Below are 144,179 nucleotides of genomic sequence, written 5' to 3' on the forward strand. Positions count from 1 at the left end.
CAGCACGGAGATATTGAGTTTTATAAGATAAAGCCATAAACATGTGTTTCTGAGTCCTCTATCAAAAGTTACAGCGATTTATATGAAGTTGTACAAAAACGCTTTATTTCGCCAAGACAGTGCGTTTCTCACTGTTACATGCATTTGAATGGGGAACTCGACCGAAACAAAGTATAGGTTTTCATTATGTGTATAACTTGAAAATCTTAGCTCAAACAGCTGCAAATCCTGTTTTCCCAGCACAGGGACCTTGAGTTTTATAAGATAAAGCCATAAACATGTGTATCCGAGTCTTCTATCAAAAGTTACAGCTATTTATATGAAGTTGTACAAAAACGCTTTCTTTCGCCAAGACAGTGCGTTTCTCAGGGTTACATGCATTTGAATGGGGAACTCGACCGAAACAAAGTATAGGTTTTCATTATGTGAATAATTTTAAAATCTTAGCTCAAATGGCTTCAAAACCTGTTTGCCCAGCACGGAGATATTGAGTTTTATAAGATAAAGCCATAAACATGTGTTTCTGAGTCCTCTATCAAAAGTTACAGCGATTTATATGAAGTTGTTCAAAAACGCTTTCTTTCGCCAAGACAATGCGTTTCTCACGGTTACATGCATTTGAATGGGAAACTCGCCTCAGACAAAGTATAGGTTTTCATTATGTGAATAATTTTAAAATCTTAGCTCAAACGGCTGCAAAACCTGTTTGCCCAGCACGGAGATATTGAGTTTTATAAGATAAAGCCATAAACATGTGTTTCTGAGTCCTCTATCAAAAGTTACAGCGATTTATATGAAGTTGTTCAAAAACCCTTTATTTCGCCAAGACAGTGTGTTTCTCACTGTTACATGCATTTGAATGGGAAACTCACCCGAAACAAAGTATAGGTTTTCATTATGTGAATAATTTTAAAATCTTAGCTCAAACGGCTGCAAAACCTGTTTGCCCAGCACGGGGATATTGAGTTTTATAAGATAAAGCCATAAACATGTTTGTCTGAGTCTTCTATCAAAAGTTACAGCGATTTATATGAAGTTGTTCAAAAACGCTTTCTTTCGCCAAGACAATGCGTTTCTCACGGTTACATGCATTTGAATGGGAAACTCGCCTCAGACAAAGTATAGGTTTTCATTATGTGAATAATTTTAAAATCTTAGCTCAAACGGCTGCAAAACATCTTTCTTTCGCCAAGACAATGCGTTTCTCACTGTTACATGCATTTGAATGGGAAACTCGCCTCAGACAAAGTATAGGTTTTCATTATGTGAATAATTTTAAAATCTTAGCTCAAACAGCTGCAAATCCTGTTTTCCCAGCACGGGGACCTTGAGTTCTATAAGAAAAAGCCATAAACATGTGTATCCGAGTCTTCTATCAAAAGTTACAGCTATTTATATGAAGTTTTACAAAAACGCTTTCTTTTGCCAAGACAGTGCGTTTCTCACTGTTACATGCATTTGAATGGGGAACTCGACCGAAACAAAGTATAGGTTTTCATTATGTGAATAATTTTAAAATCTTAGCTCAAACGGCTGCAAAACCTGTTTGCCCAGCACGGAGATATTGAGTTTTATAAGATAAAGCCATAAACATGTGTTTCTGAGTCCTCTATCAAAAGTTACAGCGATTTATATGAAGTTGTACAAAAACGCTTTCTTTCGCCAAGACAGTGTGTTTCTCACTGTTACATGCATTTGAATGGGAAACTCGCCCGAGACAAAGTATAGGTTTTCATTATGTGAATAATTTTAAAATCTTAGCTCAAACGGCTGCAAAACCTGTTTGCCCAGCACGGAGATATTGAGTTTTATAAGATAAAGCCATAAACATGTGTGTCTGAGTCTTCTATCAAAAGTTACAGCGATTTATATGAAGTTGTTCAAAAACGCTTTCTTTCGCCAAGACAATGCGTTTCTCACTGTTACATGCATTTGAATGGGAAACTCGCCCGAGACAAAGTATAGGTTTTCATTATGTGAATAATTTTAAAATCTTAGCTCAAATGGCTTCAAAACCTGTTTGCCCAGCACGGAGATATTGAGATATTGAGTTTTATAAGATAAAGCCATAAACATGTGTTTCTGAGTCCTCTATCAAAAGTTACAGCGATTTATATTAAGTTGTTCAAAAACGCTTTCTTTCGCCAAGACAATGCGTTTCTCACTGTTACATGCATTTGAATGGGAAACTCGCCCGAGACAAAGTATAGGTTTTCATTATGTGAATAATTTTAAAATCTTAGCTCAAACAGCTGCAAATCCTATTTTCCCAGCACAGGGACCTTGAGTTCTATAAGATAAAGCCATAAACATGTGTATCCGAGTCTTCTAGCAAAAGTTACAGCGATTTATATGAAGTTGTTCAAAAACGCTTTCTTTCGCCAAGACAATGCGTTTCTCACTGTTACATGCATTTGAATGGGAAACTCGCCCGAGACAAAGTATAGGTTTTCATTATGTGAATAATTTTAAAATCTTAGCTCAAATGGCTTCAAAACCTGTTTGCCCAGAACAGGGACCTTGAGTTCTATAAGATAAAGCCATAAACATGTTTGTCTGAGTCTTCTATCAAAAGTTACAGCTATTTATATGAAGTTGTACAAAAACGCTTTATTTCGCCAAGACAGTGCGTTTCTCACTGTTACATGCATTTGAATGGGGAACTCGACCGAAAAAAAGTATAGGTTTTCATTATGTGTATAACTTGAAAATCTTAGCTCAAACAGCTGCAAATCCTGTTTTCCCAGCACGGGGACCTTGAGTTCTATAAGATAAAGCCATAAACATGTGTATACGAGTCTTCTATCAAAAGTTACAGCTATTTATATGAAGTTGTACAAAAACGCTTTCTTTCGCCAAGACAGTGCGTTTCTCACTGTTACATGCATTTGAATGGGGAACTCGACCGAAACAAAGTATAGGTTTTCATTATGTGTATAACTTGAAAATCTTAGCTCAAACAGCTGCAAATCCTATTTTCCCAGCACAGGGACCTTGAGTTCTATAAGATAAAGCCATAAACATGTGTGTCTGAGTCTTCTATCAAAAGTTACAGCGATTTATATGAAGTTGTTCAAAAACGCTTTCTTTCGCCAAGACAATGCGTTTCTCACTGTTACATGCATTTGAATGGGAAACTCGCCCGAGACAAAGTATAGGTTTTCATTATGTGAATAATTTTAAAATCTTAGCTCAAACAGCTGCAAATCCTGTTTTCCCAGCACGGAGATATTGAGATATTGAGTTTTATAAGATAAAGCCATAAACATGTGTTTCTGAGTCCTCTATCAAAAGTTACAGCGATTTATATTAAGTTGTTCAAAAACGCTTTCTTTCGCCAAGACAATGCGTTTCTCACTGTTACATGCATTTGAATGGGAAACTCGCCCGAGACAAAGTATAGGTTTTCATTATGTGAATAATTTTAAAATCTTAGCTCAAATGGCTTCAAAACCTGTTTGCCCAGCACGGAGATATTGAGTTTTATAAGATAAAGCCATAAACATGTTTGTCTGAGTCCTCTATCAAAAGTTACAGCGATTTATATGAAGTTGTTCAAAAACGCTTTCTTTCGCCAAGACAATGCGTTTCTCACTGTTACATGCATTTGAATGGGGAACTCGACCGAAACAAAGTATAGGTTTTCATTATGTGTATAACTTGAAAATCTTAGCTCAAACAGCTGCAAATCCTGTTTTCCCAGCACGGGGACCTTGAGTTCTATAAGATAAAGCCATAAACATGTGTATACGAGTCTTCTATCAAAAGTTACAGCGATTTATATGAAGTTGTACAAAAACGCTTTCTTTCGCCAAGACAGTGCGTTTCTCACTGTTACATGCATTTGAATGGGGAACTCGACCGAAACAAAGTATAGGTTTTCATTATGTGTATAACTTGGAAATCTTAGCTCAAACAGCTGCAAATCCTGTTTTCCCAGCACAGGGACCTTGAGTTCTATAAGATAAAGCCATAAACATGTGTATCCGAGTCTTCTAGCAAAAGTTACAGCTATTTATATGAAGTTGTACAAAAACGCTTTCTTTCGCCAAGACAGTGCGTTTCTCACTGTTACATGCATTTGAATGGGGAACTCGACCGAAACTAAGTATAGGTTTTCATTATGTGTATAACTTGAAAATCTTAGCTCAAACAGCTGCAAATCCTATTTTCCCAGCACAGGGACCTTGAGTTCTATAAGATAAAGCCATAAACATGTGTATCCGAGTCTTCTAGCAAAATGTTACAGCTATTTATATGAAGTTGTACAAAAACGCTTTCTTTCGCCAAGACAGTGCATTTCTCACTGTTACATGCATTTGAATCGGGAACTCGCCCGAAACAAAGTACAGGTTTTCATTATGTGTATAACTTGGAAATCTTAGCTCAAACAGCTGCAAATCCTATTTTCCCAGCACAGGGACCTTGAGTTCTATAAGATAAAGCCATAAACATGTGTACCCGAGTCTTCTAGCAAAAGTTACAGCTATTTATATGAAGTTGTACAAAAACGCTTTATTTCGCCAAGACAATGCGTTTCTCACTGTTACATGCATTTGAATGGGGAACTCGACCGAAACAAAGTATAGGTTTTCATTATGTGTATAACTTGGAAATCTTAGCTCAAACAGCTGCAAATCCTGTTTTCCCAGCACAGGGACCTTGAGTTCTATAAGATAAAGCCATAAACATGTTTGTCTGAGTCTTCTATCAAAAGTTACAGCTATTTATATGAAGTTGTACAAAAACGCTTTCTTTCGCCAAGACAGTGCGTTTCTCACTGTTACATGCATTTGAATGGGGAACTCGACCGAAACTAAGTATAGGTTTTCATTATGTGTATAACTTGAAAATCTTAGCTCAAACAGCTGCAAATCCTATTTTCCCAGCACAGGGACCTTGAGTTCTATAAGATAAAGCCATAAACATGTGTATCCGAGTCTTCTAGCAAAAGTTACAGCTATTTATATGAAGTTGTACAAAAACGCTTTCTTTCCCCAAGACAGTGCGTTTCTCACTGTTACATGCATTTGAATCGGGAACTCGCCCGAAACAAAGTACAGGTTTTCATTATGTGTATAACTTGGAAATCTTAGCTCAAACAGCTGCAAATCCTGTTTTCCCAGAACAGGGACCTTGAGTTCTATAAGATAAAGCCATAAACATGTTTGTCTGAGTCTTCTATCAAAAGTTACAGCTATTTATATGAAGTTGTACAAAAACGCTTTATTTCGCCAAGACAATGCGTTTCTCACTGTTACATGCATTTGAATGGGGAACTCGACCGAAAAAAAGTATAGGTTTTCATTATGTGTATAACTTGAAAATCTTAGCTCAAACAGCTGCAAATCCTGTTTTCCCAGCACGGGGACCTTGAGTTCTATAAGATAAAGCCATAAACATGTGTATACGAGTCTTCTATCAAAAGTTACAGCGATTTATATGAAGTTGTACAAAAACGCTTTCTTTCGCCAAGACAGTGCGTTTCTCACTGTTACATGCATTTGAATGGGGAACTCGACCGAAACAAAGTATAGGTTTTCATTATCTGTATAACTTGGAAATCTTAGCTCAAACAGCTGCAAATCCTGTTTTCCCAGCACAGGGACCTTGAGTTCTATAAGATAAAGCCATAAACATGTGTATCCGAGTCTTCTAGCAAAAGTTACAGCTATTTATATGAAGTTGTACAAAAACGCTTTCTTTCGCCAAGACAGTGCGTTTCTCACTGTTACATGCATTTGAATGGGGAACTCGACCGAAACTAAGTATAGGTTTTCATTATGTGTATAACTTGAAAATCTTAGCTCAAACAGCTGCAAATCCTATTTTCCCAGCACAGGGACCTTGAGTTCTATAAGATAAAGCCATAAACATGTGTATCCGAGTCTTCTAGCAAAATGTTACAGCTATTTATATGAAGTTGTACAAAAACGCTTTCTTTCGCCAAGACAGTGCATTTCTCACTGTTACATGCATTTGAATCGGGAACTCGCCCGAAACAAAGTACAGGTTTTCATTATGTGTATAACTTGGAAATCTTAGCTCAAACAGCTGCAAATCCTGTTTTCCCAGCACGGGGACCTTGAGTTCTATAAGATAAAGCCATAAACATGTGTATCCGAGTCTTCTAGCAAAATGTTACAGCTATTTATATGAAGTTGTACAAAAACGCTTTCTTTCGCCAAGACAGTGCATTTCTCACTGTTACATGCATTTGAATCGGGAACTCGCCCGAAACAAAGTATAGGTTTTCATTATGTGAATAACTTGGAAATCTTAGCTCAAACAGTTGCAAAACCTGTTTTCCCAACACGGGGACCTTGAGTTCTATAAGATAAAGCCATAAACATGTTTGTCTGAGTCTTCTATCAAAAGTTACAGCGATTTATATGAAGTTGTTCAAAAACGCTTTCTTTCGCCAAGACAATGCGTTTCTCACGGTTACATGCATTTGAATGGGAAACTCGCCTCAGACAAAGTATAGGTTTTCATTATGTGAATAATTTTAAAATCTTAGCTCAAACGGCTGCAAAACATCTTTCTTTCGCCAAGACAATGCGTTTCTCACTGTTACATGCATTTGAATGGGAAACTCGCCCGAGACAAAGTATAGGTTTTCATTATGTGAATAATTTTAAAATCTTAGCTCAAATGGCTTCAAAACCTGTTTGCCCAGCACGGAGATATTGAGTTTTATAAGATAAAGCCATAAACATGTGTTTCTGAGTCCTCTATCAAAAGTTACAGCGATTTATATGAAGTTGTTCAAAAACGCTTTATTTCGCCAAGACAATGCGTTTCTCACTGTTACATGCATTTGAATGGGAAACTCGCCCGAGACAAAGTATAGGTTTTCATTATGTGAATAATTTTAAAATCTTAGCTCAAATGGCTTCAAAACCTGTTTGCCCAGCACGGAGATATTGAGTTTTATAAGATAAAGCCATAAACATGTGTTTCTGAGTCCTCTATCAAAAGTTACAGCGATTTATATGAAGTTGTTCAAAAACGCTTTCTTTCGCCAAGACAATGCGTTTCTCACGGTTACATGCATTTGAATGGGAAACTCGCCTCAGACAAAGTATAGGTTTTCATTATGTGAATAATTTTAAAATCTTAGCTCAAACGGCTGCAAAACCTGTTTGCCCAGCACGGGGATATTGAGTTCTATAAGATAAAGCCATAAACATGTTTGTCTGAGTCCTCTATCAAAAGTTACAGCGATTTATATGAAGTTGTTCAAAAACGCTTTCTTTCGCCAAGACAATGCGTTTCTCACGGTTACATGCATTTGAATGGGAAACTCGCCTCAGACAAAGTATAGGTTTTCATTATGTGAATAATTTTAAAATCTTAGCTCAAACGGCTGCAAAACCTGTTTGCCCAGCACGGAGATATTGAGTTTTATAAGATAAAGCCATAAACATGTGTTTCTGAGTCCTCTATCAAAAGTTACAGCGATTTATATGAAGTTGTACAAAAACGCTTTATTTCGCCAAGACAATGCGTTTCTCACTGTTACATGCATTTGAATGGGGAACTCGACCGAAACAAAGTATAGGTTTTCATTATGTGAATAATTTTAAAATCTTAGCTCAAATGGCTTCAAAACCTGTTTGCCCAGCACGGAGATATTGAGTTTTATAAGATAAAGCCATAAACATGTGTTTCTGAGTCCTCTATCAAAAGTTACAGCGATTTATATGAAGTTGTTCAAAAACGCTTTCTTTCGCCAAGACAATGCGTTTCTCACGGTTACATGCATTTGAATGGGGAACTCGACCGAAACTAAGTATAGGTTTTCATTATGTGTATAACTTGAAAATCTTAGCTCAAACAGCTGCAAATCCTGTTTTCCCAGCACAGGGACCTTGAGTTCTATAAGATAAAGCCATAAACATGTTTGTCTGAGTCTTCTATCAAAAGTTACAGCTATTTATATGAAGTTGTACAAAAACGCTTTCTTTCGCCAAGACAGTGCGTTTCTCACTGTTACATGCATTTGAATCGGGAACTCGCCCGAAACAAAGTACAGGTTTTCATTATGTGTATAACTTGGAAATCTTAGCTCAAACAGCTGCAAATCCTATTTTCCCAGCACAGGGACCTTGAGTTCTATAAGATAAAGCCATAAACATGTGTATCCGAGTCTTCTAGCAAAAGTTACAGCTATTTATATGAAGTTGTACAAAAACGCTTTCTTTCGCCAAGACAGTGCATTTCTCACTGTTGCATGCATTTGAATCGGGAACTCGCCCGAAACAAAGTACAGGTTTTCATTATGTGTATAACTTGGAAATCTTAGCTCAAACAGCTGCAAATCCTGTTTTCCCAGCACAGGGACCTTGAGTTCTATAAGATAAAGCCATAAACATGTTTGTCTGAGTCTTCTATCAAAAGTTACAGCTATTTATATGAAGTTGTACAAAAACGCTTTATTTCGCCAAGACAATGCGTTTCTCACTGTTACATGCATTTGAATGGGGAACTCGACCGAAACAAAGTATAGGTTTTCATTATGTGTATAACTTGGAAATCTTAGCTCAAACAGCTGCAAATCCTGTTTTCCCAGCACAGGGACCTTGAGTTCTATAAGATAAAGCCATAAACATGTGTATCCGAGTCTTCTAGCAAAAGTTACAGCTATTTATATGAAGTTGTACAAAAACGCTTTCTTTCGCCAAGACAGTGCATTTCTCACTGTTACATGCATTTGAATGGGGAACTCGCCCGAAACAAAGTATAGGTTTTCATTATGTGTATAACTTGGAAATCTTAGCTCAAACAGCTGCAAATCCTGTTTTCCCAGCACAGGGACCTTGAGTTCTATAAGATAAAGCCATAAACATGTTTGTCTGAGTCTTCTATCAAAAGTTACAGCTATTTATATGAAGTTGTACAAAAACGCTTTCTTTCGCCAAGACAGTGCGTTTCTCACTGTTACATGCATTTGAATGGGGAACTCGACCGAAACTAAGTATAAGTTTTCATTATGTGTATAACTTGAAAATCTTAGCTCAAACAGCTGCAAATCCTATTTTCCCAGCACAGGGACCTTGAGTTCTATAAGATAAAGCCATAAACATGTGTATCCGAGTCTTCTAGCAAAAGTTACAGCTATTTATATGAAGTTGTACAAAAACGCTTTCTTTCGCCAAGACAGTGCATTTCTCACTGTTGCATGCATTTGAATCGGGAACTCGCCCGAAACAAAGTACAGGTTTTCATTATGTGTATAACTTGGAAATCTTAGCTCAAACAGCTGCAAATCCTGTTTTCCCAGCACAGGGACCTTGAGTTCTATAAGATAAAGCCATAAACATGTGTACCCGAGTCTTCTAGCAAAAGTTACAGCTATTTATATGAAGTTGTACAAAAACGCTTTATTTCGCCAAGACAATGCGTTTCTCACTGTTACATGCATTTGAATGGGGAACTCGACCGAAACAAAGTATAGGTTTTCATTATGTGTATAACTTGGAAATCTTAGCTCAAACAGCTGCAAATCCTGTTTTCCCAGCACAGGGACCTTGAGTTCTATAAGATAAAGCCATAAACATGTTTGTCTGAGTCTTCTATCAAAAGTTACAGCTATTTATATGAAGTTGTACAAAAACGCTTTCTTTCGCCAAGACAGTGCGTTTCTCACTGTTACATGCATTTGAATGGGGAACTCGACCGAAACTAAGTATAGGTTTTCATTATGTGTATAACTTGAAAATCTTAGCTCAAACAGCTGCAAATCCTATTTTCCCAGCACAGGGACCTTGAGTTCTATAAGATAAAGCCATAAACATGTGTATCCGAGTCTTCTAGCAAAAGTTACAGCTATTTATATGAAGTTGTACAAAAACGCTTTCTTTCCCCAAGACAGTGCGTTTCTCACTGTTACATGCATTTGAATCGGGAACTCGCCCGAAACAAAGTACAGGTTTTCATTATGTGTATAACTTGGAAATCTTAGCTCAAACAGCTGCAAATCCTGTTTTCCCAGCACAGGGACCTTGAGTTCTATAAGATAAAGCCATAAACATGTTTGTCTGAGTCTTCTATCAAAAGTTACAGCTATTTATATGAAGTTGTACAAAAACGCTTTCTTTCGCCAAGACAATGCGTTTCTCACTGTTACATGCATTTGAATGGGGAACTCGACCGAAACAAAGTATAGGTTTTCATTATGTGTATAACTTGAAAATCTTAGCTCAAACAGCTGCAAATCCTGTTTTCCCAGCACGGGGACCTTGAGTTCTATAAGAAAAAGCCATAAACATGTGTATCCGAGTCTTCTAGCAAAAGTTACAGCTATTTATATGAAGTTGTACAAAAACGCTTTCTTTCGCCAAGACAGTGCGTTTCTCACTGTTACATGCATTTGAATGGGGAACTCAACCGAAACAAAGTATAGGTTTTCATTATGTGTATAACTTGGAAATCTTAGCTCAAACAGCTGCAAAACCTTTTTGCCCAGCACGGGGACCTTGAGTTCTATAAGATAAAGCCATAAACATGTGTATACTAGTCTTCTATCAAAAGTTACAGCTATTTATATGAAGTTGTACAAAAACGCTTTATTTCGCCAAGACAATGCGTTTCTCACTGTTACATGCATTTGAATGGGGAACTCGCCCGAAACAAAGTATAGGTTTTCATTATGTGTATAACTTGGAAATCTTAGCTCAAACAGCTGCAAAACCTGTTTTCCCAGTGATAGGTTTGTAGCTTGAACCCATCCGCTGGAACGTTGAAGACAATATAATTACACTGCTAAGCAAGACACAAATAGGCAAAGTTCCTCATGTTACTCGTGCGCCGTCCCTTCGCTTGACCCCAGTCGCTCTCGTCCGTCCTCCCGTAACACTGTCCTTTTATTGAGGTTACATGAATATGCATAGGTTCATTAACATACGACGTCTACATACAAACAAAGAGTACCTTGCCTGTGTGTGTGTGTTGCTGATCAAAGGGTCAAACATCCTTGGTCAGGAAGAGGGTAGACTAGACCCCCCCCGGTGAGGAAGTCCAGCAGTTCATCTAAACAGAAAAGCACTTAGACTAGAACAGACGTAGCTACGTTAATCCTACCATAAAACAATTAAGACAAGGTACGAACTTTCCCATGCTCCCAGGATATAGGTGTGCATTCTAGTGTGGAATACACACCAAGCCTCTGTAGCCTGTTAAAGATCACACAACTTATCACTACACAATTGATTATACACCTCTATGCATCTATGGTTAAATATTTCTAAGCATAAATAACAATCAACAATACAAACTCTAACATTCCCCCGTTTTTGACCTTTATGCTAGAAAGTTCCCAGTTATGCATACCTCATGTCTGACAGTTTCAATGCAAACATTTTTTTTACTCAGCATATGTCAAATCACCCTAAATTACTGTAAAAGTTACACAGTTTAATAAATGTATTAGCAGTTACCCCATTCATTGAGCTCATCTCATGGCAAACTGCATCTTACGAGCAACCAAAGAAATTGTTAATTTAATAGTGAAACTAAGAAAGTAACATTTTCAAAAACATCTCAGCTTGGTGATGCTTCCTCCGGGTGTGCAAATCACATGTCTCTCTGCAGAGTGGTTTGAGTTCTGCAGGGCGTCATGAATGTCTCTTCTAGTTGTTTCGTTGTCCATAGGACCAGAGTCCAAATGTATGTAGAATAAACATTCAAACATACCAGTTAGTTTTGTTGTTTGTCAACATGGGTCTCAGCTATTTCCAAAGCTGCAGACCTCTCAGCACTCTAGTTTTATGACCTCCCATCACCTCACTTCAGGCCTTCATCCTGCGAGGGGGATATTTATGACTCCTTCATTGTCCACGCTCTGCAGAGAAACACCTCTGTGGAAAGGGTGCAGGGTTCAGTTGTCTTACAGCAGCCTTCAGAGTGTCATCGTATGCACAGTATAGTGGTATAGCATTAGGTGATGTTCATAGGAAACTGCTGTCATCACCACCATAGCTTCTGGTTCCTGTGCTTTCACAGAATCATGATGTCATCCTCGAACTCCTTCTGCGCTGTCGATGGAGCTTGGCACGCTCCCCTCATCCCACGAGTTTTCATGTTCCAACGCTGCTGAAGGTTTAAGGCAGAGCACGTCGTACACCTTAGTTGTCTTCCTCAGCGTCAATATTGAATCTTTCATTTTATTTAAAATCTCCTGGAAACTCAGTAGCACAGCTCTCTGTGTGATGTCTGCTGTGCTGAAGATGATCTCTGATCCTCCTGAAGCCTCTCTCCTGGCCTCAGCTCCCATCTTGTGGACGATCCTCTCCTCTATTTTGCAGGCAGTTTCATGGTCCTTGCTGTGGCTCCAAGGTCTGATCTCATGATGGGCCCCAACCAGCTTGACCTTTGACCTCAACCACTGCCTGGCTGTCAGCTATGCCTGGAATGGTTCACGCTTCTCACTGGGCCTCTGAAGATTTCTCAGGAGATTACTGCTGCACCTGTATTTCCTTGCTAAGAAGAAAAACTTCTATTTGGAGAGCATGTCAACAATCATCAAACCACATTCTTTAGTTCAGTGAACTTCACTTATAGGCCATCAAAGCCTCATCTGAACATGGGTGCACCACTTGCATAGGTTTAATACTTGTAAATAAACGGCTAATCACACAAATCACTGCAACAATAATAGTAAACATTGTTTAATGTTAATCCTTGCACTCCACCTCTTGACGCATGGACATTCCCATGCGTCAACTCACCAAACCTGGATCCCTGTCTTAAAGAAAAAGATTAGCTAGATCACGTCCCAGGCAACATCAGGGCATCTCCTCTGGAGTAGCTCCAGAAACCCTGCAATAAAAGATGTTAGCGTGTGTTGCATATTAAGTTTGCTTAACACCTGGCTCTCCCAGGAGTTGTACAAAAACGCTTTATTTCGCCAAGACAATGCGTTTCTCACTGTTACATGCATTTGAATGGGGAACTCGACCGAAACAAAGTATAGGTTTTCATTATGTGTATAACTTGAAAATCTTAGCTCAAACAGCTGCAAATCCTGTTTTCCCAGCACGGGGACCTTGAGTTCTATAAGAAAAAGCCATAAACATGTGTATCCGAGTCTTCTATCAAAAGTTACAGCTATTTATATGAAGTTGTACAAAAACGCTTTCTTTCGCCAAGACAGTGCGTTTCTCACTGTTACATGCATTTGAATGGGAAACTCGACCGAGACAAAGTATAGGTTTTCATTATGTGTATAACTTGGAAATCTTAGCTCAAACAGCTGCAAAACCTGTTCTGTTTTCCCAGCACGTGGACCTTGAGTTCTATAAGATAAAGCCATAAACATGTTTGTCTGAGTCTTCTATCAAAAGTTACAGCGATTTATATGAAGTTGTTCAAAAACGCTTTATTTCGCCAAGACAGTGTGTTTCTCACTGTTACATGCATTTGAATGGGAAACTCGCCTGAAACAAAGTATAGGTTTTCATTATGTGAATAATTTTAAAATCTTAGCTCAAACGGCTGCAAAACCTGTTTGCCCAGCACGGAGATATTGAGTTTTATAAGATAAAGCCATAAACATGTTTGACTGAGTCTTCTATCAAAAGTTACAGCGATTTATATGAAGTTGTTCAAAAACGCTTTATTTCGCCAAGACAGTGTGTTTCTCACTGTTACATGCATTTGAATGGGAAACTCGCCTCAGACAAAGTATAGGTTTTCATTATGTGAATAATTTTAAAATCTTAGCTCAAACGGCTGCAAAACCTGTTTGCCCAGCACGGAGATATTGAGTTTTATAAGATAAAGCCATAAACATGTTTGTCTGAGTCCTCTATCAAAAGTTACAGCGATTTATATGAAGTTGTTCAAAAACGCTTTCTTTCGCCAAGACAATGCGTTTCTCACGGTTACATGCATTTGAATGGGAAACTCGCCCGAGACAAAGTATAGGTTTTCATTATGTGAATAATTTTAAAATCTTAGCTCAAACGGCTGCAAAACCTCTTTCTTTCGCCAAGACAATGCGTTTCTCACGGTTACATGCATTTGAATGGGAAACTCGCCCGAGACAAAGTATAGGTTTTCATTATGTGAATAATTTTAAAATCTTAGCTCAAACGGCTGCAAAACCTCTTTATTTCACCAAGACAATGCGTTTCTCACTGTTACATGCATTTGAATGGGAAACTCGCCCGAGACAAAGTATAGGTTTTCATTATGTGAATAATTTTAAAATCTTAGCTCAAACGGCTGCAAAACCTGTTTGCCCAGCACGGTGATATTGAGTTCTATAAGATAAAGCCATAAACATGTTTGTCTGAGTCTTCTATCAAAAGTTACAGCGATTTATATGAAGTTGTTCAAAAACGCTTTCTTTCGCCAAGACAATGCGTTTCTCACTGTTACATGCATTTGAATGGGAAACTCGCCTGAGACAATGTATAGGTTTTCATTATGTGAATAATTTTAAAATCTTAGCTCAAACGGCTGCAAAACCTGTTTGCCCAGCACGGAGATATTGAGTTTTATAAGATAAAGCCATAAACATGTGTGTCTGAGTCTTCTATCAAAAGTTACAGCGATTTATATGAAGTTGTTCAAAAACGCTTTCTTTCGCCAATACAATACGTTTCTCACTGTTACATGCATTTGAATGGGAAACTCGACCGAGACAATGTATAGGTTTTCATTATGTGAATAATTTTAAAATCTTAGCTCAAACGGCTGCAAAACCTCTTTCTTTCGCCAAGACAATGCGTTTCTCACTGTTACATGCATTTGAATGGGAAACTCACCCGAGACAAAGTATAGGTTTTCATTATGTGAATAATTTTTAAAATCTTAGCTCAAACGGCTGCAAAACCTGTTTGCCCAGCACGGAGATATTGAGTTCTATAAGATAAAGCCATAAACATGTTTGTCTGAGTCTTCTATCAAAAGTTACAGCGATTTATATGAAGTTGTTCAAAAACGCTTTCTTTCGCCAAGACAATGCGTTTCTCACTGTTACATGCATTTGAATGGGAAACTCGCCTGAGACAATGTATAGGTTTTCATTATGTGAATAATTTTAAAATCTTAGCTCAAACGGCTGCAAAACCTGTTTGCCCAGCACGGAGATATTGAGTTTTATAAGATAAAGCCATAAACATGTGTGTCTGAGTCTTCTATCAAAAGTTACAGCGATTTATATGAAGTTGTTCAAAAACGCTTTCTTTCGCCAATACAATACGTTTCTCACTGTTACATGCATTTGAATGGGAAACTCGACCGAGACAATGTATAGGTTTTCATTATGTGAATAATTTTAAAATCTTAGCTCAAACGGCTGCAAAACCTCTTTCTTTCGCCAAGACAATGCGTTTCTCACTGTTACATGCATTTGAATGGGAAACTCACCCGAGACAAAGTATAGGTTTTCATTATGTGAATAATTTTTAAAATCTTAGCTCAAACGGCTGCAAAACCTGTTTGCCCAGCACGGAGATATTGAGTTCTATAAGATAAAGCCATAAACATGTTTGTCTGAGACCTCTATCAAAAGTTACAGCGATTTATATGAAGTTATTGAAAAACGCTTTCTTTCGCCAAGACAGTGTGTTTCTCACTGTTACATGCATTTGAATGGGAAACTCACCCGAGACAAAGTATAGGTTTTCATTATGTGAATAATTTTAAAATCTTAGCTCAAACGGCTGCAAAACCTGTTTGCCCAGCACGGAGATATTGAGTTTTATAAGATAAAGCCATAAACATGTTTGTCTGAGTCTTCTATCAAAAGTTACAGCGATTTATATGAAGTTGTTCAAAAACGCTTTATTTCACCAAGACAATGCGTTTCTCACTGTTACATGCATTTGAATGGGAAACTCGCCTGAAACAAAGTATAGGTTTTCATTATGTGAATAATTTTAAAATCTTAGCTCAAACGGCTGCAAAACCTCTTTCTTTCGCCAAGACAATGCGTTTCTCACTGTTACATGCATTTGAATGGGAAACTCACCCGAGACAAAGTATAGGTTTTCATTATGTGAATAATTTTAAAATCTTAGCTCAAACGGCCAAGACATTGTGATTCTCACTGTTACATGCATTTGAATGGGAAACTCGCCTGAGACAAAGTATAGGTTTTCATTATGTGAATAATTTTAAAATCTTAGCTCAAACGGCTGCAAAACCTCTTTCTTTCGCCAAGACAATGCGTTTCTCACTGTTACATGCATTTGAATGGGAAACTCACCCGAGACAAAGTATAGGTTTTCATTATGTGAATAATTTTAAAATCTTAGCTCAAACGGCCAAGACATTGTGATTCTCACTGTTACATGCATTTGAATGGGAAACTCGCCTGAGACAAAGTATAGGTTTTCATTATGTGAATAATTTTAAAATCTTAGCTCAAACAGCTGCAAAACCTGTTTGCCCAGCACGGAGATATTGAGTTCTATAAGATAAAGCCATAAACATGTTTGTCTGAGTCTTCTATCAAAAGTTACAGCGATTTATATGAAGTTGTTCAAAAACGCTTTCTTTCGCCAAGACAATGCGTTTCTCACTGTTACATGCATTTGAATGGGAAAGTCGCCCGAGACAATGTATAGGTTTTCATTATGTGAATAATTTTAAAATCTCAGCTCAAACGGCTGCAAAACCTCTTTCTTTCGCCAAGACAATGCGTTTCTCACTGTTACATGCATTTGAATGGGAAACTCACCCGAGACAAAGTATAGGTTTTCATTATGTGAATAATTTTAAAATCTTAGCTCAAACGGCTGCAAAACCTGTTTGCCCAGCACGGAGATATTGAGTTTTATAAGATAAAGCCATGAACATGTTTGTCTGAGTCTTCTATCAAAAGTTACAGCGATTTATATGAAGTTGTACGAAAATGCTTTCTTTCGCCAAGACAGTGTGTTTCTCACTGTTACATGCATTTGAATGGGAAACTCACCCGAGACAAAGTATAGGTTTTCATTATGTGAATAATTTTAAAATCTTAGCTCAAACGGCTGCAAAACCTGTTTGCCCAGCACGGAGATATTGAGTTCTATAAGATAAAGCCATAAACATGTTTGTCTGAGACCTCTATCAAAAGTTACAGCGATTTATATGAAGTTGTTCAAAAACGCTTTATTTCGCCAAGACAATGCGTTTCTCACTGTTACATGCATTTGAATGGGAAACTCGCCTGAAACAAAGTATAGGTTTTCATTATGTGAATAATTTTAAAATCTTAGCTCAAACGGCTGCAAAACCTCTTTCTTTCGCCAAGACAATGCGTTTCTCACTGTTACATGCATTTGAATGGGAAACTCGCCCGAGACAAAGTATAGGTTTTCATTATGTGAATAATTTTAAAATCTTAACTCAAACGGCTGCAAAACCTGTTTGCCCAGCACGGAGATATTGAGTTTTATAAGATAAAGCCATAAACATGTTTGTCTGAGTCTTCTATCAAAAGTTACAGCGATTTATATGAAGTTGTTCAAAAACGCTTTCTTTCGCCAAGACAATGCGTTTCTCACGGTTACATGCATTTGAATGGGAAACTCGCCTGAAACAAAGTATAGGTTTTCATTATGTGAATAATTTTAAAATCTTAGCTCAAACGGCTGCAAAACCTGTTTGCCCAGCACGGAGATATTGAGTTTTATAAGATAAAGCCATAAACATGTGTGTCTGAGTGTTCTATCAAAAGTTACAGCAATTTATATGAAGTTGTTCAAAAACGCTTTCTTTCGCCAAGACAATGCGTTTCTCACTGTTACATGCATTTGAATGGGAAACTCGCCCGAGACAAAGTATAGGTTTTCATTATGAGAATAATTTTTAAATCTTAACTCAAACGGCTGCAAAACCTGTTTGCCCAGCACGGAGATATTGAGTTTTATAAGATAAAGCCATAAACATGTTTGTCTGAGTCTTCTATCAAAAGTTACAGCGATTTATATGAAGTTGTTCAAAAACGCTTTCTTTCGCCAAGACAATGCGTTTCTCACGGTTACATGCATTTGAATGGGAAACTCGCCTGAAACAAAGTATAGGTTTTCATTATGTGAATAATTTTAAAATCTTAGCTCAAAAGGCTGCAAAACCTGTTTGCCCAGCACGGAGATATTGAGTTTTATAAGATAAAGCCATAAACATGTTTGACTGAGTCTTCTATCAAAAGTTACAGCGATTTATATGAAGTTGTTCAAAAACGCTTTATTTCGCCAAGACAGTGTGTTTCTCACTGTTACATGCATTTGAATGGGAAACTCGCCTCAGACAAAGTATAGGTTTTCATTATGTGAATAATTTTAAAATCTTAGCTCAAACGGCTGCAAAACCTCTTTCTTTCGCCAAGACAATGCGTTTCTCACTGTTACATGCATTTGAATGGGAAACTCACCCGAGACAAAGTATAGGTTTTCATTATGTGAATAATTTTAAAATCTTAGCTCAAACGGCCAAGACATTGTGATTCTCACTGTTACATGCATTTGAATGGGAAACTCGCCTGAGACAAAGTATAGGTTTTCATTATGTGAATAATTTTAAAATCTTAGCTCAAACAGCTGCAAAACCTGTTTGCCCAGCACGGAGATATTGAGTTTTATAAGATAAAGCCATAAACATGTTTGTCTGAGTCTTCTATCAAAAGTTACAGCGATTTATATGAAGTTGTACGAAAATGCTTTCTTTCGCCAAGACAGTGTGTTTCTCACTGTTACATGCATTTGAATGGGAAACTCACCCGAGACAAAGTATAGGTTTTCATTATGTGAATAATTTTAAAATCTTAGCTCAAACGGCTGCAAAACCTGTTTGCCCAGCACGGAGATATTGAGTTCTATAAGATAAAGCCATAAACATGTTTGTCTGAGACCTCTATCAAAAGTTACAGCGATTTATATGAAGTTGTTCAAAAACGCTTTATTTCGCCAAGACAATGCGTTTCTCACTGTTACATGCATTTGAATGGGAAACTCGCCTGAAACAAAGTATAGGTTTTCATTATGTGAATAATTTTAAAATCTTAGCTCAAACGGCTGCAAAACCTCTTTCTTTCGCCAAGACAATGCGTTTCTCACTGTTACATGCATTTGAATGGGAAACTCGCCCGAGACAAAGTATAGGTTTTCATTATGTGAATAATTTTAAAATCTTAACTCAAACGGCTGCAAAACCTGTTTGCCCAGCACGGAGATATTGAGTTTTATAAGATAAAGCCATAAACATGTTTGTCTGAGTCTTCTATCAAAAGTTACAGCGATTTATATGAAGTTGTTCAAAAACGCTTTCTTTCGCCAAGACAATGCGTTTCTCACGGTTACATGCATTTGAATGGGAAACTCGCCTGAAACAAAGTATAGGTTTTCATTATGTGAATAATTTTAAAATCTTAGCTCAAACGGCTGCAAAACCTGTTTGCCCAGCACGGAGATATTGAGTTTTATAAGATAAAGCCATAAACATGTGTGTCTGAGTGTTCTATCAAAAGTTACAGCGATTTATATGAAGTTGTTCAAAAACGCTTTCTTTCGCCAAGACAATGCGTTTCTCACTGTTACATGCATTTGAATGGGAAACTCGCCCGAGACAAAGTATAGGTTTTCATTATGTGAATAATTTTAAAATCTTAACTCAAACGGCTGCAAAACCTGTTTGCCCAGCACGGAGATATTGAGTTTTATAAGATAAAGCCATAAACATGTTTGTCTGAGTCTTCTATCAAAAGTTACAGCGATTTATATGAAGTTGTTCAAAAACGCTTTCTTTCGCCAAGACAATGCGTTTCTCACGGTTACATGCATTTGAATGGGAAACTCGCCTGAAACAAAGTATAGGTTTTCATTATGTGAATAATTTTAAAATCTTAGCTCAAACGGCTGCAAAACCTGTTTGCCCAGCACGGAGATATTGAGTTTTATAAGATAAAGCCATAAACATGTTTGACTGAGTCTTCTATCAAAAGTTACAGCGATTTATATGAAGTTGTTCAAAAACGCTTTATTTCGCCAAGACAGTGTGTTTCTCACTGTTACATGCATTTGAATGGGAAACTCGCCTCAGACAAAGTATAGGTTTTCATTATGTGAATAATTTTAAAATCTTAGCTCAAACGGCTGCAAAACCTCTTTCTTTCGCCAAGACAATGCGTTTCTCACTGTTACATGCATTTGAATGGGAAACTCACCCGAGACAAAGTATAGGTTTTCATTATGTGAATAATTTTAAAATCTTAGCTCAAACGGCTGCAAAACCTGTTTGCCCAGCACGGAGATATTGAGTTTTATAAGATAAAGCCATAAACATGTTTGTCTGAGTCTTCTATCAAAAGTTACAGCGATTTATATGAAGTTGTTCAAAAACGCTTTATTTCACCAAGACAGTGTGTTTCTCACTGTTACATGCATTTGAATGGGAAACTCGCCTCAGACAAAGTATAGGTTTTCATTATGTGAATAATTTTAAAATCTTAGCTCAAACGGCTGCAAAACCTGTTTGCCCAGCACGGAGATATTGAGTTTTATAAGATAAAGCCATAAACATGTGTTTCTGAGTCCTCTATCAAAAGTTACAGCGATTTATATGAAGTTGTTCAAAAACGCTTTCTTTCGCCAAGACAATGCGTTTCTCACGGTTACATGCATTTGAATGGGAAACTCGCCCGAAACAAAGTACAGGTTTTCATTATGTGTATAACTTGGAAATCTTAGCTCAAACAGCTGCAAATCCTGTTTTCCCAGCACAGGGACCTTGAGTTCTATAAGATAAAGCCATAAACATGTTTGTCTGAGTCTTCTATCAAAAGTTACAGCTATTTATATGAAGTTGTACAAAAACGCTTTCTTTCGCCAAGACAATGCGTTTCTCACTGTTACATGCATTTGAATGGGGAACTCGACCGAAACAAAGTATAGGTTTTCATTATGTGTATAACTTGAAAATCTTAGCTCAAACAGCTGCAAATCCTGTTTTCCCAGCACGGGGACCTTGAGTTCTATAAGAAAAAGCCATAAACATGTGTATCCGAGTCTTCTAGCAAAAGTTACAGCTATTTATATGAAGTTGTACAAAAACGCTTTCTTTCGCCAAGACAGTGCGTTTCTCACTGTTACATGCATTTGAATGGGGAACTCAACCGAAACAAAGTATAGGTTTTCATTATGTGTATAACTTGGAAATCTTAGCTCAAACAGCTGCAAAACCTTTTTGCCCAGCACGGGGACCTTGAGTTCTATAAGATAAAGCCATAAACATGTGTATACTAGTCTTCTATCAAAAGTTACAGCTATTTATATGAAGTTGTACAAAAACGCTTTATTTCGCCAAGACAATGCGTTTCTCACTGTTACATGCATTTGAATGGGGAACTCGCCCGAAACAAAGTATAGGTTTTCATTATGTGTATAACTTGGAAATCTTAGCTCAAACAGCTGCAAAACCTGTTTTCCCAGTGATAGGTTTGTAGCTTGAACCCATCCGCTGGAACGTTGAAGACAATATAATTACACTGCTAAGCAAGACACAAATAGGCAAAGTTCCTCATGTTACTCGTGCGCCGTCCCTTCGCTTGACCCCAGTCGCTCTCGTCCGTCCTCCCGTAACACTGTCCTTTTATTGAGGTTACATGAATATGCATAGGTTCATTAACATACGACGTCTACATACAAACAAAGAGTACCTTGCCTGTGTGTGTGTGTTGCTGATCAAAGGGTCAAACATCCTTGGTCAGGAAGAGGGTAGACTAGACCCCCCCCGGTGAGGAAGTCCAGCAGTTCATCTAAACAGAAAAGCACTTAGACTAGAACAGACGTAGCTACGTTAATCCTACCATAAAACAATTAAGACAAGGTACGAACTTTCCCATGCTCCCAGGATATAGGTGTGCATTCTAGTGTGGAATACACACCAAGCCTCTGTAGCCTGTTAAAGATCACACAACTTATCACTACACAATTGATTATACACCTCTATGCATCTATGGTTAAATATTTCTAAGCATAAATAACAATCAACAATACAAACTCTAACATTCCCCCGTTTTTGACCTTTATGCTAGAAAGTTCCCAGTTATGCATACCTCATGTCTGACAGTTTCAATGCAAACATTTTTTTTACTCAGCATATGTCAAATCACCCTAAATTACTGTAAAAGTTACACAGTTTAATAAATGTATTAGCAGTTACCCCATTCATTGAGCTCATCTCATGGCAAACTGCATCTTACGAGCAACCAAAGAAATTGTTAATTTAATAGTGAAACTAAGAAAGTAACATTTTCAAAAACATCTCAGCTTGGTGATGCTTCCTCCGGGTGTGCAAATCACATGTCTCTCTGCAGAGTGGTTTGAGTTCTGCAGGGCGTCATGAATGTCTCTTCTAGTTGTTTCGTTGTCCATAGGACCAGAGTCCAAATGTATGTAGAATAAACATTCAAACATACCAGTTAGTTTTGTTGTTTGTCAACATGGGTCTCAGCTATTTCCAAAGCTGCAGACCTCTCAGCACTCTAGTTTTATGACCTCCCATCACCTCACTTCAGGCCTTCATCCTGCGAGGGGGATATTTATGACTCCTTCATTGTCCACGCTCTGCAGAGAAACACCTCTGTGGAAAGGGTGCAGGGTTCAGTTGTCTTACAGCAGCCTTCAGAGTGTCATCGTATGCACAGTATAGTGGTATAGCATTAGGTGATGTTCATAGGAAACTGCTGTCATCACCACCATAGCTTCTGGTTCCTGTGCTTTCACAGAATCATGATGTCATCCTCGAACTCCTTCTGCGCTGTCGATGGAGCTTGGCACGCTCCCCTCATCCCACGAGTTTTCATGTTCCAACGCTGCTGAAGGTTTAAGGCAGAGCACGTCGTACACCTTAGTTGTCTTCCTCAGCGTCAATATTGAATCTTTCATTTTATTTAAAATCTCCTGGAAACTCAGTAGCACAGCTCTCTGTGTGATGTCTGCTGTGCTGAAGATGATCTCTGATCCTCCTGAAGCCTCTCTCCTGGCCTCAGCTCCCATCTTGTGGACGATCCTCTCCTCTATTTTGCAGGCAGTTTCATGGTCCTTGCTGTGGCTCCAAGGTCTGATCTCATGATGGGCCCCAACCAGCTTGACCTTTGACCTCAACCACTGCCTGGCTGTCAGCTATGCCTGGAATGGTTCACGCTTCTCACTGGGCCTCTGAAGATTTCTCAGGAGATTACTGCTGCACCTGTATTTCCTTGCTAAGAAGAAAAACTTCTATTTGGAGAGCATGTCAACAATCATCAAACCACATTCTTTAGTTCAGTGAACTTCACTTATAGGCCATCAAAGCCTCATCTGAACATGGGTGCACCACTTGCATAGGTTTAATACTTGTAAATAAACGGCTAATCACACAAATCACTGCAACAATAATAGTAAACATTGTTTAATGTTAATCCTTGCACTCCACCTCTTGACGCATGGACATTCCCATGCGTCAACTCACCAAACCTGGATCCCTGTCTTAAAGAAAAAGATTAGCTAGATCACGTCCCAGGCAACATCAGGGCATCTCCTCTGGAGTAGCTCCAGAAACCCTGCAATAAAAGATGTTAGCGTGTGTTGCATATTAAGTTTGCTTAACACCTGGCTCTCCCAGGAGTTGTACAAAAACGCTTTATTTCGCCAAGACAATGCGTTTCTCACTGTTACATGCATTTGAATGGGGAACTCGACCGAAACAAAGTATAGGTTTTCATTATGTGTATAACTTGAAAATCTTAGCTCAAACAGCTGCAAATCCTGTTTTCCCAGCACGGGGACCTTGAGTTCTATAAGAAAAAGCCATAAACATGTGTATCCGAGTCTTCTATCAAAAGTTACAGCTATTTATATGAAGTTGTACAAAAACGCTTTCTTTCGCCAAGACAGTGCGTTTCTCACTGTTACATGCATTTGAATGGGAAACTCGACCGAGACAAAGTATAGGTTTTCATTATGTGTATAACTTGGAAATCTTAGCTCAAACAGCTGCAAAACCTGTTCTGTTTTCCCAGCACGTGGACCTTGAGTTCTATAAGATAAAGCCATAAACATGTTTGTCTGAGTCTTCTATCAAAAGTTACAGCGATTTATATGAAGTTGTTCAAAAACGCTTTATTTCGCCAAGACAGTGTGTTTCTCACTGTTACATGCATTTGAATGGGAAACTCGCCTGAAACAAAGTATAGGTTTTCATTATGTGAATAATTTTAAAATCTTAGCTCAAACGGCTGCAAAACCTGTTTGCCCAGCACGGAGATATTGAGTTTTATAAGATAAAGCCATAAACATGTTTGACTGAGTCTTCTATCAAAAGTTACAGCGATTTATATGAAGTTGTTCAAAAACGCTTTATTTCGCCAAGACAGTGTGTTTCTCACTGTTACATGCATTTGAATGGGAAACTCGCCTCAGACAAAGTATAGGTTTTCATTATGTGAATAATTTTAAAATCTTAGCTCAAACGGCTGCAAAACCTGTTTGCCCAGCACGGAGATATTGAGTTTTATAAGATAAAGCCATAAACATGTTTGTCTGAGTCCTCTATCAAAAGTTACAGCGATTTATATGAAGTTGTTCAAAAACGCTTTCTTTCGCCAAGACAATGCGTTTCTCACGGTTACATGCATTTGAATGGGAAACTCGCCCGAGACAAAGTATAGGTTTTCATTATGTGAATAATTTTAAAATCTTAGCTCAAACGGCTGCAAAACCTCTTTCTTTCGCCAAGACAATGCGTTTCTCACGGTTACATGCATTTGAATGGGAAACTCGCCCGAGACAAAGTATAGGTTTTCATTATGTGAATAATTTTAAAATCTTAGCTCAAACGGCTGCAAAACCTCTTTATTTCACCAAGACAATGCGTTTCTCACTGTTACATGCATTTGAATGGGAAACTCGCCCGAGACAAAGTATAGGTTTTCATTATGTGAATAATTTTAAAATCTTAGCTCAAACGGCTGCAAAACCTGTTTGCCCAGCACGGTGATATTGAGTTCTATAAGATAAAGCCATAAACATGTTTGTCTGAGTCTTCTATCAAAAGTTACAGCGATTTATATGAAGTTGTTCAAAAACGCTTTCTTTCGCCAAGACAATGCGTTTCTCACTGTTACATGCATTTGAATGGGAAACTCGCCTGAGACAATGTATAGGTTTTCATTATGTGAATAATTTTAAAATCTTAGCTCAAACGGCTGCAAAACCTGTTTGCCCAGCACGGAGATATTGAGTTTTATAAGATAAAGCCATAAACATGTGTGTCTGAGTCTTCTATCAAAAGTTACAGCGATTTATATGAAGTTGTTCAAAAACGCTTTCTTTCGCCAATACAATACGTTTCTCACTGTTACATGCATTTGAATGGGAAACTCGACCGAGACAATGTATAGGTTTTCATTATGTGAATAATTTTAAAATCTTAGCTCAAACGGCTGCAAAACCTCTTTCTTTCGCCAAGACAATGCGTTTCTCACTGTTACATGCATTTGAATGGGAAACTCACCCGAGACAAAGTATAGGTTTTCATTATGTGAATAATTTTTAAAATCTTAGCTCAAACGGCTGCAAAACCTGTTTGCCCAGCACGGAGATATTGAGTTCTATAAGATAAAGCCATAAACATGTTTGTCTGAGTCTTCTATCAAAAGTTACAGCGATTTATATGAAGTTGTTCAAAAACGCTTTCTTTCGCCAAGACAATGCGTTTCTCACTGTTACATGCATTTGAATGGGAAACTCGCCTGAGACAATGTATAGGTTTTCATTATGTGAATAATTTTAAAATCTTAGCTCAAACGGCTGCAAAACCTGTTTGCCCAGCACGGAGATATTGAGTTTTATAAGATAAAGCCATAAACATGTGTGTCTGAGTCTTCTATCAAAAGTTACAGCGATTTATATGAAGTTGTTCAAAAACGCTTTCTTTCGCCAATACAATACGTTTCTCACTGTTACATGCATTTGAATGGGAAACTCGACCGAGACAATGTATAGGTTTTCATTATGTGAATAATTTTAAAATCTTAGCTCAAACGGCTGCAAAACCTCTTTCTTTCGCCAAGACAATGCGTTTCTCACTGTTACATGCATTTGAATGGGAAACTCACCCGAGACAAAGTATAGGTTTTCATTATGTGAATAATTTTTAAAATCTTAGCTCAAACGGCTGCAAAACCTGTTTGCCCAGCACGGAGATATTGAGTTCTATAAGATAAAGCCATAAACATGTTTGTCTGAGACCTCTATCAAAAGTTACAGCGATTTATATGAAGTTATTGAAAAACGCTTTCTTTCGCCAAGACAGTGTGTTTCTCACTGTTACATGCATTTGAATGGGAAACTCACCCGAGACAAAGTATAGGTTTTCATTATGTGAATAATTTTAAAATCTTAGCTCAAACGGCTGCAAAACCTGTTTGCCCAGCACGGAGATATTGAGTTTTATAAGATAAAGCCATAAACATGTTTGTCTGAGTCTTCTATCAAAAGTTACAGCGATTTATATGAAGTTGTTCAAAAACGCTTTATTTCACCAAGACAATGCGTTTCTCACTGTTACATGCATTTGAATGGGAAACTCGCCTGAAACAAAGTATAGGTTTTCATTATGTGAATAATTTTAAAATCTTAGCTCAAACGGCTGCAAAACCTCTTTCTTTCGCCAAGACAATGCGTTTCTCACTGTTACATGCATTTGAATGGGAAACTCACCCGAGACAAAGTATAGGTTTTCATTATGTGAATAATTTTAAAATCTTAGCTCAAACGGCCAAGACATTGTGATTCTCACTGTTACATGCATTTGAATGGGAAACTCGCCTGAGACAAAGTATAGGTTTTCATTATGTGAATAATTTTAAAATCTTAGCTCAAACGGCTGCAAAACCTCTTTCTTTCGCCAAGACAATGCGTTTCTCACTGTTACATGCATTTGAATGGGAAACTCACCCGAGACAAAGTATAGGTTTTCATTATGTGAATAATTTTAAAATCTTAGCTCAAACGGCCAAGACATTGTGATTCTCACTGTTACATGCATTTGAATGGGAAACTCGCCTGAGACAAAGTATAGGTTTTCATTATGTGAATAATTTTAAAATCTTAGCTCAAACAGCTGCAAAACCTGTTTGCCCAGCACGGAGATATTGAGTTCTATAAGATAAAGCCATAAACATGTTTGTCTGAGTCTTCTATCAAAAGTTACAGCGATTTATATGAAGTTGTTCAAAAACGCTTTCTTTCGCCAAGACAATGCGTTTCTCACTGTTACATGCATTTGAATGGGAAAGTCGCCCGAGACAATGTATAGGTTTTCATTATGTGAATAATTTTAAAATCTCAGCTCAAACGGCTGCAAAACCTCTTTCTTTCGCCAAGACAATGCGTTTCTCACTGTTACATGCATTTGAATGGGAAACTCACCCGAGACAAAGTATAGGTTTTCATTATGTGAATAATTTTAAAATCTTAGCTCAAACGGCTGCAAAACCTGTTTGCCCAGCACGGAGATATTGAGTTTTATAAGATAAAGCCATGAACATGTTTGTCTGAGTCTTCTATCAAAAGTTACAGCGATTTATATGAAGTTGTACGAAAATGCTTTCTTTCGCCAAGACAGTGTGTTTCTCACTGTTACATGCATTTGAATGGGAAACTCACCCGAGACAAAGTATAGGTTTTCATTATGTGAATAATTTTAAAATCTTAGCTCAAACGGCTGCAAAACCTGTTTGCCCAGCACGGAGATATTGAGTTCTATAAGATAAAGCCATAAACATGTTTGTCTGAGACCTCTATCAAAAGTTACAGCGATTTATATGAAGTTGTTCAAAAACGCTTTATTTCGCCAAGACAATGCGTTTCTCACTGTTACATGCATTTGAATGGGAAACTCGCCTGAAACAAAGTATAGGTTTTCATTATGTGAATAATTTTAAAATCTTAGCTCAAACGGCTGCAAAACCTCTTTCTTTCGCCAAGACAATGCGTTTCTCACTGTTACATGCATTTGAATGGGAAACTCGCCCGAGACAAAGTATAGGTTTTCATTATGTGAATAATTTTAAAATCTTAACTCAAACGGCTGCAAAACCTGTTTGCCCAGCACGGAGATATTGAGTTTTATAAGATAAAGCCATAAACATGTTTGTCTGAGTCTTCTATCAAAAGTTACAGCGATTTATATGAAGTTGTTCAAAAACGCTTTCTTTCGCCAAGACAATGCGTTTCTCACGGTTACATGCATTTGAATGGGAAACTCGCCTGAAACAAAGTATAGGTTTTCATTATGTGAATAATTTTAAAATCTTAGCTCAAACGGCTGCAAAACCTGTTTGCCCAGCACGGAGATATTGAGTTTTATAAGATAAAGCCATAAACATGTGTGTCTGAGTGTTCTATCAAAAGTTACAGCAATTTATATGAAGTTGTTCAAAAACGCTTTCTTTCGCCAAGACAATGCGTTTCTCACTGTTACATGCATTTGAATGGGAAACTCGCCCGAGACAAAGTATAGGTTTTCATTATGAGAATAATTTTTAAATCTTAACTCAAACGGCTGCAAAACCTGTTTGCCCAGCACGGAGATATTGAGTTTTATAAGATAAAGCCATAAACATGTTTGTCTGAGTCTTCTATCAAAAGTTACAGCGATTTATATGAAGTTGTTCAAAAACGCTTTCTTTCGCCAAGACAATGCGTTTCTCACGGTTACATGCATTTGAATGGGAAACTCGCCTGAAACAAAGTATAGGTTTTCATTATGTGAATAATTTTAAAATCTTAGCTCAAAAGGCTGCAAAACCTGTTTGCCCAGCACGGAGATATTGAGTTTTATAAGATAAAGCCATAAACATGTTTGACTGAGTCTTCTATCAAAAGTTACAGCGATTTATATGAAGTTGTTCAAAAACGCTTTATTTCGCCAAGACAGTGTGTTTCTCACTGTTACATGCATTTGAATGGGAAACTCGCCTCAGACAAAGTATAGGTTTTCATTATGTGAATAATTTTAAAATCTTAGCTCAAACGGCTGCAAAACCTCTTTCTTTCGCCAAGACAATGCGTTTCTCACTGTTACATGCATTTGAATGGGAAACTCACCCGAGACAAAGTATAGGTTTTCATTATGTGAATAATTTTAAAATCTTAGCTCAAACGGCCAAGACATTGTGATTCTCACTGTTACATGCATTTGAATGGGAAACTCGCCTGAGACAAAGTATAGGTTTTCATTATGTGAATAATTTTAAAATCTTAGCTCAAACAGCTGCAAAACCTGTTTGCCCAGCACGGAGATATTGAGTTTTATAAGATAAAGCCATAAACATGTTTGTCTGAGTCTTCTATCAAAAGTTACAGCGATTTATATGAAGTTGTACGAAAATGCTTTCTTTCGCCAAGACAGTGTGTTTCTCACTGTTACATGCATTTGAATGGGAAACTCACCCGAGACAAAGTATAGGTTTTCATTATGTGAATAATTTTAAAATCTTAGCTCAAACGGCTGCAAAACCTGTTTGCCCAGCACGGAGATATTGAGTTCTATAAGATAAAGCCATAAACATGTTTGTCTGAGACCTCTATCAAAAGTTACAGCGATTTATATGAAGTTGTTCAAAAACGCTTTATTTCGCCAAGACAATGCGTTTCTCACTGTTACATGCATTTGAATGGGAAACTCGCCTGAAACAAAGTATAGGTTTTCATTATGTGAATAATTTTAAAATCTTAGCTCAAACGGCTGCAAAACCTCTTTCTTTCGCCAAGACAATGCGTTTCTCACTGTTACATGCATTTGAATGGGAAACTCGCCCGAGACAAAGTATAGGTTTTCATTATGTGAATAATTTTAAAATCTTAACTCAAACGGCTGCAAAACCTGTTTGCCCAGCACGGAGATATTGAGTTTTATAAGATAAAGCCATAAACATGTTTGTCTGAGTCTTCTATCAAAAGTTACAGCGATTTATATGAAGTTGTTCAAAAACGCTTTCTTTCGCCAAGACAATGCGTTTCTCACGGTTACATGCATTTGAATGGGAAACTCGCCTGAAACAAAGTATAGGTTTTCATTATGTGAATAATTTTAAAATCTTAGCTCAAACGGCTGCAAAACCTGTTTGCCCAGCACGGAGATATTGAGTTTTATAAGATAAAGCCATAAACATGTGTGTCTGAGTGTTCTATCAAAAGTTACAGCGATTTATATGAAGTTGTTCAAAAACGCTTTCTTTCGCCAAGACAATGCGTTTCTCACTGTTACATGCATTTGAATGGGAAACTCGCCCGAGACAAAGTATAGGTTTTCATTATGTGAATAATTTTAAAATCTTAACTCAAACGGCTGCAAAACCTGTTTGCCCAGCACGGAGATATTGAGTTTTATAAGATAAAGCCATAAACATGTTTGTCTGAGTCTTCTATCAAAAGTTACAGCGATTTATATGAAGTTGTTCAAAAACGCTTTCTTTCGCCAAGACAATGCGTTTCTCACGGTTACATGCATTTGAATGGGAAACTCGCCTGAAACAAAGTATAGGTTTTCATTATGTGAATAATTTTAAAATCTTAGCTCAAACGGCTGCAAAACCTGTTTGCCCAGCACGGAGATATTGAGTTTTATAAGATAAAGCCATAAACATGTTTGACTGAGTCTTCTATCAAAAGTTACAGCGATTTATATGAAGTTGTTCAAAAACGCTTTATTTCGCCAAGACAGTGTGTTTCTCACTGTTACATGCATTTGAATGGGAAACTCGCCTCAGACAAAGTATAGGTTTTCATTATGTGAATAATTTTAAAATCTTAGCTCAAACGGCTGCAAAACCTCTTTCTTTCGCCAAGACAATGCGTTTCTCACTGTTACATGCATTTGAATGGGAAACTCACCCGAGACAAAGTATAGGTTTTCATTATGTGAATAATTTTAAAATCTTAGCTCAAACGGCTGCAAAACCTGTTTGCCCAGCACGGAGATATTGAGTTTTATAAGATAAAGCCATAAACATGTTTGTCTGAGTCTTCTATCAAAAGTTACAGCGATTTATATGAAGTTGTTCAAAAACGCTTTATTTCACCAAGACAGTGTGTTTCTCACTGTTACATGCATTTGAATGGGAAACTCGCCTCAGACAAAGTATAGGTTTTCATTATGTGAATAATTTTAAAATCTTAGCTCAAACGGCTGCAAAACCTGTTTGCCCAGCACGGAGATATTGAGTTTTATAAGATAAAGCCATAAACATGTGTTTCTGAGTCCTCTATCAAAAGTTACAGCGATTTATATGAAGTTGTTCAAAAACGCTTTCTTTCGCCAAGACAATGCGTTTCTCACGGTTACATGCATTTGAATGGGAAACTCGCCCGAGACAAAGTATAGGTTTTCATTATGTGAATAATTTTAAAATCTTAGCTCAAACGGCTGCAAAACCTGTTTGCCCAGCACGGAGATATTGAGTTTTATAAGATAAAGCCATAAACATGTGTTTCTGAGTCCTCTATCAAAAGTTACAGCGATTTATATGAAGTTGTTCAAAAACGCTTTCTTTCGCCAAGACAATGCGTTTCTCACGGTTACATGCATTTGAATGGGAAACTCGCCCGAGACAAAGTATAGGTTTTCATTATGTGAATAATTTTAAAATCTTAGCTCAAACGGCTGCAAAACCTGTTTGCCCAGCACGGGGATATTGAGTTTTATAAGATAAAGCCATAAACATGTGTGTCTGAGTCTTCTATCAAAAGTTACAGGGATTTATATGAAGTTGTTGAAAAACGCTTTCTTTCGCCAAGACAGTGTGTTTCTCACTGTTACATGCATTTGAATGGGAAACTCACCCGAGACAAAGTATAGGTTTTCATTATGTGAATAATTTTTAAATCTTAGCTCAAACGGCCAAGACATTGTGATTCTCACTGTTACATGCATTTGAATGGGAAACTCGCCTGAGACAAAGTATAGGTTTTCATTATGTGAATAATTTTAAAATCTTAGCTCAAACGGCTGCAAAACCTGTTTGCCCAGCACGGAGATATTGAGTTTTATAAGATAAAGCCATAAACATGTGTGTCTGAGTCTTCTATCAAAAGTTACAGCGATTTATATGAAGTTGTTAAAAAACGCTTTCTTTCGCCAATACAATACGTTTCTCACGGTTACATGCATTTGAATGGGAAACTCGCCTGAAACAAAGTATAGGTTTTCATTATGTGAATAATTTTAAAATCTTAGCTCAAACGGCTGCAAAACCTGTTTGCCCAGCACGGAGATATTGAGTTTTATAAGATAAAGCCATAAACATGTGTGTCTGAGTCTTCTATCAAAAGTTACAGCGATTTATATGAAGTTGTTCAAAAACGCTTTCTTTCGCCAATACAATACGTTTCTCACTGTTACATGCATTTGAATGGGAAACTCGACCGAGACAATGTATAGGTTTTCATTATGTGAATAATTTTAAAATCTTAGCTCAAACGGCTGCAAAACCTCTTTCTTTCGCCAAGACAATGCGTTTCTCACTGTTACATGCATTTGAATGGGAAACTCACCCGAGACAAATATAGGTTTTCATTATGTGAATAATTTTAAAATCTTAGCTCAAACGGCTGCAAAACCTGTTTGCCCAGCACGGAGATATTGAGTTTTATAAGATAAAGCCATGAACATGTTTGTCTGAGTCTTCTATCAAAAGTTACAGCGATTTATATGAAGTTGTACGAAAATGCTTTCTTTCGCCAAGACAGTGTGTTTCTCACTGTTACATGCATTTGAATGGGAAACTCACCCGAGACAAAGTATAGGTTTTCATTATGTGAATAATTTTTAAAATCTTAGCTCAAACGGCTGCAAAACCTGTTTGCCCAGCACGGAGATATTGAGTTCTATAAGATAAAGCCATAAACATGTTTGTCTGAGACCTCTATCAAAAGTTACAGCGATTTATATGAAGTTGTTGAAAAACGCTTTCTTTCGCCAAGACAGTGTGTTTCTCACTGTTACATGCATTTGAATGGGAAACTCACCCGAGACAAAGTATAGGTTTTCATTATGTGAATAATTTTAAAATCTTAGCTCAAACGGCTGCAAAACCTCTTTCTTTCGCCAAGACAATGCGTTTCTCACTGTTACATGCATTTGAATGGGAAACTCACCCGAGACAAAGTATAGGTTTTCATTATGTGAATAATTTTAAAATCTTAGCTCAAACGGCCAAGACATTGTGATTCTCACTGTTACATGCATTTGAATGGGAAACTCGCCTGAGACAAAGTATAGGTTTTCATTATGTGAATAATTTTAAAATCTTAGCTCAAACGGCTGCAAAACCTGTTTGCCCAGCACGGAGATATTGAGTTCTATAAGATAAAGCCATAAACATGTTTGTCTGAGTCTTCTATCAAAAGTTACAGCGATTTATATGAAGTTGTTCAAAAACGCTTTCTTTCGCCAATACAATGCGTTTCTCACTGTTACATGCATTTGAATGGGAAACTCGCCCGAGACAAAGTATAGGTTTTCATTATGTGAATAATTTTAAAATCTTAGCTCAAACGGCCAAGACATTGTGATTCTCACTGTTACATGCATTTGAATGGGAAACTCGCCTGAGACAAAGTATAGGTTTTCATTATGTGAATAATTTTAAAATCTTAGCTCAAACGGCTGCAAAACCTCTTTCTTTCGCCAAGACAATGCGTTTCTCACTGTTACATGCATTTGAATGGGAAACTCACCCGAGACAAAGTATAGGTTTTCATTATGTGAATAATTTTAAAATCTTAGCTCAAACGGCCAAGACATTGTGATTCTCACTGTTACATGCATTTGAATGGGAAACTCGCCTGAGACAAAGTATAGGTTTTCATTATGCGAATAATTTTAAAATCTTAGCTCAAACAGCTGCAAAACCTGTTTGCCCAGCACGGAGATATTGAGTTCTATAAGATAAAGCCATAAACATGTTTGTCTGAGTCTTCTATCAAAAGTTACAGCGATTTATATGAAGTTGTTCAAAAACGCTTTCTTTCGCCAAGACAATGCGTTTCTCACTGTTACATGCATTTGAATGGAAAACTCGCCCGAGACAATGTATAGGTTTTCATTATGTGAATAATTTTAAAATCTTAGCTCAAACGGCTGCAAAACCTCTTTCTTTCGCCAAGACAATGCGTTTCTCACTGTTACATGCATTTGAATGGGAAACTCACCCGAGACAAAGTATAGGTTTTCATTATGTGAATAATTTTAAAATCTTAGCTCAAACGGCTGCAAAACCTGTTTGCCCAGCACGGAGATATTGAGTTTTATAAGATAAAGCCATGAACATGTTTGTCTGAGTCTTCTATCAAAAGTTACAGCGATTTATATGAAGTTGTACGAAAATGCTTTATTTCGCCAAGACAATGCGTTTCTCACTGTTACATGCATTTGAATGGGAAACTCGCCTGAAACAAAGTATAGGTTTTCATTATGTGAATAATTTTAAAATCTTAGCTCAAACGGCTGCAAAACCTCTTTCTTTCGCCAAGACAATGCGTTTCTCACTGTTACATGCATTTGAATGGGAAACTCGCCCGAGACAAAGTATAGGTTTTCATTATGTGAATAATTTTAAAATCTTAGCTCAAACGGCTGCAAAACCTGTTTGCCCAGCACGGAGATATTGAGTTTTATAAGATAAAGCCATAAACATGTGTGTCTGAGTGTTCTATCAAAAGTTACAGCGATTTATATGAAGTTGTTCAAAAACGCTTTCTTTCGCCAAGACAATGCGTTTCTCACGGTTACATGCATTTGAATGGGAAACTCGCCTGAAACAAAGTATAGGTTTTCATTATGTGAATAATTTTAAAATCTTAGCTCAAACGGCTGCAAAACCTGTTTGCCCAGCACGGAGATATTGAGTTTTATAAGATAAAGCCATAAACATGTGTGTCTGAGTGTTCTATCAAAAGTTACAGCGATTTATATGAAGTTGTTCAAAAACGCTTTCTTTCGCCAAGAGAATGCGTTTCTCACTGTTACATGCATTTGAATGGGAAACTCGCCCGAGACAAAGTATAGGTTTTCATTATGTGAATAATTTTAAAATCTTAACTCAAACGGCTGCAAAACCTGTTTGCCCAGCACGGAGATATTGAGTTTTATAAGATAAAGCCATAAACATGTTTGTCTGAGTCTTCTATCAAAAGTTACAGCGATTTATATGAAGTTGTTCAAAAACGCTTTCTTTCGCCAAGACAATGCGTTTCTCACGGTTACATGCATTTGAATGGGAAACTCGCCTGAAACAAAGTATAGGTTTTCATTATGTGAATAATTTTAAAATCTTAGCTCAAACGGCTGCAAAACCTGTTTGCCCAGCACGGAGATATTGAGTTTTATAAGATAAAGCCATAAACATGTTTGACTGAGTCTTCTATCAAAAGTTACAGCGATTTATATGAAGTTGTTCAAAAACGCTTTATTTCGCCAAGACAGTGTGTTTCTCACTGTTACATGCATTTGAATGGGAAACTCGCCTCAGACAAAGTATAGGTTTTCATTATGTGAATAATTTTAAAATCTTAGCTCAAACGGCTGCAAAACCTGTTTGCCCAGCACGGAGATATTGAGTTTTATAAGATAAAGCCATAAACATGTGTGTCTGAGTGTTCTATCAAAAGTTACAGCGATTTATATGAAGTTGTTCAAAAACGCTTTCTTTCGCCAAGAGAATGCGTTTCTCACTGTTACATGCATTTGAATGGGAAACTCGCCCGAGACAAAGTATAGGTTTTCATTATGTGAATAATTTTAAAATCTTAACTCAAACGGCTGCAAAACCTGTTTGCCCAGCACGGAGATATTGAGTTTTATAAGATAAAGCCATAAACATGTTTGTCTGAGTCTTCTATCAAAAGTTACAGGGATTTATATGAAGTTGTTCAAAAACGCTTTCTTTCGCCAAGACAATGCGTTTCTCACGGTTACATGCATTTGAATGGGAAACTCGCCCAAGACAAAGTATAGGTTTTCATTATGTGAATAATTTTAAAATCTTAGCTCAAAAGGCTGCAAAACCTGTTTGCCCAGCACGGAGATATTGAGTTTTATAAGATAAAGCCATAAACATGTGTGTCTGAGTGTTCTATCAAAAGTTACAGCGATTTATATGAAGTTGTTCAAAAACGCTTTCTTTCGCCAAGACAATGCGTTTCTCACTGTTACATGCATTTGAATGGGAAACTCACCTGAGACAAAGTATAGGTTTTCATTATGTGAATAATTTTAAAATCTTAGCTCAAACGGCTGCAAAACCTGTTTGCCCAGCACGGAGATATTTAGTTTTATAAGATAAAGCCATAAACATGTGTGTCTGAGTCTTCTATCAAAAGTTACAGCGATTTATATGAAGTTGTTCAAAAACGCTTTCTTTCGCCAAGACAGTGTGTTTATCACTGTTACATGCATTTGAATGGGAAACTCGCCTGAGACAAAGTATAGGTTTTCATTATGTGAATAATTTTAAAATCTTAGCTCAAACGGCTGCAAAACCTTTTTGCCCAGCACGGGGATATTGAGTTCTATAAGATAAAGCCATAAACACGTTTTTCTGAGTCTTCTATCAAAAGTTACAGCGAATTATATGAAGTTGTTTAAAAATGCTTTCTTTCGCCAAGACAGTGTGTTTCTCACTGTTACATGCATTTGAATGGGAAACTCGCCTGAGACAAAGTATAGGTTTTCATTATGTGAATAATTTTAAAATCTTAGCTCAAACGGCTGCAAAACCTGTTTGCCCAGCACGGGGATATTGAGTTTTATAAGATAAAGCCATAAACATGTTTGTCTGAGACCTCTATCAAAAGTTACAGCGATTTATATGAAGTTGTTCAAAAACGCTTTCTTTCGCCAAGACAATGCGTTTCTCACTGTTACATGCATTTGAATGGGAAACTCGCCCGAGACAAAGTATAGGTTTTCATTATGTGAATAATTTTAAAATCTTAACTCAAACGGCTGCAAAACCTGTTTGCCCAGCACGGGGATATTGAGTTCTATAAGATAAAGCCATAAACATGTGTGTCTTAGTCTTCTATCAAAAGTTACAGCGATTTATATGAAGTTGTTAAAAAACGCTTTATGTCGCCAATACAATGCGTTTCTCACTGTTACATGCATTTGAATGGGAAACTCACCCGAGACAAAGTATAGGTTTTCATTATGTGAATAATTTTAAAATCTTAACTCAAACGGCTGCAAAACCTGTTTGCCCAGCACGGGGATATTGAGTTCTATAAGATAAAGCCATAAACATGTGTGTCTTAGTCTTCTATCAAAAGTTACAGCGATTTATATGAAGTTGTTCAAAAACGCTTTCTTTCGCCAAGACAATGCGTTTCTCACTGTTACATGCATTTGAATGGGAAACTCGCCTGAGACAAAGTATAGGTTTTCATTATGTGAATAATTTTAAAATCTTAGCTCAAACGGCTGCAAAACCTGTTTGCCCAGCACGGAGATATTGAGTTCTATAAGATAAAGCCATAAACATGTTTGTCTGAGACCTCTATCAAAAGTTACAGCGATTTATATGAAGTTGTTCAAAAACGCTTTATTTCGCCAAGACAGTGTGTTTCTCACTGTTACATGCATTTGAATGGGAAACTCGCCTGAGACAAAGTATAGGTTTTCATTATGTGAATAATTTTAAAATCTTAGCTCAAACGGCTGCAAAACCTGTTTGCCCAGCACGGGGATATTGAGTTTTATAAGATAAAGCCATAAACATGTTTGTCTGAGACCTCTATCAAAAGTTACAGCGATTTATATGAAGTTGTTAAAAAACGCTTTATTTCGCCAAGACAATACGTTTCTCACGGTTACATGCATTTGAATGGGAAACTCGCCTGAAACAAAGTATAGGTTTTCATTATGTGAATAATTTTAAAATCTTAGCTCAAACGGCTGCAAAACCTGTTTGCCCAGCACGGGGATATTGAGTTTTATAAGATAAAGCCATAAACATGTTTGTCTGAGACCTCTATCAAAAGTTACAGCGATTTATATGAAGTTGTTCAAAAACGCTTTCTTTCGCCAAGACAATGCGTTTCTCACTGTTACATGCATTTGAATGGGAAACTCGCCCCAGACAAAGTATAGGTTTTCATTATGTGAATAATTTTAAAATCTTAACTCAAACGGCTGCAAAACCTGTTTGCCCAGCACGGGGATATTTAGTTCTATAAGATAAAGCCATAAACATGTGTGTCTTAGTCTTCTATCAAAAGTTACAGCGATTTATATGAAGTTGTTAAAAAACGCTTTATGTCGCCAATACAATGCGTTTCTCACTGTTACATGCATTTGAATGGGAAACTCACCCGAGACAAAGTATAGGTTTTCATTATGTGAATAATTTTAAAATCTTAACTCAAACGGCTGCAAAACCTGTTTGCCCAGCACGGAGATATTGAGTTCTATAAGATAAAGCCATAAACATGTTTGTCTGAGTCTTCTATCAAAAGTTACAGCGATTTATATGAAGTTGTTCAAAAACGCTTTCTTTCGCCAAGACAATGCGTTTCTCACTGTTACATGCATTTGAATGGGAAACTCGCCTGAAACAAAGTATAGGTTTTCATTATGTGAATAATTTTAAAATCTTAGCTCAAACGGCTGCAAAACCTGTTTGCCCAGCACGGAGATATTGAGTTCTATAAGATAAAGCCATAAACATGTTTGTCTGAGTCTTCTATCAAAAGTTACAGCGATTTATATGAAGTTGTTCAAAAACGCTTTCTTTCGCCAAGACAATGCGTTTCTCACTGTTACATGCATTTGAATGGGAAACTCACCCGAGACAAAGTATAGGTTTTCATTATGTGAATAATTTTAAAATCTTAGCTCAAACGGCTGCAAAACCTGTTTGCCCAGCACGGAGATATTGAGTTTTATAAGATAAAGCCATGAACATGTTTGTCTGAGTCTTCTATCAAAAGTTACAGCGATTTATATGAAGTTGTACGAAAATACTTTCTTTCGCCAAGACAGTGTGTTTCTCACTGTTACATGCATTTGAATGGGAAACTCACCCGAGACAAAGTATAGGTTTTCATTATGTGAATAATTTTAAAATCTTAGCTCAAATGGCTTCAAAACCTGTTTGCCCAGCACGGGGATATTGAGTTCTATAAGATAAAGCCATAAACACGTTTTTCTGAGTCTTCTATCAAAAGTTACAGCGATTTATATGAAGTTGTTCAAAAACGCTTTATGTCGCCAATACAATGCGTTTCTCACTGTTACATGCATTTGAATGGGAAACTCACCCGAGACAAAGTATAGGTTTTCATTATGTGAATAATTTTAAAATCTTAGCTCAAACGGCTGCAAAACCTGTTTGCCCAGCACGGAGATATTGAGTTCTATAAGATAAAGCCATAAACATGTTTGTCTGAGTCTTCTATCAAAAGTTACAGCGATTTATATGAAGTTGTTAAAAAACGCTTTATTTCGCCAAGACAATGCGTTTCTCACTGTTACATGCATTTGAATGGGAAACTCGCCCAAGACAAAGTATAGGTTTTCATTATGTGAATAATTTTAAAATCTTAGCTCAAACGGCTGCAAAACCTGTTTGCCCAGCACGGAGATATTGAGTTTTATAAGATAAAGCCATAAACATGTGTGTCTTAGTCTTCTATCAAAAGTTACAGCGATTTATATGAAGTTGTTGAAAAACGCTTTCTTTCGCCAAGACAATGCGTTTCTCACTGTTAAATGCATTTGAATGGGAAACTCGCCCGAGACAAAGTATAGGTTTTCATTATGTGAATAATTTTAAAATCTTAGCTCAAACGGCTGCAAAACCTGTTTGCCCAGCACGGAGATATTGAGTTCTATAAGATAAAGCCATAAACATGTTTGTCTGAGTCTTCTATCAAAAGTTACAGCGATTTATATGAAGTTGTTCAAAAACGCTTTCTTTCGCCAAGACAATGCGTTTCTCACTGTTACATGCATTTGAATGGGAAACTCGCCTGAAACAAAGTATAGGTTTTCATTATGTGAATAATTTTAAAATCTTAGCTCAAACGGCTGCAAAACCTGTTTGCCCAGCACGGAGATATTGAGTTTTATAAGATAAAGCCATAAACATGTTTATCTGAGTCTTCTATCAAAAGTTACAGCGATTTATATGAAGTTGTTCAAAAACGCTTTCTTTCACCAAGACAATGCGTTTCTCACTGTTACATGCATTTGAATGGGAAACTCGCCTGAAACAAAGTATAGGTTTTCATTATGTGAATAATTTTAAAATCTTAGCTCAAACGGCTGCAAAACCTCTTTCTTTCGCCAAGACAATGCGTTTCTCACTGTTACATGCATTTGAATGGGAAACTCGCCCGAGACAAAGTATAGGTTTTCATTATGTGAATAATTTTAAAATCTTAGCTCAAACGGCTGCAAAACCTGTTTGCCCAGCACAGAGATATTGAGTTTTATAAGATAAAGCCATGAACATGTTTGTCTGAGTCTTCTATCAAAAGTTACAGCGATTTATATGAAGTTGTACGAAAATGCTTTCTTTCGCCAAGACAGTGTGTTTCTCACTGTTACATGCATTTGAATGGGAAACTCACCTGAGACAAAGTATAGGTTTTCATTATGTGAATAATTTTAAAATCTTAGCTCAAACGGCTGCAAAACCTGTTTGCCCAGCACGGGGATATTGAGTTTTATAAGATAAAGCCATAAACATGTTTGTCTGAGACATCTATCAAAAGTTACAGCGATTTATATGAAGTTGTTCAAAAACGCTTTCTTTCGCCAATACAATGCGTTTCTCACTGTTACATGCATTTGAATGGGAAACTCGCCTGAAACAAAGTATAGGTTTTCATTATGTGAATAATTTTAAAATCTTAGCTCAAACGGCTGCAAAACCTGTTTGCCCAGCACGGGGATATTGAGTTTTATAAGATAAAGCCATAAACATGTTTGTCTGAGACATCTATCAAAAGTTACAGCGATTTATATGAAGTTGTTCAAAAACGCTTTCTTTCGCCAATACAATGCGTTTCTCACTGTTACATGCATTTGAATGGGAAACTCGCCTGAGACAAAGTATAGGTTTTCATTATGTGAATAATTTTAAAATCTTAGCTCAATCGGCTGCAAAACCTGTTTGCCCAGCACGGGGATATTGAGTTCTATAAGATAAAGCCATGAACATGTTTGTCTGAGTCCTCTATCAAAAGTTACAGCAATTTATATGAAGGTTTTGAAAAACGCTTTATTTCGCCAAGACAATGCGTTTCTCACTGTTACATGCATTTGAATGGGAAACTCGCCTGAGACAAAGTATAGGTTTTCATTATGTGAATAATTTTAAAATCTTAGCTCAAACGGCTGCAAAACCTGTTTGCCCAGCACGGGGATACTGACTTCTATAAGATAAAGCCATAAACATGTGTGTCTGAGTCCTCTATCAAAAGTTACAGCGATTTATATGAAGTTGTTCAAAAACGCTTTATTTCGCCAAGACAATGCGTTTCTCACTGTTACATGCATTTGAATGGGAAACTCGCCTGAGACAAAGTATAGGTTTTCATTATGTGAATAATTTTAAAATCTTAGCTCAAACGGCTGCAAAACCTGTTTGCCCAGCACGGAGATATTGAGTTTTATAAGATAAAGCCATAAACATGTGTGTCTGAGTCTTCTATCAAAAGTTGCAGCGATTTATATGAAGTTGTTCAAAAACGCTTTCTTTCGCCAAGACAATGCGTTTCTCACTGTTACATGCATTTGAATGGGAAACTCGCCTGAAACAAAGTATAGGTTTTCATTATGTGAATAATTTTAAAATCTTAACTCAAACGGCTGCAAAACCTGTTTGCACAGCACGGGGATATTGAGTTCTATAAGATAAAGCCATAAACATGTTTGTCTGAGACCTCTATCAAAAGTTACAGCGATTTATATGAAGTTGTTCAAAAACGCTTTATTTCGCCAAGACAGTGTGTTTCTCACTGTTACATGCATTTGAATGGGAAACTCGCCTCAGACAAAGTATAGGTTTTCATTATGTGAATAATTTTAAAATCTTAGCTCAAACGGCTGCCCAGCATGGGGATATTGAGTTCTATAAGATAAAGCCATGAACATGTTTGTCTGAGTCTTCTATCAAAAGTTACAGCGATTTATATGAAGTTGCACAAAAACGCTTTCTTTCGCCAAGACAGTGTGTTTCTCACTGTTACATGCATTTGAATGGGAAACTCACCCGAGACAAAGTATAGGTTTTCATTATGTGAATAATTTTAAAATCTTAGCTCAAACGGCTGCAAAACCTGTTTGCCCAGCACGGGGATATTGACTTCTATAAGATAAAGCCATAAACATGTGTGTCTGAGTCCTCTATCAAAAGTTACAGCGATTTATATGAAGTTGTTCAAAAACGCTTTATTTCGCCAAGACAATGCGTTTCTCACTGTTACATGCATTTGAATGGGAAACTCGCCTGAGACAAAGTATAGGTTTTCATTATGTGAATAATTTTAAAATCTTAGCTCAAACGGCTGCAAAACCTGTTTGCCCAGCACGGGGATATTGACTTCTATAAGATAAAGCCATAAACATGTGTGTCTGAGTCCTCTATCAAAAGTTACAGCGATTTATATGAAGTTGTTCAAAAACGCTTTATTTCGCCAAGACAATGCGTTTCTCACTGTTACATGCATTTGAATGGGAAACTCGCCTGAGACAAAGTATAGGTTTTCATTATGTGAATAATTTTAAAATCTTAGCTCAAACGGCTGCAAAACCTGTTTGCCCAGCACGGAGATATTGAGTTTTATAAGATAAAGCCATAAACATGTGTGTCTGAGTCTTCTATCAAAAGTTGCAGCGATTTATATGAAGTTGTTCAAAAACGCTTTCTTTCGCCAAGACAATGCGTTTCTCACTGTTACATGCATTTGAATGGGAAACTCGCCTGAAACAAAGTATAGGTTTTCATTATGTGAATAATTTTAAAATCTTAACTCAAACGGCTGCAAAACCTGTTTGCACAGCACGGGGATATTGAGTTCTATAAGATAAAGCCATAAACATGTTTGTCTGAGACCTCTATCAAAAGTTACAGCGATTTATATGAAGTTGTTCAAAAACGCTTTATTTCGCCAAGACAGTGTGTTTCTCACTGTTACATGCATTTGAATGGGAAACTCGCCTCAGACAAAGTATAGGTTTTCATTATGTGAATAATTTTAAAATCTTAGCTCAAACGGCTGCCCAGCATGGGGATATTGAGTTCTATAAGATAAAGCCATGAACATGTTTGTCTGAGTCTTCTATCAAAAGTTACAGCGATTTATATGAAGTTGCACAAAAACGCTTTCTTTCGCCAAGACAGTGTGTTTCTCACTGTTACATGCATTTGAATGGGAAACTCGCCTGAGACAAAGTATAGGTTTTCATTATGTGAATAATTTTAAAATCTTAGCTCAAACGGCTGCAAAACCTGTTTGCCCAGCACGGAGATATTGAGTTCTATAAGATAAAGCCATAAACATGTTTGTCTGAGTCTTCTATCAAAAGTTACAGCGATTAATATGAAGTTGTTCAAAAACGCTTTCTTTCGCCAAGACAATGCGTTTCTCACTGTTACATGCATTTGAATGGGAAACTCGCCTGAAACAAAGTATAGGTTTTCATTATGTGAATAATTTTAAAATCTTAGCTCAAACGGCTGCAAAACCTGTTTGCCCAGCACGGAGATATTGAGTTTTATAAGATAAAGCCATAAACATGTTTGTCTGAGTCTTCTATCAAAAGTTACAGCGATTTATATGAAGTTGTTCAAAAACGCTTTCTTTCGCCAAGACAATGCGTTTCTCACTGTTACATGCATTTGAATGGGAAACTCGCCTGAAACAAAGTATATGTTTTCATTATGTGAATAATTTTAAAATCTTAGCTCAAACGGCTGCAAAACCTCTTTCTTTCGCCAAGACAATGCGTTTCTCACTGTTACATGCATTTGAATGGGAAACTCGCCCGAGACAAAGTATAGGTTTTCATTATGTGAATAATTTTAAAATCTTAGCTCAAACGGCTGCAAAACCTGTTTGCCCAGCACAGAGATATTGAGTTTTATAAGATAAAGCCATGAACATGTTTGTCTGAGTCTTCTATCAAAAGTTACAGCGATTTATATGAAGTTGTACGAAAATGCTTTCTTTCGCCAAGACAGTGTGTTTCTCACTGTTACATGCATTTGAATGGGAAACTCACCTGAGACAAAGTATAGGTTTTCATTATGTGAATAATTTTAAAATCTTAGCTCAAACGGCTGCAAAACCTGTTTGCCCAGCACGGGGATATTGAGTTTTATAAGATAAAGCCATAAACATGTTTGTCTGAGACATCTATCAAAAGTTACAGCGATTTATATGAAGTTGTTCAAAAACGCTTTCTTTCGCCAATACAATGCGTTTCTCACTGTTACATGCATTTGAATGGGAAACTCGCCTGAAACAAAGTATAGGTTTTCATTATGTGAATAATTTTAAAATCTTAGCTCAAACGGCTGCAAAACCTGTTTGCCCAGCACGGGGATATTGAGTTCTATAAGATGAAGCCATAAACATGTTTGTCTGAGTCCTCTATCAAAAGTTACAGCGATTTATATGAAGTTGTTCAAAAACGCTTTCTTTCGCCAAGACAATGCCTTTCTCACTGTTACATGCATTTGAATGGGAAACTCGCCTGAGACAAAGTATAGGTTTTCATTATGTGAATAATTTTAAAATCTTAGCTCAATCGGCTGCAAAACCTGTTTGCCCAGCACGGGGATATTGAGTTCTATAAGATAAAGCCATGAACATGTTTGTCTGAGTCCTCTATCAAAAGTTACAGCAATTTATATGAAGGTTTTGAAAAACGCTTTATTTCGCCAAGACAATGCGTTTCTCACTGTTACATGCATTTGAATGGGAAACTCGCCTGAGACAAAGTATAGGTTTTCATTATGTGAATAATTTTAAAATCTTAGCTCAAACGGCTGCAAAACCTGTTTGCCCAGCACGGGGATATTGACTTCTATAAGATAAAGCCATAAACATGTGTGTCTGAGTCTTCTATCAAAAGTTGCAGCGATTTATATGAAGTTGTTCAAAAACGCTTTCTTTCGCCAAGACAATGCGTTTCTCACTGTTACATGCATTTGAATGGGAAACTCGCCTGAAACAAAGTATAGGTTTTCATTATGTGAATAATTTTAAAATCTTAGCTCAATCGGCTGCAAAACCTGTTTGCCCAGCACGGGGATATTGAGTTCTATAAGATAAAGCCATGAACATGTTTGTCTGAGTCCTCTATCAAAAGTTACAGCAATTTATATGAAGGTTTTGAAAAACGCTTTATTTCGCCAAGACAATGCGTTTCTCACTGTTACATGCATTTGAATGGGAAACTCGCCTGAGACAAAGTATAGGTTTTCATTATGTGAATAATTTTAAAATCTTAGCTCAAACGGCTGCAAAACCTGTTTGCCCAGCACGGGGATATTGACTTCTATAAGATAAAGCCATAAACATGTGTGTCTGAGTCCTCTATCAAAAGTTACAGCGATTTATATGAAGTTGTTCAAAAACGCTTTATTTCACCAAGACAATGCGTTTCTCACTGTTACATGCATTTGAATGGGAAACTCGCCTGAGACAAAGTATAGGTTTTCATTATGTGAATAATTTTAAAATCTTAGCTCAAACGGCTGCAAAACCTGTTTGCCCAGCACGGAGATATTGAGTTTTATAAGATAAAGCCATAAACATGTGTGTCTGAGTCTTCTATCAAAAGTTGCAGCGATTTATATGAAGTTGTTCAAAAACGCTTTATTTCGCCAAGACAATGCGTTTCTCACTGTTACATGCATTTGAATGGGAAACTCGCCTGAAACAAAGTATAGGTTTTCATTATGTGAATAATTTTAAAATCTTAACTCAAACGGCTGCAAAACCTGTTTGCACAGCACGGGGATATTGAGTTCTATAAGATAAAGCCATAAACATGTTTGTCTGAGACCTCTATCAAAAGTTACAGCGATTTATATGAAGTTGTTCAAAAACGCTTTATTTCGCCAAGACAGTGTGTTTCTCACTGTTACATGCATTTGAATGGGAAACTCGCCTCAGACAAAGTATAGGTTTTCATTATGTGAATAATTTTAAAATCTTAGCTCAAACGGCTGCCCAGCATGGGGATATTGAGTTCTATAAGATAAAGCCATGAACATGTTTGTCTGAGTCTTCTATCAAAAGTTACAGCGATTTATATGAAGTTGCACAAAAACGCTTTCTTTCGCCAAGACAGTGTGTTTCTCACTGTTACATGCATTTGAATGGGAAACTCACCCGAGACAAAGTATAGGTTTTCATTATGTGAATAATTTTAAAATCTTAGCTCAAACGGCTGCAAAACCTGTTTGCCCAGCACGGGGATATTGAGTTCTATAAGATGAAGCCATAAACATGTTTGTCTGAGTCCTCTATCAAAAGTTACAGCGATTTATATGAAGTTGTTCAAAAACGCTTTCTTTCGCCAAGACAATGCGTTTCTCACTGTTACATGCATTTGAATGGGAAACTCGCCTGAGACAAAGTATAGGTTTTCATTATGTGAATAATTTTAAAATCTTAGCTCAATCGGCTGCAAAACCTGTTTGCCCAGCACGGGGATATTGAGTTCTATAAGATAAAGCCATGAACATGTTTGTCTGAGTCCTCTATCAAAAGTTACAGCAATTTATATGAAGGTTTTGAAAAACGCTTTATTTCGCCAAGACAATGCGTTTCTCACTGTTACATGCATTTGAATGGGAAACTCGCCTGAGACAAAGTATAGGTTTTCATTATGTGAATAATTTTAAAATCTTAGCTCAAACGGCTGCAAAACCTGTTTGCCCAGCACGGGGATATTGACTTCTATAAGATAAAGCCATAAACATGTGTGTCTGAGTCCTCTATCAAAAGTTACAGCGATTTATATGAAGTTGTTCAAAAACGCTTTATTTCGCCAAGACAATGCGTTTCTCACTGTTACATGCATTTGAATGGGAAACTCGCCTGAGACAAAGTATAGGTTTTCATTATGTGAATAATTTTAAAATCTTAGCTCAAACGGCTGCAAAACCTGTTTGCCCAGCACGGAGATATTGAGTTTTATAAGATAAAGCCATAAACATGTGTGTCTGAGTCTTCTATCAAAAGTTGCAGCGATTTATATGAAGTTGTTCAAAAACGCTTTCTTTCGCCAAGACAATGCGTTTCTCACTGTTACATGCATTTGAATGGGAAACTCGCCTGAAACAAAGTATAGGTTTTCATTATGTGAATAATTTTAAAATCTTAACTCAAACGGCTGCAAAACCTGTTTGCACAGCACGGGGATATTGAGTTCTATAAGATAAAGCCATAAACATGTTTGTCTGAGACCTCTATCAAAAGTTACAGCGATTTATATGAAGTTGTTCAAAAACGCTTTATTTCGCCAAGACAGTGTGTTTCTCACTGTTACATGCATTTGAATGGGAAACTCGCCTCAGACAAAGTATAGGTTTTCATTATGTGAATAATTTTAAAATCTTAGCTCAAACGGCTGCCCAGCATGGGGATATTGAGTTCTATAAGATAAAGCCATGAACATGTTTGTCTGAGTCTTCTATCAAAAGTTACAGCGATTTATATGAAGTTGCACAAAAACGCTTTCTTTCGCCAAGACAGTGTGTTTCTCACTGTTACATGCATTTGAATGGGAAACTCACCCGAGACAAAGTATAGGTTTTCATTATGTGAATAATTTTAAAATCTTAGCTCAAATGGCTTCAAAACCTGTTTGCCCAGCACGGGGATATTGAGTTCTATAAGATAAAGCCATAAACACGTTTTTCTGAGTCTTCTATCAAAAGTTACAGCGATTTATATGAAGTTGTTCAAAAACGCTTTATGTCGCCAATACAATGCGTTTCTCACTGTTACATGCATTTGAATGGGAAACTCACCCGAGACAAAGTATAGGTTTTCATTATGTGAATAATTTTAAAATCTTAGCTCAAACGGCTGCAAAACCTGTTTGCCCAGCACGGAGATATTGAGTTCTATAAGATAAAGCCATAAACATGTTTGTCTGAGTCTTCTATCAAAAGTTACAGCGATTTATATGAAGTTGTTCAAAAACGCTTTCTTTCGCCAAGACAATGCGTTTCTCACTGTTACATGCATTTGAATGGGAAACTCACCCGAGACAAAGTATAGGTTTTCATTATGTGAATAATTTTAAAATCTTAGCTCAAACGGCTGCAAAACCTGTTTGCCCAGCACGGAGATATTGAGTTTTATAAGATAAAGCCATAAACATGTGTGTCTTAGTCTTCTATCAAAAGTTACAGCGATTTATATGAAGTTGTTCAAAAACGCTTTCTTTCGCCAAGACAATGCGTTTCTCACTGTTACATGCATTTGAATGGGAAACTCGCCTGAAACAAAGTATAGGTTTTCATTATGTGAATAATTTTAAAATCTTAGCTCAAACGGCTGCAAAACCTGTTTGCCCAGCACGGAGATATTGAGTTTTATAAGATAAAGCCATAAACATGTTTGTCCGAGACCTTTATCAAAAGTTACAGCGATTTATATGAAGTTGTTAAAAAACGCTTTATTTCGCCAAGACAATGCGTTTCTCACTGTTACATGCATTTGAATGGGAAACTCGCCCAAGACAAAGTATAGGTTTTCATTATGTGAATAATTTTAAAATCTTAGCTCAAACGGCTGCAAAACCTGTTTGCCCAGCACGGAGATATTGAGTTTTATAAGATAAAGCCATAAACATGTGTGTCTTAGTCTTCTATCAAAAGTTACAGCGATTTATATGAAGTTGTTGAAAAACGCTTTCTTTCGCCAAGACAATGCGTTTCTCACTGTTACATGCATTTGAATGGGAAACTCGCCCGAGACAAAGTATAGGTTTTCATTATGTGAATAATTTTAAAATCTTAGCTCAAACGGCTGCAAAACCTGTTTGCCCAGCACGGAGATATTGAGTTCTATAAGATAAAGCCATAAACATGTTTGTCTGAGTCTTCTATCAAAAGTTACAGCGATTTATATGAAGTTGTTCAAAAACGCTTTATTTCGCCAAGACAGTGTGTTTCTCACTGTTACATGCATTTGAATGGGAAACTCGCCTCAGACAAAGTATAGGTTTTCATTATGTGAATAATTTTAAAATCTTAGCTCAAACGGCTGCAAAACCTGTTTGCACAGCACGGGGATATTGAGTTCTATAAGATAAAGCCATAAACATGTTTGTCTGAGACCTCTATCAAAAGTTACAGCGATTTATATGAAGTTGTTCAAAAACGCTTTATTTCGCCAAGACAGTGTGTTTCTCACTGTTACATGCATTTGAATGGGAAACTCGCCTCAGACAAAGTATAGGTTTTCATTATGTGAATAATTTTAAAATCTTAGCTCAAACGGCTGCCCAGCATGGGGATATTGAGTTCTATAAGATAAAGCCATGAACATGTTTGTCTGAGTCTTCTATCAAAAGTTACAGCGATTTATATGAAGTTGCACAAAAACGCTTTCTTTCGCCAAGACAGTGTGTTTCTCACTGTTACATGCATTTGAATGGGAAACTCACCCGAGACAAAGTATAGGTTTTCATTATGTGAATAATTTTAAAATCTTAGCTCAAATGGCTTCAAAACCTGTTTGCCCAGCACGGGGATATTGAGTTCTATAAGATAAAGCCATAAACACGTTTTTCTGAGTCTTCTATCAAAAGTTACAGCGATTTATATGAAGTTGTTCAAAAACGCTTTATGTCGCCAATACAATGCGTTTCTCACTGTTACATGCATTTGAATGGGAAACTCACCCGAGACAAAGTATAGGTTTTCATTATGTGAATAATTTTAAAATCTTAGCTCAAACGGCTGCAAAACCTGTTTGCCCAGCACGGAGATATTGAGTTCTATAAGATAAAGCCATAAACATGTTTGTCTGAGTCTTCTATCAAAAGTTACAGCGATTTATATGAAGTTGTTCAAAAACGCTTTCTTTCGCCAAGACAATGCGTTTCTCACTGTTACATGCATTTGAATGGGAAACTCACCCGAGACAAAGTATAGGTTTTCATTATGTGAATAATTTTAAAATCTTAGCTCAAACGGCTGCAAAACCTGTTTGCCCAGCACGGAGATATTGAGTTTTATAAGATAAAGCCATAAACATGTGTGTCTTAGTCTTCTATCAAAAGTTACAGCGATTTATATGAAGTTGTTCAAAAACGCTTTCTTTCGCCAAGACAATGCGTTTCTCACTGTTACATGCATTTGAATGGGAAACTCGCCTGAAACAAAGTATAGGTTTTCATTATGTGAATAATTTTAAAATCTTAGCTCAAACGGCTGCAAAACCTGTTTGCCCAGCACGGAGATATTGAGTTTTATAAGATAAAGCCATAAACATGTTTGTCCGAGACCTTTATCAAAAGTTACAGCGATTTATATGAAGTTGTTAAAAAACGCTTTATTTCGCCAAGACAATGCGTTTCTCACTGTTACATGCATTTGAATGGGAAACTCGCCCAAGACAAAGTATAGGTTTTCATTATGTGAATAATTTTAAAATCTTAGCTCAAACGGCTGCAAAACCTGTTTGCCCAGCACGGAGATATTGAGTTTTATAAGATAAAGCCATAAACATGTGTGTCTTAGTCTTCTATCAAAAGTTACAGCGATTTATATGAAGTTGTTGAAAAACGCTTTCTTTCGCCAAGACAATGCGTTTCTCACTGTTACATGCATTTGAATGGGAAACTCGCCCGAGACAAAGTATAGGTTTTCATTATGTGAATAATTTTAAAATCTTAGCTCAAACGGCTGCAAAACCTGTTTGCCCAGCACGGAGATATTGAGTTCTATAAGATAAAGCCATAAACATGTTTGTCTGAGTCTTCTATCAAAAGTTACAGCGATTTATATGAAGTTGTTCAAAAACGCTTTCTTTCGCCAAGACAATGCGTTTCTCACTGTTACATGCATTTGAATGGGAAACTCGCCTGAAACAAAGTATAGGTTTTCATTATGTGAATAATTTTAAAATCTTAGCTCAAACGGCTGCAAAACCTGTTTGCCCAGCACGGAGATATTGAGTTTTATAAGATAAAGCCATAAACATGTGTGTCTTAGTCTTCTATCAAAAGTTACAGCGATTTATATGAAGTTGTTCAAAAACGCTTTCTTTCGCCAAGACAATGCGTTTCTCACTGTTACATGCATTTGAATGGGAAACTCGCCTGAAACAAAGTATAGGTTTTCATTATGTGAATAATTTTAAAATCTTAGCTCAAACGGCTGCAAAACCTGTTTGCCCAGCACGGAGATATTGAGTTTTATAAGATAAAGCCATAAACATGTTTGTCCGAGACCTTTATCAAAAGTTACAGCGATTTATATGAAGTTGTTAAAAAACGCTTTATTTCGCCAAGACAATGCGTTTCTCACTGTTACATGCATTTGAATGGGAAACTCGCCCAAGACAAAGTATAGGTTTTCATTATGTGAATAATTTTAAAATCTTAGCTCAAACGGCTGCAAAACCTGTTTGCCCAGCACGGAGATATTGAGTTTTATAAGATAAAGCCATAAACATGTGTGTCTTAGTCTTCTATCAAAAGTTACAGCGATTTATATGAAGTTGTTGAAAAACGCTTTCTTTCGCCAAGACAATGCGTTTCTCACTGTTACATGCATTTGAATGGGAAACTCGCCCGAGACAAAGTATAGGTTTTCATTATGTGAATAATTTTAAAATCTTAGCTCAAACGGCTGCAAAACCTGTTTGCCCAGCACGGAGATATTGAGTTCTATAAGATAAAGCCATAAACATGTTTGTCTGAGTCTTCTATCAAAAGTTACAGCGATTTATATGAAGTTGTTCAAAAACGCTTTCTTTCGCCAAGACAATGCGTTTCTCACTGTTACATGCATTTGAATGGGAAACTCGCCTGAAACAAAGTATAGGTTTTCATTATGTGAATAATTTTAAAATCTTAGCTCAAACGGCTGCAAAACCTGTTTGCCCAGCACGGAGATATTGAGTTTTATAAGATAAAGCCATAAACATGTTTGTCTGAGTCTTCTATCAAAAGTTACAGCGATTTATATGAAGTTGTTCAAAAACGCTTTCTTTCGCCAAGACAATGCGTTTCTCACTGTTACATGCATTTGAATGGGAAACTCGCCTGAAACAAAGTATATGTTTTCATTATGTGAATAATTTTAAAATCTTAGCTCAAACGGCTGCAAAACCTCTTTCTTTCGCCAAGACAATGCGTTTCTCACTGTTACATGCATTTGAATGGGAAACTCGCCCGAGACAAAGTATAGGTTTTCATTATGTGAATAATTTTAAAATCTTAGCTCAAACGGCTGCAAAACCTGTTTGCCCAGCACAGAGATATTGAGTTTTATAAGATAAAGCCATGAACATGTTTGTCTGAGTCTTCTATCAAAAGTTACAGCGATTTATATGAAGTTGTACGAAAATGCTTTCTTTCGCCAAGACAGTGTGTTTCTCACTGTTACATGCATTTGAATGGGAAACTCACCTGAGACAAAGTATAGGTTTTCATTATGTGAATAATTTTAAAATCTTAGCTCAAACGGCTGCAAAACCTGTTTGCCCAGCACGGGGATATTGAGTTTTATAAGATAAAGCCATAAACATGTTTGTCTGAGACATCTATCAAAAGTTACAGCGATTTATATGAAGTTGTTCAAAAACGCTTTCTTTCGCCAATACAATGCGTTTCTCACTGTTACATGCATTTGAATGGGAAACTCGCCTGAAACAAAGTATAGGTTTTCATTATGTGAATAATTTTAAAATCTTAGCTCAAACGGCTGCAAAACCTGTTTGCCCAGCACGGGGATATTGAGTTCTATAAGATGAAGCCATAAACATGTTTGTCTGAGTCCTCTATCAAAAGTTACAGCGATTTATATGAAGTTGTTCAAAAACGCTTTCTTTCGCCAAGACAATGCGTTTCTCACTGTTACATGCATTTGAATGGGAAACTCGCCTGAGACAAAGTATAGGTTTTCATTATGTGAATAATTTTAAAATCTTAGCTCAATCGGCTGCAAAACCTGTTTGCCCAGCACGGGGATATTGAGTTCTATAAGATAAAGCCATGAACATGTTTGTCTGAGTCCTCTATCAAAAGTTACAGCAATTTATATGAAGGTTTTGAAAAACGCTTTATTTCGCCAAGACAATGCGTTTCTCACTGTTACATGCATTTGAATGGGAAACTCGCCTGAGACAAAGTATAGGTTTTCATTATGTGAATAATTTTAAAATCTTAGCTCAAACGGCTGCAAAACCTGTTTGCCCAGCACGGGGATATTGACTTCTATAAGATAAAGCCATAAACATGTGTGTCTGAGTCTTCTATCAAAAGTTGCAGCGATTTATATGAAGTTGTTCAAAAACGCTTTCTTTCGCCAAGACAATGCGTTTCTCACTGTTACATGCATTTGAATGGGAAACTCGCCTGAAACAAAGTATAGGTTTTCATTATGTGAATAATTTTAAAATCTTAGCTCAATCGGCTGCAAAACCTGTTTGCCCAGCACGGGGATATTGAGTTCTATAAGATAAAGCCATGAACATGTTTGTCTGAGTCCTCTATCAAAAGTTACAGCAATTTATATGAAGGTTTTGAAAAACGCTTTATTTCGCCAAGACAATGCGTTTCTCACTGTTACATGCATTTGAATGGGAAACTCGCCTGAGACAAAGTATAGGTTTTCATTATGTGAATAATTTTAAAATCTTAGCTCAAACGGCTGCAAAACCTGTTTGCCCAGCACGGGGATATTGACTTCTATAAGATAAAGCCATAAACATGTGTGTCTGAGTCCTCTATCAAAAGTTACAGCGATTTATATGAAGTTGTTCAAAAACGCTTTATTTCGCCAAGACAATGCGTTTCTCACTGTTACATGCATTTGAATGGGAAACTCGCCTGAGACAAAGTATAGGTTTTCATTATGTGAAAAATTTTAAAATCTTAGCTCAAACGGCTGCAAAACCTGTTTGCCCAGCACGGAGATATTGAGTTTTATAAGATAAAGCCATAAACATGTGTGTCTGAGTCTTCTATCAAAAGTTGCAGCGATTTATATGAAGTTGTTCAAAAACGCTTTCTTTCGCCAAGACAATGCGTTTCTCACTGTTACATGCATTTGAATGGGAAACTCGCCTGAAACAAAGTATAGGTTTTCATTATGTGAATAATTTTAAAATCTTAACTCAAACGGCTGCAAAACCTGTTTGCACAGCACGGGGATATTGAGTTCTATAAGATAAAGCCATAAACATGTTTGTCTGAGACCTCTATCAAAAGTTACAGCGATTTATATGAAGTTGTTCAAAAACGCTTTATTTCGCCAAGACAGTGTGTTTCTCACTGTTACATGCATTTGAATGGGAAACTCGCCTCAGACAAAGTATAGGTTTTCATTATGTGAATAATTTTAAAATCTTAGCTCAAACGGCTGCCCAGCATGGGGATATTGAGTTCTATAAGATAAAGCCATGAACATGTTTGTCTGAGTCTTCTATCAAAAGTTACAGCGATTTATATGAAGTTGCACAAAAACGCTTTCTTTCGCCAAGACAGTGTGTTTCTCACTGTTACATGCATTTGAATGGGAAACTCACCCGAGACAAAGTATAGGTTTTCATTATGTGAATAATTTTAAAATCTTAGCTCAAACGGCTGCAAAACCTGTTTGCCCAGCACGGGGATATTGAGTTCTATAAGATGAAGCCATAAACATGTTTGTCTGAGTCCTCTATCAAAAGTTACAGCGATTTATATGAAGTTGTTCAAAAACGCTTTCTTTCGCCAAGACAATGCGTTTCTCACTGTTACATGCATTTGAATGGGAAACTCGCCTGAGACAAAGTATAGGTTTTCATTATGTGAATAATTTTAAAATCTTAGCTCAATCGGCTGCAAAACCTGTTTGCCCAGCACGGGGATATTGAGTTCTATAAGATAAAGCCATGAACATGTTTGTCTGAGTCCTCTATCAAAAGTTACAGCAATTTATATGAAGGTTTTGAAAAACGCTTTATTTCGCCAAGACAATGCGTTTCTCACTGTTACATGCATTTAAATGGGAAACTCGCCTGAGACAAAGTATAGGTTTTCATTATGTGAATAATTTTAAAATCTTAGCTCAAACGGCTGCAAAACCTGTTTGCCCAGCACGGGGATATTGACTTCTATAAGATAAAGCCATAAACATGTGTGTCTGAGTCCTCTATCAAAAGTTACAGCGATTTATATGAAGTTGTTCAAAAACGCTTTATTTCGCCAAGACAATGCGTTTCTCACTGTTACATGCATTTGAATGGGAAACTCGCCTGAGACAAAGTATAGGTTTTCATTATGTGAATAATTTTAAAATCTTAGCTCAAACGGCTGCAAAACCTGTTTGCCCAGCACGGAGATATTGAGTTTTATAAGATAAAGCCATAAACATGTGTGTCTGAGTCTTCTATCAAAAGTTGCAGCGATTTATATGAAGTTGTTCAAAAACGCTTTCTTTCGCCAAGACAATGCGTTTCTCACTGTTACATGCATTTGAATGGGAAACTCGCCTGAAACAAAGTATAGGTTTTCATTATGTGAATAATTTTAAAATCTTAACTCAAACGGCTGCAAAACCTGTTTGCACAGCACGGGGATATTGAGTTCTATAAGATAAAGCCATAAACATGTTTGTCTGAGACCTCTATCAAAAGTTACAGCGATTTATATGAAGTTGTTCAAAAACGCTTTATTTCGCCAAGACAGTGTGTTTCTCACTGTTACATGCATTTGAATGGGAAACTCGCCTCAGACAAAGTATAGGTTTTCATTATGTGAATAATTTTAAAATCTTAGCTCAAACGGCTGCCCAGCATGGGGATATTGAGTTCTATAAGATAAAGCCATGAACATGTTTGTCTGAGTCTTCTATCAAAAGTTACAGCGATTTATATGAAGTTGCACAAAAACGCTTTCTTTCGCCAAGACAGTGTGTTTCTCACTGTTACATGCATTTGAATGGGAAACTCACCCGAGACAAAGTATAGGTTTTCATTATGTGAATAATTTTAAAATCTTAGCTCAAATGGCTTCAAAACCTGTTTGCCCAGCACGGGGATATTGAGTTCTATAAGATAAAGCCATAAACACGTTTTTCTGAGTCTTCTATCAAAAGTTACAGCGATTTATATGAAGTTGTTAAAAAACGCTTTATTTCGCCAAGACAATGCGTTTCTCACTGTTACATGCATTTGAATGGGAAACTCGCCCAAGACAAAGTATAGGTTTTCATTATGTGAATAATTTTAAAATCTTAGCTCAAACGGCTGCAAAACCTGTTTGCCCAGCACGGAGATATTGAGTTTTATAAGATAAAGCCATAAACATGTGTGTCTTAGTCTTCTATCAAAAGTTACAGCGATTTATATGAAGTTGTTGAAAAACGCTTTCTTTCGCCAAGACAATGCGTTTCTCACTGTTACATGCATTTGAATGGGAAACTCGCCCGAGACAAAGTATAGGTTTTCATTATGTGAATAATTTTAAAATCTTAGCTCAAACGGCTGCAAAACCTGTTTGCCCAGCACGGAGATATTGAGTTCTATAAGATAAAGCCATAAACATGTTTGTCTGAGTCTTCTATCAAAAGTTACAGCGATTTATATGAAGTTGTTCAAAAACGCTTTCTTTCGCCAAGACAATGCGTTTCTCACTGTTACATGCATTTGAATGGGAAACTCGCCTGAAACAAAGTATAGGTTTTCATTATGTGAATAATTTTAAAATCTTAGCTCAAACGGCTGCAAAACCTGTTTGCCCAGCACGGAGATATTGAGTTTTATAAGATAAAGCCATAAACATGTGTGTCTTAGTCTTCTATCAAAAGTTACAGCGATTTATATGAAGTTGTTCAAAAACGCTTTCTTTCGCCAAGACAATGCGTTTCTCACTGTTACATGCATTTGAATGGGAAACTCGCCTGAAACAAAGTATAGGTTTTCATTATGTGAATAATTTTAAAATCTTAGCTCAAACGGCTGCAAAACCTGTTTGCCCAGCACGGAGATATTGAGTTTTATAAGATAAAGCCATAAACATGTTTGTCCGAGACCTTTATCAAAAGTTACAGCGATTTATATGAAGTTGTTAAAAAACGCTTTATTTCGCCAAGACAATGCGTTTCTCACTGTTACATGCATTTGAATGGGAAACTCGCCCAAGACAAAGTATAGGTTTTCATTATGTGAATAATTTTAAAATCTTAGCTCAAACGGCTGCAAAACCTGTTTGCCCAGCACGGAGATATTGAGTTTTATAAGATAAAGCCATAAACATGTGTGTCTTAGTCTTCTATCAAAAGTTACAGCGATTTATATGAAGTTGTTGAAAAACGCTTTCTTTCGCCAAGACAATGCGTTTCTCACTGTTACATGCATTTGAATGGGAAACTCGCCTGAGACAAAGTATAGGTTTTCATTATGTGAATAATTTTAAAATCTTAGCTCAATCGGCTGCAAAACCTGTTTGCCCAGCACGGGGATATTGAGTTCTATAAGATAAAGCCATGAACATGTTTGTCTGAGTCCTCTATCAAAAGTTACAGCAATTTATATGAAGGTTTTGAAAAACGCTTTATTTCGCCAAGACAATGCGTTTCTCACTGTTACATGCATTTGAATGGGAAACTCGCCTGAGACAAAGTATAGGTTTTCATTATGTGAATAATTTTAAAATCTTAGCTCAAACGGCTGCAAAACCTGTTTGCCCAGCACGGGGATACTGACTTCTATAAGATAAAGCCATAAACATGTGTGTCTGAGTCCTCTATCAAAAGTTACAGCGATTTATATGAAGTTGTTCAAAAACGCTTTATTTCGCCAAGACAATGCGTTTCTCACTGTTACATGCATTTGAATGGGAAACTCGCCTGAGACAAAGTATAGGTTTTCATTATGTGAATAATTTTAAAATCTTAGCTCAAACGGCTGCAAAACCTGTTTGCCCAGCACGGAGATATTGAGTTTTATAAGATAAAGCCATAAACATGTGTGTCTGAGTCTTCTATCAAAAGTTGCAGCGATTTATATGAAGTTGTTCAAAAACGCTTTCTTTCGCCAAGACAATGCGTTTCTCACTGTTACATGCATTTGAATGGGAAACTCGCCTGAAACAAAGTATAGGTTTTCATTATGTGAATAATTTTAAAATCTTAACTCAAACGGCTGCAAAACCTGTTTGCACAGCACGGGGATATTGAGTTCTATAAGATAAAGCCATAAACATGTTTGTCTGAGACCTCTATCAAAAGTTACAGCGATTTATATGAAGTTGTTCAAAAACGCTTTATTTCGCCAAGACAGTGTGTTTCTCACTGTTACATGCATTTGAATGGGAAACTCGCCTCAGACAAAGTATAGGTTTTCATTATGTGAATAATTTTAAAATCTTAGCTCAAACGGCTGCCCAGCATGGGGATATTGAGTTCTATAAGATAAAGCCATGAACATGTTTGTCTGAGTCTTCTATCAAAAGTTACAGCGATTTATATGAAGTTGCACAAAAACGCTTTCTTTCGCCAAGACAGTGTGTTTCTCACTGTTACATGCATTTGAATGGGAAACTCACCCGAGACAAAGTATAGGTTTTCATTATGTGAATAATTTTAAAATCTTAGCTCAAACGGCTGCAAAACCTGTTTGCCCAGCACGGGGATATTGACTTCTATAAGATAAAGCCATAAACATGTGTGTCTGAGTCCTCTATCAAAAGTTACAGCGATTTATATGAAGTTGTTCAAAAACGCTTTATTTCGCCAAGACAATGCGTTTCTCACTGTTACATGCATTTGAATGGGAAACTCGCCTGAGACAAAGTATAGGTTTTCATTATGTGAATAATTTTAAAATCTTAGCTCAAACGGCTGCAAAACCTGTTTGCCCAGCACGGGGATATTGACTTCTATAAGATAAAGCCATAAACATGTGTGTCTGAGTCCTCTATCAAAAGTTACAGCGATTTATATGAAGTTGTTCAAAAACGCTTTATTTCGCCAAGACAATGCGTTTCTCACTGTTACATGCATTTGAATGGGAAACTCGCCTGAGACAAAGTATAGGTTTTCATTATGTGAATAATTTTAAAATCTTAGCTCAAACGGCTGCAAAACCTGTTTGCCCAGCACGGAGATATTGAGTTTTATAAGATAAAGCCATAAACATGTGTGTCTGAGTCTTCTATCAAAAGTTGCAGCGATTTATATGAAGTTGTTCAAAAACGCTTTCTTTCGCCAAGACAATGCGTTTCTCACTGTTACATGCATTTGAATGGGAAACTCGCCTGAAACAAAGTATAGGTTTTCATTATGTGAATAATTTTAAAATCTTAACTCAAACGGCTGCAAAACCTGTTTGCACAGCACGGGGATATTGAGTTCTATAAGATAAAGCCATAAACATGTTTGTCTGAGACCTCTATCAAAAGTTACAGCGATTTATATGAAGTTGTTCAAAAACGCTTTATTTCGCCAAGACAGTGTGTTTCTCACTGTTACATGCATTTGAATGGGAAACTCGCCTCAGACAAAGTATAGGTTTTCATTATGTGAATAATTTTAAAATCTTAGCTCAAACGGCTGCCCAGCATGGGGATATTGAGTTCTATAAGATAAAGCCATGAACATGTTTGTCTGAGTCTTCTATCAAAAGTTACAGCGATTTATATGAAGTTGCACAAAAACGCTTTCTTTCGCCAAGACAGTGTGTTTCTCACTGTTACATGCATTTGAATGGGAAACTCGCCTGAGACAAAGTATAGGTTTTCATTATGTGAATAATTTTAAAATCTTAGCTCAAACGGCTGCAAAACCTGTTTGCCCAGCACGGAGATATTGAGTTCTATAAGATAAAGCCATAAACATGTTTGTCTGAGTCTTCTATCAAAAGTTACAGCGATTTATATGAAGTTGTTCAAAAACGCTTTCTTTCGCCAAGACAATGCGTTTCTCACTGTTACATGCATTTGAATGGGAAACTCGCCTGAAACAAAGTATAGGTTTTCATTATGTGAATAATTTTAAAATCTTAGCTCAAACGGCTGCAAAACCTGTTTGCCCAGCACGGAGATATTGAGTTTTATAAGATAAAGCCATAAACATGTTTGTCTGAGTCTTCTATCAAAAGTTACAGCGATTTATATGAAGTTGTTCAAAAACGCTTTCTTTCGCCAAGACAATGCGTTTCTCACTGTTACATGCATTTGAATGGGAAACTCGCCTGAAACAAAGTATATGTTTTCATTATGTGAATAATTTTAAAATCTTAGCTCAAACGGCTGCAAAACCTCTTTCTTTCGCCAAGACAATGCGTTTCTCACTGTTACATGCATTTGAATGGGAAACTCGCCCGAGACAAAGTATAGGTTTTCATTATGTGAATAATTTTAAAATCTTAGCTCAAACGGCTGCAAAACCTGTTTGCCCAGCACAGAGATATTGAGTTTTATAAGATAAAGCCATGAACATGTTTGTCTGAGTCTTCTATCAAAAGTTACAGCGATTTATATGAAGTTGTACGAAAATGCTTTCTTTCGCCAAGACAGTGTGTTTCTCACTGTTACATGCATTTGAATGGGAAACTCACCTGAGACAAAGTATAGGTTTTCATTATGTGAATAATTTTAAAATCTTAGCTCAAACGGCTGCAAAACCTGTTTGCCCAGCACGGGGATATTGAGTTTTATAAGATAAAGCCATAAACATGTTTGTCTGAGACATCTATCAAAAGTTACAGCGATTTATATGAAGTTGTTCAAAAACGCTTTCTTTCGCCAATACAATGCGTTTCTCACTGTTACATGCATTTGAATGGGAAACTCGCCTGAAACAAAGTATAGGTTTTCATTATGTGAATAATTTTAAAATCTTAGCTCAAACGGCTGCAAAACCTGTTTGCCCAGCACGGGGATATTGAGTTCTATAAGATGAAGCCATAAACATGTTTGTCTGAGTCCTCTATCAAAAGTTACAGCGATTTATATGAAGTTGTTCAAAAACGCTTTCTTTCGCCAAGACAATGCCTTTCTCACTGTTACATGCATTTGAATGGGAAACTCGCCTGAGACAAAGTATAGGTTTTCATTATGTGAATAATTTTAAAATCTTAGCTCAATCGGCTGCAAAACCTGTTTGCCCAGCACGGGGATATTGAGTTCTATAAGATAAAGCCATGAACATGTTTGTCTGAGTCCTCTATCAAAAGTTACAGCAATTTATATGAAGGTTTTGAAAAACGCTTTATTTCGCCAAGACAATGCGTTTCTCACTGTTACATGCATTTGAATGGGAAACTCGCCTGAGACAAAGTATAGGTTTTCATTATGTGAATAATTTTAAAATCTTAGCTCAAACGGCTGCAAAACCTGTTTGCCCAGCACGGGGATATTGACTTCTATAAGATAAAGCCATAAACATGTGTGTCTGAGTCTTCTATCAAAAGTTGCAGCGATTTATATGAAGTTGTTCAAAAACGCTTTCTTTCGCCAAGACAATGCGTTTCTCACTGTTACATGCATTTGAATGGGAAACTCGCCTGAAACAAAGTATAGGTTTTCATTATGTGAATAATTTTAAAATCTTAGCTCAATCGGCTGCAAAACCTGTTTGCCCAGCACGGGGATATTGAGTTCTATAAGATAAAGCCATGAACATGTTTGTCTGAGTCCTCTATCAAAAGTTACAGCAATTTATATGAAGGTTTTGAAAAACGCTTTATTTCGCCAAGACAATGCGTTTCTCACTGTTACATGCATTTGAATGGGAAACTCGCCTGAGACAAAGTATAGGTTTTCATTATGTGAATAATTTTAAAATCTTAGCTCAAACGGCTGCAAAACCTGTTTGCCCAGCACGGGGATATTGACTTCTATAAGATAAAGCCATAAACATGTGTGTCTGAGTCCTCTATCAAAAGTTACAGCGATTTATATGAAGTTGTTCAAAAACGCTTTATTTCACCAAGACAATGCGTTTCTCACTGTTACATGCATTTGAATGGGAAACTCGCCTGAGACAAAGTATAGGTTTTCATTATGTGAATAATTTTAAAATCTTAGCTCAAACGGCTGCAAAACCTGTTTGCCCAGCACGGAGATATTGAGTTTTATAAGATAAAGCCATAAACATGTGTGTCTGAGTCTTCTATCAAAAGTTGCAGCGATTTATATGAAGTTGTTCAAAAACGCTTTATTTCGCCAAGACAATGCGTTTCTCACTGTTACATGCATTTGAATGGGAAACTCGCCTGAAACAAAGTATAGGTTTTCATTATGTGAATAATTTTAAAATCTTAACTCAAACGGCTGCAAAACCTGTTTGCACAGCACGGGGATATTGAGTTCTATAAGATAAAGCCATAAACATGTTTGTCTGAGACCTCTATCAAAAGTTACAGCGATTTATATGAAGTTGTTCAAAAACGCTTTATTTCGCCAAGACAGTGTGTTTCTCACTGTTACATGCATTTGAATGGGAAACTCGCCTCAGACAAAGTATAGGTTTTCATTATGTGAATAATTTTAAAATCTTAGCTCAAACGGCTGCCCAGCATGGGGATATTGAGTTCTATAAGATAAAGCCATGAACATGTTTGTCTGAGTCTTCTATCAAAAGTTACAGCGATTTATATGAAGTTGCACAAAAACGCTTTCTTTCGCCAAGACAGTGTGTTTCTCACTGTTACATGCATTTGAATGGGAAACTCACCCGAGACAAAGTATAGGTTTTCATTATGTGAATAATTTTAAAATCTTAGCTCAAACGGCTGCAAAACCTGTTTGCCCAGCACGGGGATATTGAGTTCTATAAGATGAAGCCATAAACATGTTTGTCTGAGTCCTCTATCAAAAGTTACAGCGATTTATATGAAGTTGTTCAAAAACGCTTTCTTTCGCCAAGACAATGCGTTTCTCACTGTTACATGCATTTGAATGGGAAACTCGCCTGAGACAAAGTATAGGTTTTCATTATGTGAATAATTTTAAAATCTTAGCTCAATCGGCTGCAAAACCTGTTTGCCCAGCACGGGGATATTGAGTTCTATAAGATAAAGCCATGAACATGTTTGTCTGAGTCCTCTATCAAAAGTTACAGCAATTTATATGAAGGTTTTGAAAAACGCTTTATTTCGCCAAGACAATGCGTTTCTCACTGTTACATGCATTTGAATGGGAAACTCGCCTGAGACAAAGTATAGGTTTTCATTATGTGAATAATTTTAAAATCTTAGCTCAAACGGCTGCAAAACCTGTTTGCCCAGCACGGGGATATTGACTTCTATAAGATAAAGCCATAAACATGTGTGTCTGAGTCCTCTATCAAAAGTTACAGCGATTTATATGAAGTTGTTCAAAAACGCTTTATTTCGCCAAGACAATGCGTTTCTCACTGTTACATGCATTTGAATGGGAAACTCGCCTGAGACAAAGTATAGGTTTTCATTATGTGAATAATTTTAAAATCTTAGCTCAAACGGCTGCAAAACCTGTTTGCCCAGCACGGAGATATTGAGTTTTATAAGATAAAGCCATAAACATGTGTGTCTGAGTCTTCTATCAAAAGTTGCAGCGATTTATATGAAGTTGTTCAAAAACGCTTTCTTTCGCCAAGACAATGCGTTTCTCACTGTTACATGCATTTGAATGGGAAACTCGCCTGAAACAAAGTATAGGTTTTCATTATGTGAATAATTTTAAAATCTTAACTCAAACGGCTGCAAAACCTGTTTGCACAGCACGGGGATATTGAGTTCTATAAGATAAAGCCATAAACATGTTTGTCTGAGACCTCTATCAAAAGTTACAGCGATTTATATGAAGTTGTTCAAAAACGCTTTATTTCGCCAAGACAGTGTGTTTCTCACTGTTACATGCATTTGAATGGGAAACTCGCCTCAGACAAAGTATAGGTTTTCATTATGTGAATAATTTTAAAATCTTAGCTCAAACGGCTGCCCAGCATGGGGATATTGAGTTCTATAAGATAAAGCCATGAACATGTTTGTCTGAGTCTTCTATCAAAAGTTACAGCGATTTATATGAAGTTGCACAAAAACGCTTTCTTTCGCCAAGACAGTGTGTTTCTCACTGTTACATGCATTTGAATGGGAAACTCACCCGAGACAAAGTATAGGTTTTCATTATGTGAATAATTTTAAAATCTTAGCTCAAATGGCTTCAAAACCTGTTTGCCCAGCACGGGGATATTGAGTTCTATAAGATAAAGCCATAAACACGTTTTTCTGAGTCTTCTATCAAAAGTTACAGCGATTTATATGAAGTTGTTCAAAAACGCTTTATGTCGCCAATACAATGCGTTTCTCACTGTTACATGCATTTGAATGGGAAACTCACCCGAGACAAAGTATAGGTTTTCATTATGTGAATAATTTTAAAATCTTAGCTCAAACGGCTGCAAAACCTGTTTGCCCAGCACGGAGATATTGAGTTCTATAAGATAAAGCCATAAACATGTTTGTCTGAGTCTTCTATCAAAAGTTACAGCGATTTATATGAAGTTGTTCAAAAACGCTTTCTTTCGCCAAGACAATGCGTTTCTCACTGTTACATGCATTTGAATGGGAAACTCACCCGAGACAAAGTATAGGTTTTCATTATGTGAATAATTTTAAAATCTTAGCTCAAACGGCTGCAAAACCTGTTTGCCCAGCACGGAGATATTGAGTTTTATAAGATAAAGCCATAAACATGTGTGTCTTAGTCTTCTATCAAAAGTTACAGCGATTTATATGAAGTTGTTCAAAAACGCTTTCTTTCGCCAAGACAATGCGTTTCTCACTGTTACATGCATTTGAATGGGAAACTCGCCTGAAACAAAGTATAGGTTTTCATTATGTGAATAATTTTAAAATCTTAGCTCAAACGGCTGCAAAACCTGTTTGCCCAGCACGGAGATATTGAGTTTTATAAGATAAAGCCATAAACATGTTTGTCCGAGACCTTTATCAAAAGTTACAGCGATTTATATGAAGTTGTTAAAAAACGCTTTATTTCGCCAAGACAATGCGTTTCTCACTGTTACATGCATTTGAATGGGAAACTCGCCCAAGACAAAGTATAGGTTTTCATTATGTGAATAATTTTAAAATCTTAGCTCAAACGGCTGCAAAACCTGTTTGCCCAGCACGGAGATATTGAGTTTTATAAGATAAAGCCATAAACATGTGTGTCTTAGTCTTCTATCAAAAGTTACAGCGATTTATATGAAGTTGTTGAAAAACGCTTTCTTTCGCCAAGACAATGCGTTTCTCACTGTTACATGCATTTGAATGGGAAACTCGCCCGAGACAAAGTATAGGTTTTCATTATGTGAATAATTTTAAAATCTTAGCTCAAACGGCTGCAAAACCTGTTTGCCCAGCACGGAGATATTGAGTTCTATAAGATAAAGCCATAAACATGTTTGTCTGAGTCTTCTATCAAAAGTTACAGCGATTTATATGAAGTTGTTCAAAAACGCTTTATTTCGCCAAGACAGTGTGTTTCTCACTGTTACATGCATTTGAATGGGAAACTCGCCTCAGACAAAGTATAGGTTTTCATTATGTGAATAATTTTAAAATCTTAGCTCAAACGGCTGCAAAACCTGTTTGCACAGCACGGGGATATTGAGTTCTATAAGATAAAGCCATAAACATGTTTGTCTGAGACCTCTATCAAAAGTTACAGCGATTTATATGAAGTTGTTCAAAAACGCTTTATTTCGCCAAGACAGTGTGTTTCTCACTGTTACATGCATTTGAATGGGAAACTCGCCTCAGACAAAGTATAGGTTTTCATTATGTGAATAATTTTAAAATCTTAGCTCAAACGGCTGCCCAGCATGGGGATATTGAGTTCTATAAGATAAAGCCATGAACATGTTTGTCTGAGTCTTCTATCAAAAGTTACAGCGATTTATATGAAGTTGCACAAAAACGCTTTCTTTCGCCAAGACAGTGTGTTTCTCACTGTTACATGCATTTGAATGGGAAACTCACCCGAGACAAAGTATAGGTTTTCATTATGTGAATAATTTTAAAATCTTAGCTCAAATGGCTTCAAAACCTGTTTGCCCAGCACGGGGATATTGAGTTCTATAAGATAAAGCCATAAACACGTTTTTCTGAGTCTTCTATCAAAAGTTACAGCGATTTATATGAAGTTGTTCAAAAACGCTTTATGTCGCCAATACAATGCGTTTCTCACTGTTACATGCATTTGAATGGGAAACTCACCCGAGACAAAGTATAGGTTTTCATTATGTGAATAATTTTAAAATCTTAGCTCAAACGGCTGCAAAACCTGTTTGCCCAGCACGGAGATATTGAGTTCTATAAGATAAAGCCATAAACATGTTTGTCTGAGTCTTCTATCAAAAGTTACAGCGATTTATATGAAGTTGTTCAAAAACGCTTTCTTTCGCCAAGACAATGCGTTTCTCACTGTTACATGCATTTGAATGGGAAACTCACCCGAGACAAAGTATAGGTTTTCATTATGTGAATAATTTTAAAATCTTAGCTCAAACGGCTGCAAAACCTGTTTGCCCAGCACGGAGATATTGAGTTTTATAAGATAAAGCCATAAACATGTGTGTCTTAGTCTTCTATCAAAAGTTACAGCGATTTATATGAAGTTGTTCAAAAACGCTTTCTTTCGCCAAGACAATGCGTTTCTCACTGTTACATGCATTTGAATGGGAAACTCGCCTGAAACAAAGTATAGGTTTTCATTATGTGAATAATTTTAAAATCTTAGCTCAAACGGCTGCAAAACCTGTTTGCCCAGCACGGAGATATTGAGTTTTATAAGATAAAGCCATAAACATGTTTGTCCGAGACCTTTATCAAAAGTTACAGCGATTTATATGAAGTTGTTAAAAAACGCTTTATTTCGCCAAGACAATGCGTTTCTCACTGTTACATGCATTTGAATGGGAAACTCGCCCAAGACAAAGTATAGGTTTTCATTATGTGAATAATTTTAAAATCTTAGCTCAAACGGCTGCAAAACCTGTTTGCCCAGCACGGAGATATTGAGTTTTATAAGATAAAGCCATAAACATGTGTGTCTTAGTCTTCTATCAAAAGTTACAGCGATTTATATGAAGTTGTTGAAAAACGCTTTCTTTCGCCAAGACAATGCGTTTCTCACTGTTACATGCATTTGAATGGGAAACTCGCCCGAGACAAAGTATAGGTTTTCATTATGTGAATAATTTTAAAATCTTAGCTCAAACGGCTGCAAAACCTGTTTGCCCAGCACGGAGATATTGAGTTCTATAAGATAAAGCCATAAACATGTTTGTCTGAGTCTTCTATCAAAAGTTACAGCGATTTATATGAAGTTGTTCAAAAACGCTTTCTTTCGCCAAGACAATGCGTTTCTCACTGTTACATGCATTTGAATGGGAAACTCGCCTGAAACAAAGTATAGGTTTTCATTATGTGAATAATTTTAAAATCTTAGCTCAAACGGCTGCAAAACCTGTTTGCCCAGCACGGAGATATTGAGTTTTATAAGATAAAGCCATAAACATGTGTGTCTTAGTCTTCTATCAAAAGTTACAGCGATTTATATGAAGTTGTTCAAAAACGCTTTCTTTCGCCAAGACAATGCGTTTCTCACTGTTACATGCATTTGAATGGGAAACTCGCCTGAAACAAAGTATAGGTTTTCATTATGTGAATAATTTTAAAATCTTAGCTCAAACGGCTGCAAAACCTGTTTGCCCAGCACGGAGATATTGAGTTTTATAAGATAAAGCCATAAACATGTTTGTCCGAGACCTTTATCAAAAGTTACAGCGATTTATATGAAGTTGTTAAAAAACGCTTTATTTCGCCAAGACAATGCGTTTCTCACTGTTACATGCATTTGAATGGGAAACTCGCCCAAGACAAAGTATAGGTTTTCATTATGTGAATAATTTTAAAATCTTAGCTCAAACGGCTGCAAAACCTGTTTGCCCAGCACGGAGATATTGAGTTTTATAAGATAAAGCCATAAACATGTGTGTCTTAGTCTTCTATCAAAAGTTACAGCGATTTATATGAAGTTGTTGAAAAACGCTTTCTTTCGCCAAGACAATGCGTTTCTCACTGTTACATGCATTTGAATGGGAAACTCGCCCGAGACAAAGTATAGGTTTTCATTATGTGAATAATTTTAAAATCTTAGCTCAAACGGCTGCAAAACCTGTTTGCCCAGCACGGAGATATTGAGTTCTATAAGATAAAGCCATAAACATGTTTGTCTGAGTCTTCTATCAAAAGTTACAGCGATTTATATGAAGTTGTTCAAAAACGCTTTCTTTCGCCAAGACAATGCGTTTCTCACTGTTACATGCATTTGAATGGGAAACTCGCCTGAAACAAAGTATAGGTTTTCATTATGTGAATAATTTTAAAATCTTAGCTCAAACGGCTGCAAAACCTGTTTGCCCAGCACGGAGATATTGAGTTTTATAAGATAAAGCCATAAACATGTTTGTCTGAGTCTTCTATCAAAAGTTACAGCGATTTATATGAAGTTGTTCAAAAACGCTTTCTTTCGCCAAGACAATGCGTTTCTCACTGTTACATGCATTTGAATGGGAAACTCGCCTGAAACAAAGTATATGTTTTCATTATGTGAATAATTTTAAAATCTTAGCTCAAACGGCTGCAAAACCTCTTTCTTTCGCCAAGACAATGCGTTTCTCACTGTTACATGCATTTGAATGGGAAACTCGCCCGAGACAAAGTATAGGTTTTCATTATGTGAATAATTTTAAAATCTTAGCTCAAACGGCTGCAAAACCTGTTTGCCCAGCACAGAGATATTGAGTTTTATAAGATAAAGCCATGAACATGTTTGTCTGAGTCTTCTATCAAAAGTTACAGCGATTTATATGAAGTTGTACGAAAATGCTTTCTTTCGCCAAGACAGTGTGTTTCTCACTGTTACATGCATTTGAATGGGAAACTCACCTGAGACAAAGTATAGGTTTTCATTATGTGAATAATTTTAAAATCTTAGCTCAAACGGCTGCAAAACCTGTTTGCCCAGCACGGGGATATTGAGTTTTATAAGATAAAGCCATAAACATGTTTGTCTGAGACATCTATCAAAAGTTACAGCGATTTATATGAAGTTGTTCAAAAACGCTTTCTTTCGCCAATACAATGCGTTTCTCACTGTTACATGCATTTGAATGGGAAACTCGCCTGAAACAAAGTATAGGTTTTCATTATGTGAATAATTTTAAAATCTTAGCTCAAACGGCTGCAAAACCTGTTTGCCCAGCACGGGGATATTGAGTTCTATAAGATGAAGCCATAAACATGTTTGTCTGAGTCCTCTATCAAAAGTTACAGCGATTTATATGAAGTTGTTCAAAAACGCTTTCTTTCGCCAAGACAATGCGTTTCTCACTGTTACATGCATTTGAATGGGAAACTCGCCTGAGACAAAGTATAGGTTTTCATTATGTGAATAATTTTAAAATCTTAGCTCAATCGGCTGCAAAACCTGTTTGCCCAGCACGGGGATATTGAGTTCTATAAGATAAAGCCATGAACATGTTTGTCTGAGTCCTCTATCAAAAGTTACAGCAATTTATATGAAGGTTTTGAAAAACGCTTTATTTCGCCAAGACAATGCGTTTCTCACTGTTACATGCATTTGAATGGGAAACTCGCCTGAGACAAAGTATAGGTTTTCATTATGTGAATAATTTTAAAATCTTAGCTCAAACGGCTGCAAAACCTGTTTGCCCAGCACGGGGATATTGACTTCTATAAGATAAAGCCATAAACATGTGTGTCTGAGTCTTCTATCAAAAGTTGCAGCGATTTATATGAAGTTGTTCAAAAACGCTTTCTTTCGCCAAGACAATGCGTTTCTCACTGTTACATGCATTTGAATGGGAAACTCGCCTGAAACAAAGTATAGGTTTTCATTATGTGAATAATTTTAAAATCTTAGCTCAATCGGCTGCAAAACCTGTTTGCCCAGCACGGGGATATTGAGTTCTATAAGATAAAGCCATGAACATGTTTGTCTGAGTCCTCTATCAAAAGTTACAGCAATTTATATGAAGGTTTTGAAAAACGCTTTATTTCGCCAAGACAATGCGTTTCTCACTGTTACATGCATTTGAATGGGAAACTCGCCTGAGACAAAGTATAGGTTTTCATTATGTGAATAATTTTAAAATCTTAGCTCAAACGGCTGCAAAACCTGTTTGCCCAGCACGGGGATATTGACTTCTATAAGATAAAGCCATAAACATGTGTGTCTGAGTCCTCTATCAAAAGTTACAGCGATTTATATGAAGTTGTTCAAAAACGCTTTATTTCGCCAAGACAATGCGTTTCTCACTGTTACATGCATTTGAATGGGAAACTCGCCTGAGACAAAGTATAGGTTTTCATTATGTGAAAAATTTTAAAATCTTAGCTCAAACGGCTGCAAAACCTGTTTGCCCAGCACGGAGATATTGAGTTTTATAAGATAAAGCCATAAACATGTGTGTCTGAGTCTTCTATCAAAAGTTGCAGCGATTTATATGAAGTTGTTCAAAAACGCTTTCTTTCGCCAAGACAATGCGTTTCTCACTGTTACATGCATTTGAATGGGAAACTCGCCTGAAACAAAGTATAGGTTTTCATTATGTGAATAATTTTAAAATCTTAACTCAAACGGCTGCAAAACCTGTTTGCACAGCACGGGGATATTGAGTTCTATAAGATAAAGCCATAAACATGTTTGTCTGAGACCTCTATCAAAAGTTACAGCGATTTATATGAAGTTGTTCAAAAACGCTTTATTTCGCCAAGACAGTGTGTTTCTCACTGTTACATGCATTTGAATGGGAAACTCGCCTCAGACAAAGTATAGGTTTTCATTATGTGAATAATTTTAAAATCTTAGCTCAAACGGCTGCCCAGCATGGGGATATTGAGTTCTATAAGATAAAGCCATGAACATGTTTGTCTGAGTCTTCTATCAAAAGTTACAGCGATTTATATGAAGTTGCACAAAAACGCTTTCTTTCGCCAAGACAGTGTGTTTCTCACTGTTACATGCATTTGAATGGGAAACTCACCCGAGACAAAGTATAGGTTTTCATTATGTGAATAATTTTAAAATCTTAGCTCAAACGGCTGCAAAACCTGTTTGCCCAGCACGGGGATATTGAGTTCTATAAGATGAAGCCATAAACATGTTTGTCTGAGTCCTCTATCAAAAGTTACAGCGATTTATATGAAGTTGTTCAAAAACGCTTTCTTTCGCCAAGACAATGCGTTTCTCACTGTTACATGCATTTGAATGGGAAACTCGCCTGAGACAAAGTATAGGTTTTCATTATGTGAATAATTTTAAAATCTTAGCTCAATCGGCTGCAAAACCTGTTTGCCCAGCACGGGGATATTGAGTTCTATAAGATAAAGCCATGAACATGTTTGTCTGAGTCCTCTATCAAAAGTTACAGCAATTTATATGAAGGTTTTGAAAAACGCTTTATTTCGCCAAGACAATGCGTTTCTCACTGTTACATGCATTTAAATGGGAAACTCGCCTGAGACAAAGTATAGGTTTTCATTATGTGAATAATTTTAAAATCTTAGCTCAAACGGCTGCAAAACCTGTTTGCCCAGCACGGGGATATTGACTTCTATAAGATAAAGCCATAAACATGTGTGTCTGAGTCCTCTATCAAAAGTTACAGCGATTTATATGAAGTTGTTCAAAAACGCTTTATTTCGCCAAGACAATGCGTTTCTCACTGTTACATGCATTTGAATGGGAAACTCGCCTGAGACAAAGTATAGGTTTTCATTATGTGAATAATTTTAAAATCTTAGCTCAAACGGCTGCAAAACCTGTTTGCCCAGCACGGAGATATTGAGTTTTATAAGATAAAGCCATAAACATGTGTGTCTGAGTCTTCTATCAAAAGTTGCAGCGATTTATATGAAGTTGTTCAAAAACGCTTTCTTTCGCCAAGACAATGCGTTTCTCACTGTTACATGCATTTGAATGGGAAACTCGCCTGAAACAAAGTATAGGTTTTCATTATGTGAATAATTTTAAAATCTTAACTCAAACGGCTGCAAAACCTGTTTGCACAGCACGGGGATATTGAGTTCTATAAGATAAAGCCATAAACATGTTTGTCTGAGACCTCTATCAAAAGTTACAGCGATTTATATGAAGTTGTTCAAAAACGCTTTATTTCGCCAAGACAGTGTGTTTCTCACTGTTACATGCATTTGAATGGGAAACTCGCCTCAGACAAAGTATAGGTTTTCATTATGTGAATAATTTTAAAATCTTAGCTCAAACGGCTGCCCAGCATGGGGATATTGAGTTCTATAAGATAAAGCCATGAACATGTTTGTCTGAGTCTTCTATCAAAAGTTACAGCGATTTATATGAAGTTGCACAAAAACGCTTTCTTTCGCCAAGACAGTGTGTTTCTCACTGTTACATGCATTTGAATGGGAAACTCACCCGAGACAAAGTATAGGTTTTCATTATGTGAATAATTTTAAAATCTTAGCTCAAATGGCTTCAAAACCTGTTTGCCCAGCACGGGGATATTGAGTTCTATAAGATAAAGCCATAAACACGTTTTTCTGAGTCTTCTATCAAAAGTTACAGCGATTTATATGAAGTTGTTAAAAAACGCTTTATTTCGCCAAGACAATGCGTTTCTCACTGTTACATGCATTTGAATGGGAAACTCGCCCAAGACAAAGTATAGGTTTTCATTATGTGAATAATTTTAAAATCTTAGCTCAAACGGCTGCAAAACCTGTTTGCCCAGCACGGAGATATTGAGTTTTATAAGATAAAGCCATAAACATGTGTGTCTTAGTCTTCTATCAAAAGTTACAGCGATTTATATGAAGTTGTTGAAAAACGCTTTCTTTCGCCAAGACAATGCGTTTCTCACTGTTACATGCATTTGAATGGGAAACTCGCCCGAGACAAAGTATAGGTTTTCATTATGTGAATAATTTTAAAATCTTAGCTCAAACGGCTGCAAAACCTGTTTGCCCAGCACGGAGATATTGAGTTCTATAAGATAAAGCCATAAACATGTTTGTCTGAGTCTTCTATCAAAAGTTACAGCGATTTATATGAAGTTGTTCAAAAACGCTTTCTTTCGCCAAGACAATGCGTTTCTCACTGTTACATGCATTTGAATGGGAAACTCGCCTGAAACAAAGTATAGGTTTTCATTATGTGAATAATTTTAAAATCTTAGCTCAAACGGCTGCAAAACCTGTTTGCCCAGCACGGAGATATTGAGTTTTATAAGATAAAGCCATAAACATGTGTGTCTTAGTCTTCTATCAAAAGTTACAGCGATTTATATGAAGTTGTTCAAAAACGCTTTCTTTCGCCAAGACAATGCGTTTCTCACTGTTACATGCATTTGAATGGGAAACTCGCCTGAAACAAAGTATAGGTTTTCATTATGTGAATAATTTTAAAATCTTAGCTCAAACGGCTGCAAAACCTGTTTGCCCAGCACGGAGATATTGAGTTTTATAAGATAAAGCCATAAACATGTTTGTCCGAGACCTTTATCAAAAGTTACAGCGATTTATATGAAGTTGTTAAAAAACGCTTTATTTCGCCAAGACAATGCGTTTCTCACTGTTACATGCATTTGAATGGGAAACTCGCCCAAGACAAAGTATAGGTTTTCATTATGTGAATAATTTTAAAATCTTAGCTCAAACGGCTGCAAAACCTGTTTGCCCAGCACGGAGATATTGAGTTTTATAAGATAAAGCCATAAACATGTGTGTCTTAGTCTTCTATCAAAAGTTACAGCGATTTATATGAAGTTGTTGAAAAACGCTTTCTTTCGCCAAGACAATGCGTTTCTCACTGTTACATGCATTTGAATGGGAAACTCGCCCGAGACAAAGTATAGGTTTTCATTATGTGAATAATTTTAAAATCTTAGCTCAAACGGCTGCAAAACCTGTTTGCCCAGCACGGAGATATTGAGTTCTATAAGATAAAGCCATAAACATGTTTGTCTGAGTCTTCTATCAAAAGTTACAGCGATTTATATGAAGTTGTTCAAAAACGCTTTCTTTCGCCAAGACAATGCGTTTCTCACTGTTACATGCATTTGAATGGGAAACTCGCCTGAAACAAAGTATAGGTTTTCATTATGTGAATAATTTTAAAATCTTAGCTCAAACGGCTGCAAAACCTGTTTGCCCAGCACGGAGATATTGAGTTTTATAAGATAAAGCCATAAACATGTTTGTCTGAGTCTTCTATCAAAAGTTACAGCGATTTATATGAAGTTGTTCAAAAACGCTTTCTTTCGCCAAGACAATGCGTTTCTCACTGTTACATGCATTTGAATGGGAAACTCGCCTGAAACAAAGTATATGTTTTCATTATGTGAATAATTTTAAAATCTTAGCTCAAACGGCTGCAAAACCTCTTTCTTTCGCCAAGACAATGCGTTTCTCACTGTTACATGCATTTGAATGGGAAACTCGCCCGAGACAAAGTATAGGTTTTCATTATGTGAATAATTTTAAAATCTTAGCTCAAACGGCTGCAAAACCTGTTTGCCCAGCACAGAGATATTGAGTTTTATAAGATAAAGCCATGAACATGTTTGTCTGAGTCTTCTATCAAAAGTTACAGCGATTTATATGAAGTTGTACGAAAATGCTTTCTTTCGCCAAGACAGTGTGTTTCTCACTGTTACATGCATTTGAATGGGAAACTCACCTGAGACAAAGTATAGGTTTTCATTATGTGAATAATTTTAAAATCTTAGCTCAAACGGCTGCAAAACCTGTTTGCCCAGCACGGGGATATTGAGTTTTATAAGATAAAGCCATAAACATGTTTGTCTGAGACATCTATCAAAAGTTACAGCGATTTATATGAAGTTGTTCAAAAACGCTTTCTTTCGCCAATACAATGCGTTTCTCACTGTTACATGCATTTGAATGGGAAACTCGCCTGAAACAAAGTATAGGTTTTCATTATGTGAATAATTTTAAAATCTTAGCTCAAACGGCTGCAAAACCTGTTTGCCCAGCACGGGGATATTGAGTTCTATAAGATGAAGCCATAAACATGTTTGTCTGAGTCCTCTATCAAAAGTTACAGCGATTTATATGAAGTTGTTCAAAAACGCTTTCTTTCGCCAAGACAATGCGTTTCTCACTGTTACATGCATTTGAATGGGAAACTCGCCTGAGACAAAGTATAGGTTTTCATTATGTGAATAATTTTAAAATCTTAGCTCAATCGGCTGCAAAACCTGTTTGCCCAGCACGGGGATATTGAGTTCTATAAGATAAAGCCATGAACATGTTTGTCTGAGTCCTCTATCAAAAGTTACAGCAATTTATATGAAGGTTTTGAAAAACGCTTTATTTCGCCAAGACAATGCGTTTCTCACTGTTACATGCATTTGAATGGGAAACTCGCCTGAGACAAAGTATAGGTTTTCATTATGTGAATAATTTTAAAATCTTAGCTCAAACGGCTGCAAAACCTGTTTGCCCAGCACGGGGATATTGACTTCTATAAGATAAAGCCATAAACATGTGTGTCTGAGTCTTCTATCAAAAGTTGCAGCGATTTATATGAAGTTGTTCAAAAACGCTTTCTTTCGCCAAGACAATGCGTTTCTCACTGTTACATGCATTTGAATGGGAAACTCGCCTGAAACAAAGTATAGGTTTTCATTATGTGAATAATTTTAAAATCTTAGCTCAATCGGCTGCAAAACCTGTTTGCCCAGCACGGGGATATTGAGTTCTATAAGATAAAGCCATGAACATGTTTGTCTGAGTCCTCTATCAAAAGTTACAGCAATTTATATGAAGGTTTTGAAAAACGCTTTATTTCGCCAAGACAATGCGTTTCTCACTGTTACATGCATTTGAATGGGAAACTCGCCTGAGACAAAGTATAGGTTTTCATTATGTGAATAATTTTAAAATCTTAGCTCAAACGGCTGCAAAACCTGTTTGCCCAGCACGGGGATATTGACTTCTATAAGATAAAGCCATAAACATGTGTGTCTGAGTCCTCTATCAAAAGTTACAGCGATTTATATGAAGTTGTTCAAAAACGCTTTATTTCGCCAAGACAATGCGTTTCTCACTGTTACATGCATTTGAATGGGAAACTCGCCTGAGACAAAGTATAGGTTTTCATTATGTGAAAAATTTTAAAATCTTAGCTCAAACGGCTGCAAAACCTGTTTGCCCAGCACGGAGATATTGAGTTTTATAAGATAAAGCCATAAACATGTGTGTCTGAGTCTTCTATCAAAAGTTGCAGCGATTTATATGAAGTTGTTCAAAAACGCTTTCTTTCGCCAAGACAATGCGTTTCTCACTGTTACATGCATTTGAATGGGAAACTCGCCTGAAACAAAGTATAGGTTTTCATTATGTGAATAATTTTAAAATCTTAACTCAAACGGCTGCAAAACCTGTTTGCACAGCACGGGGATATTGAGTTCTATAAGATAAAGCCATAAACATGTTTGTCTGAGACCTCTATCAAAAGTTACAGCGATTTATATGAAGTTGTTCAAAAACGCTTTATTTCGCCAAGACAGTGTGTTTCTCACTGTTACATGCATTTGAATGGGAAACTCGCCTCAGACAAAGTATAGGTTTTCATTATGTGAATAATTTTAAAATCTTAGCTCAAACGGCTGCCCAGCATGGGGATATTGAGTTCTATAAGATAAAGCCATGAACATGTTTGTCTGAGTCTTCTATCAAAAGTTACAGCGATTTATATGAAGTTGCACAAAAACGCTTTCTTTCGCCAAGACAGTGTGTTTCTCACTGTTACATGCATTTGAATGGGAAACTCACCCGAGACAAAGTATAGGTTTTCATTATGTGAATAATTTTAAAATCTTAGCTCAAACGGCTGCAAAACCTGTTTGCCCAGCACGGGGATATTGAGTTCTATAAGATGAAGCCATAAACATGTTTGTCTGAGTCCTCTATCAAAAGTTACAGCGATTTATATGAAGTTGTTCAAAAACGCTTTCTTTCGCCAAGACAATGCGTTTCTCACTGTTACATGCATTTGAATGGGAAACTCGCCTGAGACAAAGTATAGGTTTTCATTATGTGAATAATTTTAAAATCTTAGCTCAATCGGCTGCAAAACCTGTTTGCCCAGCACGGGGATATTGAGTTCTATAAGATAAAGCCATGAACATGTTTGTCTGAGTCCTCTATCAAAAGTTACAGCAATTTATATGAAGGTTTTGAAAAACGCTTTATTTCGCCAAGACAATGCGTTTCTCACTGTTACATGCATTTAAATGGGAAACTCGCCTGAGACAAAGTATAGGTTTTCATTATGTGAATAATTTTAAAATCTTAGCTCAAACGGCTGCAAAACCTGTTTGCCCAGCACGGGGATATTGACTTCTATAAGATAAAGCCATAAACATGTGTGTCTGAGTCCTCTATCAAAAGTTACAGCGATTTATATGAAGTTGTTCAAAAACGCTTTATTTCGCCAAGACAATGCGTTTCTCACTGTTACATGCATTTGAATGGGAAACTCGCCTGAGACAAAGTATAGGTTTTCATTATGTGAATAATTTTAAAATCTTAGCTCAAACGGCTGCAAAACCTGTTTGCCCAGCACGGAGATATTGAGTTTTATAAGATAAAGCCATAAACATGTGTGTCTGAGTCTTCTATCAAAAGTTGCAGCGATTTATATGAAGTTGTTCAAAAACGCTTTCTTTCGCCAAGACAATGCGTTTCTCACTGTTACATGCATTTGAATGGGAAACTCGCCTGAAACAAAGTATAGGTTTTCATTATGTGAATAATTTTAAAATCTTAACTCAAACGGCTGCAAAACCTGTTTGCACAGCACGGGGATATTGAGTTCTATAAGATAAAGCCATAAACATGTTTGTCTGAGACCTCTATCAAAAGTTACAGCGATTTATATGAAGTTGTTCAAAAACGCTTTATTTCGCCAAGACAGTGTGTTTCTCACTGTTACATGCATTTGAATGGGAAACTCGCCTCAGACAAAGTATAGGTTTTCATTATGTGAATAATTTTAAAATCTTAGCTCAAACGGCTGCCCAGCATGGGGATATTGAGTTCTATAAGATAAAGCCATGAACATGTTTGTCTGAGTCTTCTATCAAAAGTTACAGCGATTTATATGAAGTTGCACAAAAACGCTTTCTTTCGCCAAGACAGTGTGTTTCTCACTGTTACATGCATTTGAATGGGAAACTCACCCGAGACAAAGTATAGGTTTTCATTATGTGAATAATTTTAAAATCTTAGCTCAAATGGCTTCAAAACCTGTTTGCCCAGCACGGGGATATTGAGTTCTATAAGATAAAGCCATAAACACGTTTTTCTGAGTCTTCTATCAAAAGTTACAGCGATTTATATGAAGTTGTTAAAAAACGCTTTATTTCGCCAAGACAATGCGTTTCTCACTGTTACATGCATTTGAATGGGAAACTCGCCCAAGACAAAGTATAGGTTTTCATTATGTGAATAATTTTAAAATCTTAGCTCAAACGGCTGCAAAACCTGTTTGCCCAGCACGGAGATATTGAGTTTTATAAGATAAAGCCATAAACATGTGTGTCTTAGTCTTCTATCAAAAGTTACAGCGATTTATATGAAGTTGTTGAAAAACGCTTTCTTTCGCCAAGACAATGCGTTTCTCACTGTTACATGCATTTGAATGGGAAACTCGCCCGAGACAAAGTATAGGTTTTCATTATGTGAATAATTTTAAAATCTTAGCTCAAACGGCTGCAAAACCTGTTTGCCCAGCACGGAGATATTGAGTTCTATAAGATAAAGCCATAAACATGTTTGTCTGAGTCTTCTATCAAAAGTTACAGCGATTTATATGAAGTTGTTCAAAAACGCTTTCTTTCGCCAAGACAATGCGTTTCTCACTGTTACATGCATTTGAATGGGAAACTCGCCTGAAACAAAGTATAGGTTTTCATTATGTGAATAATTTTAAAATCTTAGCTCAAACGGCTGCAAAACCTGTTTGCCCAGCACGGAGATATTGAGTTTTATAAGATAAAGCCATAAACATGTGTGTCTTAGTCTTCTATCAAAAGTTACAGCGATTTATATGAAGTTGTTCAAAAACGCTTTCTTTCGCCAAGACAATGCGTTTCTCACTGTTACATGCATTTGAATGGGAAACTCGCCTGAAACAAAGTATAGGTTTTCATTATGTGAATAATTTTAAAATCTTAGCTCAAACGGCTGCAAAACCTGTTTGCCCAGCACGGAGATATTGAGTTTTATAAGATAAAGCCATAAACATGTTTGTCCGAGACCTTTATCAAAAGTTACAGCGATTTATATGAAGTTGTTAAAAAACGCTTTATTTCGCCAAGACAATGCGTTTCTCACTGTTACATGCATTTGAATGGGAAACTCGCCCAAGACAAAGTATAGGTTTTCATTATGTGAATAATTTTAAAATCTTAGCTCAAACGGCTGCAAAACCTGTTTGCCCAGCACGGAGATATTGAGTTTTATAAGATAAAGCCATAAACATGTGTGTCTTAGTCTTCTATCAAAAGTTACAGCGATTTATATGAAGTTGTTGAAAAACGCTTTCTTTCGCCAAGACAATGCGTTTCTCACTGTTACATGCATTTGAATGGGAAACTCGCCCGAGACAAAGTATAGGTTTTCATTATGTGAATAATTTTAAAATCTTAGCTCAAACGGCTGCAAAACCTGTTTGCCCAGCACGGAGATATTGAGTTCTATAAGATAAAGCCATAAACATGTTTGTCTGAGTCTTCTATCAAAAGTTACAGCGATTTATATGAAGTTGTTCAAAAACGCTTTCTTTCGCCAAGACAATGCGTTTCTCACTGTTACATGCATTTGAATGGGAAACTCGCCTGAAACAAAGTATAGGTTTTCATTATGTGAATAATTTTAAAATCTTAGCTCAAACGGCTGCAAAACCTGTTTGCCCAGCACGGAGATATTGAGTTTTATAAGATAAAGCCATAAACATGTTTGTCTGAGTCTTCTATCAAAAGTTACAGCGATTTATATGAAGTTGTTCAAAAACGCTTTCTTTCGCCAAGACAATGCGTTTCTCACTGTTACATGCATTTGAATGGGAAACTCGCCTGAAACAAAGTATATGTTTTCATTATGTGAATAATTTTAAAATCTTAGCTCAAACGGCTGCAAAACCTCTTTCTTTCGCCAAGACAATGCGTTTCTCACTGTTACATGCATTTGAATGGGAAACTCGCCCGAGACAAAGTATAGGTTTTCATTATGTGAATAATTTTAAAATCTTAGCTCAAACGGCTGCAAAACCTGTTTGCCCAGCACAGAGATATTGAGTTTTATAAGATAAAGCCATGAACATGTTTGTCTGAGTCTTCTATCAAAAGTTACAGCGATTTATATGAAGTTGTACGAAAATGCTTTCTTTCGCCAAGACAGTGTGTTTCTCACTGTTACATGCATTTGAATGGGAAACTCACCTGAGACAAAGTATAGGTTTTCATTATGTGAATAATTTTAAAATCTTAGCTCAAACGGCTGCAAAACCTGTTTGCCCAGCACGGGGATATTGAGTTTTATAAGATAAAGCCATAAACATGTTTGTCTGAGACATCTATCAAAAGTTACAGCGATTTATATGAAGTTGTTCAAAAACGCTTTCTTTCGCCAATACAATGCGTTTCTCACTGTTACATGCATTTGAATGGGAAACTCGCCTGAAACAAAGTATAGGTTTTCATTATGTGAATAATTTTAAAATCTTAGCTCAAACGGCTGCAAAACCTGTTTGCCCAGCACGGGGATATTGAGTTCTATAAGATGAAGCCATAAACATGTTTGTCTGAGTCCTCTATCAAAAGTTACAGCGATTTATATGAAGTTGTTCAAAAACGCTTTCTTTCGCCAAGACAATGCGTTTCTCACTGTTACATGCATTTGAATGGGAAACTCGCCTGAGACAAAGTATAGGTTTTCATTATGTGAATAATTTTAAAATCTTAGCTCAATCGGCTGCAAAACCTGTTTGCCCAGCACGGGGATATTGAGTTCTATAAGATAAAGCCATGAACATGTTTGTCTGAGTCCTCTATCAAAAGTTACAGCAATTTATATGAAGGTTTTGAAAAACGCTTTATTTCGCCAAGACAATGCGTTTCTCACTGTTACATGCATTTGAATGGGAAACTCGCCTGAGACAAAGTATAGGTTTTCATTATGTGAATAATTTTAAAATCTTAGCTCAAACGGCTGCAAAACCTGTTTGCCCAGCACGGGGATATTGACTTCTATAAGATAAAGCCATAAACATGTGTGTCTGAGTCTTCTATCAAAAGTTACAGCGATTTATATGAAGTTGTTCAAAAACGCTTTCTTTCGCCAAGACAATGCGTTTCTCACTGTTACATGCATTTGAATGGGAAACTCGCCTGAAACAAAGTATAGGTTTTCATTATGTGAATAATTTTAAAATCTTAGCTCAATCGGCTGCAAAACCTGTTTGCCCAGCACGGGGATATTGAGTTCTATAAGATAAAGCCATGAACATGTTTGTCTGAGTCCTCTATCAAAAGTTACAGCAATTTATATGAAGGTTTTGAAAAACGCTTTATTTCGCCAAGACAATGCGTTTCTCACTGTTACATGCATTTGAATGGGAAACTCGCCTGAGACAAAGTATAGGTTTTCATTATGTGAATAATTTTAAAATCTTAGCTCAAACGGCTGCAAAACCTGTTTGCCCAGCACGGGGATATTGACTTCTATAAGATAAAGCCATAAACATGTGTGTCTGAGTCCTCTATCAAAAGTTACAGCGATTTATATGAAGTTGTTCAAAAACGCTTTATTTCGCCAAGACAATGCGTTTCTCACTGTTACATGCATTTGAATGGGAAACTCGCCTGAGACAAAGTATAGGTTTTCATTATGTGAAAAATTTTAAAATCTTAGCTCAAACGGCTGCAAAACCTGTTTGCCCAGCACGGAGATATTGAGTTTTATAAGATAAAGCCATAAACATGTGTGTCTGAGTCTTCTATCAAAAGTTGCAGCGATTTATATGAAGTTGTTCAAAAACGCTTTCTTTCGCCAAGACAATGCGTTTCTCACTGTTACATGCATTTGAATGGGAAACTCGCCTGAAACAAAGTATAGGTTTTCATTATGTGAATAATTTTAAAATCTTAACTCAAACGGCTGCAAAACCTGTTTGCACAGCACGGGGATATTGAGTTCTATAAGATAAAGCCATAAACATGTTTGTCTGAGACCTCTATCAAAAGTTACAGCGATTTATATGAAGTTGTTCAAAAACGCTTTATTTCGCCAAGACAGTGTGTTTCTCACTGTTACATGCATTTGAATGGGAAACTCGCCTCAGACAAAGTATAGGTTTTCATTATGTGAATAATTTTAAAATCTTAGCTCAAACGGCTGCCCAGCATGGGGATATTGAGTTCTATAAGATAAAGCCATGAACATGTTTGTCTGAGTCTTCTATCAAAAGTTACAGCGATTTATATGAAGTTGCACAAAAACGCTTTCTTTCGCCAAGACAGTGTGTTTCTCACTGTTACATGCATTTGAATGGGAAACTCACCCGAGACAAAGTATAGGTTTTCATTATGTGAATAATTTTAAAATCTTAGCTCAAACGGCTGCAAAACCTGTTTGCCCAGCACGGGGATATTGAGTTCTATAAGATGAAGCCATAAACATGTTTGTCTGAGTCCTCTATCAAAAGTTACAGCGATTTATATGAAGTTGTTCAAAAACGCTTTCTTTCGCCAAGACAATGCGTTTCTCACTGTTACATGCATTTGAATGGGAAACTCGCCTGAGACAAAGTATAGGTTTTCATTATGTGAATAATTTTAAAATCTTAGCTCAATCGGCTGCAAAACCTGTTTGCCCAGCACGGGGATATTGAGTTCTATAAGATAAAGCCATGAACATGTTTGTCTGAGTCCTCTATCAAAAGTTACAGCAATTTATATGAAGGTTTTGAAAAACGCTTTATTTCGCCAAGACAATGCGTTTCTCACTGTTACATGCATTTGAATGGGAAACTCGCCTGAGACAAAGTATAGGTTTTCATTATGTGAATAATTTTAAAATCTTAGCTCAAACGGCTGCAAAACCTGTTTGCCCAGCACGGGGATATTGACTTCTATAAGATAAAGCCATAAACATGTGTGTCTGAGTCCTCTATCAAAAGTTACAGCGATTTATATGAAGTTGTTCAAAAACGCTTTATTTCGCCAAGACAATGCGTTTCTCACTGTTACATGCATTTGAATGGGAAACTCGCCTGAGACAAAGTATAGGTTTTCATTATGTGAATAATTTTAAAATCTTAGCTCAAACGGCTGCAAAACCTGTTTGCCCAGCACGGAGATATTGAGTTTTATAAGATAAAGCCATAAACATGTGTGTCTGAGTCTTCTATCAAAAGTTGCAGCGATTTATATGAAGTTGTTCAAAAACGCTTTCTTTCGCCAAGACAATGCGTTTCTCACTGTTACATGCATTTGAATGGGAAACTCGCCTGAAACAAAGTATAGGTTTTCATTATGTGAATAATTTTAAAATCTTAACTCAAACGGCTGCAAAACCTGTTTGCACAGCACGGGGATATTGAGTTCTATAAGATAAAGCCATAAACATGTTTGTCTGAGACCTCTATCAAAAGTTACAGCGATTTATATGAAGTTGTTCAAAAACGCTTTATTTCGCCAAGACAGTGTGTTTCTCACTGTTACATGCATTTGAATGGGAAACTCGCCTCAGACAAAGTATAGGTTTTCATTATGTGAATAATTTTAAAATCTTAGCTCAAACGGCTGCCCAGCATGGGGATATTGAGTTCTATAAGATAAAGCCATGAACATGTTTGTCTGAGTCTTCTATCAAAAGTTACAGCGATTTATATGAAGTTGCACAAAAACGCTTTCTTTCGCCAAGACAGTGTGTTTCTCACTGTTACATGCATTTGAATGGGAAACTCACCCGAGACAAAGTATAGGTTTTCATTATGTGAATAATTTTAAAATCTTAGCTCAAATGGCTTCAAAACCTGTTTGCCCAGCACGGGGATATTGAGTTCTATAAGATAAAGCCATAAACACGTTTTTCTGAGTCTTCTATCAAAAGTTACAGCGATTTATATGAAGTTGTTCAAAAACGCTTTATGTCGCCAATACAATGCGTTTCTCACTGTTACATGCATTTGAATGGGAAACTCACCCGAGACAAAGTATAGGTTTTCATTATGTGAATAATTTTAAAATCTTAGCTCAAACGGCTGCAAAACCTGTTTGCCCAGCACGGAGATATTGAGTTCTATAAGATAAAGCCATAAACATGTTTGTCTGAGTCTTCTATCAAAAGTTACAGCGATTTATATGAAGTTGTTCAAAAACGCTTTCTTTCGCCAAGACAATGCGTTTCTCACTGTTACATGCATTTGAATGGGAAACTCACCCGAGACAAAGTATAGGTTTTCATTATGTGAATAATTTTAAAATCTTAGCTCAAACGGCTGCAAAACCTGTTTGCCCAGCACGGAGATATTGAGTTTTATAAGATAAAGCCATAAACATGTGTGTCTTAGTCTTCTATCAAAAGTTACAGCGATTTATATGAAGTTGTTCAAAAACGCTTTCTTTCGCCAAGACAATGCGTTTCTCACTGTTACATGCATTTGAATGGGAAACTCGCCTGAAACAAAGTATAGGTTTTCATTATGTGAATAATTTTAAAATCTTAGCTCAAACGGCTGCAAAACCTGTTTGCCCAGCACGGAGATATTGAGTTTTATAAGATAAAGCCATAAACATGTTTGTCCGAGACCTTTATCAAAAGTTACAGCGATTTATATGAAGTTGTTAAAAAACGCTTTATTTCGCCAAGACAATGCGTTTCTCACTGTTACATGCATTTGAATGGGAAACTCGCCCAAGACAAAGTATAGGTTTTCATTATGTGAATAATTTTAAAATCTTAGCTCAAACGGCTGCAAAACCTGTTTGCCCAGCACGGAGATATTGAGTTTTATAAGATAAAGCCATAAACATGTGTGTCTTAGTCTTCTATCAAAAGTTACAGCGATTTATATGAAGTTGTTGAAAAACGCTTTCTTTCGCCAAGACAATGCGTTTCTCACTGTTACATGCATTTGAATGGGAAACTCGCCTGAAACAAAGTATAGGTTTTCATTATGTGAATAATTTTAAAATCTTAGCTCAAACGGCTGCAAAACCTGTTTGCCCAGCACGGAGATATTGAGTTTTATAAGATAAAGCCATAAACATGTTTGTCTGAGTCTTCTATCAAAAGTTACAGCGATTTATATGAAGTTGTTCAAAAACGCTTTCTTTCGCCAAGACAATGCGTTTCTCACTGTTACATGCATTTGAATGGGAAACTCGCCTGAAACAAAGTATAGGTTTTCATTATGTGAATAATTTTAAAATCTTAGCTCAAACGGCTGCAAAACCTCTTTCTTTCGCCAAGACAATGCGTTTCTCACTGTTACATGCATTTGAATGGGAAACTCGCCCGAGACAAAGTATAGGTTTTCATTATGTGAATAATTTTAAAATCTTAGCTCAAACGGCTGCAAAACCTGTTTGCCCAGCACAGAGATATTGAGTTTTATAAGATAAAGCCATGAACATGTTTGTCTGAGTCTTCTATCAAAAGTTACAGCGATTTATATGAAGTTGTACGAAAATGCTTTCTTTCGCCAAGACAGTGTGTTTCTCACTGTTACATGCATTTGAATGGGAAACTCACCTGAGACAAAGTATAGGTTTTCATTATGTGAATAATTTTAAAATCTTAGCTCAAACGGCTGCAAAACCTGTTTGCCCAGCACGGGGATATTGAGTTTTATAAGATAAAGCCATAAACATGTTTGTCTGAGACATCTATCAAAAGTTACAGCGATTTATATGAAGTTGTTCAAAAACGCTTTCTTTCGCCAATACAATGCGTTTCTCACTGTTACATGCATTTGAATGGGAAACTCGCCTGAAACAAAGTATAGGTTTTCATTATGTGAATAATTTTAAAATCTTAGCTCAAACGGCTGCAAAACCTGTTTGCCCAGCACGGGGATATTGAGTTCTATAAGATGAAGCCATAAACATGTTTGTCTGAGTCCTCTATCAAAAGTTACAGCGATTTATATGAAGTTGTTCAAAAACGCTTTCTTTCGCCAAGACAATGCGTTTCTCACTGTTACATGCATTTGAATGGGAAACTCGCCTGAGACAAAGTATAGGTTTTCATTATGTGAATAATTTTAAAATCTTAGCTCAATCGGCTGCAAAACCTGTTTGCCCAGCACGGGGATATTGAGTTCTATAAGATAAAGCCATGAACATGTTTGTCTGAGTCCTCTATCAAAAGTTACAGCAATTTATATGAAGGTTTTGAAAAACGCTTTATTTCGCCAAGACAATGCGTTTCTCACTGTTACATGCATTTGAATGGGAAACTCGCCTGAGACAAAGTATAGGTTTTCATTATGTGAATAATTTTAAAATCTTAGCTCAAACGGCTGCAAAACCTGTTTGCCCAGCACGGGGATATTGACTTCTATAAGATAAAGCCATAAACATGTGTGTCTGAGTCCTCTATCAAAAGTTACAGCGATTTATATGAAGTTGTTCAAAAACGCTTTATTTCGCCAAGACAATGCGTTTCTCACTGTTACATGCATTTGAATGGGAAACTCGCCTGAGACAAAGTATAGGTTTTCATTATGTGAATAATTTTAAAATCTTAGCTCAAACGGCTGCAAAACCTGTTTGCCCAGCACGGAGATATTGAGTTTTATAAGATAAAGCCATAAACATGTGTGTCTGAGTCTTCTATCAAAAGTTGCAGCGATTTATATGAAGTTGTTCAAAAACGCTTTCTTTCGCCAAGACAATGCGTTTCTCACTGTTACATGCATTTGAATGGGAAACTCGCCTGAAACAAAGTATAGGTTTTCATTATGTGAATAATTTTAAAATCTTAACTCAAACGGCTGCAAAACCTGTTTGCACAGCACGGGGATATTGAGTTCTATAAGATAAAGCCATAAACATGTTTGTCTGAGACCTCTATCAAAAGTTACAGCGATTTATATGAAGTTGTTCAAAAACGCTTTATTTCGCCAAGACAGTGTGTTTCTCACTGTTACATGCATTTGAATGGGAAACTCGCCTCAGACAAAGTATAGGTTTTCATTATGTGAATAATTTTAAAATCTTAGCTCAAACGGCTGCCCAGCATGGGGATATTGAGTTCTATAAGATAAAGCCATGAACATGTTTGTCTGAGTCTTCTATCAAAAGTTACAGCGATTTATATGAAGTTGCACAAAAACGCTTTCTTTCGCCAAGACAGTGTGTTTCTCACTGTTACATGCATTTGAATGGGAAACTCGCCTGAAACAAAGTATAGGTTTTCATTATGTGAATAATTTTAAAATCTTAGCTCAAACGGCTGCAAAACCTGTTTGCCCAGCACGGAGATATTGAGTTTTATAAGATAAAGCCATAAACATGTGTGTCTGAGACCTCTATCAAAAGTTACAGCGATTTATATGAAGTTGTTCAAAAACGCTTTATTTCGCCAAGACAATGCGTTTCTCACTGTTACATGCATTTGAATGGGAAACTCGCCTGAAAAAAAGTATAGGTTTTCATTATGTGAATAATTTTAAAATCTTAGCTCAAACGGCTGCAAAACCTGTTTGCCCAGCACGGAGATATTGAGTTTTATAAGATAAAGCCATAAACATGTGTGTCTGAGTCTTCTATCAAAAGTTACAGCGATTTATATGAATTTGTTCAAAAATGCTTTCTTTCGCCAAGACAATGCGTTTCTCACTGTTACAAGCACATATTTTCTCTGCTTTGTCTAACCTCTGCAGAGCCTCTGTCAAGAAAAACATATCTGTAAGCATAAAACAAATATACATTTCATAACACGTCACTGGACAAACCTCGGTCAGTTGATTTCCTCTGTGCAGTGCAGACGAACATCAGTCAGCAAGTCAAGGCTGTGAGATGGACTGGTGTCCTTTGTGACTCTGCTGGTTCTTCTGAGGAAACATCACCGTCTCTCCACACCGTCACCATCTGTGAGCACAAACTGCTGCTCTGCCGGCATGTAGGAATCACATATCACACACACAGGGGTGAAGAAACATTAGAGCTCAACTTTGGATACTTTAGATCTAAACAGATCAAACTAGCTCTTAGTTTCAACAATCAGTGAGCAGACAAACAATGATACCATACTGATTCTATATGAATACAATATGGTATTTTCAATACAGGTGTCAAATTAATTTATTAAAACTAATACAGATATATGTATATATATTTTTTTTGATAAATTCGTTTGCTAAATTATAAGAATATATATATTTTTTTTTTCATTTAACTATTGCAACTGAAAGAAATTAAATATTGAACAAAAATATATTGTCACATTCTGAGCATGCTCAGCATGCTGAAAGACTTGAAGTTGCTACAGATTTTAAGAAGTGATAATTATAGGGAAAAAACTTCTCTTTTTCTTCTGTTTAATCAAACATTTGATGCCTTAGATGTCTCAGTCCTATAGCATTCTGCAACTACAACTAAGCTGAAGCTTGGATTTGGCTGCAGGTGCCCCTGTACATCCTTCTCAGCAGCACACATGTGGGTACCATTTAATCACACTTCTTCCTGAGCTTTGCTTCATCACAAGACCAAAGGTGGCATCCCGTGTCACAGTCTTATCATCATCCAGAAGAAACATTTGAAGAAACATCATGGAGAAGAAACATTTACGTGCCTCCTGGTTTTGCTTTCTGATCCTGCAAAAAGACTGAGGACAACAAAGCCCAGAGAACACGAGATACACAACATCCAACATTCAGACTCAACAGCCTCCATAAATGAAGAGCACCAGGTTGGTTCAGTTATAGTAGATATGAGCATACTTCACATTACTGGGTATGAATAATAATCAAGAGACAAACTTTGAAGATGCAGAGCATGATGTCCCATCATCAGACTGTAAACAAACATCCACCAGGCTTCTTTGTTGGATCTCCTATCAAGGATCAGTAGCGTGTATTAACCTGTGGATCAGCAGTCACTGAAATATTACTGTTTCAGATAAGAAATCTAGCACATAAAAGCCAGGGTAGGAGGGATCTCTGCAAACTGACTTACCTCTGCAAGTGTGAAGCTCAACAAAAATCTGACTCTCCAGTCACTGACAAACAAAAACCTCCAGCTGGGAGATAGAAAACGCTGTCTGGGTCTTGCTGGATGTTGCTGGTCAGAGTCCACACATTAGCAGAGTGCTTCTTGGTCCCACTGACCCATGTGGACAGTGACTGTGGAGAACTGTTCTGGAAAACATAAAAGAGAATTAAAATAACAAAAAGCCAAAGAGGATTTCCACAAAGACTATCTTGGAATCAGCAATCAAAAAAAACACTGGTTCATATTTCAATTAAATATGAACAGATTCCTTAAATGTACGCAGTTCAGATCTGATTTAATTTAATTTCCTTCACACAGCACATTCGTCCAGGCTGACAGGTAAACATAGAATTAATCTCAGGTAACATGACTCATAGTAGAGATTCAGTAAGAAAGATTGCAGGCTCTAATATTATTACCACACAATCCAAGGACACACCAACAGCTCAGATTTCTAGAACTATTTAAACAAATGTCTTTTGAATATTCAATTCAGTGGGGTGGGGGGTGTCGTGGAATTTTTTAAATAAAGTCTGCAACACAGAAAGAGCTGTGATCAAGCTATTTATTACTGCGCACAGGAGAGCAAACACACATCAAACATTACAGTTCAGTCATGTCAGCTCTGCCACAGAAGTTGTGCTCCTACTCCTTTATGCATTCCAAGGAAGAGGGAGGAAGTTACAAACTGATCCTACCACACTTCACGTGTCTCGCTATGAAACCTAACGGATCAGTGGTTATGCTGTTTTGTGCCCTTGGCCTTATCAGCACCTGTAAAGGGAGTTGTTTTCTCAAACTGCTGAAGTAAGTTCATCTAGTTTTAGAACCTTTCACTGAACAGTCTATAACAGTGTCATAAGCACTTAAATACTTTAAATGAGAATAACAGAAAATTTCTATTACAGGAGCTAGAGCCTGTCCCAGTAGTCATAGGTAGAGCACACCTGGACAGGTCACCAGTCTGTCAGAGGACTAACACAGATGCAGCCTGACTCAATCCTAAATGTTCAGCACACAGAGACACAGAGGTGCTGTTTAAAGTTTAGTGTTAACTTGAGTCACTGATCATTTGCAGTATTACAGAGTCTGGCAGTCTTTGCATGATGTCCACGTCACTGTACGTTTCTAGCTGACTCTCAGGTGTGACAGGTGTGCCAGCAGGAAAGAGTAATAATAGCCTGCATCCTGAGGTTTTTCATGCAGGATTAAAGGAGCCAGGCTTTGTTCACACAGCTAGGATTGTATTTTACATTGACCCTGGGTCAGTATAAGTATCATACAGTTTAAACGAAGCACTGAAACTTGCACATATTTATTACAGATGCACTGAAGCTAATCGAGATATTTGCTGTCAATCTGTGGCTGCGATTAAACAGTTTACTGGAAACTTTATTAACTAGTAACTTCGTCAGTCATAACAGAATTCTGTGCTAACATCGTTTAAACAGTAACAGCTTTACTCCAATATAAGCTAACGTTTACACCGTAACTTTAAGCTAGCACCATAAAGACGGTAAAACACGTAATAACATCTACAAATGCATCTTAAAGCTGTTATATTAGCACTCGGTGTATTACTAACATAAGCACATTAACATTATTGACACTCGCTGACTTTTAATAGTCGTTCTATAAATGCTGTCCGTTTAAACGGTCTTACCTGTAAACACTGCTGTATCCACCGGATTCCAGCCAGAGTGAATTCTGGAGTCTTCCCACGCTCCTGTTAGTGATCCTCCATCTGGATGGATGATAACAACCTTCTGAACAATCTAGCAGGAGCTGGTCCATATCTATGGGACTGATTTGTGCTAATAACGCCCAATTGTATGGACTGATAACAGCCGAAGCGGGTGAATAAAGTCACCCAGTCGCTAGCTGTGCCATTACCCAACATACACCAGCACAATATTAGGCACAGCACCACGATAGACATTTTCAGTGGTTTTGAATGCAGGACATGGTTATCTTACCTTGTAAAATGCATGACAATAAAACAGCTAACCACCATAAAATGGTATTGTGTGTGTATGTGCATGTGTGTGCGTGTGTGTGTGTGTGTGTGAGAGAGAGAGGGGGGGGGGGGAGAGATCAAAGGCGTGCGTTTATGTTTTTTCTTGATCAAGAGTGTGCCTCCTCTCTCTTATTGGATATGGTGTAGCATGTTTATTCAGGTGCACCTTTGAAGTCTATGAGAATACTTTGCAGCCTGGTCTGAGTGGTCATTTCTGCACAGACACAATGAAGCGTGCACTCAGTTTAGAGGAGGCTGTTGCTGCAGTTTTGCACTCTCCACAAGCAGTGGAGATACTTCTGACAGCGAAGAAGAATTTTTGCCAGGCACCGAGGAGCTTTGCAGCTCATGTGCGGAGGAGGAGAAGGAGAAGGAGGAAGAAGAGCAGGAGGAAGAGACAAGACTAGAGGATGGCCAGTGGAGATCTAAAAATGGAGAAATCATGTGGCAACCCACACATGAAGAGGTCCTGCCATTTTTTCCTCCTCCCATTTTAACCCCAGGACCAACCCATTATGCAATTCATAGGATCAGCAGCCCTGTGTGCACTTTCCATCTTTTTTTTGCAGAGGACATTATGCAGCTAATCCTGCATTTCACCAACCTGCAGGGCAACAGGTCAGTAAAAGACTGGAAGGACATAGATGAGGAGGAGTTGCAGGCTTACATGGGGCTTGTGATGCTGGCTGGCCTGTACAGGTCTCACATGAAACGACAACAAGCCTGTGGGATGGGGAGACAGGGCTCTTCTGTTTCCTGCTACCATGTCAAAAAAAAAAGATTTGAGCAAATTAATCGGGCAGTAAGATTCGATAATCGTCTCTCCCGTCCAGGTCGCTACAAGGGGGATATGGCTGTGGTTTCCTACATCCCCAAGCAAAGAAAAAATGTTGTCTTATTGGGCACCAGGCACCGTGAGCTACAAGTCCAGGACTCTGGGAAGAGAAAGCCCCACATCATCCTGGATTATAACAAATCCAAAGGGGCTGTGGATCATCTGGACCAGGTAAGAACAATTATAAGTCATTTAATTGCCAAATTGTTTATCGTTTCTCATTGTCATAACTGATAAAGTCAGATAATGTGATTATGATAGTTTTGATATGAGATGATAGTTTTAGAATATGAGAGTTTTGATAGTTACAGATAGGAGGGGGGCCCACAGGCGGAAGGATCTATGAAGTTAATGAAAAAACTCTTTATTTCACCATGTTAGTGCGTTACTCGCTATTACATGCATTTGAATGGAGTTCTCGCCAGACGCAAAGTATAGGTTTTCATTATGTGAATAACTTGAAAATCTTAGCTCAAACAGCTTTAAAACCTGTTTGCCCAGCACGGGGATATTGAGTTCTATAAGATAAAGCCATAAACATGCGCGAAAGAAAGCGTTTTTCATCAACTTCATAGATCTTGCTGTAACTTTTGATAGAAGACTCACAAACACATATTTATGGCTTTATCTTATACACTTCAATATCCCCATGCTGGGAAAACAGGTTTTGCAGCCGTTTGACCTAAGATTTTCAACTTATTCACATAATGAAAACCTATACTTTGTTTCGGTTGAGTTCCCCATTCAAATGCAAGTAACAGTGAGAAACGCACTGTCTTGGCGAAAGAAAGCGTTTTTGTACAACTTCATATAAATCAATGTAACTTTTGATAGGAGACTCGGATACACATGTTTATGGCTTTATCTTATAGAACTCAAGGTCCCCGTGTTGGGAAAAAAGGTTTTGCAACTGTTTGAGCTAAGATTTTCAATTTATTCACATAATGAAAACCTATACTTTGTTTCGGTCGAGTTCCCCATTCAAATGCATGTAACAGTGAGAAACGCATTGTCTTGGCGAAAGAAAGCGTTTTTGTACAACTTCATATGAATTAGCTGTAACTTTTGGTAGAAGACTCGGATACACATGTTTATGGCTTTATCTTATAGAACTCAATGTCCCCGTGCTGTTTGAGCTAAGATTTCCAAGTTATTCACATAATGAAAACCTATACTTTGTTTCAGGCGAGTTTCCCATTCAAATGCATGTAACTGTGAGAAACACACTGTCTTAGCGAAATAAAGCGTTTTCGTACAACTTCATAGATCTTGCTGTAACTTTTGATAGAAGACTCAGAAACACATGTTTATGGCTTTATCTTATAGAACTCAATATCCCCGTGCTGGGCAAACGGGTTTTGCAGCTGTTTGAGCTAAGATTTCCAAGTTATTCACATAATGAAAACCTATACTTTGTTTCGGTCGAGTTCCCCATTCAAATGCATGTAACAGTGAGAAACGCACTGTCTTGGCGAAAGAAAGCGTTTTTGTACAACTTCATATGAATAGCTGTAACTTTTGATAGAAGACTCAGACAAACATGTTTATGGCTTTAACTTATAGAACTCAAGGTCCCCGTGCTGGGAACACAGGTTTTGCAGCTGTTTGAGCTAAGATTTCCAAGTTATTCACATAATGAAAACCTATACTTTGTGTCGGTCGAGTTCCCCATTCAAATGCATGTAACAGTGAGAAACGCACTGTCTTGGCGAAAGAAAGCGTTTTTGTACAACTTCATATAAATCAATGTAACTTTTGATAGGAGACTCGGATACACATGTTTATGGCTTTATCTTATAGAACTCAAGGTTCCCGTGCTGGGAAAAAGGGTTTTGCAACTGTTTGACCTAAGATTTTCAATTTATTCACATAATGAAAACCTATACTTTGTTTCGGGCGAGTTCCCCATTCAAATGCATGTAACAGTGAGAAACGCACTGTCTTGGCGAAAGAAAGCGTTTTTGTACAACTTCATATGAATAGCTGTAACTTTTGATAGAAGACTCAGACAAACATGTTTATGGCTTTAACTTATAGAACTCAAGGTCCCCGTGTTGGGAAAAAAGGTTTTGCAGCTGTTTGAGCTAAGATTTCCAAGTTATTCACATAATGAAAACCTATACTTTGTTTCGGTCGAGTTCCCCATTCAAATGCATGTAACAGTGAGAAACGCACTGTCTTGGCGAAAGAAAGCGTTTTTGTACAACTTCATATGAATAGCTGTAACCTTTGATAGAAGACTCAGACAAACATGTTTATGGCTTTAACTTATAGAACTCAAGGTCCCCGTGCTGGGAAAACAGGTTTTGCAGCTGTTTCAGCTAAGATTTCCAAGTTATTCACATAATGAAAATCTATACTTTGTTTCGGTCGAGTTCCCCATTCAAATGCATGTAACAGTGAGAAACGCACTGTCTTGGCGAAAGAAAGCGTTTTTGTACAACTTCATATAAATCAATGTAACTTTTGATAGGAGACTCGGATACACATGTTTATGGCTTTATCTTATAGAACTCAAGGTCCCCGTGCTGGGAACACAGGTTTTGCAGCTGTTTGAGCTAAGATTTCCAAGTTATTCACATAATGAAAACCTATACTTTGTTTCGGTCGAGTTCCCCATTCAAATGCATGTAACAGTGAGAAACGCACTGTCTTGGCGAAAGGTAGCGTTTTTGTACAACTTCATATAAATCAATGTAACTTTTGATAGGAGACTCGGATACACATGTTTATGGCTTTATCTTATAGAACTCAAGGTTCCCGTGCTGGGAAAAAGGGTTTTGCAACTGTTTGACCTAAGATTTTCAATTTATTCACATAATGAAAACCTATACTTTGTTTCGGTCGAGTTCCCCATTCAAATGCATGTAACAGTGAGAAACGCATTGTCTTGGCGAAAGAAAGCGTTTTTGTACAACTTCATATGAATAGCTGTAACCTTTGATAGAAGACTCAGACAAACATGTTTATGGCTTTAACTTATAGAACTCAAGGTCCCCGTGCTGTGCAAACAGGTTTTGCAGCCGTTTGAGTTAAGATTTTAAAATTATTCACATAATGAAAACCTATACTTTGTCTGAGGCGAGTTTCCCATTCAAATGCATGTAACAGTGAGAAACGCACTGTCTTGGCGAAAGAAAGCGTTTTTGTACAACTTCATATAAATCAATGTAACTTTTGATAGGAGACTCGGATACACATGTTTATGGCTTTATCTTATAGAACTCAAGGTCCCCGTGCTGGGAACACAGGTTTTGCAGCTGTTTGAGCTAAGATTTCCAAGTTATTCACATAATGAAAACCTATACTTTGTTTCGGTCGAGTTCCCCATTCAAATGCATGTAACAGTGAGAAACGCACTGTCTTGGCGAAAGAAAGCGTTTTTGTACAACTTCATATAAATCAATGTAACTTTTGATAGGAGACTCGGATACACATGTTTATGGCTTTATCTTATAGAACTCAAGGTTCCCGTGCTGGGAAAAAGGGTTTTGCAACTGTTTGACCTAAGATTTTCAATTTATTCACATAATGAAAACCTATACTTTGTTTCGGGCGAGTTCCCCATTCAAATGCATGTAACAGTGAGAAACGCACTGTCTTGGCGAAAGAAAGCGTTTTTGTACAACTTCATATGAATAGCTGTAACTTTTGATAGAAGACTCAGACAAACATGTTTATGGCTTTCACTTATAGAACTCAAGGTCCCCGTGTTGGGAAAAAAGGTTTTGCAGCTGTTTGAGCTAAGATTTCCAAGTTATTCACATAATGAAAACCTATACTTTGTGTCGGTCGAGTTCCCCATTCAAATGCATGTAACAGTGAGAAACGCACTGTCTTGGCGAAAGAAAGCGTTTTTGTACAACTTCATATAAATCAATGTAACTTTTGATAGGAGACTCGGATACACATGTTTATGGCTTTATCTTATAGAACTCAAGGTCCCCGTGCTGGGAACACAGGTTTTGCAGCTGTTTGAGCTAAGATTTCCAAGTTATTCACATAATGAAAACCTATACTTTGTGTCGGTCGAGTTCCCCATTCAAATGCATGTAACAGTGAGAAATGCATTGTCTTGGCGAAAGAAAGCGTTTTTGTACAACTTCATATGAATAGCTGTAACCTTTGATAGAAGACTCAGACAAACATGTTTATGGCTTTAACTTATAGAAGTCAAGGTCCCCGTGCTGGGAAAACAGGTTTTGCAGCTGTTTGAGCTAAGATTTCCAAGTTATTCACATAATGAAAACCTATACTTTGTGTCGGTCGAGTTCCCCATTCAAATGCATGTAACAGTGAGAAACGCACTGTCTTGGCGAAAGAAAGCGTTTTTGTACAACTTCATATAAATCAATGTAACTTTTGATAGGAGACTCGGATACACATGTTTATGGCTTTATCTTATAGAACTCAAGGTCCCCGTGCTGGGAACACAGGTTTTGCAGCTGTTTGAGCTAAGATTTCCAAGTTATTCACATAATGAAAACCTATACTTTGTTTCGGTCGAGTTCCCCATTCAAATGCATGTAACAGTGAGAAACGCACTGTCTTGGCGAAAGGTAGCGTTTTTGTACAACTTCATATAAATCAATGTAACTTTTGATAGGAGACTCGGATACACATGTTTATGGCTTTATCTTATAGAACTCAAGGTTCCCGTGCTGGGAAAAAGGGTTTTGCAACTGTTTGACCTAAGATTTTCAATTTATTCACATAATGAAAACCTATACTTTGTTTCGGTCGAGTTCCCCATTCAAATGCATGTAACAGTGAGAAACGCATTGTCTTGGCGAAAGAAAGCGTTTTTGTACAACTTCATATGAATAGCTGTAACCTTTGATAGAAGACTCAGACAAACATGTTTATGGCTTTAACTTATAGAAGTCAAGGTCCCCGTGCTGGGAAAACAGGTTTTGCAGCTGTTTGAGCTAAGATTTCCAAGTTATTCACATAATGAAAACCTATACTTTGTTTCGGTCGAGTTCCCCATTCAAATGCATGTAACAGTGAGAAACGCACTGTCTTGGCGAAAGAAAGCGTTTTTGTACAACTTCATATAAATCAATGTAACTTTTGATAGGAGACTCGGATACACATGTTTATGGCTTTATCTTATAGAACTCAAGGTCCCCGTGCTGGGAACACAGGTTTTGCAGCTGTTTGAGCTAAGATTTCCAAGTTATTCACATAATGAAAACCTATACTTTGTGTCGGTCGAGTTCCCCATTCAAATGCATGTAACAGTGAGAAACGCACTGTCTTGGCGAAAGAAAGCGTTTTTGTACAACTTCATATAAATCAATGTAACTTTTGATAGGAGACTCGGATACACATGTTTATGGCTTTATCTTATAGAACTCAAGGTTCCCGTGCTGGGAAAAAGGGTTTTGCAACTGTTTGACCTAAGATTTTCAATTTATTCACATAATGAAAACCTATACTTTGTTTCGGGCGAGTTCCCCATTCAAATGCATGTAACAGTGAGAAACGCACTGTCTTGGCGAAAGAAAGCGTTTTTGTACAACTTCATATGAATAGCTGTAACTTTTGATAGAAGACGCAGATAAACATGTTTATGGCTTTAACTTATAGAACTCAAGGTCCCCGTGCTGGGAAAAAAGGTTTTGCAGCTGTTTGAGCTAAGATTTCCAAGTTATTCACATAATGAAAACCTATACTTTGTGTCGGTCGAGTTCCCCATTCAAATGCATGTAACAGTGAGAAACGCACTGTCTTGGCGAAAGAAAGCGTTTTTGTACAACTTCATATAAATCAATGTAACTTTTGATAGGAGACTCGGATACACATGTTTATGGCTTTATCTTATAGAACTCAAGGTCCCCGTGCTGGGAACACAGGTTTTGCAGCTGTTTGAGCTAAGATTTCCAAGTTATTCACATAATGAAAACCTATACTTTGTGTCGGTTGAGTTCCCCATTCAAATGCATGTAACAGTGAGAAATGCATTGTCTTGGCGAAAGAAAGCGTTTTTGTACAACTTCATATGAATAGCTGTAACCTTTGATAGAAGACTCAGACAAACATGTTTATGGCTTTAACTTATAGAAGTCAAGGTCCCCGTGCTGGGAAAACAGGTTTTGCAGCTGTTTGAGCTAAGATTTCCAAGTTATTCACATAATGAAAACCTATACTTTGTTTCGGTCGAGTTCCCCATTCAAATGCATGTAACAGTGAGAAACGCACTGTCTTGGCGAAAGAAAGCGTTTTTGTACAACTTCATATAAATCAATGTAACTTTTGATAGGAGACTCGGATACACATGTTTATGGCTTTATCTTATAGAACTCAAGGTCCCCGTGCTGGGAACACAGGTTTTGCAGCTGTTTGAGCTAAGATTTCCAAGTTATTCACATAATGAAAACCTATACTTTGTTTCGGTCGAGTTCCCCATTCAAATGCATGTAACAGTGAGAAACGCACTGTCTTGGCGAAAGAAAGCGTTTTTGTACAACTTCATATAAATCAATGTAACTTTTGATAGGAGACTCGGATACACATGTTTATGGCTTTATCTTATAGAACTCAAGGTTCCCGTGCTGGGAAAAAGGGTTTTGCAACTGTTTGACCTAAGATTTTCAATTTATTCACATAATGAAAACCTATACTTTGTTTCGGGCGAGTTCCCCATTCAAATGCATGTAACAGTGAGAAACGCACTGTCTTGGCGAAAGAAAGCGTTTTTGTACAACTTCATATGAATAGCTGTAACTTTTGATAGAAGACTCAGACAAACATGTTTATGGCTTTAACTTATAGAAGTCAAGGTCCCCGTGCTGGGAAAACAGGTTTTGCAGCTGTTTGAGCTAAGATTTCCAAGTTATTCACATAATGAAAACCTATACTTTGTTTCGGTCGAGTTCCCCATTCAAATGCATGTAACAGTGAGAAACGCACTGTCTTGGCGAAAGAAAGCGTTTTTGTACAACTTCATATGAATAGCTGTAACTTTTGATAGAAGACTCAGACAAACATGTTTATGGCTTTAACTTATAGAACTCAAGGTCCCCATGTTGGGAAAAAAGGTTTTGCAACTGTTTGAGCTAAGATTTCCAAGTTATTCACATAATGAAAACCTATACTTTGTTTCGGTCGAGTTCCCCATTCAAATGCATGTAACAGTGAGAAACGCACTGTCTTGGCGAAAGAAAGCGTTTTTGTACAACTTCATATAAATCAATGTAACTTTTGATAGGAGACTCGGATACACATGTTTATGGCTTTATCTTATAGAACTCAAGGTCCCCGTGCTGGGAACACAGGTTTTGCAGCTGTTTGAGCTAAGATTTCCAAGTTATTCACATAATGAAAACCTATACTTTGTGTCGGTCGAGTTCCCCATTCAAATGCATGTAACAGTGAGAAACGCACTGTCTTGGCGAAAGAAAGCGTTTTTGTACAACTTCATATAAATCAATGTAACTTTTGATAGGAGACTCGGATACACATGTTTATGGCTTTAACTTATAGAACTCAAGGTCCCCGTGCTGGGAAAACAGGTTTTGCAGCTGTTTGAGCTAAGATTTCCAAGTTATTCACATAATGAAAACCTATACTTTGTTTCGGTCGAGTTCCCCATTCAAATGCATGTAACAGTAAGAAACGCACTGTCTTAGCGAAAGAAAGCGTTTTTGTACAACTTCATATGAATAGCTGTAACCTTTGATAGAAGACTCAGACAAACATGTTTATGGCTTTAACTTATAGAACTCAAGGTCCCCGTGCTGGGAAAACAGGTTTTGCAGCTGTTTGAGCTAAGATTTCCAAGTTATTCACATAATGAAAACCTATACTTTGTTTCGGTCGAGTTCCCCATTCAAATGCATGTAACAGTGAGAAACGCACTGTCTTGGCGAAAGAAAGCGTTTTTGTACAACTTCATATGAATAGCTGTAACTTTTGATAGAAGACTCAGACAAACATGTTTATGGCTTTAACTTATAGAACTCAAGGTCCCCATGTTGGGAAAAAAGGTTTTGCAACTGTTTGAGCTAAGATTTCCAAGTTATTCACATAATGAAAACCTATACTTTGTTTCGGTCGAGTTCCCCATTCAAATGCATGTAACAGTGAGAAACGCACTGTCTTGGCGAAAGAAAGCGTTTTTGTACAACTTCATATAAATCAATGTAACTTTTGATAGGAGACTCGGATACACATGTTTATGGCTTTATCTTATAGAACTCAAGGTCCCCGTGCTGGGAAAAAAGGTTTTGCAGCTGTTTGAGCTAAGATTTCCAAGTTATTCACATAATGAAAACCTATACTTTGTGTCGGTCGAGTTCCCCATTCAAATGCATGTAACAGTGAGAAACGCACTGTCTTGGCGAAAGAAAGCGTTTTTGTACAACTTCATATAAATCAATGTAACTTTTGATAGGAGACTCAGACACACATGTTTATGGCTTTAACTTATAGAACTCAAGGTCCCCGTGCTGGGAAAACAGGTTTTGCAGCTGTTTGAGCTAAGATTTCCAAGTTATTCACATAATGAAAACCTATACTTTGTTTCGGTCGAGTTCCCCATTCAAATGCATGTAACAGTAAGAAACGCACTGTCTTGGCGAAAGAAAGCGTTTTTGTACAACTTCATATGAATAGCTGTAACCTTTGATAGAAGACTCAGACAAACATGTTTATGGCTTTAACTTATAGAACTCAAGGTCCCCGTGCTGGGAAAACAGGTTTTGCAGCTGTTTGAGCTAAGATTTCCAAGTTATTCACATAATGAAAACCTATACTTTGTTTCGGTCGAGTTCCCCATTCAAATGCATGTAACAGTGAGAAACGCACTGTCTTGGCGAAAGAAAGCGTTTTTGTACAACTTCATATGAATAGCTGTAACTTTTGATAGAAGACTCAGACAAACATGTTTATGGCTTTAACTTATAGAACTCAAGGTCCCCATGTTGGGAAAAAAGGTTTTGCAACTGTTTGAGCTAAGATTTCCAAGTTATTCACATAATGAAAACCTATACTTTGTTTCGGTCGAGTTCCCCATTCAAATGCATGTAACAGTAAGAAACGCACTGTCTTGGCGAAAGAAAGCGTTTTTGTACAACTTCATATGAATAGCTGTAACCTTTGATAGAAGACTCAGACAAACATGTTTATGGCTTTAACTTATAGAACTCAAGGTCCCCATGTTGGGAAAAAAGGTTTTGCAACTGTTTGAGCTAAGATTTCCAAGTTATTCACATAATGAAAACCTATACTTTGTTTCGGTCGAGTTCCCCATTCAAATGCATGTAACAGTGAGAAACGCACTGTCTTGGCGAAAGAAAGCGTTTTTGTACAACTTCATATAAATCAATGTAACTTTTGATAGGAGACTCGGATACACATGTTTATGGCTTTATCTTATAGAACTCAAGGTCCCCGTGCTGGGAACACAGGTTTTGCAGCTGTTTGAGCTAAGATTTCCAAGTTATTCACATAATGAAAACCTATACTTTGTTTCGGTCGAGTTCCCCATTCAAATGCATGTAACAGTGAGAAACGCACTGTCTTGGCGAAAGAAAGCGTTTTTGTACAACTTCATATGAATAGCTGTAACTTTTGATAGAAGACTCAGACAAACATGTTTATGGCTTTAACTTATAGAACTCAAGGTCCCCATGTTGGGAAAAAAGGTTTTGCAACTGTTTGAGCTAAGATTTCCAAGTTATTCACATAATGAAAACCTATACTTTGTTTCGGTCGAGTTCCCCATTCAAATGCATGTAACAGTGAGAAACGCACTGTCTTGGCGAAAGAAAGCGTTTTTGTACAACTTCATATGAATAGCTGTAACTTTTGATAGAAGACTCAGACAAACATGTTTATGGCTTTAACTTATAGAACTCAAGGTCCCCATGTTGGGAAAAAAGGTTTTGCAACTGTTTGAGCTAAGATTTCCAAGTTATTCACATAATGAAAACCTATACTTTGTTTCGGTCGAGTTCCCCATTCAAATGCATGTAACAGTAAGAAACGCACTGTCTTGGCGAAAGAAAGCGTTTTTGTACAACTTCATATGAATAGCTGTAACCTTTGATAGAAGACTCAGACAAACATGTTTATGGCTTTAACTTATAGAACTCAAGGTCCCCGTGCTGGGAAAACAGGTTTTGCAGCTGTTTGAGCTAAGATTTCCAAGTTATTCACATAATGAAAACCTATACTTTGTGTCGGTCGAGTTCCCCATTCAAATGCATGTAACAGTGAGAAACGCACTGTCTTGGCGAAAGAAAGCGTTTTTGTACAACTTCATATAAATCAATGTAACTTTTGATAGGAGACTCGGATACACATGTTTATGGCTTTATCTTATAGAACTCAAGGTCCCCGTGCTGGGAACACAGGTTTTGCAGCTGTTTGAGCTAAGATTTCCAAGTTATTCACATAATGAAAACCTATACTTTGTTTCGGTCGAGTTCCCCATTCAAATGCATGTAACAGTGAGAAACGCACTGTCTTGGCGAAAGAAAGCGTTTTTGTACAACTTCATATAAATCAATGTAACTTTTGATAGGAGACTCGGATACACATGTTTATGGCTTTATCTTATAGAACTCAAGGTCCCCGTGCTGGGAACACAGGTTTTGCAGCTGTTTGAGCTAAGATTTCCAAGTTATTCACATAATGAAAACCTATACTTTGTGTCGGTCGAGTTCCCCATTCAAATGCATGTAACAGTGAGAAACGCACTGTCTTGGCGAAAGAAAGCGTTTTTGTACAACTTCATATAAATCAATGTAACTTTTGATAGGAGACTCGGATACACATGTTTATGGCTTTATCTTATAGAACTCAAGGTCCCCGTGCTGGGAAAACAGGTTTTGCAGCTGTTTGAGCTAAGATTTCCAAGTTATTCACATAATGAAAACCTATACTTTGTTTCGGTCGAGTTCCCCATTCAAATGCATGTAACAGTAAGAAACGCACTGTCTTGGCGAAAGAAAGCGTTTTTGTACAACTTCATATGAATAGCTGTAACCTTTGATAGAAGACTCAGACAAACATGTTTATGGCTTTAACTTATAGAACTCAAGGTCCCCGTGCTGGGAAAACAGGTTTTGCAGCTGTTTGAGCTAAGATTTCCAAGTTATTCACATAATGAAAACCTATACTTTGTGTCGGTCGAGTTCCCCATTCAAATGCATGTAACAGTGAGAAACGCACTGTCTTGGCGAAAGAAAGCGTTTTTGTACAACTTCATATAAATCAATGTAACTTTTGATAGGAGACTCGGATACACATGTTTATGGCTTTATCTTATAGAACTCAAGGTCCCCGTGCTGGGAAAACAGGTTTTGCAGCTGTTTGAGCTAAGATTTCCAAGTTATTCACATAATGAAAACCTATACTTTGTTTCGGTCGAGTTCCCCATTCAAATGCATGTAACAGTAAGAAACGCACTGTCTTGGCGAAAGAAAGCGTTTTTGTACAACTTCATATGAATAGCTGTAACCTTTGATAGAAGACTCAGACAAATATGTTTATGGCTTTAACTTATAGAACTCAAGGTCCCCGTGCTGGGAAAACAGGTTTTGCAGCTGTTTGAGCTAAGATTTCCAAGTTATTCACATAATGAAAACCTATACTTTGTTTCGGTCGAGTTCCCCATTCAAATGCATGTAACAGTGAGAAACGCACTGTCTTGGCGAAAGAAAGCGTTTTTGTACAACTTCATATGAATAGCTGTAACTTTTGATAGAAGACTCAGACAAACATGTTTATGGCTTTAACTTATAGAACTCAAGGTCCCCATGTTGGGAAAAAAGGTTTTGCAACTGTTTGAGCTAAGATTTCCAAGTTATTCACATAATGAAAACCTATACTTTGTTTCGGTCGAGTTCCCCATTCAAATGCATGTAACAGTGAGAAACGCATTGTCTTGGCGAAAGAAAGCGTTTTTGTACAACTTCATATAAATCAATGTAACTTTTGATAGGAGACTCGGATACACATGTTTATGGCTTTATCTTATAGAACTCAAGGTCCCCGTGCTGGGAACACAGGTTTTGCAGCTGTTTGAGCTAAGATTTCCAAGTTATTCACATAATGAAAACCTATACTTTGTTTCGGTCGAGTTCCCCATTCAAATGCATGTAACAGTGAGAAACGCACTGTCTTGGCGAAAGAAAGCGTTTTTGTACAACTTCATATGAATAGCTGTAACTTTTGATAGAAGACTCAGACAAACATGTTTATGGCTTTAACTTATAGAACTCAAGGTCCCCGTGTTGGGCAAAAAGGTTTTGCAACTGTTTGAGCTAAGATTTCCAAGTTATTCACATAATGAAAACCTATACTTTGTTTCGGTCGAGTTCCCGATTCAAATGCATGTAACAGTGAGAAACGCACTGTCTTGGCGAAAGAAAGCGTTTTTGTACAACTTCATATAAATCAATGTAACTTTTGATAGGAGACTCGGATACACATGTTTATGGCTTTAACTTATAGAACTCAAGGTCCCCGTGCTGGGAAAAAAGGTTTTGCAACTGTTTGAGCTAAGATTTCCAAGTTATTCACATAATGAAAACCTATACTTTGTTTCGGTCGAGTTCCCCATTCAAATGCATGTAACAGTGAGAAACGCACTGTCTTGGCGAAAGAAAGCGTTTTTGTACAACTTCATATAAATCAATGTAACTTTTGATAGGAGACTCGGATACACATGTTTATGGCTTTATCTTATAGAACTCAAGGTCCCCGTGCTGGGAACACAGGTTTTGCAGCTGTTTGAGCTAAGATTTCCAAGTTATTCACATAATGAAAACCTATACTTTGTGTCGGTCGAGTTCCCCATTCAAATGCATGTAACAGTGAGAAACGCACTGTCTTGGCGAAAGAAAGCGTTTTTGTACAACTTCATATAAATCAATGTAACTTTTGATAGGAGACTCGGATACACATGTTTATGGCTTTAACTTATAGAACTCAAGGTCCCCGTGCTGGGAAAACAGGTTTTGCAGCTGTTTGAGCTAAGATTTCCAAGTTATTCACATAATGAAAACCTATACTTTGTTTCGGTCGAGTTCCCCATTCAAATGCATGTAACAGTAAGAAACGCACTGTCTTGGCGAAAGAAAGCGTTTTTGTACAACTTCATATGAATAGCTGTAACCTTTGATAGAAGACTCAGACAAACATGTTTATGGCTTTAACTTATAGAACTCAAGGTCCCCATGTTGGGAAAAAAGGTTTTGCAACTGTTTGAGCTAAGATTTCCAAGTTATTCACATAATGAAAACCTATACTTTGTTTCGGTCGAGTTCCCCATTCAAATGCATGTAACAGTGAGAAACGCACTGTCTTGGCGAAAGAAAGCGTTTTTGTACAACTTCATATGAATAGCTGTAACTTTTGATAGAAGACTCAGACAAACATGTTTATGGCTTTAACTTATAGAACTCAAGGTCCCCGTGTTGGGCAAAAAGGTTTTGCAACTGTTTGAGCTAAGATTTCCAAGTTATTCACATAATGAAAACCTATACTTTGTTTCGGTCGAGTTCCCGATTCAAATGCATGTAACAGTGAGAAACGCACTGTCTTGGCGAAAGAAAGCGTTTTTGTACAACTTCATATAAATCAATGTAACTTTTGATAGGAGACTCGGATACACATGTTTATGGCTTTATCTTATAGAACTCAAGGTCCCCGTGCTGGGAACACAGGTTTTGCAGCTGTTTGAGCTAAGATTTCCAAGTTATTCACATAATGAAAACCTATACTTTGTGTCGGTCGAGTTCCCCATTCAAATGCATGTAACAGTGAGAAACGCACTGTCTTGGCGAAAGAAAGCGTTTTTGTACAACTTCATATAAATCAATGTAACTTTTGATAGGAGACTCGGATACACATGTTTATGGCTTTAACTTATAGAACTCAAGGTCCCCGTGCTGGGAAAACAGGTTTTGCAGCTGTTTGAGCTAAGATTTCCAAGTTATTCACATAATGAAAACCTATACTTTGTTTCGGTCGAGTTCCCCATTCAAATGCATGTAACAGTAAGAAACGCACTGTCTTGGCGAAAGAAAGCGTTTTTGTACAACTTCATATGAATAGCTGTAACCTTTGATAGAAGACTCAGACAAACATGTTTATGGCTTTAACTTATAGAACTCAAGGTCCCCATGTTGGGAAAAAAGGTTTTGCAACTGTTTGAGCTAAGATTTCCAAGTTATTCACATAATGAAAACCTATACTTTGTTTCGGTCGAGTTCCCCATTCAAATGCATGTAACAGTGAGAAACGCACTGTCTTGGCGAAAGAAAGCGTTTTTGTACAACTTCATATAAATCAATGTAACTTTTGATAGGAGACTCGGATACACATGTATCTTATAGAACTCAAGGTCCCCGTGCTGGGAACACAGGTTTTGCAGCTGTTTGAGCTAAGATTTCCAAGTTATTCACATAATGAAAACCTATACTTTGTGTCGGTCGAGTTCCCCATTCAAATGCATGTAACAGTGAGAAACGCACTGTCTTGGCGAAAGAAAGCGTTTTTGTACAACTTCATATAAATCAATGTAACTTTTGATAGGAGACTCGGATACACATGTTTATGGCTTTATCTTATAGAACTCAAGGTCCCCGTGCTGGGAACACAGGTTTTGCAGCTGTTTGAGCTAAGATTTCCAAGTTATTCACATAATGAAAACCTATACTTTGTTTCGGTCGAGTTCCCCATTCAAATGCATGTAACAGTGAGAAACGCACTGTCTTGGCGAAAGAAAGCGTTTTTGTACAACTTCATATGAATAGCTGTAACTTTTGATAGAAGACTCAGACAAACATGTTTATGGCTTTAACTTATAGAACTCAAGGTCCCCGTGTTGGGCAAAAAGGTTTTGCAACTGTTTGAGCTAAGATTTCCAAGTTATTCACATAATGAAAACCTATACTTTGTTTCGGTCGAGTTCCCCATTCAAATGCATGTAACAGTGAGAAACGCACTGTCTTGGCGAAAGAAAGCGTTTTTGTACAACTTCATATAAATCAATGTAACTTTTGATAGGAGACTCGGATACACATGTTTATGGCTTTATCTTATAGAACTCAAGGTCCCCGTGCTGGGAACACAGGTTTTGCAGCTGTTTGAGCTAAGATTTCCAAGTTATTCACATAATGAAAACCTATACTTTGTGTCGGTCGAGTTCCCCATTCAAATGCATGTAACAGTGAGAAACGCACTGTCTTGGCGAAAGAAAGCGTTTTTGTACAACTTCATATAAATCAATGTAACTTTTGATAGGAGACTCGGATACACATGTTTATGGCTTTATCTTATAGAACTCAAGGTCCCCGTGCTGGGAAAACAGGTTTTGCAGCTGTTTGAGCTAAGATTTCCAAGTTATTCACATAATGAAAACCTATACTTTGTTTCGGTCGAGTTCCCCATTCAAATGCATGTAACAGTAAGAAACGCACTGTCTTGGCGAAAGAAAGCGTTTTTGTACAACTTCATATGAATAGCTGTAACCTTTGATAGAAGACTCAGACAAACATGTTTATGGCTTTAACTTATAGAACTCAAGGTCCCCGTGCTGGGAAAACAGGTTTTGCAGCTGTTTGAGCTAAGATTTCCAAGTTATTCACATAATGAAAACCTATACTTTGTGTCGGTCGAGTTCCCCATTCAAATGCATGTAACAGTGAGAAACGCACTGTCTTGGCGAAAGAAAGCGTTTTTGTACAACTTCATATAAATCAATGTAACTTTTGATAGGAGACTCGGATACACATGTTTATGGCTTTATCTTATAGAACTCAAGGTCCCCGTGCTGGGAAAACAGGTTTTGCAGCTGTTTGAGCTAAGATTTCCAAGTTATTCACATAATGAAAACCTATACTTTGTTTCGGTCGAGTTCCCCATTCAAATGCATGTAACAGTAAGAAACGCACTGTCTTGGCGAAAGAAAGCGTTTTTGTACAACTTCATATGAATAGCTGTAACCTTTGATAGAAGACTCAGACAAATATGTTTATGGCTTTAACTTATAGAACTCAAGGTCCCCGTGCTGGGAAAACAGGTTTTGCAGCTGTTTGAGCTAAGATTTCCAAGTTATTCACATAATGAAAACCTATACTTTGTTTCGGTCGAGTTCCCCATTCAAATGCATGTAACAGTGAGAAACGCACTGTCTTGGCGAAAGAAAGCGTTTTTGTACAACTTCATATGAATAGCTGTAACTTTTGATAGAAGACTCAGACAAACATGTTTATGGCTTTAACTTATAGAACTCAAGGTCCCCATGTTGGGAAAAAAGGTTTTGCAACTGTTTGAGCTAAGATTTCCAAGTTATTCACATAATGAAAACCTATACTTTGTTTCGGTCGAGTTCCCCATTCAAATGCATGTAACAGTGAGAAACGCATTGTCTTGGCGAAAGAAAGCGTTTTTGTACAACTTCATATAAATCAATGTAACTTTTGATAGGAGACTCGGATACACATGTTTATGGCTTTATCTTATAGAACTCAAGGTCCCCGTGCTGGGAACACAGGTTTTGCAGCTGTTTGAGCTAAGATTTCCAAGTTATTCACATAATGAAAACCTATACTTTGTTTCGGTCGAGTTCCCCATTCAAATGCATGTAACAGTGAGAAACGCACTGTCTTGGCGAAAGAAAGCGTTTTTGTACAACTTCATATGAATAGCTGTAACTTTTGATAGAAGACTCAGACAAACATGTTTATGGCTTTAACTTATAGAACTCAAGGTCCCCGTGTTGGGCAAAAAGGTTTTGCAACTGTTTGAGCTAAGATTTCCAAGTTATTCACATAATGAAAACCTATACTTTGTTTCGGTCGAGTTCCCGATTCAAATGCATGTAACAGTGAGAAACGCACTGTCTTGGCGAAAGAAAGCGTTTTTGTACAACTTCATATAAATCAATGTAACTTTTGATAGGAGACTCGGATACACATGTTTATGGCTTTAACTTATAGAACTCAAGGTCCCCGTGCTGGGAAAAAAGGTTTTGCAACTGTTTGAGCTAAGATTTCCAAGTTATTCACATAATGAAAACCTATACTTTGTTTCGGTCGAGTTCCCCATTCAAATGCATGTAACAGTGAGAAACGCACTGTCTTGGCGAAAGAAAGCGTTTTTGTACAACTTCATATAAATCAATGTAACTTTTGATAGGAGACTCGGATACACATGTTTATGGCTTTATCTTATAGAACTCAAGGTCCCCGTGCTGGGAACACAGGTTTTGCAGCTGTTTGAGCTAAGATTTCCAAGTTATTCACATAATGAAAACCTATACTTTGTGTCGGTCGAGTTCCCCATTCAAATGCATGTAACAGTGAGAAACGCACTGTCTTGGCGAAAGAAAGCGTTTTTGTACAACTTCATATAAATCAATGTAACTTTTGATAGGAGACTCGGATACACATGTTTATGGCTTTAACTTATAGAACTCAAGGTCCCCGTGCTGGGAAAACAGGTTTTGCAGCTGTTTGAGCTAAGATTTCCAAGTTATTCACATAATGAAAACCTATACTTTGTTTCGGTCGAGTTCCCCATTCAAATGCATGTAACAGTAAGAAACGCACTGTCTTGGCGAAAGAAAGCGTTTTTGTACAACTTCATATAAATCAATGTAACTTTTGATAGGAGACTCGGATACACATGTTTATGGCTTTAACTTATAGAACTCAAGGTCCCCATGTTGGGAAAAAAGGTTTTGCAACTGTTTGAGCTAAGATTTCCAAGTTATTCACATAATGAAAACCTATACTTTGTTTCGGTCGAGTTCCCCATTCAAATGCATGTAACAGTGAGAAACGCACTGTCTTGGCGAAAGAAAGCGTTTTTGTACAACTTCATATAAATCAATGTAACTTTTGATAGGAGACTCGGATACACATGTATCTTATAGAACTCAAGGTCCCCGTGCTGGGAACACAGGTTTTGCAGCTGTTTGAGCTAAGATTTCCAAGTTATTCACATAATGAAAACCTATACTTTGTGTCGGTCGAGTTCCCCATTCAAATGCATGTAACAGTGAGAAACGCACTGTCTTGGCGAAAGAAAGCGTTTTTGTACAACTTCATATAAATCAATGTAACTTTTGATAGGAGACTCGGATACACATGTTTATGGCTTTATCTTATAGAACTCAAGGTCCCCGTGCTGGGAACACAGGTTTTGCAGCTGTTTGAGCTAAGATTTCCAAGTTATTCACATAATGAAAACCTATACTTTGTTTCGGTCGAGTTCCCCATTCAAATGCATGTAACAGTGAGAAACGCACTGTCTTGGCGAAAGAAAGCGTTTTTGTACAACTTCATATGAATAGCTGTAACTTTTGATAGAAGACTCAGACAAACATGTTTATGGCTTTAACTTATAGAACTCAAGGTCCCCGTGTTGGGCAAAAAGGTTTTGCAACTGTTTGAGCTAAGATTTCCAAGTTATTCACATAATGAAAACCTATACTTTGTTTCGGTCGAGTTCCCGATTCAAATGCATGTAACAGTGAGAAACGCACTGTCTTGGCGAAAGAAAGCGTTTTTGTACAACTTCATATAAATCAATGTAACTTTTGATAGGAGACTCGGATACACATGTTTATGGCTTTATCTTATAGAACTCAAGGTCCCCGTGCTGGGAACACAGGTTTTGCAGCTGTTTGAGCTAAGATTTCCAAGTTATTCACATAATGAAAACCTATACTTTGTGTCGGTCGAGTTCCCCATTCAAATGCATGTAACAGTGAGAAACGCACTGTCTTGGCGAAAGAAAGCGTTTTTGTACAACTTCATATAAATCAATGTAACTTTTGATAGGAGACTCGGATACACATGTTTATGGCTTTAACTTATAGAACTCAAGGTCCCCGTGCTGGGAACACAGGTTTTGCAGCTGTTTGAGCTAAGATTTCCAAGTTATTCACATAATGAAAACCTATACTTTGTGTCGGTCGAGTTCCCCATTCAAATGCATGTAACAGTGAGAAACGCACTGTCTTGGCGAAAGGAAGCGTTTTTGTACAACTTCATATAAATCAATGTAACTTTTGATAGGAGACTCGGATACACATGTTTATGGCTTTATCTTATAGAACTCAAGGTCCCCGTGCTGGGAACACAGGTTTTGCAGCTGTTTGAGCTAAGATTTCCAAGTTATTCACATAATGAAAACCTATACTTTGTGTCGGTCGAGTTCCCCATTCAAATGCATGTAACAGTGAGAAACGCACTGTCTTGGCGAAAGAAAGCGTTTTTGTACAACTTCATATAAATCAATGTAACTTTTGATAGGAGACTCGGATACACATGTTTATGGCTTTAACTTATAGAACTCAAGGTCCCCGTGCTGGGAAAACAGGTTTTGCAGCTGTTTGAGCTAAGATTTCCAAGTTATTCACATAATGAAAACCTATACTTTGTTTCGGTCGAGTTCCCCATTCAAATGCATGTAACAGTAAGAAACGCACTGTCTTGGCGAAAGAAAGCGTTTTTGTACAACTTCATATGAATAGCTGTAACTTTTGATAGAAGACTCAGACAAACATGTTTATGGCTTTAACTTATAGAACTCAAGGTCCCCATGTTGGGAAAAAAGGTTTTGCAACTGTTTGAGCTAAGATTTCCAAGTTATTCACATAATGAAAACCTATACTTTGTTTCGGTCGAGTTCCCCATTCAAATGCATGTAACAGTGAGAAACGCACTGTCTTGGCGAAAGAAAGCGTTTTTGTACAACTTCATATAAATCAATGTAACTTTTGATAGGAGACTCGGATACACATGTTTATGGCTTTATCTTATAGAACTCAAGGTCCCCGTGCTGGGAACACAGGTTTTGCAGCTGTTTGAGCTAAGATTTCCAAGTTATTCACATAATGAAAACCTATACTTTGTTTCGGTCGAGTTCCCCATTCAAATGCATGTAACAGTGAGAAACGCACTGTCTTGGCGAAAGAAAGCGTTTTTGTACAACTTCATATGAATAGCTGTAACTTTTGATAGAAGACTCAGACAAACATGTTTATGGCTTTAACTTATAGAACTCAAGGTCCCCGTGTTGGGCAAAAAGGTTTTGCAACTGTTTGAGCTAAGATTTCCAAGTTATTCACATAATGAAAACCTATACTTTGTTTCGGTCGAGTTCCCCATTCAAATGCATGTAACAGTGAGAAACGCACTGTCTTGGCGAAAGAAAGCGTTTTTGTACAACTTCATATAAATCAATGTAACTTTTGATAGGAGACTCGGATACACATGTTTATGGCTTTAGCTTATAGAACTCAAGGTCCCCGTGCTGGGAACACAGGTTTTGCAGCTGTTTGAGCTAAGATTTCCAAGTTATTCACATAATGAAAACCTATACTTTGTTTCGGTCGAGTTCCCCATTCAAATGCATGTAACAGTGAGAAACGCACTGTCTTGGCGAAAGAAAGCGTTTTTGTACAACTTCATATGAATAGCTGTAACTTTTGATAGAAGACTCAGACAAACATGTTTATGGCTTTAACTTATAGAACTCAAGGTCCCCGTGTTGGGCAAAAAGGTTTTGCAACTGTTTGAGCTAAGATTTCCAAGTTATTCACATAATGAAAACCTATACTTTGTTTCGGTCGAGTTCCCCATTCAAATGCATGTAACAGTGAGAAACGCACTGTCTTGGCGAAAGAAAGCGTTTTTGTACAACTTCATATAAATCAATGTAACTTTTGATAGGAGACTCGGATACACATGTTTATGGCTTTATCTTATAGAACTCAAGGTCCCCGTGCTGGGAACACAGGTTTTGCAGCTGTTTGAGCTAAGATTTCCAAGTTATTCACATAATGAAAACCTATACTTTGTGTCGGTCGAGTTCCCCATTCAAATGCATGTAACAGTGAGAAACGCACTGTCTTGGCGAAAGAAAGCGTTTTTGTACAACTTCATATAAATCAATGTAACTTTTGATAGGAGACTCGGATACACATGTTTATGGCTTTAACTTATAGAACTCAAGGTCCCCGTGCTGGGAAAACAGGTTTTGCAGCTGTTTGAGCTAAGATTTCCAAGTTATTCACATAATGAAAACCTATACTTTGTTTCGGTCGAGTTCCCCATTCAAATGCATGTAACAGTGAGAAACGCACTGTCTTGGCGAAAGAAAGCGTTTTTGTACAACTTCATATGAATAGCTGTAACTTTTGATAGAAGACTCAGACAAACATGTTTATGGCTTTAACTTATAGAACTCAAGGTCCCCATGTTGGGAAAAAAGGTTTTGCAACTGTTTGAGCTAAGATTTCCAAGTTATTCACATAATGAAAACCTATACTTTGTTTCGGTCGAGTTCCCCATTCAAATGCATGTAACAGTGAGAAACGCATTGTCTTGGCGAAAGAAAGCGTTTTTGTACAACTTCATATAAATCAATGTAACTTTTGATAGGAGACTCGGATACACATGTTTATGGCTTTAACTTATAGAACTCAAGGTCCCCGTGCTGGGAAAAAAGGTTTTGCAGCTGTTTGAGCTAAGATTTCCAAGTTATTCACATAATGAAAACCTATACTTTGTTTCGGTCGAGTTCCCCATTCAAATGCATGTAACAGTGAGAAACGCACTGTCTTGGCGAAAGAAAGCGTTTTTGTACAACTTCATATAAATCAATGTAACTTTTGATAGGAGACTCGGATACACATGTTTATGGCTTTATCTTATAGAACTCAAGGTCCCCGTGCTGGGAACACAGGTTTTGCAGCTGTTTGAGCTAAGATTTCCAAGTTATTCACATAATGAAAACCTATACTTTGTGTCGGTCGAGTTCCCCATTCAAATGCATGTAACAGTGAGAAACGCACTGTCTTGGCGAAAGAAAGCGTTTTTGTACAACTTCATATAAATCAATGTAACTTTTGATAGGAGACTCGGATACACATGTTTATGGCTTTAACTTATAGAACTCAAGGTCCCCGTGCTGGGAACACAGGTTTTGCAGCTGTTTGAGCTAAGATTTCCAAGTTATTCACATAATGAAAACCTATACTTTGTGTCGGTCGAGTTCCCCATTCAAATGCATGTAACAGTGAGAAACGCACTGTCTTGGCGAAAGAAAGCGTTTTTGTACAACTTCATATAAATCAATGTAACTTTTGATAGGAGACTCGGATACACATGTTTATGGCTTTAACTTATAGAACTCAAGGTCCCCGTGCTGGGAAAAAAGGTTTTGCAACTGTTTGAGCTAAGATTTCCAAGTTATTCACATAATGAAAACCTATACTTTGTTTCGGTCGAGTTCCCCATTCAAATGCATGTAACAGTGAGAAACGCACTGTCTTGGCGAAAGAAAGCGTTTTTGTACAACTTCATATAAATCAATGTAACTTTTGATAGGAGACTCGGATACACATGTTTATGGCTTTATCTTATAGAACTCAAGGTCCCCGTGCTGGGAACACAGGTTTTGCAGCTGTTTGAGCTAAGATTTCCAAGTTATTCACATAATGAAAACCTATACTTTGTGTCGGTCGAGTTCCCCATTCAAATGCATGTAACAGTGAGAAACGCACTGTCTTGGCGAAAGAAAGCGTTTTTGTACAACTTCATATAAATCAATGTAACTTTTGATAGGAGACTCGGATACACATGTTTATGGCTTTAACTTATAGAACTCAAGGTCCCCGTGCTGGGAAAACAGGTTTTGCAGCTGTTTGAGCTAAGATTTCCAAGTTATTCACATAATGAAAACCTATACTTTGTTTCGGTCGAGTTCCCCATTCAAATGCATGTAACAGTAAGAAACGCACTGTCTTGGCGAAAGAAAGCGTTTTTGTACAACTTCATATGAATAGCTGTAACCTTTGATAGAAGACTCAGACAAACATGTTTATGGCTTTAACTTATAGAACTCAAGGTCCCCGTGCTGGGAAAACAGGTTTTGCAGCTGTTTGAGCTAAGATTTCCAAGTTATTCACATAATGAAAACCTATACTTTGTTTCGGTCGAGTTCCCCATTCAAATGCATGTAACAGTGAGAAACGCACTGTCTTGGCGAAAGAAAGCGTTTTTGTACAACTTCATATGAATAGCTGTAACTTTTGATAGAAGACTCAGACAAACATGTTTATGGCTTTAACTTATAGAACTCAAGGTCCCCATGTTGGGAAAAAAGGTTTTGCAACTGTTTGAGCTAAGATTTCCAAGTTATTCACATAATGAAAACCTATACTTTGTTTCGGTCGAGTTCCCCATTCAAATGCATGTAACAGTGAGAAACGCATTGTCTTGGCGAAAGAAAGCGTTTTTGTACAACTTCATATAAATCAATGTAACTTTTGATAGGAGACTCGGATACACATGTTTATGGCTTTATCTTATAGAACTCAAGGTCCCCGTGCTGGGAACACAGGTTTTGCAGCTGTTTGAGCTAAGATTTCCAAGTTATTCACATAATGAAAACCTATACTTTGTTTCGGTCGAGTTCCCCATTCAAATGCATGTAACAGTGAGAAACGCACTGTCTTGGCGAAAGAAAGCGTTTTTGTACAACTTCATATGAATAGCTGTAACTTTTGATAGAAGACTCAGACAAACATGTTTATGGCTTTAACTTATAGAACTCAAGGTCCCCGTGTTGGGCAAAAAGGTTTTGCAACTGTTTGAGCTAAGATTTCCAAGTTATTCACATAATGAAAACCTATACTTTGTTTCGGTCGAGTTCCCCATTCAAATGCATGTAACAGTGAGAAACGCACTGTCTTGGCGAAAGAAAGCGTTTTTGTACAACTTCATATAAATCAATGTAACTTTTGATAGGAGACTCGGATACACATGTTTATGGCTTTAGCTTATAGAACTCAAGGTCCCCGTGCTGGGAACACAGGTTTTGCAGCTGTTTGAGCTAAGATTTCCAAGTTATTCACATAATGAAAACCTATACTTTGTTTCGGTCGAGTTCCCCATTCAAATGCATGTAACAGTGAGAAACGCACTGTCTTGGCGAAAGAAAGCGTTTTTGTACAACTTCATATGAATAGCTGTAACTTTTGATAGAAGACTCAGACAAACATGTTTATGGCTTTAACTTATAGAACTCAAGGTCCCCGTGTTGGGCAAAAAGGTTTTGCAACTGTTTGAGCTAAGATTTCCAAGTTATTCACATAATGAAAACCTATACTTTGTTTCGGTCGAGTTCCCCATTCAAATGCATGTAACAGTGAGAAACGCACTGTCTTGGCGAAAGAAAGCGTTTTTGTACAACTTCATATAAATCAATGTAACTTTTGATAGGAGACTCGGATACACATGTTTATGGCTTTATCTTATAGAACTCAAGGTCCCCGTGCTGGGAACACAGGTTTTGCAGCTGTTTGAGCTAAGATTTCCAAGTTATTCACATAATGAAAACCTATACTTTGTGTCGGTCGAGTTCCCCATTCAAATGCATGTAACAGTGAGAAACGCACTGTCTTGGCGAAAGAAAGCGTTTTTGTACAACTTCATATAAATCAATGTAACTTTTGATAGGAGACTCGGATACACATGTTTATGGCTTTAACTTATAGAACTCAAGGTCCCCGTGCTGGGAAAAAAGGTTTTGCAACTGTTTGAGCTAAGATTTCCAAGTTATTCACATAATGAAAACCTATACTTTCTTTCGGTCGAGTTCCCCATTCAAATGCATGTAACAGTGAGAAACGCACTGTCTTGGCGAAAGAAAGCGTTTTTGTACAACTTCATATAAATCAATGTAACTTTTGATAGGAGACTCGGATACACATGTTTATGGCTTTAACTTATAGAACTCAAGGTCCCCGTGCTGGGAAAACAGGTTTTGCAGCTGTTTGAGCTAAGATTTCCAAGTTATTCACATAATGAAAACCTATACTTTGTTTCGGTCGAGTTCCCCATTCAAATGCATGTAACAGTGAGAAACGCACTGTCTTGGCGAAAGAAAGCGTTTTTGTACAACTTCATATAAATCAATGTAACTTTTGATAGGAGACTCGGATACACATGTTTATGGCTTTATCTTATAGAACTCAAGGTCCCCGTGCTGGGAACACAGGTTTTGCAGCTGTTTGAGCTAAGATTTCCAAGTTATTCACATAATGAAAACCTATACTTTGTGTCGGTCGAGTTCCCCATTCAAATGCATGTAACAGTGAGAAACGCACTGTCTTGGCGAAAGAAAGCGTTTTTGTACAACTTCATATAAATCAATGTAACTTTTGATAGGAGACTCGGATACACATGTTTATGGCTTTAACTTATAGAACTCAAGGTCCCCGTGCTGGGAAAACAGGTTTTGCAGCTGTTTGAGCTAAGATTTCCAAGTTATTCACATAATGAAAACCTATACTTTGTTTCGGTCGAGTTCCCCATTCAAATGCATGTAACAGTAAGAAACGCACTGTCTTGGCGAAAGAAAGCGTTTTTGTACAACTTCATATGAATAGCTGTAACTTTTGATAGAAGACTCAGACAAACATGTTTATGGCTTTAACTTATAGAACTCAAGGTCCCCATGTTGGGAAAAAAGGTTTTGCAACTGTTTGAGCTAAGATTTCCAAGTTATTCACATAATGAAAACCTATACTTTGTGTCGGTCGAGTTCCCCATTCAAATGCATGTAACAGTGAGAAACGCACTGTCTTGGCGAAAGAAAGCGTTTTTGTACAACTTCATATAAATCAATGTAACTTTTGATAGGAGACTCGGATACACATGTTTATGGCTTTAACTTATAGAACTCAAGGTCCCCGTGCTGGGAAAAAAGGTTTTGCAACTGTTTGAGCTAAGATTTCCAAGTTATTCACATAATGAAAACCTATACTTTGTTTCGGTCGAGTTCCCCATTCAAATGCATGTAACAGTGAGAAACGCACTGTCTTGGCGAAAGAAAGCGTTTTTGTACAACTTCATATAAATCAATGTAACTTTTGATAGGAGACTCGGATACACATGTTTATGGCTTTATCTTATAGAACTCAAGGTCCCCGTGCTGGGAACACAGGTTTTGCAGCTGTTTGAGCTAAGATTTCCAAGTTATTCACATAATGAAAACCTATACTTTGTGTCGGTCGAGTTCCCCATTCAAATGCATGTAACAGTGAGAAACGCACTGTCTTGGCGAAAGAAAGCGTTTTTGTACAACTTCATATAAATCAATGTAACTTTTGATAGGAGACTCGGATACACATGTTTATGGCTTTAACTTATAGAACTCAAGGTCCCCGTGCTGGGAAAACAGGTTTTGCAGCTGTTTGAGCTAAGATTTCCAAGTTATTCACATAATGAAAACCTATACTTTGTTTCGGTCGAGTTCCCCATTCAAATGCATGTAACAGTAAGAAACGCACTGTCTTGGCGAAAGAAAGCGTTTTTGTACAACTTCATATGAATAGCTGTAACTTTTGATAGAAGACTCAGACAAACATGTTTATGGCTTTAACTTATAGAACTCAAGGTCCCCGTGTTGGGCAAAAAGGTTTTGCAACTGTTTGAGCTAAGATTTCCAAGTTATTCACATAATGAAAACCTATACTTTGTTTCGGTCGAGTTCCCCATTCAAATGCATGTAACAGTGAGAAACGCACTGTCTTGGCGAAAGAAAGCGTTTTTGTACAACTTCATATAAATCAATGTAACTTTTGATAGGAGACTCGGATACACATGTTTATGGCTTTAGCTTATAGAACTCAAGGTCCCCGTGCTGGGAACACAGGTTTTGCAGCTGTTTGAGCTAAGATTTCCAAGTTATTCACATAATGAAAACCTATACTTTGTTTCGGTCGAGTTCCCCATTCAAATGCATGTAACAGTGAGAAACGCACTGTCTTGGCGAAAGAAAGCGTTTTTGTACAACTTCATATGAATAGCTGTAACTTTTGATAGAAGACTCAGACAAACATGTTTATGGCTTTAACTTATAGAACTCAAGGTCCCCGTGTTGGGCAAAAAGGTTTTGCAACTGTTTGAGCTAAGATTTCCAAGTTATTCACATAATGAAAACCTATACTTTGTGTCGGTCGAGTTCCCCATTCAAATGCATGTAACAGTGAGAAACGCACTGTCTTGGCGAAAGAAAGCGTTTTTGTACAACTTCATATAAATCAATGTAACTTTTGATAGGAGACTCGGATACACATGTTTATGGCTTTAACTTATAGAACTCAAGGTCCCCGTGCTGGGAAAAAAGGTTTTGCAACTGTTTGAGCTAAGATTTCCAAGTTATTCACATAATGAAAACCTATACTTTCTTTCGGTCGAGTTCCCCATTCAAATGCATGTAACAGTGAGAAACGCACTGTCTTGGCGAAAGAAAGCGTTTTTGTACAACTTCATATAAATCAATGTAACTTTTGATAGGAGACTCGGATACACATGTTTATGGCTTTAACTTATAGAACTCAAGGTCCCCGTGCTGGGAAAACAGGTTTTGCAGCTGTTTGAGCTAAGATTTCCAAGTTATTCACATAATGAAAACCTATACTTTGTTTCGGTCGAGTTCCCCATTCAAATGCATGTAACAGTAAGAAACGCACTGTCTTGGCGAAAGAAAGCGTTTTTGTACAACTTCATATGAATAGCTGTAACCTTTGATAGAAGACTCAGACAAACATGTTTATGGCTTTATCTTATAGAACTCAAGGTCCCTGTGCTGGGAACACAGGTTTTGCAGCTGTTTGAGCTAAGATTTCCAAGTTATTCACATAATGAAAACCTATACTTTGTTTCGGTCGAGTTCCCCATTCAAATGCATGTAACAGTGAGAAACGCACTGTCTTGGCGAAAGAAAGCGTTTTTGTACAACTTCATATGAATAGCTGTAACTTTTGATAGAAGACTCAGACAAACATGTTTATGGCTTTAACTTATAAGACTCAAGGTCCCCGTGTTGGGCAAAAAGGTTTTGCAACTGTTTGAGCTAAGATTTCCAAGTTATTCACATAATGAAAACCTATACTTTGTTTCGGTCGAGTTCCCCATTCAAATGCATGTAACAGTGAGAAACGCACTGTCTTGGCGAAAGAAAGCGTTTTTGTACAACTTCATATAAATCAATGTAACTTTTGATAGGAGACTCGGATACACATGTTTATGGCTTTATCTTATAGAACTCAAGGTCCCCGTGCTGGGAACACAGGTTTTGCAGCTGTTTGAGCTAAGATTTCCAAGTTATTCACATAATGAAAACCTATACTTTGTGTCGGTCGAGTTCCCCATTCAAATGCATGTAACAGTGAGAAACGCACTGTCTTGGCGAAAGAAAGCGTTTTTGTACAACTTCATATGAATAGCTGTAACTTTTGATAGAAGACTCAGACAAACATGTTTATGTCTTTAACTTATAGAACTCAAGGTCCCCGTGCTGGGAAAACAGGTTTTGCAGCTGTTTGAGCTAAGATTTCCAAGTTATTCACATAATGAAAACCTATACTTTGTTTCGGTCGAGTTCCCCATTCAAATGCATGTAACAGTGAGAAACGCACTGTCTTGGCGAAAGAAAGCGTTTTTGTACAACTTCATATGAATAGCTGTAACTTTTGATAGAAGACTCAGACAAACATGTTTATGGCTTTAACTTATAGAACTCAAGGTCCCCATGTTGGGAAAAAAGGTTTTGCAACTGTTTGAGCTAAGATTTCCAAGTTATTCACATAATGAAAACCTATACTTTGTTTCGGTCGAGTTCCCCATTCAAATGCATGTAACAGTGAGAAACGCACTGTCTTGGCGAAAGAAAGCGTTTTTGTACAACTTCATATAAATCAATGTAACTTTTGATAGGAGACTCGGATACACATGTTTATGGCTTTATCTTATAGAACTCAAGGTCCCCGTGCTGGGAACACAGGTTTTGCAGCTGTTTGAGCTAAGATTTCCAAGTTATTCACATAATGAAAACCTATACTTTGTGTCGGTCGAGTTCCCCATTCAAATGCATGTAACAGTGAGAAACGCACTGTCTTGGCGAAAGAAAGCGTTTTTGTACAACTTCATATGAATAGCTGTAACTTTTGATAGAAGACTCAGACAAACATGTTTATGGCTTTAACTTATAGAACTCAAGGTCCCCGTGCTGGGAAAACAGGTTTTGCAGCTGTTTGAGCTAAGATTTCCAAGTTATTCACATAATGAAAACCTATACTTTGTTTCGGTCGAGTTCCCCATTCAAATGCATGTAACAGTGAGAAACGCACTGTCTTGGCGAAAGAAAGCGTTTTTGTACAACTTCATATGAATAGCTGTAACTTTTGATAGAAGACTCAGACAAACATGTTTATGGCTTTAACTTATAGAACTCAAGGTCCCCGTGTTGGGCAAAAAGGTTTTGCAACTGTTTGAGCTAAGATTTCCAAGTTATTCACATAATGAAAACCTATACTTTGTTTCGGTCGAGTTCCCGATTCAAATGCATGTAACAGTGAGAAACGCACTGTCTTGGCGAAAGAAAGCGTTTTTGTACAACTTCATATAAATCAATGTAACTTTTGATAGGAGACTCGGATACACATGTTTATGGCTTTATCTTATAGAACTCAAGGTCCCCGTGCTGGGAACACAGGTTTTGCAGCTGTTTGAGCTAAGATTTCCAAGTTATTCACATAATGAAAACCTATACTTTGTGTCGGTCGAGTTCCCCATTCAAATGCATGTAACAGTGAGAAACGCACTGTCTTGGCGAAAGAAAGCGTTTTTGTACAACTTCATATAAATCAATGTAACTTTTGATAGGAGACTCGGATACACATGTTTATGGCTTTAACTTATAGAACTCAAGGTCCCCGTGCTGGGAACACAGGTTTTGCAGCTGTTTGAGCTAAGATTTCCAAGTTATTCACATAATGAAAACCTATACTTTGTGTCGGTCGAGTTCCCCATTCAAATGCATGTAACAGTGAGAAACGCACTGTCTTGGCGAAAGAAAGCGTTTTTGTACAACTTCATATAAATCAATGTAACTTTTGATAGGAGACTCGGATACACATGTTTATGGCTTTAACTTATAGAACTCAAGGTCCCCGTGCTGGGAAAACAGGTTTTGCAGCTGTTTGAGCTAAGATTTCCAAGTTATTCACATAATGAAAACCTATACTTTGTTTCGGTCGAGTTCCCCATTCAAATGCATGTAACAGTAAGAAACGCACTGTCTTGGCGAAAGAAAGCGTTTTTGTACAACTTCATATGAATAGCTGTAACTTTTGATAGAAGACTCAGACAAACATGTTTATGGCTTTAACTTATAGAACTCAAGGTCCCCATGTTGGGAAAAAAGGTTTTGCAACTGTTTGAGCTAAGATTTCCAAGTTATTCACATAATGAAAACCTATACTTTGTTTCGGTCGAGTTCCCCATTCAAATGCATGTAACAGTGAGAAACGCACTGTCTTGGCGAAAGAAAGCGTTTTTGTACAACTTCATATAAATCAATGTAACTTTTGATAGGAGACTCGGATACACATGTTTATGGCTTTATCTTATAGAACTCAAGGTCCCCGTGCTGGGAACACAGGTTTTGCAGCTGTTTGAGCTAAGATTTCCAAGTTATTCACATAATGAAAACCTATACTTTGTTTCGGTCGAGTTCCCCATTCAAATGCATGTAACAGTGAGAAACGCACTGTCTTGGCGAAAGAAAGCGTTTTTGTACAACTTCATATGAATAGCTGTAACTTTTGATAGAAGACTCAGACAAACATGTTTATGGCTTTAACTTATAGAACTCAAGGTCCCCGTGTTGGGCAAAAAGGTTTTGCAACTGTTTGAGCTAAGATTTCCAAGTTATTCACATAATGAAAACCTATACTTTGTTTCGGTCGAGTTCCCCATTCAAATGCATGTAACAGTGAGAAACGCACTGTCTTGGCGAAAGAAAGCGTTTTTGTACAACTTCATATAAATCAATGTAACTTTTGATAGGAGACTCGGATACACATGTTTATGGCTTTATCTTATAGAACTCAAGGTCCCCGTGCTGGGAACACAGGTTTTGCAGCTGTTTGAGCTAAGATTTCCAAGTTATTCACATAATGAAAACCTATACTTTGTGTCGGTCGAGTTCCCCATTCAAATGCATGTAACAGTGAGAAACGCACTGTCTTGGCGAAAGAAAGCGTTTTTGTACAACTTCATATAAATCAATGTAACTTTTGATAGGAGACTCGGATACACATGTTTATGGCTTTAACTTATAGAACTCAAGGTCCCCGTGCTGGGAAAACAGGTTTTGCAGCTGTTTGAGCTAAGATTTCCAAGTTATTCACATAATGAAAACCTATACTTTGTTTCGGTCGAGTTCCCCATTCAAATGCATGTAACAGTGAGAAACGCACTGTCTTGGCGAAAGAAAGCGTTTTTGTACAACTTCATATGAATAGCTGTAACTTTTGATAGAAGACTCAGACAAACATGTTTATGGCTTTAACTTATAGAACTCAAGGTCCCCATGTTGGGAAAAAAGGTTTTGCAACTGTTTGAGCTAAGATTTCCAAGTTATTCACATAATGAAAACCTATACTTTGTTTCGGTCGAGTTCCCCATTCAAATGCATGTAACAGTGAGAAACGCATTGTCTTGGCGAAAGAAAGCGTTTTTGTACAACTTCATATAAATCAATGTAACTTTTGATAGGAGACTCGGATACACATGTTTATGGCTTTAACTTATAGAACTCAAGGTCCCCGTGCTGGGAAAAAAGGTTTTGCAGCTGTTTGAGCTAAGATTTCCAAGTTATTCACATAATGAAAACCTATACTTTGTTTCGGTCGAGTTCCCCATTCAAATGCATGTAACAGTGAGAAACGCACTGTCTTGGCGAAAGAAAGCGTTTTTGTACAACTTCATATAAATCAATGTAACTTTTGATAGGAGACTCGGATACACATGTTTATGGCTTTATCTTATAGAACTCAAGGTCCCCGTGCTGGGAACACAGGTTTTGCAGCTGTTTGAGCTAAGATTTCCAAGTTATTCACATAATGAAAACCTATACTTTGTGTCGGTCGAGTTCCCCATTCAAATGCATGTAACAGTGAGAAACGCACTGTCTTGGCGAAAGAAAGCGTTTTTGTACAACTTCATATAAATCAATGTAACTTTTGATAGGAGACTCGGATACACATGTTTATGGCTTTAACTTATAGAACTCAAGGTCCCCGTGCTGGGAACACAGGTTTTGCAGCTGTTTGAGCTAAGATTTCCAAGTTATTCACATAATGAAAACCTATACTTTGTGTCGGTCGAGTTCCCCATTCAAATGCATGTAACAGTGAGAAACGCACTGTCTTGGCGAAAGAAAGCGTTTTTGTACAACTTCATATAAATCAATGTAACTTTTGATAGGAGACTCGGATACACATGTTTATGGCTTTAACTTATAGAACTCAAGGTCCCCGTGCTGGGAAAAAAGGTTTTGCAACTGTTTGAGCTAAGATTTCCAAGTTATTCACATAATGAAAACCTATACTTTGTTTCGGTCGAGTTCCCCATTCAAATGCATGTAACAGTGAGAAACGCACTGTCTTGGCGAAAGAAAGCGTTTTTGTACAACTTCATATAAATCAATGTAACTTTTGATAGGAGACTCGGATACACATGTTTATGGCTTTATCTTATAGAACTCAAGGTCCCCGTGCTGGGAACACAGGTTTTGCAGCTGTTTGAGCTAAGATTTCCAAGTTATTCACATAATGAAAACCTATACTTTGTGTCGGTCGAGTTCCCCATTCAAATGCATGTAACAGTGAGAAACGCACTGTCTTGGCGAAAGAAAGCGTTTTTGTACAACTTCATATAAATCAATGTAACTTTTGATAGGAGACTCGGATACACATGTTTATGGCTTTAACTTATAGAACTCAAGGTCCCCGTGCTGGGAAAACAGGTTTTGCAGCTGTTTGAGCTAAGATTTCCAAGTTATTCACATAATGAAAACCTATACTTTGTTTCGGTCGAGTTCCCCATTCAAATGCATGTAACAGTAAGAAACGCACTGTCTTGGCGAAAGAAAGCGTTTTTGTACAACTTCATATGAATAGCTGTAACCTTTGATAGAAGACTCAGACAAACATGTTTATGGCTTTAACTTATAGAACTCAAGGTCCCCGTGCTGGGAAAACAGGTTTTGCAGCTGTTTGAGCTAAGATTTCCAAGTTATTCACATAATGAAAACCTATACTTTGTTTCGGTCGAGTTCCCCATTCAAATGCATGTAACAGTGAGAAACGCACTGTCTTGGCGAAAGAAAGCGTTTTTGTACAACTTCATATGAATAGCTGTAACTTTTGATAGAAGACTCAGACAAACATGTTTATGGCTTTAACTTATAGAACTCAAGGTCCCCATGTTGGGAAAAAAGGTTTTGCAACTGTTTGAGCTAAGATTTCCAAGTTATTCACATAATGAAAACCTATACTTTGTTTCGGTCGAGTTCCCCATTCAAATGCATGTAACAGTGAGAAACGCATTGTCTTGGCGAAAGAAAGCGTTTTTGTACAACTTCATATAAATCAATGTAACTTTTGATAGGAGACTCGGATACACATGTTTATGGCTTTATCTTATAGAACTCAAGGTCCCCGTGCTGGGAACACAGGTTTTGCAGCTGTTTGAGCTAAGATTTCCAAGTTATTCACATAATGAAAACCTATACTTTGTTTCGGTCGAGTTCCCCATTCAAATGCATGTAACAGTGAGAAACGCACTGTCTTGGCGAAAGAAAGCGTTTTTGTACAACTTCATATGAATAGCTGTAACTTTTGATAGAAGACTCAGACAAACATGTTTATGGCTTTAACTTATAGAACTCAAGGTCCCCGTGTTGGGCAAAAAGGTTTTGCAACTGTTTGAGCTAAGATTTCCAAGTTATTCACATAATGAAAACCTATACTTTGTTTCGGTCGAGTTCCCCATTCAAATGCATGTAACAGTGAGAAACGCACTGTCTTGGCGAAAGAAAGCGTTTTTGTACAACTTCATATAAATCAATGTAACTTTTGATAGGAGACTCGGATACACATGTTTATGGCTTTATCTTATAGAACTCAAGGTCCCCGTGCTGGGAACACAGGTTTTGCAGCTGTTTGAGCTAAGATTTCCAAGTTATTCACATAATGAAAACCTATACTTTGTGTCGGTCGAGTTCCCCATTCAAATGCATGTAACAGTGAGAAACGCACTGTCTTGGCGAAAGAAAGCGTTTTTGTACAACTTCATATAAATCAATGTAACTTTTGATAGGAGACTCGGATACACATGTTTATGGCTTTAACTTATAGAACTCAAGGTCCCCGTGCTGGGAAAAAAGGTTTTGCAACTGTTTGAGCTAAGATTTCCAAGTTATTCACATAATGAAAACCTATACTTTCCTTCGGTCGAGTTCCCCATTCAAATGCATGTAACAGTGAGAAACGCACTGTCTTGGCGAAAGAAAGCGTTTTTGTACAACTTCATATAAATCAATGTAACTTTTGATAGGAGACTCGGATACACATGTTTATGGCTTTAACTTATAGAACTCAAGGTCCCCGTGCTGGGAAAACAGGTTTTGCAGCTGTTTGAGCTAAGATTTCCAAGTTATTCACATAATGAAAACCTATACTTTGTTTCGGTCGAGTTCCCCATTCAAATGCATGTAACAGTGAGAAACGCACTGTCTTGGCGAAAGAAAGCGTTTTTGTACAACTTCATATGAATAGCTGTAACCTTTGATAGAAGACTCAGACAAACATGTTTATGGCTTTAACTTATAGAACTCAAGGTCCCCGTGCTGGGAAAACAGGTTTTGCAGCTGTTTGAGCTAAGATTTCCAAGTTATTCACATAATGAAAACCTATACTTTGTTTCGGTCGAGTTCCCCATTCAAATGCATGTAACAGTGAGAAACGCACTGTCTTGGCGAAAGAAAGCGTTTTTGTACAACTTCATATGAATAGCTGTAACTTTTGATAGAAGACTCAGACAAACATGTTTATGGCTTTAACTTATAGAACTCAAGGTCCCCATGTTGGGAAAAAAGGTTTTGCAACTGTTTGAGCTAAGATTTCCAAGTTATTCACATAATGAAAACCTATACTTTGTTTCGGTCGAGTTCCCCATTCAAATGCATGTAACAGTGAGAAACGCATTGTCTTGGCGAAAGAAAGCGTTTTTGTACAACTTCATATAAATCAATGTAACTTTTGATAGGAGACTCGGATACACATGTTTATGGCTTTATCTTATAGAACTCAAGGTCCCCGTGCTGGGAACACAGGTTTTGCAGCTGTTTGAGCTAAGATTTCCAAGTTATTCACATAATGAAAACCTATACTTTGTGTCGGTCGAGTTCCCCATTCAAATGCATGTAACAGTGAGAAACGCACTGTCTTGGCGAAAGAAAGCGTTTTTGTACAACTTCATATAAATCAATGTAACTTTTGATAGGAGACTCGGATACACATGTTTATGGCTTTAACTTATAGAACTCAAGGTCCCCGTGCTGGGAAAACAGGTTTTGCAGCTGTTTGAGCTAAGATTTCCAAGTTATTCACATAATGAAAACCTATACTTTGTTTCGGTCGAGTTCCCCATTCAAATGCATGTAACAGTAAGAAACGCACTGTCTTGGCGAAAGAAAGCGTTTTTGTACAACTTCATATGAATAGCTGTAACTTTTGATAGAAGACTCAGACAAACATGTTTATGGCTTTAACTTATAGAACTCAAGGTCCCCATGTTGGGAAAAAAGGTTTTGCAACTGTTTGAGCTAAGATTTCCAAGTTATTCACATAATGAAAACCTATACTTTGTGTCGGTCGAGTTCCCCATTCAAATGCATGTAACAGTGAGAAACGCACTGTCTTGGCGAAAGAAAGCGTTTTTGTACAACTTCATATAAATCAATGTAACTTTTGATAGGAGACTCGGATACACATGTTTATGGCTTTAACTTATAGAACTCAAGGTCCCCGTGCTGGGAAAAAAGGTTTTGCAACTGTTTGAGCTAAGATTTCCAAGTTATTCACATAATGAAAACCTATACTTTGTTTCGGTCGAGTTCCCCATTCAAATGCATGTAACAGTGAGAAACGCACTGTCTTGGCGAAAGAAAGCGTTTTTGTACAACTTCATATAAATCAATGTAACTTTTGATAGGAGACTCGGATACACATGTTTATGGCTTTATCTTATAGAACTCAAGGTCCCCGTGCTGGGAACACAGGTTTTGCAGCTGTTTGAGCTAAGATTTCCAAGTTATTCACATAATGAAAACCTATACTTTGTGTCGGTCGAGTTCCCCATTCAAATGCATGTAACAGTGAGAAACGCACTGTCTTGGCGAAAGAAAGCGTTTTTGTACAACTTCATATAAATCAATGTAACTTTTGATAGGAGACTCGGATACACATGTTTATGGCTTTAACTTATAGAACTCAAGGTCCCCGTGCTGGGAAAACAGGTTTTGCAGCTGTTTGAGCTAAGATTTCCAAGTTATTCACATAATGAAAACCTATACTTTGTTTCGGTCGAGTTCCCCATTCAAATGCATGTAACAGTAAGAAACGCACTGTCTTGGCGAAAGAAAGCGTTTTTGTACAACTTCATATGAATAGCTGTAACTTTTGATAGAAGACTCAGACAAACATGTTTATGGCTTTAACTTATAGAACTCAAGGTCCCCGTGTTGGGCAAAAAGGTTTTGCAACTGTTTGAGCTAAGATTTCCAAGTTATTCACATAATGAAAACCTATACTTTGTTTCGGTCGAGTTCCCCATTCAAATGCATGTAACAGTGAGAAACGCACTGTCTTGGCGAAAGAAAGCGTTTTTGTACAACTTCATATAAATCAATGTAACTTTTGATAGGAGACTCGGATACACATGTTTATGGCTTTAGCTTATAGAACTCAAGGTCCCCGTGCTGGGAACACAGGTTTTGCAGCTGTTTGAGCTAAGATTTCCAAGTTATTCACATAATGAAAACCTATACTTTGTTTCGGTCGAGTTCCCCATTCAAATGCATGTAACAGTGAGAAACGCACTGTCTTGGCGAAAGAAAGCGTTTTTGTACAACTTCATATGAATAGCTGTAACTTTTGATAGAAGACTCAGACAAACATGTTTATGGCTTTAACTTATAGAACTCAAGGTCCCCGTGTTGGGCAAAAAGGTTTTGCAACTGTTTGAGCTAAGATTTCCAAGTTATTCACATAATGAAAACCTATACTTTGTGTCGGTCGAGTTCCCCATTCAAATGCATGTAACAGTGAGAAACGCACTGTCTTGGCGAAAGAAAGCGTTTTTGTACAACTTCATATAAATCAATGTAACTTTTGATAGGAGACTCGGATACACATGTTTATGGCTTTAACTTATAGAACTCAAGGTCCCCGTGCTGGGAAAAAAGGTTTTGCAACTGTTTGAGCTAAGATTTCCAAGTTATTCACATAATGAAAACCTATACTTTCTTTCGGTCGAGTTCCCCATTCAAATGCATGTAACAGTGAGAAACGCACTGTCTTGGCGAAAGAAAGCGTTTTTGTACAACTTCATATAAATCAATGTAACTTTTGATAGGAGACTCGGATACACATGTTTATGGCTTTAACTTATAGAACTCAAGGTCCCCGTGCTGGGAAAACAGGTTTTGCAGCTGTTTGAGCTAAGATTTCCAAGTTATTCACATAATGAAAACCTATACTTTGTTTCGGTCGAGTTCCCCATTCAAATGCATGTAACAGTAAGAAACGCACTGTCTTGGCGAAAGAAAGCGTTTTTGTACAACTTCATATGAATAGCTGTAACCTTTGATAGAAGACTCAGACAAACATGTTTATGGCTTTATCTTATAGAACTCAAGGTCCCTGTGCTGGGAACACAGGTTTTGCAGCTGTTTGAGCTAAGATTTCCAAGTTATTCACATAATGAAAACCTATACTTTGTTTCGGTCGAGTTCCCCATTCAAATGCATGTAACAGTGAGAAACGCACTGTCTTGGCGAAAGAAAGCGTTTTTGTACAACTTCATATGAATAGCTGTAACTTTTGATAGAAGACTCAGACAAACATGTTTATGGCTTTAACTTATAAGACTCAAGGTCCCCGTGTTGGGCAAAAAGGTTTTGCAACTGTTTGAGCTAAGATTTCCAAGTTATTCACATAATGAAAACCTATACTTTGTTTCGGTCGAGTTCCCCATTCAAATGCATGTAACAGTGAGAAACGCACTGTCTTGGCGAAAGAAAGCGTTTTTGTACAACTTCATATAAATCAATGTAACTTTTGATAGGAGACTCGGATACACATGTTTATGGCTTTATCTTATAGAACTCAAGGTCCCCGTGCTGGGAACACAGGTTTTGCAGCTGTTTGAGCTAAGATTTCCAAGTTATTCACATAATGAAAACCTATACTTTGTGTCGGTCGAGTTCCCCATTCAAATGCATGTAACAGTGAGAAACGCACTGTCTTGGCGAAAGAAAGCGTTTTTGTACAACTTCATATGAATAGCTGTAACTTTTGATAGAAGACTCAGACAAACATGTTTATGTCTTTAACTTATAGAATTCAAGGTCCCCGTGCTGGGAAAACAGGTTTTGCAGCTGTTTGAGCTAAGATTTCCAAGTTATTCACATAATGAAAACCTATACTTTGTTTCGGTCGAGTTCCCCATTCAAATGCATGTAACAGTGAGAAACGCACTGTCTTGGCGAAAGAAAGCGTTTTTGTACAACTTCATATGAATAGCTGTAACTTTTGATAGAAGACTCAGACAAACATGTTTATGGCTTTAACTTATAGAACTCAAGGTCCCCATGTTGGGAAAAAAGGTTTTGCAACTGTTTGAGCTAAGATTTCCAAGTTATTCACATAATGAAAACCTATACTTTGTTTCGGTCGAGTTCCCCATTCAAATGCATGTAACAGTGAGAAACGCACTGTCTTGGCGAAAGAAAGCGTTTTTGTACAACTTCATATAAATCAATGTAACTTTTGATAGGAGACTCGGATACACATGTTTATGGCTTTATCTTATAGAACTCAAGGTCCCCGTGCTGGGAACACAGGTTTTGCAGCTGTTTGAGCTAAGATTTCCAAGTTATTCACATAATGAAAACCTATACTTTGTGTCGGTCGAGTTCCCCATTCAAATGCATGTAACAGTGAGAAACGCACTGTCTTGGCGAAAGAAAGCGTTTTTGTACAACTTCATATGAATAGCTGTAACTTTTGATAGAAGACTCAGACAAACATGTTTATGGCTTTAACTTATAGAACTCAAGGTCCCCGTGCTGGGAAAACAGGTTTTGCAGCTGTTTGAGCTAAGATTTCCAAGTTATTCACATAATGAAAACCTATACTTTGTTTCGGTCGAGTTCCCCATTCAAATGCATGTAACAGTGAGAAACGCACTGTCTTGGCGAAAGAAAGCGTTTTTGTACAACTTCATATGAATAGCTGTAACTTTTGATAGAAGACTCAGACAAACATGTTTATGGCTTTAACTTATAGAACTCAAGGTCCCCATGTTGGGAAAAAAGGTTTTGCAACTGTTTGAGCTAAGATTTCCAAGTTATTCACATAATGAAAACCTATACTTTGTTTCGGTCGAGTTCCCCATTCAAATGCATGTAACAGTGAGAAACGCACTGTCTTGGCGAAAGAAAGCGTTTTTGTACAACTTCATATAAATCAATGTAACTTTTGATAGGAGACTCGGATACACATGTTTATGGCTTTATCTTATAGAACTCAAGGTCCCCGTGCTGGGAACACAGGTTTTGCAGCTGTTTGAGCTAAGATTTCCAAGTTATTCACATAATGAAAACCTATACTTTGTGTCGGTCGAGTTCCCCATTCAAATGCATGTAACAGTGAGAAACGCACTGTCTTGGCGAAAGAAAGCGTTTTTGTACAACTTCATATAAATCAATGTAACTTTTGATAGGAGACTCGGATACACATGTTTATGGCTTTAACTTATAGAACTCAAGGTCCCCGTGCTGGGAAAACAGGTTTTGCAGCTGTTTGAGCTAAGATTTCCAAGTTATTCACATAATGAAAACCTATACTTTGTTTCGGTCGAGTTCCCCATTCAAATGCATGTAACAGTAAGAAACGCACTGTCTTGGCGAAAGAAAGCGTTTTTGTACAACTTCATATGAATAGCTGTAACCTTTGATAGAAGACTCAGACAAACATGTTTATGGCTTTAACATAGAACTCAAGGTCCCCGTGCTGGGAAAACAGGTTTTGCAGCTGTTTGAGCTAAGATTTCCAAGTTATTCACATAATGAAAACCTATACTTTGTTTCGGTCGAGTTCCCCTTTCAAATGCATGTAACAGTGAGAAACGCACTGTCTTGGCGAAAGAAAGCGTTTTTGTACAACTTCATATGAATAGCTGTAACTTTTGATAGAAGACTCAGACAAACATGTTTATGGCTTTAACTTATAGAACTCAAGGTCCCCGTGCTGGGAACACAGGTTTTGCAGCTGTTTGAGCTAAGATTTCCAAGTTATTCACATAATGAAAACCTATACTTTGTGTCGGTCGAGTTCCCCATTCAAATGCATGTAACAGTGAGAAACGCACTGTCTTGGCGAAAGAAAGCGTTTTTGTACAACTTCATATGAATAGCTGTAACCTTTGATAGAAGACTCAGACAAACATGTTTATGGCTTTAACTTATAGAACTCAAGGTCCCCGTGCTGGGAAAACAGGTTTTGCAGCTGTTTGAGCTAAGATTTCCAAGTTATTCACATAATGAAAACCTATACTTTGTTTCGGTCGAGTTCCCCATTCAAATGCATGTAACAGTGAGAAACGCACTGTCTTGGCGAAAGAAAGCGTTTTTGTACAACTTCATATGAATAGCTGTAACTTTTGATAGAAGACTCAGACAAACATGTTTATGGCTTTAACTTATAGAACTCAAGGTCCCCATGTTGGGAAAAAAGGTTTTGCAACTGTTTGAGCTAAGATTTCCAAGTTATTCACATAATGAAAACCTATACTTTGTGTCGGTCGAGTTCCCCATTCAAATGCATGTAACAGTGAGAAACGCACTGTCTTGGCGAAAGAAAGCGTTTTTGTACAACTTCATATAAATCAATGTAACTTTTGATAGGAGACTCGGATACACATGTTTATGGCTTTAACTTATAGAACTCAAGGTCCCCGTGCTGGTAAAACAGGTTTTGCAGCTGTTTGAGCTAAGATTTCCAAGTTATTCACATAATGAAAACCTATACTTTGTTTCGGTCGAGTTCCCCATTCAAATGCATGTAAAAGTGAGAAACGCACTGTCTTGGCGAAAGAAAGCGTTTTTGTACAACTTCATATGAAATAGCTGTAACTTTTGATAGAAGACTCAGACAAACATGTTTATGGCTTTAACTTATAGAACTCAAGGTCCCCATGTTGGGAAAAAAGGTTTTGCAACTGTTTGAGCTAAGATTTCCAAGTTATTCACATAATGAAAACCTATACTTTGTTTCGGTCGAGTTCCCCATTCAAATGCATGTAACAGTGAGAAACGCACTGTCTTGGCGAAAGAAAGCGTTTTTGTACAACTTCATATAAATCAATGTAACTTTTGATAGGAGACTCGGATACACATGTTTATGGCTTTAACTTATAGAACTCAAGGTCCCCGTGCTGGTAAAACAGGTTTTGCAGCTGTTTGAGCTAAGATTTCCAAGTTATTCACATAATGAAAACCTATACTTTGTTTCGGTCGAGTTCCCCATTCAAATGCATGTAACAGTAAGAAACGCACTGTCTTGGCGAAAGAAAGCGTTTTTGTACAACTTCATATGAATAGCTGTAACCTTTGATAGAAGACTCAGACAAACATGTTTATGGCTTTAACTTATAGAACTCAAGGTCCCCGTGCTGGGAAAACAGGTTTTGCAGCTGTTTGAGCTAAGATTTCCAAGTTATTCACATAATGAAAACCTATACTTTGTTTCGGTCGAGTTCCCCATTCAAATGCATGTAACAGTGAGAAACGCACTGTCTTGGCGAAAGAAAGCGTTTTGGTACAACTTCATATAAATCAATGTAACTTTTGATAGGAGACTCGGATACACATGTTTATGGCTTTATCTTATAGAACTCAAGGTCCCCGTGCTGGGAACACAGGTTTTGCAGCTGTTTGAGCTAAGATTTCCAAGTTATTCACATAATGAAAACCTATACTTTGTGTCGGTCGAGTTCCCCATTCAAATGCATGTAACAGTGAGAAACGCACTGTCTTGGCGAAAGAAAGCGTTTTTGTACAACTTCATATAAATCAATGTAACTTTTGATAGGAGACTCGGATACACATGTTTATGGCTTTAACTTATAGAACTCAAGGTCCCCGTGCTGGGAAAAAAGGTTTTGCAACTGTTTGAGCTAAGATTTCCAAGTTATTCACATAATGAAAACCTATACTTTGTTTCGGTCGAGTTCCCCATTCAAATGCATGTAACAGTGAGAAACGCACTGTCTTGGCGAAAGAAAGCGTTTTTGTACAACTTCATATAAATCAATGTAACTTTTGATAGGAGACTCGGATACACATGTTTATGGCTTTATCTTATAGAACTCAAGGTCCCCGTGCTGGGAACACAGGTTTTGCAGCTGTTTGAGCTAAGATTTCCAAGTTATTCACATAATGAAAACCTATACTTTGTGTCGGTCGAGTTCCCCATTCAAATGCATGTAACAGTGAGAAACGCACTGTCTTGGCGAAAGAAAGCGTTTTTGTACAACTTCATATAAATCAATGTAACTTTTGATAGGAGACTCGGATACACATATTTATGGCTTTAACTTATAGAACTCAAGGTCCCCGTGCTGGGAAAACAGGTTTTGCAGCTGTTTGAGCTAAGATTTCCAAGTTATTCACATAATGAAAACCTATACTTTGTTTCGGTCGAGTTCCCCATTCAAATGCATGTAACAGTGAGAAACGCACTGTCTTGGCGAAAGAAAGCGTTTTTGTACAACTTCATATGAATAGCTGTAACTTTTGATAGAAGACTCAGACAAACATGTTTATGGCTTTATCTTATAGAACTCAAGGTCCCCATGTTGGGAAAAAAGGTTTTGCAACTGTTTGAGCTAAGATTTCCAAGTTATTCACATAATGAAAACCTATACTTTGTTTCGGTCGAGTTCCCCATTCAAATGCATGTAACAGTGAGAAACGCACTGTCTTGGCGAAAGAAAGCGTTTTTGTACAACTTCATATAAATCAATGTAACTTTTGATAGGAGACTCGGATACACATGTTTATGGCTTTATCTTATAGAACTCAAGGTCCCCGTGCTGGGAACACAGGTTTTGCAGCTGTTTGAGCTAAGATTTCCAAGTTATTCACATAATGAAAACCTATACTTTGTTTCGGTCGAGTTCCCCATTCAAATGCATGTAACAGTGAGAAACGCACTGTCTTGGCGAAAGAAAGCGTTTTTGTACAACTTCATATGAATAGCTGTAACTTTTGATAGAAGACTCAGACAAACATGTTTATGGCTTTAACTTATAGAACTCTTAGCTCAAACAGTTGCAAAACCTGTGTTCCCAGCACGGGGACCTTGAGTTGTATAAGATAAAGCCATAAACATGTGTATCCGAGTCTCCTATCAAAAGTTACATTGACTTATATGAAGTTGTACAAAAACGCTTTCTTTCGCCAAGACAGTGCGTTTCTCACTGTTACATGCATTTGAATGGGGAACTCGACCGAAGCAAAGTATAGGTTTTCATTATGTGAATAACTTGGAAATCTTAGCTCAAACAGCTGCAAAACCTGTGTTCCCAGCACGGGGACCTTGAGTTCTATAAGATAAAGCCATAAACATGTGTATCCGAGTCTCCTATCAAAAGTTACATTGACTTATATGAAGTTGTACAAAAACGCTTTCTTTCGCCAAGACAGTGCGTTTCTCACTGTTACATGCATTTGAATGGGGAACTCGACCGAAGCAAAGTATAGGTTTTCATTATGTGAATAACTTGGAAATCTTAGCTCAAACAGTTGCAAAACCTGTGTTCCCAGCACGGGGACCTTGAGTTCTATAAGTTAAAGCCATAAACATGTGTATCCGAGTCTCCTATCAAAAGTTACATTGATTTATATGAAGTTGTACAAAAACGCTTTCTTTCGCCAAGACAGTGCGTTTCTCACTGTTACATGCATTTGAATGGGGAACTCGACCGAAACAAAGTATAGGTTTTCATTATGTGAATAACTTGGAAATCTTAGCTCAAACAGCTGCAAAACCTGTTTTCCCAGCACGGGGACCTTGAGTTCTATAAGATAAAGCCATAAACATGTGTATCCGAGTCTCCTATCAAAAGTTACATTGACTTATATGAAGTTGTACAAAAACGCTTTCTTTCGCCAAGACAGTGCGTTTCTCACTGTTACATGCATTTGAATGGGGAACTCGACCGAAGCAAAGTATAGGTTTTCATTATGTGAATAACTTGGAAATCTTAGCTCAAACAGCTGCAAAACCTGTGTTCCCAGCACGGGGACCATGAGTTCTATAAGTTAAAGCCATAAACATGTGTATCCGAGTCTCCTATCAAAAGTTACATTGATTTATATGAAGTTGTACAAAAACGCTTTCTTTCGCCAAGACAGTGCGTTTCTCACTGTTACATGCATTTGAATGGGGAACTCGACCGACACAAAGTATAGGTTTTCATTATGTGAATAACTTGGAAATCTTAGCTCAAACAGCTGCAAAACCTGTTTTCCCAGCACGGGGACCTTGAGTTCTATAAGTTAAAGCCATAAACATGTTTGTCTGAGTCTTCTATCAAAGGTTACAGCGATTTATATGAAGTTGTACAAAAACGCTTTCTTTCGCCAAGACAGTGCGTTTCTCACTGTTACATGCATTTGAATGGGGAACTCGACCGAACCAAAGTATAGGTTTTCATTATGTGAATAACTTGGAAATCTTAGCTCAAACAGCTGCAAAACCTGTTTGCCCAGCACGGGGACCTTGAGTTCTATAAGTTAAAGCCATAAACATGTGTATCCGAGTCTCCTATCAAAAGTTACATTGATTTATATGAAGTTGTACAAAAACGCTTTCTTTCGCCAAGACAGTGCGTTTCTCACTGTTACATGCATTTGAATGGGGAACTCGACCGAACCAAAGTATAGGTTTTCATTATGTGAATAACTTGGAAATCTTAGCTCAAACAGCTGCAAAACCTGTTTTCCCAGCACGGGGACCTTGAGTTCTATAAGTTAAAGCCATAAACATGTTTGTCTGAGTCTTCTATCAAAGGTTACAGCTATTCATATGAAGTTGTACAAAAACGCTTTCTTTCGCCAAGACAGTGCGTTTCTCACTGTTACATGCATTTGAATGGGGAACTCGACCGACACAAAGTATAGGTTTTCATTATGTGAATAACTTGGAAATCTTAGCTCAAACAGCTGCAAAACCTGTGTTCCCAGCACGGGGACCTTGAGTTCTATAAGATAAAGCCACAAACATGTGTATCCGAGTCTCCTATCAAAAGTTACATTGATTTATATGAAGTTGTACAAAAACGCTTTCTTTCGCCAAGACAGTGCGTTTCTCACTGTTACATGCATTTGAATGGGGAACTCGACCGACACAAAGTATAGGTTTTCATTATGTGAATAACTTGGAAATCTTAGCTCAAACAGTTGCAAAACCTGTGTTCCCAGCACGGGGACCTTGAGTTCTATAAGATAAAGCCATAAACATGTGTATCCGAGTCTCCTATCAAAAGTTACATTGATTTATATGAAGTTGTACAAAAACGCTTTCTTTCGCCAAGACAGTGCGTTTCTCACTGTTACATGCATTTGAATGGGGAACTCGCCCGAAACAAAGTATAGGTTTTCATTATGTGAATAAATTGAAAATCTTAGGTCAAACAGTTGCAAAACCCTTTTTCCCAGCACGGGAACCTTGAGTTCTATAAGTTAAAGCCATAAACATGTGTATCCGAGTCTCCTATCAAAAGTTACATTGATTTATATGAAGTTGTACAAAAACGCTTTCTTTCGCCAAGACAGTGCGTTTCTCACTGTTACATGCATTTGAATGGGGAACTCGACCGACACAAAGTATAGGTTTTCATTATGTGAATAACTTGGAAATCTTAGCTCAAACAGCTGCAAAACCTGTTTTCCCAGCACGGGGACCTTGAGTTCTATAAGTTAAAGCCATAAACATGTTTGTCTGAGTCTTCTATCAAAGGTTACAGCGATTTATATGAAGTTGTACAAAAACGCTTTCTTTCGCCAAGACAGTGCGTTTCTCACTGTTACATGCATTTGAATGGGGAACTCGACCGAACCAAAGTATAGGTTTTCATTATGTGAATAACTTGGAAATCTTAGCTCAAACAGCTGCAAAACCTGTTTGCCCAGCACGGGGACCTTGAGTTCTATAAGTTAAAGCCATAAACATGTGTATCCGAGTCTCCTATCAAAAGTTACATTGATTTATATGAAGTTGTACAAAAACGCTTTCTTTCGCCAAGACAGTGCGTTTCTCACTGTTACATGCATTTGAATGGGGAACTCGACCGAACCAAAGTATAGGTTTTCATTATGTGAATAACTTGGAAATCTTAGCTCAAACAGCTGCAAAACCTGTGTTCCCAGCACGGGGACCTTGAGTTCTATAAGATAAAGCCATAAACATGTGTATCCGAGTCTCCTATCAAAAGTTACATTGATTTATATGAAGTTGTACAAAAACGCTTTCTTTCGCCAAGACAGTGCGTTTCTCACTGTTACATGCATTTGAATGGGGAACTCGACCGACACAAAGTATAGGTTTTCATTATGTGAATAACTTGGAAATCTTAGCTCAAACAGCTGCAAAACCTGTGTTCCCAGCACGGGGACCTTGAGTTCTATAAGATAAAGCCACAAACATGTGTATCCGAGTCTCCTATCAAAAGTTACATTGATTTATATGAAGTTGTACAAAAACGCTTTCTTTCGCCAAGACAGTGCGTTTCTCACTGTTACATGCATTTGAATGGGGAACTCGACCGACACAAAGTATAGGTTTTCATTATGTGAATAACTTGGAAATCTTAGCTCAAACAGTTGCAAAACCTGTTTTCCCAACACGGGGACCTTGAGTTCTATAAGTTAAAGCCATAAACATGTTTGTCTGAGTCTTCTATCAAAAGTTACATTGATTTATATGAAGTTGTACAAAAACGCTTTCTTTCGCCAAGACAGTGCGTTTCTCACTGTTACATGCATTTGAATGGGGAACTCGACCGAAACAAAGTATAGGTTTTCATTATGTGAATAACTTGGAAATCTTAGCTCAAACAGCTGCAAAACCTGTTTGCCCAGCACGGGGACCTTGAGTTCTATAAGTTAAAGCCATAAACATGTGTATCCGAGTCTCCTATCAAAAGTTACATTGATTTATATGAAGTTGTACAAAAACGCTTTCTTTCGCCAAGACAGTGCGTTTCTCACTGTTACATGCATTTGAATGGGGAACTCGACCGAACCAAAGTATAGGTTTTCATTATGTGAATAACTTGGAAATCTTAGCTCAAACAGCTGCAAAACCTGTTTTCCCAGCACGGGGACCTTGAGTTCTATAAGTTAAAGCCATAAACATGTTTGTCTGAGTCTTCTATCAAAGGTTACAGCTATTCATATGAAGTTGTACAAAAACGCTTTCTTTCGCCAAGACAGTGCGTTTCTCACTGTTACATGCATTTGAATGGGGAACTCGACCGAAGCAAAGTATAGGTTTTCATTATGTGAATAACTTGGAAATCTTAGCTCAAACAGCTGCAAAACCTGTGTTCCCAGCACGGGGACCATGAGTTCTATAAGTTAAAGCCATAAACATGTGTATCCGAGTCTCCTATCAAAAGTTACATTGATTTATATGAAGTTGTACAAAACCGCTTTCTTTCGCCAAGACAGTGCGTTTCTCACTGTTACATGCATTTGAATGGGGAACTCGACCGAAGCAAAGTATAGGTTTTCATTATGTGAATAACTTGGAAATCTTAGCTCAAACAGCTGCAAAACCTGTGTTCCCAGCACGGGGACCTTGAGTTCTATAAGATAAAGCCACAAACATGTGTATCCGAGTCTCCTATCAAAAGTTACATTGATTTATATGAAGTTGTACAAAAACGCTTTCTTTCGCCAAGACAGTGCGTTTCTCACTGTTACATGCATTTGAATGGGGAACTCGACCGACACAAAGTATAGGTTTTCATTATGTGAATAACTTGGAAATCTTAGCTCAAACAGTTGCAAAACCTGTGTTCCCAGCACGGGGACCTTGAGTTCTATAAGATAAAGCCATAAACATGTGTATCCGAGTCTCCTATCAAAAGTTACATTGATTTATATGAAGTTGTACAAAAACGCTTTCTTTCGCCAAGACAGTGCGTTTCTCACTGTTACATGCATTTGAATGGGGAACTCGCCCGAAACAAAGTATAGGTTTTCATTATGTGAATAAATTGAAAATCTTAGGTCAAACAGTTGCAAAACCCTTTTTCCCAGCACGGGAACCTTGAGTTCTATAAGTTAAAGCCATAAACATGTGTATCCGAGTCTCCTATCAAAAGTTACATTGATTTATATGAAGTTGTACAAAAACGCTTTCTTTCGCCAAGACAGTGCGTTTCTCACTGTTACATGCATTTGAATGGGGAACTCGACCGACACAAAGTATAGGTTTTCATTATGTGAATAACTTGGAAATCTTAGCTCAAACAGCTGCAAAACCTGTTTTCCCAGCACGGGGACCTTGAGTTCTATAAGTTAAAGCCATAAACATGTTTGTCTGAGTCTTCTATCAAAGGTTACAGCGATTTATATGAAGTTGTACAAAAACGCTTTCTTTCGCCAAGACAGTGCGTTTCTCACTGTTACATGCATTTGAATGGGGAACTCGACCGAACCAAAGTATAGGTTTTCATTATGTGAATAACTTGGAAATCTTAGCTCAAACAGCTGCAAAACCTGTTTGCCCAGCACGGGGACCTTGAGTTCTATAAGTTAAAGCCATAAACATGTGTATCCGAGTCTCCTATCAAAAGTTACATTGATTTATATGAAGTTGTACAAAAACGCTTTCTTTCGCCAAGACAGTGCGTTTCTCACTGTTACATGCATTTGAATGGGGAACTCGACCGAACCAAAGTATAGGTTTTCATTATGTGAATAACTTGGAAATCTTAGCTCAAACAGCTGCAAAACCTGTTTTCCCAGCACGGGGACCTTGAGTTCTATAAGTTAAAGCCATAAACATGTTTGTCTGAGTCTTCTATCAAAGGTTACAGCTATTCATATGAAGTTGTACAAAAACGCTTTCTTTCGCCAAGACAGTGCGTTTCTCACTGTTACATGCATTTGAATGGGGAACTCGACCGAAACAAAGTATAGGTTTTCATTATGTGAATAACTTGGAAATCTTAGCTCAAACAGCTGCAAAACCTGTTTGCCCAGCACGGGGACCTTGAGTTCTATAAGTTAAAGCCATAAACATGTGTATCCGAGTCTCCTATCAAAAGTTACATTGATTTATATGAAGTTGTACAAAAACGCTTTCTTTCGCCAAGACAGTGCGTTTCTCACTGTTACATGCATTTGAATGGGGAACTCGACCGAACCAAAGTATAGGTTTTCATTATGTGAATAACTTGGAAATCTTAGCTCAAACAGCTGCAAAACCTGTTTTCCCAGCACGGGGACCTTGAGTTCTATAAGTTAAAGCCATAAACATGTTTGTCTGAGTCTTCTATCAAAGGTTACAGCTATTCATATGAAGTTGTACAAAAACGCTTTCTTTCGCCAAGACAGTGCGTTTCTCACTGTTACATGCATTTGAATGGGGAACTCGACCGAAACAAAGTATAGGTTTTCATTATGTGAATAACTTGGAAATCTTAGCTCAAACAGCTGCAAAACCTGTGTTCCCAGCACGGGGACCTTGAGTTCTATAAGATAAAGCCATAAACATGTGTATCCGAGTCTCCTATCAAAAGTTACATTGATTTATATGAAGTTGTACAAAAACGCTTTCTTTCGCCAAGACAGTGCGTTTCTCACTGTTACATGCATTTGAATGGGGAACTCGACCGACACAAAGTATAGGTTTTCATTATGTGAATAACTTGGAAATCTTAGCTCAAACAGCTGCAAAACCTGTGTTCCCAGCACGGGGACCTTGAGTTCTATAAGATAAAGCCACAAACATGTGTATCCGAGTCTCCTATCAAAAGTTACATTGATTTATATGAAGTTGTACAAAAACGCTTTCTTTCGCCAAGACAGTGCGTTTCTCACTGTTACATGCATTTGAATGGGGAACTCGACCGACACAAAGTATAGGTTTTCATTATGTGAATAACTTGGAAATCTTAGCTCAAACAGTTGCAAAACCTGTTTTCCCAACACGGGGACCTTGAGTTCTATAAGTTAAAGCCATAAACATGTTTGTCTGAGTCTTCTATCAAAAGTTACATTGATTTATATGAAGTTGTACAAAAACGCTTTCTTTCGCCAAGACAGTGCGTTTCTCACTGTTACATGCATTTGAATGGGGAACTCGACCGAAACAAAGTATAGGTTTTCATTATGTGAATAACTTGGAAATCTTAGCTCAAACAGCTGCAAAACCTGTTTGCCCAGCACGGGGACCTTGAGTTCTATAAGTTAAAGCCATAAACATGTGTATCCGAGTCTCCTATCAAAAGTTACATTGATTTATATGAAGTTGTACAAAAACGCTTTCTTTCGCCAAGACAGTGCGTTTCTCACTGTTACATGCATTTGAATGGGGAACTCGACCGAACCAAAGTATAGGTTTTCATTATGTGAATAACTTGGAAATCTTAGCTCAAACAGCTGCAAAACCTGTTTTCCCAGCACGGGGACCTTGAGTTCTATAAGTTAAAGCCATAAACATGTTTGTCTGAGTCTTCTATCAAAGGTTACAGCTATTCATATGAAGTTGTACAAAAACGCTTTCTTTCGCCAAGACAGTGCGTTTCTCACTGTTACATGCATTTGAATGGGGAACTCGACCGAAGCAAAGTATAGGTTTTCATTATGTGAATAACTTGGAAATCTTAGCTCAAACAGCTGCAAAACCTGTGTTCCCAGCACGGGGACCATGAGTTCTATAAGTTAAAGCCATAAACATGTGTATCCGAGTCTCCTATCAAAAGTTACATTGATTTATATGAAGTTGTACAAAACCGCTTTCTTTCGCCAAGACAGTGCGTTTCTCACTGTTACATGCATTTGAATGGGGAACTCGACCGAAGCAAAGTATAGGTTTTCATTATGTGAATAACTTGGAAATCTTAGCTCAAACAGCTGCAAAACCTGTGTTCCCAGCACGGGGACCTTGAGTTCTATAAGATAAAGCCATAAACATGTGTATCCGAGTCTCCTATCAAAAGTTACATTGATTTATATGAAGTTGTACAAAAACGCTTTCTTTCGCCAAGACAGTGCGTTTCTCACTGTTACATGCATTTGAATGGGGAACTCGACCGACACAAAGTATAGGTTTTCATTATGTGAATAACTTGGAACTCTTAGCTCAAACAGTTGCAAAACCTGTGTTCCCAGCACGGGGACCTTGAGTTCTATAAGATAAAGCCATAAACATGTGTATCCGAGTCTCCTATCAAAAGTTACATTGATTTATATGAAGTTGTACAAAAACGCTTTCTTTCGCCAAGACAGTGCGTTTCTCACTGTTACATGCATTTGAATGGGGAACTCGCCCGAAACAAAGTATAGGTTTTCATTATGTGAATAAATTG

The 144,179-nt window shown here is 37.4% G+C and overlaps 1 long non-coding RNA gene across 4 annotated transcripts; it reads right to left on the minus strand.

Annotated features, from left to right (window-relative positions):
* Positions 1–21,299: 21,299 nt before the first annotated feature.
* LOC309692661 lies at positions 21,300–91,623 on the minus strand. 4 transcript variants are annotated; one of them, XR_014272392.1, is made up of 6 exons: positions 91,519–91,623; positions 91,206–91,286; positions 89,507–89,688; positions 88,996–89,412; positions 88,285–88,436; positions 21,300–23,539 (listed from the first exon to the last, which is right to left on the minus strand). It is a non-coding gene; the product is annotated as an uncharacterized lncRNA (long non-coding RNA). The 4 variants fall into 4 exon arrangements; XR_014272393.1 differs by having other exon boundaries at positions 88,285–88,441; XR_014272394.1 differs by lacking the exons at positions 21,300–23,539; positions 88,285–88,436 and having other exon boundaries at positions 88,449–89,384.
* Between the last annotated feature and the right edge of the window lie 52,556 nt (positions 91,624–144,179).

The sequence above is a fragment of the Aulonocara stuartgranti genome, assembly GCF_965226115.1.
Source record: "Aulonocara stuartgranti genome assembly, chromosome: 3".
In the NCBI taxonomy this organism is placed as follows: domain Eukaryota; kingdom Metazoa; phylum Chordata; class Actinopteri; order Cichliformes; family Cichlidae; genus Aulonocara; species Aulonocara stuartgranti.